The following is a 144,179-nucleotide window of genomic DNA, read 5'->3' on the forward strand; positions in this document are numbered from 1 at the left end:
TTAATCATTTTTTACCTGAGTAATTCTCCCATTGCTTCTTGACCTGAGGGATTGTTAATGGGCAAGACTCCTATTCAGACTATTTTCTCTAGCTCAATCAAATCCTGGAGGCGCCAGTTTACTTTTATCGATCAGCGGGTTCCTGACAGGCTTTGCCACAAGGAAGCAGCATCATCCTTTTTTTAACTCAAAGGGGAACAGCTCGCCTTAAAGTTTACGGCTAAAAGCCTCTATGCATAGCATGCAAACATTTTAGCAGGCTGCGAACGGTCCTGTTCCGAGAGAGCGAGCGGGCGAGCGAGCCCCAGACCCGTTTTAGGGAGATGCCAAACACAGAAATCACAGGATCCCGGGATCACGTCTTTAGACCCCGGGCAAAGGTTTTGGTGGTGGTGGTGGGCGGGGCGGAGTTGAGACCTTTTTAATTACTGCTAAATGCCCTTTGTTCCAACCCACTCCCAGCCAAGGTAAGTAACTCCGCTCCCCGGGGGGGAAAGAGCTCCCTCCGCTTGGCAGAGGCCCGAATCTCCGCTGTCCCTTCACCCCCACCCCCAACCTCGGCCCTGCTGGTCACTGAGCTATTCTTCTCCTTCCCCAGCCTTGCTGGTCCCCACCCCTCTCGGCCCCCTGGGCCCCTGCTCCCCCCGCTCCGGCCCTGCTGGGCCCTGGGCCCTGCCACTCCCAGGCTTCCTGGGCCACTTCCACCTTGCTGTCGGCCCGAAATCCGCGCCCCTACCCACCCATCTAAAGTGGGAGCTTTCCGCCGGCGCCTTCAGTCGGTGGCTCCTGCGCTAGCTACTTCCTGTCCTAGGTTGTGCCCAGCAGAGCCCCCTCGCTTCTCCTCGACCCTGCACCCCTCCACGACAGACTCTTCGACGCCGACTCCGTGCTCTGCGGTGGGGGGGGGTGGTCTCCGCCCTGGGGTGAAGAAATTTCCTTAGAAGTAAGCTTCATTTGTCCTTTCCTCTCCCCCCCCCCCCGCCTCCCCCTCCCCCCGTGAGAAGCTGATGAACTAGGGCCACTGAACTGGGGGAAGGGAGAAGAGGCTGTAGAGGGAGGTGGCCTGCTAGATGGCAGGTTTTTAAGAAAGCCCAGGATGTGTTCAATTTGCCTTCGGAGTGTCCCTTTAAGGGTGAAAGTGAACCCGCTTACGGAGCCGAAACCTTAGGCTGATTTTTGCTTGGACTAATTACGAGTTTGCTCTCCTAGCTGTCCAAAAGTCCCAGCCTCCTCCTTGCTCTGGGGGGCCGGCGTTCAAGGCTCAGAGCCGAGTAGGATGAAGAAGTCCCCCGCCCCCGCCCCGCCCGGACCCCGCTCTGGCCGCTGACCAAACAACTTCTTGCCCCTAGTATTTTTTTTTTATTCCTGCAGCTAGTGACCTTAATTAATGTCCCTAGGCAATGATTTAGAGGTCTCCCGTCCCGAGCCGGCCGCCGCCCCCTGAATTTATCAGGAGCACATTCACTGGGGTACACTGATGTCATTAGGTCTCCATTCTAGCTCTGTCCTTCCGCGCCCGGCGAGGAGTCGGCCCCTGAGCCTGCTGCCCACGCCGACCGAGCCCGGACCTCCTTGGCAAGGACCGACCGATGGGTGTACTGGCAGAGCAATACTCCTGCTTGAAGATGAAGAAGGGTCGATACTGGATTTGCCTTCCCCGGCCTGGGCTCCATTGACTGGGCTTTGGTTGGAACATGGCTTATGTATAGGAAGCTACATTGCAAGGGGATATAGACACCTCCCCCCCCACACTCACACACACATATACACATATGGCAGACCCAAGAGCGCAGCTGCTCCCCCACGCCCCCCCCCCACTTGTATTTCATTAGACGACGAACAAGTGGGAGAACGGAGCAAGAAGTGCAGCTTTAGTTACCGGCATCTTCGCATTTGCCCTGGTTGGGTGGTGGTGGAAGTAATGGGTGGGGGGCTGGGGGACGGACAGCAGAACTAAGCTTTCAGGGATCACACCCTTTCCAACCCTAGTTCTACATAAAGAAGATCCAAGTTAAAAAAGCAAAAACCAAAACCATAGGATCCCGAGCCAGGCCAATCTCTCTCTCTCTCTCTCTCTCTCTCTCTCTCTCTCTCTCTCTCTCTCTCTCTCTCTCTCACTGTCTCTGTCTCTGTCTCTCTCTGCCTCGCTCTCCCTCTCTCGTCCCCCATCCCTCCCTCCGCTATTTCCCCCCATCATCTCAAGTCGAGGGACAAGAGAGCCAGGAAAAAGAGAGCGAGGAAGAGAGAGAAGAGGAAAGAAAGGTGTCTCATTAAAATGATGGGAAAAATACAATCTCCCCTAAATCTTTCCCCAGCATCACTAAAGAAAGCGGCGGCGAGCGGTTCATCCAGAGGATGAACTGCGGCGCTCAAACCGAGCCCCTCCCGGCTTGGGTACCACTTCTCTGTGTGTAAGTTTCTCCCACTTGGCTCCTCCCCTTCGGCGAGCCGGCCCCGCCCCTCTAGCCAGAAACACGTTCTGCAGTCTGCTGATTGGCTGCAGCCTGGCGTAGCTCCGGCTCGAACAAGCCCTCTCTCCAGATTCCGTGGCCAGTAGTTTGCGGCAACGGGAGGAGGAGCAGCATAGGAGTAGGAGGCGACGACGGCGGCAGCAGCAGTAGCAGTAGCAGTAGCAGTAGCTGTAGCAGTAGCAGTAGCAGCAGCGGCATCGGCGAGGTGGTAGAGACAGAGACAGAGACAGAGACAGACAGACAGACAGACAGACAGACACACACACAGAGAGAGAGAGAGAGAGAGAGAAAGAGAGAGAGAGAGAGAGAGAGAGAGAGAGAGAGAGAGAGAGAGAGAGAGAGAGAGAGGAGCCGCCAGCAGGACAGCTTGTACGCTCAGTGCATGGCACTGACGGGGTGGGATTTTTAAACGCACCCACAGACGTCCCCAACTGCTGGTCCTAGGGATTCTGGCTGCCTGAGATTTTGTAAGAACTTAAAGATCTCTCCGCCGGGTACCAGCAGCATCTTCAGCTCACTCACACATACGCACACACGCAGGCATACACACACACACACACAGACACACACAGATACCTAGAGAGAGCTCGGGGAAGCACCCTTTCCGGGAGCCCAGAGCGAGCCGAACGAAAGGAACCTGGGCCTGCAAGTAAACTTTGACTGCGAGAGCGAGCGAGCGAGCGAGGGAGGGAGCGAGCCGCGGTACCCTGGTCGGGGCAGCCGTGCGTAGAACCGGATGCCGGCGAGAAGAGAATGAGCTTTGGTGGATTTGATCCTGCAACCGCTGCGCCGATTTCGCACCCACCCCAGCGGAGCCCGAGGTAGAAGGCGAGCCCACACCTGCGGTATCTCAGACTTTCTGTGCCAATCCATATCATTGTGACTTCTCCATCCTCCCTCTCCGATCCCCTTACTCACCTTACCCCCACCCGAGCTATTTGAAAGAACTGAGACTTTCATTTCCCTGGGCAAATCCCCTGGCTGTTGGCTCAAAAACTTGAGGTGGTGGGGGGAGTGCGCGCCGGGGTGCGGCGGTGGGAACTTTGATTGCCCGATAGCAGCCACCCGCTGCCCTTTGCCTCTAGTTGGGGGCGATTCCCTGCAGGCGGCCCTCTTGTCGGTGAAAGCGGACAGGCGGGCGTAGGAAAAAATCCCTTTGCGAACGAGAGCAGCCGCCTCCGCAGCCTCTCCCCTGCACGGTAGCCTGAGCCCCGGGACCCAGCAGCGCCTGAAAAGCCCCGGCGTCTGCAGGACTCTCTGCCAACCTCAGCCACAGACGCGGCTTTCCTCCCTTCCCTCCTCCAAAATCTATCTATTTATTTATCTTCAAAACAAAACACCCCACCCCCCCCCTCCCCGCATCCAAACTGACCAAGCTATAAGAACGCGCTTAAAGTGTGCTTGTTTTCTGCAGTAAGATTTGTGCATTTTTGGGGAGGGGGGAAGATATTTGCGCATGCCAGGTGCAAAGACATCGAAATCCCATACACAGTGACTGTGTGTGCGCTCGGGGCTCTGTGGCTGGGTTCTTGATTGTGCTTTAGCTTCTCGTTTGATTCGTTAACTTCTGTTTTTGACTCGGCTGTTCCTTGGACCAGCCAGAAGAAAGCTCTGTTCTCCCCTGTGCCTCCAACCTTCTTCCTTTCGCTGCCGATTCGGGGGGCTGTTGATCGCCGCTAACTTTAAAGGGACTGAAACCGAAGCGGGGGGTGGAATTGACTAGCTGGGCAGTCCGAATCGAGGAGAAGAGCTGAGCCAGCGCGCTAGCTCTCTCGCCCTATTTCTGTCTCCTCTCCCTGTCTTTGCCCAGCCTTTCCACATCCCAGACGTTTGGTTCGCCTCCTGATTCCTTTTGGTCCTGCTCTGCGGGACCCATCTTTTCTGCTTTTTCTTCACGCTTCGTTCCTCCCCGCTCAAAAAAAGGGATTACAAACAAAGTGAAAATCAAAATCAACAGGCTGACCACCCAAATTTTCTCCGGGGGGGCCGTGAAAAGGCGAAGTCACGGAGCCAAGAAAAATGGATTCTTTTTTCCCCATGCTCCTCCTCGAAGCTTTATTGTGGACCCAGGCGGCATCATTGATCAATTTAAAATACTCAGTCGAGGAGGAGCAGAGAGCGGGGACGGTAATAGCAAATGTCGCCCAAGATGCCCAAGAAGCCGGCTTTTTGCTGGATGCTCGGCAACCGGCTTTCCGGGTGGTCTCCAACTCGGCCCCCCACTTGGTGGACATCAACCCCAACTCCGGAATGCTTGTCACCAAACAGAAAATCGATCGGGACCTGTTGTGCCACCAGAGCCCCAAATGCGTGATCTCCTTAGAGGTGATGTCCAGCTCCATGGAAATCTGCGTGGTCAAGGTGGAGATTAAGGACCTGAACGACAACACCCCCAGCTTCCCCAGCTCCGAGATCGACCTAGAGATTTCCGAAACCGCGAGCCCCGGCACACGAATCCCGCTGGACGGCGCCTACGACCCCGACTCCGGCAGCTTCGGTGTGCAAACGTACGAGCTCACGCCCAACGATCTGTTTGGTCTGGAGGTGAAGACGCGCGGCGACGGCTCCCGCTTTGCCGAGCTAGTGGTGGAGAAAAACTTGGACCGTGAGACCCAGGCCTATTATAACTTCCGCATGACAGCCCTGGACGGTGGCGACCCGCCGCGCATGGGCACCGTGGGGCTCCGCATCAAGGTGATCGACTCCAACGACAACAACCCGGTGTTCCCGGAGGCTACCTACTTGGTGAGTGTTCCCGAGAACGCGCCCCTCAACACGCCCGTCATCCAGCTCAACGCCACCGACCCCGACGAGGGCACTAACGGCGAGGTGGTTTACTCCTTCTACGGCTTTATCAACGAAAAGGCCCGCGGCCTCTTCCAGATCGACCCGCACAGCGGCCTGATCTCGGTGAGCGGCGCCATAGACTACGAACAGGGCCGCGTCTACGAGCTGGACGTGCAGGCCAAGGACTTGGGACCTAACTCCATTCCGGCTCACTGCAAGGTAACCGTGAACGTGTTGGACGTCAATGACAACGCTCCGGTCATCAACCTGCTGTCGGTCAACAGTGAGCTGGTGGAGGTGAGTGAGAGTGCCCCGCCGGGCTACGTGATTGCGCTGGTGCGGGTATCCGACCGTGACTCGGGGGTCAACGGTCGGGTGCAGTGCCGCTTGCTGGGCAACGTGCCCTTTCGCCTCCAGGAGTACGAGAGCTTCTCCACCATCCTGGTGGACGGGCGCCTGGACCGCGAGCAGCGGGACCAGTACAATCTGACTATCCAGGCCCGCGACGGCGGCGTGCCCTCTCTGCAGAGTACGAAGTCCTTCACCGTCAAGATCACTGACGAAAACGATAACCACCCACACTTCTCCAAGGCCTACTATCAGGTCATAGTGCAGGAGAACAATACTCCTGGGGCCTATCTGCTCTCGGTCTCGGCCAGGGACCCGGACCTGGGCCTCAATGGTAGTGTCTCCTACCAGATTGTGCCCTCGCAGGTGCGAGACATGCCGGTCTTTACCTACGTGTCCATCAACCCCAACTCGGGGGACATCTACGCCCTGCGCTCCTTCAACCACGAGCAGACCAAGGCCTTCGAGTTCAAGGTGTTGGCCAAGGACGGGGGCAATCCTTCCCTGCAGAGTAATGCCACCGTCCGGGTCATTGTCCTCGACGTGAATGACAATACCCCGGTGATCACCGCGCCGCCCCTGGTCAACGGCACCGCCGAAGTCTACATCCCCCGAAACGCGGGGGTGGGCTACCTGGTGACCGTGGTCAAAGCTGACGACTACGACGAGGGCGAGAATGGAAGGATCACCTATGACATGACTGAAGGCGACCGGGGCTTCTTCGTGATCGACCAAGCCAACGGCGAGGTCCGCACCACCCGGACCTTCGGGGACAGCTCCAAGACCACTTACGAGATCATCGTGGTCGCCCATGACCACGGCAAGACCTCCCTCTCGGCCTCTGCCTTGGTCTTAATCTATCTGTCCCCGGCCCTCGATGCCCAAGAGTCTGCAGGGTCTGTGAATCTGTCCCTGATTTTCATCATTGCCCTGGGATCTATCGCTGCCATCCTCTTCGTCACCATGATCTTCGTGGCAGTGAAATGTAAGAGGGACAATAAGGAAATGAGGACCTACAACTGCAGGTAACGGCACCTGACCCCCCCCCCCCCCTTTGTTGTGTCAGATGTGGTGATGGTGATATTGTTTGTACGTCTCTGTGTTTAGGCAAACTGCTTTTTAAAAAATCCACAAATGCATAAAGTTTACTTAAATACTTTTTTTTTGAAGGTAGAAAAAGGTTTGTCCCAGCCCGAGGGGATCAATTCTCTGGCTCTGACACTTTGCTGTAAGACAGTCGTTTACTGTTTGCATTCTGTCATAATGATGATAAGCAGAGAAGCAATTATCTTTCTAAAATTTGCACAGCTGTCTCCACGAAGTTATGGCAGAAAAAAATAAAGAGAAGGAATAGTTTCCTTTCCAAAAAAAAATTGTACAGAGCACCAGCAGCACAGTAACCAGCGACGGAGCCTAGCTTTGGGCCAGGTTTGCCAGCTGCCCAGTCCCGGTGGAGGGGATGTGCCCGGGAGGGAGAAGCAGGGACTGGGAATTTGAGCTGGAATGGGGGAGGGGAGAGAGGGGGAGGAGGGAAGGAGCAATGCTATTAGAGAGCCTAACGTCTGTGCTCAGCCTAAGCGAAAAGCTGGTTGCAAAGGAAACAGTTTTCTCAGTCATCTGGATGTTTCCAAAGATCTGGGTGCTTTGCTGGGGTGTAGACCAAGCACCCAAACCCTTTTGAATCTCGATGGTTATTGTTATTACCACAATAGCGAGCGGGTGGGTGGGGGCCCGACTCCCCTCCCGGGCAAATTGGGAGCTCTTGCAAGGTAGAGGCATTATTAGCAGGGCACCCCACCAGAGAATGCCACTCTGGATACTTGGGTCTCAGGGTCTTTTGAGGGGTGTGTACATGGTGCCAGTGGGGGCGGAGGCGGGAATGCGAAAGGGTATAAAAGAAAGAAGATTTCATGATCCATTGATTAATTAAAGGGTAAACGCAGATACTCTTGTGCGGATTCTTCAAATCCAGACGGTGTTTATTATTTTTTACAGCACTACTAAATCAAATGTTTTTTTTTAAAGAGGTTTTTGGAGTTTGATGCAAATGACTGCCGGGTTTCTGTGTGCTCCCCCTTCCCACTCCCCCACCCCCCACCCCCGCCCCGGCCCGCCCGGACCCCGCAGGTGCGCGTGTGTGTGCGCACGCTTTGCCACACAAGCATTTCTCCTGGATCTCAGTTTGACCATCTGTGCTTGACGTATGCAGCAAGCAATCCGAAGCCGTCCTGGCCTGGGTCCGAGGCAGCGGCGGCGGAGGGGCAGCGGGGCGGCTTGGGTCGGAATGGGCGCTTAGAGGCCGAGCAGCCCCAGTTAGCCCGACAGAGGCGTACCCCCATGAATATCAATGAGGGCCCATAAAGGAGCAGCTGCGGCACCGCCTCTGAACTGGGGCTAATCCTGTTAGGAGGGAAGTGGCCCCGACTCTGCTTCTGCCCCGTGGGGTGGGGAAATCTAGGAAGGACCTAGCCGCTGCCGCTGCGCCTGGCCTGGGCCTGAGCCCGGGCCAGCGGGGCAGCCGGGAACCATGGAGCTTTCTCCAAAGTTGTATTTGGCCCGCGGCAGGGGCAGGTGATGGGAGCCCAGGGCCCCGGCCACCCAGCACAAAGTAAGGGAGTGTCTAAGCCCTTTGCCTAAATGAAAAAGAATCTAGAGCCTGAGCGAGCGAGCGAGCGAGACAGAGACAGAGAAAGAGAGAGACAGACAGAGAGAGACAGACAGAGAGACAGAGACAGAGAGACAGAGACAGAGAGACAGAGACAGAGACAGACAGACAGACAGACAGACAGACACACACACACACACACACAGTCACACACACACAGAGACAGAGAGAGCGAGCCAGCGAGCCAGCGAGCTCGGTGACATAGAGAAAGCCCTTGTTGAGCCCAGGGCCAGGCTGCCTACCCCAGGCAAACACCCGTCTGGGCAACTCTCCCCCTCCCCCCTCCAGACAAGCACTCTGCAACTCAGTATGGCTGGGGATTAACGAAGTACAATTCAGTGTCACGATTGATAAATAAATAAAGGGCAGTGCCCAGGATGCCTTTACTGGGTACTGTGAATGCCCCTTTGCCAGGCTGCCCAGCTTAGGTGAGCAAAACAACTGCAGCTGCCCAGTAATTCCGGGCAAGGATGCCGCTTTATCTATCTCTATCTGCATTTTTTTTTGAACAGCCAAGATCTTGGGGTTCCCCACCTCCTGCCCCCCACCAAGGCTAGGGCCCTCTCCGTCAGTGTGCTCTCACTACTTGACTGCCCAGCCCCTGGAGAGACTTGAGAAGGATGCCCCGAGCTTCTTAGCTGGAGGTGTGGGCCATGCCCAGGTGACAATAGCCTCTCTGGCTGTCTTTTCCATCCCCTATCGTCTACTGCCTGGGCTTCTCAGCAACCTGGGCTCTAGGGGCTGGGCTATTCTTTTTGGGTCAGCCTTAGGCTCCTCTGGGTGTCCTCTGGCAGCCCCTGACCCTTGAATTCATTTGTCAGTCTGCCATAGTCTCCTTTTTGGAGGAAGGCAATTCGCTTTGCAGAGCAAGACTGTCAGCCCCTTCTTTTTCCTTGGAAGGGAAAACCTGTATTATTTATCAGGGCTGCTCTTTTACTTAATCCTGTACAGAGACTGCATTGCAAAACAATGAGGAGTCCTGTGCTGTATGAAGTACTAAACAGTTTGGTGCATCTGCCCACATCTGAATGCCTCTCCTTGGAGAAGTAGCCCACTAGCCGCTGAGTCGTTCTGTGCTTGTGTCTCTGGCTGTCTGGGTCTGTGTGAATTGAATTGCATTGAGTTCTCTCTGTTCCGTTTCCAGTGCCACTGTGTGTAGGTCTGCCTCAGTGAGAAGCGTGCTGCTGAATGCACTAACCTTGACATTCTCTTGCAGCAGCTGCCTAGCCATCCCTCGCCTCTTCTGCCATTTCATAAAAAGGCCCAAACGGCAAGTGGAGGGTCTGCGGCTCTGTTTCTCCTGGGAACAGGGAGGAAGGCAGGAAAGCAGGGGAGAAACGGAGCCCACCGGGACCAGGTACAAAAGACCCTGCTCCCCATTCAGCCACAGTGGGCTGGGGGGAGGGGGGAGGGAGATGGGATCGTGGCCTGGCACCCATTGCTGTCCCCAAGGGCACTCCCGACATTCTTGGCTGACCAGGCAGGCCAGTGGTCAGTGATAGAGAAAGTCAGATGTCGAATGCCCCACCAAGGCTTACTGATCACTGGGTTAGTTTGCCCTCTCCTTCATCCCCATATCTGGCCTTCCACTCATAAGCGCTCTCAGGTCCGGTGGCAGCTAGCAGATTTGAGCGTCCGAGCTTCGTGTGGTATTTTGCCAATGGGCTCCCTTTCCCCCTGCCAAATTGTAATCAGCAAATTCAAAATGGAAGGCCCCCCGGCACTCAAACTGGCCTGCGAGCTTTGTGGTCCCTGGCTGATTTTCATCCGCCAAAAGCACTAAGAGGAAACAACTCGACGTAATGGGTGCAAAGAAGAAATTGAGGTGTCGGAGGAGCCCAAAGCCCTTCGGGTGACTGCTGTTTATCACTCAGGGCGGATTGCCAGGTAGCGTGAGAGATTCACTTTGCCTTCTCTGTAACACAGGATTGCTGAGTACTCCTATGGGCACCAGAAGAAAGCGAGCAAGAAGAAGAAGATCAACAAGAATGACATCCGGCTCGTGCCCCGAGACGTGCAGGAGAATGACAAGATGAATGTGGTCAGCTGCTCCTCCATGACCTCGTCCCTCAACTACTTCGACTACCATCAGCAGACCCTGCCACTGGGCTGCCGCCGGTCTGAGAGTACCTTTCTGAATGTGGAGAGCCAGGGCGGGCGGAATGCAGGCTCTGGCACCGTCTACCACCACACCTTTACGGTGCAGAGTGCCCAGCAGCCTGACCTGATCATCAACGGGATGCCCCTGCCAGAGGTGAGTGCGGGGAGCTCTCTGGGCTGCCCTACCCCTTGGTTTGGTAGCCGTCCCCCCACCAGCCTGGGCAAGTGGGGTTTGTTAAGGCAGCCCCTTTGGGGCTCAAGAGCCAAGATAGCCCTTCCTGGGTGCTGCCTGCCAGGGTAGCATGGATGGTGCCAGGGAATTTCTGCCCTGGCCTCCATGTTGCACCTACCAGTGACAAAAGACATTTTAGGGGGAAATGGAATAAAAGAAGTAGAAGTTTCATTTGCTGGCAACACCCAAGAAGTGGCAAGCAGGATAGGATTTCTCCCAAAGTTCTACAGGGCATTGACCCAGTGATGGACTCTACATTTTTTTTTCACTAAAAATTGAAATGACAGGGGAAGCTAGGTGGCACAGTGAATAAAGCACTGGCCCTGGATTCAGGAAGACCTGAATTCAAATCCTGCCTCAGGTGTTTGACACTTACTAGCTGTGTGACCCTGGGCAAGTCACTTAACCCTCATTGTCCCCTCCCCCCCAAAAAATTGAAGTGAGGAGGAAGAGGCACGAGCCACAAGATATTCTGCCTTATTGGCCCCACTTGCTTCACAGAGAGCCCAGCATTCTAGTAGAGGCTCTGGCAGGCTGGTGGAAAATGATCCAAGATAAGTCAAGTTATAGTGAAACTTAGACTCTACCTTCTGTTATTCTGAGGCTGTGATTCCAGCCTGGGATTTGCCATATTCCTGCTAACTGGCATTTTCCTTAGAGGGTGGTTCAAGGGAGGGGGACAGGAAGTAAATTTCCTTTGCTGCTTGCTAGTAGCTCTGGGCCCAGTTGATATAAGAGGTGGTTGAAACTGTCATTTACCAGGTGATTTTGCGGGGTGGGGGGGGGGATTGACTGGAAATATAGCTGTCCAGGTCTGACAGCACCATGGCAAGGTGAAACTGTTGTTCACAGTGTCTTTTTTTGGATTAACTGTCGGTCTCGGCTATCTGTGTCTGCAATTACCATGGCAAGGTGGAATTGTTGTTTACCATGTGGTTTGGGGATTGATTGTGGATATTAACTCTGTGTTATTGTGGATTAATTGTGGATATTAACTATTTGTGTTAACTATCTTGAATAATCAGAGGTTACAAAGAGTGTTTTCAAATGGAAGCATTTTCTTGAAACACTAGCAAAGTAGCGAATGTCTATTGAAATGTTGGAGGGGGAGAGATGGGTATAGGCATGGATGGGGCTCTATATGTGTGTGGTGGGGGAGAAAGGGGTGGGTAATGCTTACAGTGCTATGTCTGATTTTGTTTTGTCATTGAATAATGATGCTTGGTTCACCAATTACCAGAGTCCTAGAGAATCCCAGCTGAAAGGGATCTCCTAGATCCAGTCCAACCCCCTTATTTTATAGATTCAGAAAATGAGAACTGGAGCAAGGATGGACATTTCCCAAGGGCTACACATCAAAGTAGTGGTTGGTAGTATCAGAGCTAGCCCCAAAGTCTTTTGACTCCCTGTCCAACGAGTAGTGTTTCTGCTAGAGCAGGGCCTTATCTGGCATGGCATTGCAACCTCATTTGCATAGGACTGGAAGGATGCTAAATGGTTTCCTCATGCAATGGTTGTCCTGCTCTTCCATTCCATTGACCGATTTGATCAAGCCAAAGATCTCTTGGTCTAGCCACTCATGGCTACTTGACCCCACTCATCCATCCATTCATTCAGTACACATTTCTTAAGTCCCAATTAAGTGCCAAGCACTATACTAGTTATGGGGGGGGATTACAAAAAAACCCCAAGATAAAATAGTCTCTGATCTCAAGGAGTTTACATCATACTGTAATATAATATAATAATTTATATTATATATAATGCATATAATCTATAAAATGATCATATAATGTAATCAAAACAGATATGAAATACAGCATGAAATGGAAATAACACTAATGATTAGGGCTATTCAATTCAATTCAGTACCAACTGAAGTGGGGTTGGACTAGATGGCCTCTAAGGTCCCTTCCAGTTCTGGATTCATGATCCTATTGTGCCTAATACCATATTAGGTGATGGATATTAAAGACAAAAACCAAACTCTCTGCCCTCAAGGAGATTACATATTAGTGTGTGATCATGGGGGTGGGGGGGAGTGGGGGGGAAGTGACAACATTTTAACAAATAAGTAAATGAAATGGTAATTTGAGTTGAGAAGAAGGACTAACACCTGGGAGGTTTCATTTTGGTTCTGTTCAATCCAACAGACGTTTGGTAAGCACATATTGTGTGCTGGGCATTGTGCTTGGTACTAGGGAAAAAAGACCCAAAGCAAACAGTCTCTTCCTTGGAAGAACTTACATTCTCCTGGTGGGCTACAGAAGGGACCCAAATGAGTACATGTAAAATATATACTCAATTAAGACCAACTAGTTTGGGGGTTGCTGAGTGGGCGGTGCTAGTGGTGGCAGGGGGGGACAGGGGATGATCTATTACAAATGGCAAGAACAGCAAGGCTTTTGGATGAGACACCAGTGAAGGATGTCAGAAGTAAATTATTCATTCCCACAAGAAAGCGAAGCACAGATATAGTCAATTAATCAATCAATATGTATTTATTGAATGCATATTATATGCCCGGTACTGTGCTAGGCACTGTATAAATATTAATTAGTCTCAGTTAACAGTCCAAGAGACCAGTCCCCAGACTACTGAGAAGGGACCCTTTTATACATACAGTGCTTTCCCAGAGCACCCTTTGAGAACCATTGTCCTAATGCCCAGCAAGCAGGAGTGAGCACAAAAATAGCTATCTTCCTGTCAAGGAAAGGCTTAATCTCAGTGGCTTTGGCCTCCAGCCTGTGGCAGAGTGAAGACATCCACGTTCCCCATCCTCCAATGGCCAGGCCAGTGAAGACAGTGAAAAAGATTGGTTCTTCTACTATGAACTCACTGTTAGTGGATTAACACTGTAGACATGACTTAATTATAATAATATTAACACAATAAAGTTCCCTATTCACTATTTAAAAAAGAAAATGATTGGTTCAGCTGGGTCTAGTGTCATTTTAGCTTGGCTTGAGGTATTAGGGAAAATGGAAACCAGTGGCTAGAATATCATTATAACAGGCTGGGAATGTGCCTTATGCCAAACCCCCCCAGTCCAGTTAAGGCAAAGAATTGAATTCAGCTCATTCCCTCACCCCGTTTCTGCCTTCTGACTCAATAAGTCTGATGTTGTCATTATTCAGCAGATCTCCAGGACCTAGGTGCCATGTTAATTAGTATCCCACAGTGAGGATGGTCCCAAGTAGGAGAAAATCAGATTGGCCGAGTGGCTTGGGACTGGTCATTTCCACTGCATCTGCCAGAGTTCCATATGGGGGAGGGGGAGAAAAGGCAAAGATCCCCCTTTTCCTTATCTATCTAAAGGTCCCTCAAAGAGGGCTGAGCAGCACAAACTAAGTGATGGATGAAGTCCACCGAGGGTTTCTCTGCTCAGTTCTCTTTGTGAAAAAGCCTAAGCACAAGTGCCATGGGAATGGTAGGGAGCCCATTGGTGACGCCCAGCCTATGGGCATGTGGTACTGGTATGCCCATGGCATCTGAGGAGTCACTTTTCAGAGGTCTTCATTTTGGGTCTTTTTTTTTTACTGTCTTGGGCATTACAAGTCCAATCCAAGCATGGCCCCTGATACAAAAAGAGGCATAAACATAATTCCTGTCCTCAGAGCACTTAAAGTCTAATACAGAAGGGAAAGGACCGAGCATTTATTAAGTACCTATTGTGTTCCAGGCACTGTCTTGAGCTCTTTACAAATATTATCTCATTTGAATAGAAAATAAGCTCCTTGAAGGCAATAACTGTTTCACTCTTGTCTTTTTTATCCCCAGCCCCTAGCAGTATCTAACACATAGTAGGATTTTCATCATTATTTCTTAGATTGGATTAAATTGAATCTAGTTGGGGAGGCAAGCCATACAAGTACAAAATGGCCCGAATAGCACAAGATGGATTTGAGCCCAATGCCAGGTCACAGAATCCAGCCTCTGAGGGCCTCAGGCTTCCCCCTCCCTCCATCTGCCAGAGCAGTTACAGGCAAACATATACAGCCTTTCTGTTTAACTGTCAAGGTTACCCACTTTGATGCTGAATTGGGGAAGCTTCTGCATCAATGCACAAACACAGACAGCCGATGCCAAATGGAGCTGCCCAGAGAGGCGAGAAGTGAAAGGGCCTTTTAAGGCAATTAGGCTGATAAGGGGGTTGTAATAGAGCACCAGGCCCCAGAACTGGAACTCAACCTGTGGCACTTGGACAGAGAGCCACTGATCTGGACCAGGACCAACTGCCAGCCAAGGAGGTCGAAATCCCAGGGCAAACTTGAGCAAGTAACTGCCTCACATTGGGCCCCAGTTTCCCTCTTCAGGGAAGTGAAGGGATTGGACTAGGTCAGGGGTTCTTAAGATGTGGTCCGTGAACTTGTTCTTGAAAATATTTAGATAACTGCTTTTCAACATAGTTGGTTTCTTTGGTAAGGAATCCTTTCTATTTTATTTATTATATGTGCCAACACAGTGCCTGGCATATAGTAAGTGCTTCATAGATGCTCTATCGATTTATCTACCCATTGAATGCATTGAAAAACAGGATTTTGAGAAGGGTCCATGACACAAAAAAGAGTGACAAGTCCTGAACCCAATTGTTTGAGGTTGGGTCCAGGGCATTAAGGCCTACATGTGAATGGTGTGTTTGAAGGCTCTCACCTGAGTGATGTCATTGACTGCATATCCTGCCAGACTTCCACGGATCCCTTAGATGGCAGCTTCCTGTATCTTGGGGGCTGGCCACCCAATAGGGATGGTTGAAATAAAATGGTGGGTGGAGATAAGAAGCACCCTGCTATAAGCCACTATGGCAGACTCCAGCCAAACATTCTCCATTGAATTCTCCAAAATTGCATTGACTCAAGAGGGGTGGTGGAGGCAGAGAATAATTTTCCCAAAAAGATTTGGAGAGAACTAGAGAAAGCTCTGAGAGCATGGCCAACTCATGGAGAAGTGGGAAGCCCCAGAGAACACAGGAAAAAAACAGGCCCCGGGGAATGGCTGGAGACAAGTGGCTGACATTTTGAAATTTGAGTTGTTTCTTATGATGGGGGATCTTGGCATCCCAGTGTTGATTTGGAAAGTGTCTTGTTGTAGCATGTAATCTCACAGAGGGTAGGAACTGTTTTAGTTTTTGGCTTCTTCTCTGAAGTGTCTAGCGTTGTGCCTGGCATGGGGTAGGTGCTTAGCAAATATCTGGTGAATTGAATTCCAGGTCCTATGATCCAACATCTTCATTTTTTCTATGACAGAACTCTTGGTTTTTATCTTTTAAGAGACCTTCTTGATCATAACATGGTAGGCAGGTGAGGGAGCATTTGAAAATCAATGCAAACTCCTACTTTGTTGAGTCCTCCTAAGAATCTACTGGGGGGAAGCTAGGTGGCGCAGTGGATAGAACCCTGGCCCTGGAGTCAAGAGTATCTGAGTTCAAATCCAGCCTCAGACACTTAACACTTACTAGCTGTGTGACCCTGGGCAAGTCACTTAACCCCAATTGCCTCACTTAAAAAAAAAAAGAATCTACTGAGCCTTTCCATTGAACACTCTCAGGATGTTGAGTTTTTAGGACATTGACATTTGAGCTCATCCACCCATCATATAGCTAGCACTGGGAAAGCTTTTTCCAGCTGGTCTCAGCTTGGAAGGCATGTTCCCAGATAGCCTCTTCCATTGTTGTCTCCATGCAACCGACACAGAACCCAGTTAGTTTACATTAGGATTTGCTAATTTATTATTATCATTCCTGATTAGCAATTAGCTGGTTACCTTAGAGATCACTTCTCTCCCTGTGCACCATCTCCAAAGTTGTGTTCAGCCAGAGTCTTCTTACTAATGATCCTGAGATTTCATCCCCCATGGGGATTGGAGGTAGGGCATTTTCCATAGAGAGCTCTCAGCTTTAGGATTCCTTTTTATAATAGTCAAAAAGGATAATTACCATTACCATCATGTTTATTGTTACAGTAGTCTTACCAATATCCACTTCTGACACCTCTCTGGTGGGTGACCCTGGGCAAGTCATTTAACTTTTTAGTGACACCCCCCCCCCCAGGATAACTCTCTAAGGTTGCAGAATAGGTACTAACCTGCTTGAAGAAATTCTTTATTGGGAGTTCCCTAAATTGTAAAATTAGAGATAAATGAGGTAGATACCTCCAGATCTAGATCTGTGATCCTAGATCCTGATTTTATGTGGAGAAGCCAGTCCTGGAATCAGAAAGTCCTGGGTTCAAGTATTACCTCTGATACATGCTGGCTATGACACTGGGCAAGTCCCTTAAGCATTCAGTGTCCAGGCCCACTCTCTGACACTACAAGTTTTGTGTGAGCCATTGATGCATTTCTGTGGAGGGAGTTTCCACACTCGAAGTGCTCCACAATGATGAAATTCAAGCTTTAGACTCCTCTGGTTACATAGTAATTTAATTAATGATATTTTTTGGGATAGGGACTGAACCAATGATTTCATTGGTGCAGAAAATTCCTTCTACCAATTAAGGTTGGCACCTTCTCTGCATCCTAGAGAACTGCCCGGGTTGATGGACCCAATGAGAGTCAGCCAGTCAGCATGTGTCAGAGATGGGTCTGGAACCCAGGTGTTGTTGGCTTGAAAGTGATCTCCCTATACACACTCCAATGTGTGACTTTATTGATAATAAAGACAGGAATAGGGACAACAGCCTTTATGCTTACATCATTGTGTCTGGGCCTCATAATAACAGTTCTTGCCATTCCTCTAGCACTTGGCATATCTCCTTTAAGCCAAACCTGTGAAGGAGGCATTACAGGCATTTTGTTCCCCATTTTGCAGAAGGGGATTTCTGACTTGCCCATGATCACACTGTTTGTAAATTTCAGAGGGAGCATTTGAACCCAGGTCTTTCTGACCTGAAGTCTTATCCATTGTGCCATGATGCCACCCATGACACAGCTGTGAGGTGGGTAGTGCAAGAGCAGACAAGGAAACTGAGATTCAGGGAAGGGAAATGACTCCTAAAGTCACAAATGGAGCAAGTTGCAGTCACATAACTAGAGACCTCATTGGTTTGGTTCATTCTTTCCCCTATTGACAGAGAGAGCATCTGGGACCTCCCCCCCCCCAAAAAAAAACCCCCACCCCCAACACCTAGGCCCTGGCTGTGATGCTTTTGTCCTCACTGCTGGATGTGTGCCCAGGAGCAGAAGCTCATTATGAACTCGATAAATGCAATGAATGTCACCTCTTGGCCTCAGGGGTGCCTTTAAATGACCAAAGGGCAGTAAAGCTGAGGTGGGCATCGGGGTCATCCAGGCTGACCCCTCCACGTGTCTTTGCTTCCAGGGCTAAGAGGAGGACAAGCATTGCTTGATAAGCTACCATAGACAGAGAAATTAAGCCATTGGAAGGAGAGGCCTGTGTTTCAAAGAAGGGCACCTGGCTCAGCAAGGCAACCATTTTTCTCCACTGAGAGGAGGCTGGATTTCTTTCATGTGAGCCTCATTTACTCCTAACAATTGAGAACCTTGAAGTGAAAGTCCCCAAGGATCAGTTGTTTGGAGAGGGAAAGGCCTTTCACGCTACATTTCCTCTTTGGCTGTTATCTTGCCTTTCGAGTGGGCTTGGCATGGGTTGCATGGGGAGGCTTACCCCGGGCCTCCACCTGCCTCTGATTGTTCCTGCTGGGAGGGGAAGGGACCGCACCCTTTGCACCTGCAATTAGAAGATTGAGGATTTGTTTCCAGACAAAGTTTCATTCTTTCTCCTGGAGCTGTTGGTTTTGAGTATTCCTAGGAGGGAGGGGCTACTGTTCTTTTCTCCACTATGAGGCTTAAGGAATGGAGTCATACAAAAAGAAATTCAATTCAATTCTAACAAGCATTTATTAATTACCTACTGAGTGCCAGGTGCAGGGGTTCCAAGGGCAAAAAGAACAAGAAAAAAAATAAAAGAGAAAAAATAAAGAAAACCAGTTCCTGCCTTCAAGTATCTTACTTTTCACTGGGGAGGGGAAACAATACAACATATAGTCAGAGAATTAGGTATAAAAGATATACAAAAGAAATACACAGTGATTTGTAGGGAGGAGGAAGTGAATGCTAAACAGCTGGGCCAATCAGGCATGCACCGGGGAGCATGACTCCTGTAAAGGCACAGGGACAGGGGTGGGGGACTGAGTGTAGTTTACAGAGAACAGCAAGCAAGCCAGATTCACTGGAACTCGGACCAGATTCTGAATGGCTTTAAATACCAAAAAAGGAGATTGTATTTAATTGTAGAGGCGATAGGGAGCCACTGAGGCTTCTTGAGCAGAGGAGTGACTTACCCAAGTCATAAAAGTAAAACGAAGGCCTCCTAAGACATTATCTTATCAGCTGAAGGTGGGCTAATCATAAATTGTGTGTGTATGTATGTGTGTGTGTATAGAGTCCTAGGCCTGTGATTTCAAAGGTATAGGGAACTTCCAGAATGGAAATTCTCTCCACCAATGCCAGTTGGCTTCTTCTCTAGTCTTAGAGGGTTGTCTGGGGCAGTGAGAAGTGAAATGATTTACTCCTGGTCACACCACTAGCTTGTGTCAAAGGCAGCACTTAAACTCTGGTTTTCCTGTATCTAAAGCTGGTGCTCTGCTCATACTACCTTTACTAATAATGATAATAGGTGAATTAAAAAAAATACAAATATTTTATTATTTTCCAGTTACATGTAGAGATAGTTTTCAACATTTTTTATATAAGATTTCCAATTTCAAATTTTTCTCCCTCCCTCCCCCCTCCCCCCTCTCCCTCCCCTAAAGAGCAGGTAATCTGATTATATATATATATATATATATATATATATATATAAACATACATACACGATAACATCAAATACGTTTCTGCATTAGTCATGTTATACGAGAAGAATCAGAGCAAAAAGGAAAAACCTCAAAAAAGAAAAACAACAGCATCAAAAACAAGAGAAATAGTGTGATCTAATCCACATCCATATTCCACAGTCCCTTTTTTTCTGGATTTGGGGAGCCTTTTCCATCATGAGTCCTTTGGAACTTTCTTGTCCCGTTGTATTGGTGAGAAGAATCTAGTCCATCACAGGAGATCAACACTCAGCGTTGATGATACTGTGTACAATGTTCTTCTGGTTCTGCTCATCTCGATCATCATCAATTCATGCAAGTCCTTCCAGGTTTCTCTGAATTCCTCCTGCTCATCATTTCTTACAGCACAATAGAATTTCATTACATTCGTATACCACATCTTGTTCAGCCATTCCCCAATTGAAGGGCAGCCCCTCCATTTCCAATTCCTTGCCACCACAAAAAGAGCAGCTATAAATATTTTTGTACATGTGGGTCCCTTTCCCTTTTTTACAATCTCTTTGGGGAAAAGACCCAAAAGTGGTATTGCTGAGTCAAAGGGTATGCACAGCTTTATAGCCCTTTGGGCATAATTCCAAATTGCTCTCCAGAATGGTTGAATTAGTTCACAGCTCCACCAACAATGCATCAGTGTTCCAATTTTTCCACAGCTTCTCCAACATTTAATAATAGGTGAATTTATAAAAATGTTTTGTTTATTTCCTTTGAGCTTCATAATAACTGTGTGAGTCAGGTGCCATAGGTTAAATTGTTATCCCTATTTTTTTTGTGGGGCAATGAGGGTTAAGTGAATTGCCCAAGATCACACAGTTAGTAAGTGTCAGGTGTCTGAGGCCAGATTTGAACTCAGGTCCTCCTGAATCCAGGGCCGGTGCTTTATCCACTGTACCACCTAACTGTCCCCTATTATTCCTATTTTGCAGAGGAGAAAATTGAGGCTCAGAAAGGTGAAGGAAGTAACTTACCCAGGGCCACACAGCTATTATATTTTAGAAGTCATATGGATTTGAATTTGGTGTGCCTCACTTTTCCCTAAGTGAATGATTCTTCCCACCTCCCCTCTACCCCTCCCAACATGTATCCATTTAATCCTAATTCATATTGGCAAAAGTCTTATCATCATTGAAAGGTTGGCTCGCTATTTTCTTGGCCAAGTTTGGACTCCATCATGGCACCTGGATTAGGGAGTGAGGGGCAGATATATAAACCGAGCTCGCCTGTATTTTGATGCTTATCTACTATGCTGTTAGAAAGAGGCTGCTGAGTACTGAAAGGAGACAGCTCCCAGGTTGCTGTCCCAGGTCCTGAAAGCTCCCAGGATAAGTAGCAGTTTCCTTTGGTGGTGAAAATCTGAGGATTTCATTTGAAAAGAAATGGGTCCTCTGGAATGATATTGATCCCTCAGTTGGGGCCTGAAGGAGGGTATATCTTTTATAGTTTTATTTGGGGGCCTATATATGTGTTGGGATGTTCTGGGGAAAGCATTCTGGATTCAAGCAGACAAAGAACTCAGTGGGGTAAAGGTTGTTTTTCTTTGACCTCTGTGCTGATGGAGTATCCCCAGAGCTGTGTGGCTGGGTCTTTAAACATCACCTTGATGAGCAGCCTTCTTCTGCTCAGCGAGGAAGCCAGTTTTCACTTTCTCCCACGGAGCCTCATCTGGCTGTAGTTCTGTGGAAAACTGCCCTCCCCCCCCCCCCAATCCCTTCCTATGCCTTTTGTTGTCACCAGCACTGTCTGTGGTAGCCTCCATTTTAATGATTCTCCCTCCTTCCCCCCTGCCTGCCACTAAATCTGATTTCAGAACATGAAGGACAATTCTCTCTATATTGTGTGGTTTGTTCTTCTGGACAAAATGGATTTCTTTTTTAATTTAGAGAAAAAAATTGTCAAGTCAGGCAGAGTAGGAGAGTGACAAAGATAGAAATTCAGAATCAGAGGCCCAGGGAGCAAATCTTGGTTCTGCTGTCTCCTCCCTACTAGGCTGTGGTCACTTAATTCCTTTGGGCCTTTGTTTCTTTATTTGTAAAATGAGGGGGTGGGTGAGAAAGATGATTTCTAAAGTCCTTTCCAAATCTGGGATCCAATGGCTAGTGAATGTCATCCCTAAGAAAGTGTCTCATGCCTCCATACCCCTCATAGATTTATCCTAGGAATATCACATTAAAATGACCAAAGAGGCCAGTCTCAGGGGTAGGGAAAAATCACAAAAAGGTGACAACCCTTGCAAGGAGTGTACGGTGGTGGGCAGTGGAGTGTGTACAGACTCACATACTTTGCCTTGGCCATAGGATTTTAAAATTGGAAGGCACTTAAGAGGCTCTCTAATCTACAGGTGAGGAAATCCAAGGCCTAGAGAGGTTAAGTGACTTAAGACAGGATGGCCTCTTAGAAAATTTCTGGGATTGGACTCATAAGAACCTGGGTTTAAAAGCCACCTCAGACCCTCAATTTCTCTGAATCTCATTTTCCTCATCTGTAAAATGGGTCTAATAATACCTGTAGCAGCAGCACCAGCCTCACAGGGTGGTTGTGAGCTTAAGTGAAATAACATACATGAATGCTACAGGAATGTCAGGTATTATTTTTTTGTTACTGTTATTGTTGCGGAGGGATTTGAATCCAACTCCACTGCCTCCTTTCAATGCTTTTCCCTCTGCACCAGTGAATAGGCTGGTCCTCTGCATACCCAGAAGCCTCAGGCTTTTCTTTTCATTCATTTGCTGAGTAACATTTGAGGAAGCACAAGAAGTGACTTCCCTTTCACCTCCTGCCAGGCTGCCTCCCCGAGTCACTGCACCTGAAAGACTGCTATGCCGGTGACTAGCTTTAATGGGACTCCCTGGGTGGGAGGAAGCCAGGTAGCTGTTGCTCAGAATGCACTTCTCAGCTTAAGAAAAATCACTTTATGGTGTCACAGAGGAATTTAAATTGGGAGACTCGTCCCCTTTTCTAGTTCTGTCCCATGTCTGGCTTTGTCAGTCCTGTTTCCTTTCCCCACTTGCCCCTCCCCTCCCTCCCCCACGCTAGCTAAACAAAGGCCAGAAAATATCTTGAGTTGTAAAAAAATAAACAATGGAAAGCTGTGTATTTGGCCTCAAACAGTAACAACAACAACAACAACAATAATAACAATAATATTTATACAGCGTTTTAAGGTTTGTTTCCTGTATGCTATCTATGTATTCCCTTATTAACAGGAACTTATTAATCTATCCACTTATTAATCACAAGCATATTATCTTTAAGTACATTCAGGTTGGCTTGTGGGAATCTTCGACCCAATTTTTCTTTTCTTTTGGGGAAGGGCACAGACCTGTGATGTCATCTGCATGGGGAACTTCTGCTAAGGAAATCCCTCCACTGTTGCAGATTGGCAACTCCTCCTGAGCTTGGAGTCTTAGAGGGTTGGTTACTTAGGGTACACAATGAGGTTTAGTGACTTACCGAAGGCCACACAGCTAATATATGCCACAGGAAGAATTTGAACCCAGGTCATCATCTTCTTCTTCTTCTTTTGTTTTTTGGCTGGGCAAATGAGGGTTAAGTGACTTGCCCAGGGTCACTCAGCTAGTAAGTGTCAATTGTCTGAGGTCAGATTTGAACTCAGGTCCTCCTGAATCCAGGCCTCGTGCTTTATCCACTACAGCACTACCTAGTTGCCCCCAGAAGCACATTTCTAGTATGCTGTTAGAGGAAGCCCTGCTTTTCTCTATAGCTTCTGCTAATGGGTGCTGTGTTCTTCCAACTCTGAGGTATCCTTCCAGTCTAGGAGAAGGGCCGTAATAATCATAAATACCTTCTCAGGTATTTCTTTAAAAATGGGAAAATGGCAGAAAGTTACAGACTAAAGAGAATGACTGAAGTGGAAGGCTGAGAGGCCACATTCCTATGCATGGACAGCTGAATCTTGTAAAAATTAATGAGTTTGTATTTCCTCTCCCTTAACCCACTCTACCCCCCCACCCCCAGAATAAAAGGGAAAAAGAAAAACAAATACTTTGTAACAGATTTCCATTGTCAAGCAAAACAAACCCCATGCTTTCCACCTCCAAAAATGTGTGTCTAGTTCTGCATATTGAGTCAACCACCTTATAGCAGCACTTTTGGTGGTGGCAAACAACTGGAAATTAATGTATGTCCACAATTGGGGAATGGCTGGAAAAATTACAGCAGATGAATGTAATAGAATCCCACTTTACCTAAGAATACTATTTTGCAGGAAATGATGAAGGGAATGATTTCAGAGAAACCTGGGAAGACCTATATGAACGGACACAGAGCAAAGTGATCAGAAATACAATTGAACTTCCAACTGCACTCTTGAATGCTGTTCATCCAATGAGCTATTATAAGGGAAGCAACTGTGGACTTGTTTTCTGAACATCTTGCCACTCATATGCCATGGACAGGGGGAGGATAGAGTAGAGGGTAGAAGAACCTAACTTGAGGGGGAGAAAGTAGAAAGAAGCCAACATTCCATAGCCACAAGTTTGAGGCAGAGTAGAGTAGTGACTTAAGTACCAGCCTTGGAGTCAGGAGTGTCTGGTTCAAATCTTAATCCTTATACTTACTAGCTTTGTATCTAAAAGCAAGTCACTTTACCTTGCTGAGCCTCAGTTTCTTCATCTGGAAAATGGGATCAATAATACTGGTAGTAGGGGGCGGCTAGGTGGCGCAGTGGATAAAGCACTGGCCCCGGATTCAGGAGTACCTGAGTTCAAATTCGGCCTCAGACACTTGACACTTACCAGCTGTGTGATCCTGGGCAAGTCACTTAACCCCAATTGCCCCGCAAAAAAACAAAAAACAACAACAAAAAATAATACTAGTAGTGCCACTTCACAGGAGTGTTGTTACAAAGGAGACAATGTTGTGTGACCCTGGGCAAGTCACTTAACCCTCATTGCCCCACCCCCCCCAAAACCCCAAATGAGACAGTGTATGGGAAGCCATTTGCAAACTTCAAAGTGCTATATAAAAGTCAGTTATCAATTGAACAATTTATCAGGCATTTTAAAGTATCTACTCTGTGAGAAGCAGCCACGCATGAGGGATGTAGAGCTGGCCTCAGTCAGGAAGACCTGGATTCAAATCCTGACGCTGACACATAATGACTGTGACTCTGGGCATGTTGTTTACCTTTCAGTGCCCCTGGCCCATTTCTTAGAGTATCAGTTAGAGGAGTTGCCTGATCTTCAATTGGTGGAGGGAGTTCCTCAGACCAATGAAATCACAGGTGTTGACCAAAAAAAGCATGCCAAGCACTGTCACGTGCTAGGGATTAAAACACAAAAATGAAATAGCCCTCATCAAGAAGCTTACAGTCTACTGGGATGGTGCTTATGACCATAAGGTCATCATCATGATTGGAGTCCATTTTTATTTTGCCTTGGAAAGGTTTGGTGGGATGTCTGCCTCTCCTGAATTTGAGAGAGGGTTTAAATTGATGGCACTGATGATGCCCTGATGTGTTCTGGTTAGATTCTGGCCGTTGAGAAGAGTTCTATGAGATCAATCAATCAAAATGAATAGCAGGAAGTGTGCCAAAGCCAGGGTGGGCATGGGAGCCCAGAGTTTGTGAGCTTCATGGGCCCACCTTTGCTAAATTGCAGTGGTGGTCTTGGAGGTGGTGTTCAAGGTCACTCCAGGAGGTGTACCTTAGTAACCTGAGGTTTTTTTTAGATGGTAGAGCTATGAAGGATGGCATCAAATCCATCATCTTTGGGGTAGAATTGTCCTTGGTTTTGCTTTTGATCCATCCCTGTGATTTCATTGGTAGGGGAGGGATGCAACTCCCAGTCTGGGAATTATCTTCCCCCCTGCAGATCAACAACAACTTGGTAACAGAGTTTTAGAGAATTGCAGAAGAGGCCAGTGTGTCAGAGGCAGGCCTTGAATTTGGCTTTTTGTATGGCTTTGGATGCCTAGAACTAGAGTTGTGTGTATGTGTTGGGCTATGGTGGCATTGTCCTTTGGTTGATTCTCTTTGGTCAGTGGGAGCAGAGCCCACTAGGGAACATGAATGAGCTGGCACTGGCCCTAGCAAGGCCACTGCCAGCTCTCCGGGTAAGCAGGAGCTTCATTCCTCTTGGCTGGCAAACACGACCTTCCTGGAGAACAAAAATTTGCTTCAATATAAATTATGTTGATTATTACTCCACCTGAAATTCACCGAGCTGGGAGTCACTGAGATCTCCTTCTTGAGTCATATATTTTGGAACTGTTTGTGTATATCATGATGCATTATCTAACCTTTCATACCGTTGGAGGCCAACATTATGGAAATCAGTAGCTTTTTATTCCAGTCAAAGGTCAGCCTAACTAAATTATGCAACTCAGAATGCAATTGCTTGAAGCTCCCACTTTGAAAGTTTTTCGCATTTTAATACCTCGCAACAGAGATAAATATTTTCGTTACTATTTGTGCCTAACAATTTATTTCTACGATTGTCACTCTCTTTGTGGTGTGGGCCGGCACGCTAGGCCATTCAGTGTAGCTTTGTTCATTCTGCTGTTTGCTGTAGATTAACAGCAAAGGGCCAAGATTCAATAAAAAAAAGTGTTTTGGGGGACTTCAGGCCACAGGAGGCTGAACAAGCCCTATGAAATCAATATTTATGGGGCGTTTGTGGTTTTGCATGGCAGCCAGAAATTAGGTGTATATTCTTTTTACAATAGATTTGATTTCAGAATTATGAAAAGCAGGTGTGGGCTGTAGGCTGATGTGTTAGGCAGGTGACAATGTAGTCTCCATTGTAGGTAAAGCCAGCATCTCCCAGCATGCCAACTGTTTTCCCAGAGAAAAGGGTGTGTGGTGTGTGCATATGCATACATGTGTGAGTTCTTTTTTGGGGATATGGGGCAAATTCAAAGCCCTGGTCCCTTTCAGGCCCCTAAATCATCCTTTTGTACATCAGCAGAAGACAAAGGCCTGCTTGGTGAAACTCTCTTAGCTCCCTGTACAACTAGGTGCTTAGTAGAGATTTTTTCAAATGATAATGAGGAGCTCTACTCTGGATAGAGTGCTCAGCTCATCACAGGCACTCCTTTGTTGTAAGATGATTACAACATTGTACTTAGACCCACGTTGGGGCACATTTTGTGAATTTTTGTATTTAATAGGTGATCAATTAGTATTGAGCACCTATGGACTGGGGTGGGTCAACGGAAGGAAAGCAGCCCTTGGAATCTGGGAGTCCTCTCTCTGGGCCTTAGGCTCCTCACTTCTAAAGGAAAGTGGTTGGACTAGATGGATGGCCTCTGAAGTGTGGGTCTTCCAGCCTGGAATCTCAAATCCTGTGATCCTGGATCACAGGGACAAAGGACAACAGTCCTGCTCTCCTTGATCTTAGGGTCTCACTGGGGAGCCATGATGAACCAAACACAGGAAAAGATGAACAATAATTCTTTTCTGTCGATGTCATTTATTCCTACCTAGCGGTAACCTCTACAAGGTCAGCACCCATGTATCCCATCTAAATCTAGCACCTTGCACAGGGCTCTGCACATGGGAGGTACTTATCAGTTGCCACCTAACAGATTATTGTTGTCTTCAATTGAATGCAGTTTGCTAAGTGCCAAATGAACAGTAAATCAACGTTGTAAATTTCCTAAGACTGGAGTAGAGTTGTTTTGTGTGATGTCCATTTTATGAATTCCCTTTCTCTTTTCCCAATATTTTTTAGTGGGGGAAGTCCAGATTTGTGATTTCATTGGTGTAAGGAGTTCCCAGTGAGTAAACTCCTCCCACCTATGCAGATTGGTTACTCTTCTGTAATTTAGTCTTATAGACTTGCCTGGACCACCAAGAGTCTAAGTGACTTACCCAGGGTCACACACCCTGCATATTTCAGAAGCATGTCTTCCTGTTTCCAAGTCCAGCTTTCTAGTGGCTATGCTATGTAGTTTCTCTTTTCTCAAATTAGCAGTGACAGCATTTCCTTCGGATGATAACAGGTATAAAGGAGCACATCTTAAAAGAACCTATTTTTTTCTTGGCAGTTTACTTTTTGAAGTTGTGAAATCATGATATAAGAACAATTTTTTTTCCTCCTCCCCCAGCTCCCAGAGCATTTCTCACCAATGCTAGACATCTGCTTTACAAATTTATTATGGGGTAGAGGCGTTTAAAAATAGTAACATTTATCTTTTGTTATGGAGTTGAAGTGAGATCCACAGAACCAAAATATTAGAAGGGTTAGGGTTAGGGTTAAGACCCTATCAGAGGGGTCTTCTCAGGGGCTCACATCTCCAAGGTAGCAAAGGAAAGGTTTAAGACTCTGGCAGTCCATTCTGGGGGAGGTTCTTATATAGCATCCGAAACATTTGCTACCATATTCCTAACTCAGACAGTTGGAAACCGATTTTTATCTTTTCAGTGGGACTCAGTGGTTGAAACTGTTCAAGTTTGGTCTTCACTTGTTCATTGGCCCTGCCATTTTTCCCTAACAAAAATGGAGAAATTAAATGCTGTGGGGGTTACCTGCTTCCTTCCCCCCTACTTCTGATCTGGTTCTATGATTGTGAGATGTCTTTTTTTCTTCTTCAGAAATATGACTCTAAGGCCCTCGTCTATCCCACTGGGCAGCTTCAGTGTAATTGACAGGGTGAAACACAGTCCTGTCTCCTCAGGATGATGGTTAACTACATGATACCCAGCCCAGTGGCCCCATAGAGACAGAGACAAAGTGCTTAGATGTAGGTAGTGCAAATTCATCTGAAAATCTATATGCCCTTTCCCTATAGCTAATAGATGAGGACTCTGCAAAATGTCACCCTGATTGCAGATGTAACTCCAAGGGCTGGTTTGCCACTGGAAAAAAACCTGTGTGTGGCCCAATTCTGCAGCTTTTCCCTTAGGATAAATGGGGGAACTTGGCCTTCAGGGGGACTGTATTTGGTCTCAGCGCAAGAGGGCTTTGTGGCTATTTGATTAGATGAGGCCAGGCAATCACTAAATAAGCATTCACTAAGTTCTTACTATGTGCCAAGCACTGATGTTCAATCCTTACAACCTTGGGACCTAAGTGCTTTGATTATCACAATTTTACAGTTGAGGCAGAGAGAGGTGAACACATGGCTTGCCTAGGGTCATGCAGCTAGTAGCTGAAGCTAGATTTGAACTCAGGTTGGTTGGCCTGATTCTGGGGCAGCTAGGTGGCACAGTAGATAAAGAGCCAAGCCCAGAGTTGGGAAGACCTAAGTTCACTTCACCCTGTTTGCCTCAGTTTCCTCATCTGTCAAATGAGCTGGAGAAGGAGATGGCCAACCCCTCCAGCATCTCTGCCAAGAAAACTCCAATGGGATCATGAAGAGTCAGACACGACTGAAACAAAAAACTCAATAACAACTTCTTGCCTCTAGGTCCCTTGCTCTATCCATTGTACCACCTTGCTGCCTAATGTTGAGTTGAACAATCAGCTCTCCAAAACATGTGGAGGCAGGGCAAACTTAAATTTAAACTGCATTATAAACTCTTTTTTCCATCACTTTCTCAAGTCTAAACAATCAACAAAACAACCAATCGAGCCCTGATTTATAGCATTTGCCAATTTCTGAGATGTAGATGCTCACAACGAAAATGTGTTAAATCGAGTTGCTGGCTTAAAGGCTACCTAGTCTGACCCTTTTCTCTTCTAGATAGGGAAACTGAGGCCCAAGGGCATTAAGAGACTTGTCTAAGGTCACACAGGTAGTAAGAACCAAAATCAGGATTCAAACCCAGGGCCTGCTATTTCCTTTCTTTCCTTTTTTTTTAGTGAGGCAGTTGGGGTTAAGTGACTTGCCCAGGGTCACACAGCATACTATTTCCTTTCTAATAAGCTGCCAAGGGTGAGGGAAGAGCCTGGGCCCTTTTCCTCCTAGTCTTTAATGTGAAAGCTTGGTGTGTGTGTGTGTGTGTGTGTATGTGTAAGAGATTTGGATTTTGCTGATGCCTAGAATGGCTGCACTGTTCTTTTGCTTAGCTCGAAAAGAAAAAAAAAGAAAAGAAAAAGAACTAAAGAAATTGTATGGATTAGAAGGAGAATTTACAGGAAATTACAATTTTTAATTGATTTAAAGACAGGATTTGTAAGAAATCAGTGCAGTGAAGCTGAGTGTCCCTGATGTACAAACCACATGATGTTATCTGCATTCCCATTACCCTCAAATGAATATGAAACTCCGGAATGTGGCACAAACCTATAAAAGGGGAATTTTGTTTATTGAATCCTGCTACTATTTCAGGCTGTCATTCAGTGTTGGCAATTCAGGCCTGGCTCTGTGAAAGGCAGGCAGGGCCAGGCGAACACATCCCTCTTTATTGGCTGTTCACGGGGCCTCCATTCGGAGCTTGCTTCTGTGCTGCGGGCAGGGGCTGGATGTTTGCAAATGGTTGCCAGTGGATGCTCTAGCAGACTGACTTTTGGTGCAGGCTGGGCCCTGAGGCAGGACCCAAGCACAGGCTGGAGTCAGGCTGGGCCTAACAAGGTTTTGATTCTGCTGGTTGGGGGAAGAGGATCATCACTGGGGCAATGTGTCCAGAGAGTGATGCCCCGGTGGGTGCGTGGGGATGCCATTCATTCCATGACCAAAGGAGCAGAGTGAAATACCTCACCCTAGGAGCTCTGGAAGGTGTTACATGGGGGTGGACTGGCTAGAGAGCCAGCCGTGGAGTCAGTGGACCCGGGTTCAAGTGCTCTCTCTGAAGACACAGGTTGTGTGACCCTAGGCAAGTCACTTTCCTTGTCCAGGCTCTAGGCACCACTCTGAGAAGAGATGTGATGGAGGAGGTACCAGCCTACATTTGTGGAGAGAGTTCCCTCTCCTTATGAAGTCCCAGATCCATTCCCTTGCCTTCCTCCCACCAATCTGTAGCTCTCTTTGGAGAAGTAGGTGTGCCCTACTGGCTGGCATACCTCCCTGGATGTGGTAAAACCCAAAGCTTCTAATGATGCTCTGTCAGACAACCATAAGCCCATGTCAAAGATGACTGAGGGAGTCTGCAGGACCAAAAGGGATCATCAGAAGTCATCTAGTATATCCTCAAAATTCTTAGAAAATAGTGCTATGTCTTGGCATATTTTTTTTAAACCAACAACTCAAGAGAGGGTCCAAATTTCCCCTCAGAAATCCACCCCAAGGAACTGGTGGACATTAACAGGACATTTTTCCTAATGTTGTGTTTAAACCTCTTACCCAAGGAATTTCTAGCCCTCCTCCCCTCCCCCCCATCTCCTCCCCTCCCCCCATCTCCTCCCCCTTGTCCTCAGTGGAAGTGGGCATTTGAGACTTGCTTCTACTTAGCAAAGTATCCCAGCCTGCAACTGAAACCTGTCCAGTCTTGTCTCTCTTCAGTTCCTGATAGATCTTGGCAGTTGTTTGAATATGGCTGGATTTTCAAAGCTAATTATGATCCAGACCACTTTCAGTAATAAGCTTCTGGCTCCCACTTTTTTTCCTTGGTGGCTGGTGTGAAGACACATAGTGTTATACACCTTAATGGAGGGGGAGGGGGAAGAATCCCTGCTCCACTCCTGCCCATGATCTCAGTACCACTTTATGTTAGGGTACTGGTGATGTGTGTGTGTGTGTGTGTGTGTGTGTGTGTGTGTGTGTGTGTAAGGGTGGACTGGGAGCCAGTCAGCCGAGCTGCCATTCACCATTCATGCTCCCTGTGAGCTCTACAGAAAAAGAAAGTGACATTCTCTGCTGCCAGCTCCCCAGCCTCAGTAGGGTGCTGTCCCTTTAGTCAGCCTCACTTAGAACCCCCTAAACCAGAGGGGGACACCAGGACTCCTCTCCACTAAGCAGTGTAGATGGGCTCCGATGGTCCTTGAACTTGAGGACCAAGGTCATCTTTTGTTATTTTCACGAGATTTTTTTCAACCCCCCCCCCCAACACACACCTTATCACCTCAAATAGGGGCATTCTCTCCTTGTCCCTCTGAGACTCCCAGCCTGCCTTTTCCATGCTCCTTGTCTCTTTCCCATAACAGAAGAGATGGATGGCACCCCACATGAGGCTGCCTGGTATGTTGGAGGGAGGGAGGGAGAAGCTCTCTTCAAGTGTCTTCTCTAATTTTCTTTCTAGAATGAGTGGCTAGGCCCGTGGGCTAGAATCGAGCATTTGTTAAGCCTATCTCTGATGGCGCCTTGGAAGCTAGGGAGACGGCAATTTCATGGGCCACTGGCCTGGGGTTGTGATCTTACTTTAATAAATGCTGCCCTGATCCTGGTCTCTAATGGGACTTGCTGCTTCTGCAACCTTGGGCTTTATTTGAGGGCCCTTGCTTTTTTCCTTCTCTTCCTCTCCCCCCTCCCCCTCCCTTTCCTTCTCTCTTGCTCTAACCCTTCCTTTCCTTCATTCCTGTTCCCCTCCCTCCTTTTATCATCCCTCATCCAGGCCAAAATAGTCATTTTCCTTTTGTCTCTGAAGCTAGTGCCTAGCACAGCGAGTTGGTGCATAGTAGCGATTTCATCAATGCTTGTTGAATCCTATCCATTGGGAAGAATTGTAAATGGCCACTGCATGATGAGAGCCCACGGAGCTCCCATTCCTAGGACTGAATGTTGTCTGAGACAAGCTGTTCAACCACCCAAGGAACCGGCCCACATTGGCATGTGAAACATGGCACATTTTCTCCCCCTCAAATTTTGGATGATAGAAAATATCCTTGGGGGCTGAGAGAGATCACACTTGTCAATTCTGCTGTGGCCACTCAGGGGCAAAATGAGAAAATGGAAGGAGCCAGGAATCTCTCCTCTGACATTTTCTGGCTGACCCTGGGCAAAGCCCTCTGACTTTTAGCCCTCCCCTATGTCAAATACCCCCAAGCATTATTGTGAGGCTTTAATGAAATAATCTGCAGTAAAATGCCAAATAGAATATAATCCCTGCCCTCAAAGGGCTTACATTCAACTGGTGCAGTTTTCGAATCCCGTTCCTTTTCCAGTAACATATTGAATCCAAATGAAAATTTGAAAAAAAATCACCTTCTGTCTCCCTCCCTAAGTTGATCTTGGTCAGCAAAAGATTGGGTAGGTGGGTGGCTGGCAGAGTGGCACTGTCTCGTAGCCAGTCACCTGTGGCCCTTGCACTCTCCAAGTGATTGAGGCTGGAGCCGAATACCATTCACTTGTTAGGCATTTCAATACAGGTGGACCTTTTTTTAAAAGGTGTTGAGGGGCAGCTAGGTGGTGCAGTGGATAGAGCACCGGCCTTGGAGTCAGGAGGACCTGAGTTCAAATCCGACCTCAGACACTTAACACTTACTAGCTGTGTGACCCTGGGCAAGTCACTTAACCCCAATTGCCTCACTAAAAAAAAAAAAAGGTGTTGAGAGTTGGAAACCGTGCACTTGTCATTAAAATGCTCTCTAAATGTGAGTGTGAATTTGTAGCAGCCTCTTCTGCGCTCAGGGAAGGTTGTTGCTTTGGTGTAACCACAAACCCAGGGTAAACCTCAGCTGGGCTGGAGCTATTTTGGACTCGAGGTTTCTAGCGGCTGACGTGTAATTGCCCAAGTGGCAGATTACATCATCTTCACGGATGAGAACCGTGCAAAATATGGGGCTAAGCTAATGATTCTGGTGTCAGGTGGACACTTCCTTGAAGAAGTTTAGAGGGGTTTCCCCTGTACCAGGCAGCTTTTGCTGTCTCTTGCCTTTAATTTAAGCCTGAAGGAATCACAGGTAGGGTTGATGGGACAGAATAATGATAAAAGGGATGATGGGGGTTAAGACAAATGATAACAAACTAATTTCTTCACAGTAAGCCTGAGAGGAAAGTCATGAAAGTATTACTATCTCCATTTTGCAGTTGTGGAAACTGAGGCACCGTGAGGGAAAATGACTTAGACTGGAAGGGATTTGGAGGGTCATCTAGTCCAGTCCTTCCTTTACAGAAAAGCAAACTGAGGCTCAGAGAGGTGAAGGAACCCAAGATAATGGGATGTCAGAGCTAGCAGGGTCCTATCTCCGTGGTGATCTAGACCAGTTCCTTCATTTAACAGATGTGTAGGGGCAGCTAGGTGGCGCAGTGGATAGAGCACTGGCCCTGGAGTCAGGAGGACCTGAGTTCAAATCTGGCCTCAGACACTTAACACTTACTAGCTGTGTGACCCTGGGCAAGTCACTTAACCCCAATTGCCTCACACACACAAAAAAAAACTATTAAAAAAATACCAGATATGTACCTGAAGCTGAGATAGGTGAAGTATCCTGTCCCCAGTCTTGAAGCAAGGAGGTGGTAGAGCAGGGATTTGAGCCCAGGGCCTCTGGCTGCCACACATCTAGGGCGTGTCAGACCTCAAGGCTTCCCTGATGGCAAGGCCAATGTTCTTCCCAGGAAACCAAAGATCTGTATCAATGCATTGGGCTCTGTAACATTGAGAGTCTCCAATGGACGTGATCTCTATTGGTGGTGAGGGAAAGGAACGGGAGTATAGTTTTAGAGCTGGAAGGAACCTGAGAGGTCCAACCCCCCATTTTACAGAGGAGGAAACTGAGACCCAAGGGTGGGGGGAAGTGACTTGCTTAAGGTCACACAGCAAGTGGGTTGCAGAGGCAGATCCTCCAGATCCACTATTGCTTGCACTGCCCCTCCCTCCCATCAAATTTGATAAATACCAACTGAAAATGGAAATTGATTTCCAGACCTTTGGGCAAGAGTGAAAAAAACGTGCGATTTTCTTGGCCACAAGAGGTATGGACACGAATCTTTTGCGGCCATCACAGGGGTCTTCAGCTTCTCAGATTAGACCATCTTTTGTAACACTCGGTGCCTGCCTAGGGCAGATTTTAAAATGAATCTGTTGGTGGGTTGTATTAACCCATCCTAAGTCAGGTATGGGAAATTCCATTACACCCAGAGCCTCTGGCATGGTCCTCACCAACATTAGCCACCTGTAGGTTGTGCTAATAGATCAGGTTAACTCATCTATTAGATGGAAGATGGCCTTTAAAATAATAACATTTCTGTCTCGCCATGCATCTAGCATGATACAGAGACCAGTTTGGCAAAAGGTTTAAGAGAGATCATTTTAGGCAAAGTGGGAAAAAGAGATGGCCACAAGCTTTAAGAATAGCTGCAGCTTTTTATTGCTGAATAATGCCTCTTGCAAATACCATAGATGATTATTAAACAAAATGAGAGAGGAATGCCCAGAATTCAATATTAATTGGTTTAGTATCAGCTGATGGACTATTTTCCGGATACAATGAAATTATGTTATCAATATAATGTTTATATTGATTTCTTGGTTTGCAAAATTAAGTAAACATAGCACAAGCACTTAAAGTGTTGCATTTTAGCAGCGTGTGCATGTGTGTGCACACGTGTGTTTTAATTTGGAATATTTAAAGAAAACCCTTAAATTCAGTTGTAGGAGAGGACTGTGGGCCTCATTCCCTAACCTGGCCCACTTCCTTTCTGGGAGCCCTAGGATGCAGCCAGGTGTCTGGGAGGTCTGGCTCACCCATAGAATAGGTGCCACTCATAGTGGCTGAGGCTGTTTAGAGGAAGGGTTCCAGATAGCTTTCTGGAAGGTTATTTATTCTTTAAAATGATTTTAATTTTAGAAATTGGTTCTTTTGGGGGATTTTGTCACTTCTGTTTTGGCTAGAGCGGGAAGCGACTTGCTCATACACTCAGGAAACCAGCCTTAGCCAGAAGGTGGTTGGAACTTGGGTCTGAACTTGTCATTTCATCAAACCACCATTGAGTACAAAAGTGGAATGACATCATAGAGGGCTAGACTTAGCACTGGAAAGGACCTCAGAGTCCATCTAATGCAACTGCTTCATTTTACAGAGGAAGAAACTGTCTCCAAGAGGAGAAAAGGTTGGTTCAAGGTCACACAGGAAGGGGCAGAGCCAAAATTTGAACCCAGGTCTTTAGATTCCAAGGGAAGCTAGGTGGCACAATAGATAGAACCTTGGAATCAGAAAGTCCTCTTTAGGAGTTCGAATCCAGCCTCAGACACTTTCTAGCTGTGTGACTCCGGGCAAGTCACTTCACTCTGTTTGTCTTGGTTCTTCATCTGTGAAATGAGCTGGAGAAGGAATGGCCAAACATTCCAGTATCTTTGCCAAGAACACCTCATTTGGGGCCAAGGAGAGACACAACTGAACGATAACAAAAACCACTTTAGATTCCAAGTCCAGCGGTCTTTCCATTAGACTGCTCTACCTTCTATTTATTATTGTCTCCATTTTACAGTTGTGGAAACTGAGGCAACATGACTTGACCAGAGTCAAAGAGTCACTTATAGGAATGATAACCACCTTTATTTGAGAAAAGCTGTGCTACAGGACATAAAGTCTAAAGAATTAGCAAGGATTTGCATTTCCTGCTCTCTTATTGATTCTTGAAGCCTTGCTTCTGCAGCTTTTGTTGTCTATATCCCATGGACATCATGGAAGGTAAATAGTGCTCTGGGACCCACAGGAAAACATCATTCACTTGGTGTGTGGGAGAAGCCCATTATTGCAACTTCATTCTTAGACGCTTCCCCTCTGGATCTGTGTCTCTTAGCACCTGGGAACCCCGCCCCCCCAGACCCATCCTGATGCCCTCCAGATGAGCTTGCTTTGGGGCCCTGCTTCCCTCTCACCTCCTCTCCTTACAGCCACCAGGGCAAACCTCTCTGTGAAATTCTTCCGCAGTGCCAGCAGATGGTGTACAGAAGCATCTAAGCCCCTTCCTCCAAGGTCCCAGCCAGTCTCCTTCCTCTTCGTCTGTTTGGCTATTCCACTGTGAGGCAGGAGACTTCAAGCCTTTCCTTCTGTTTTCATTTGGGTTTCCCACTTCTTCCCAGCCAGTGCTTCTGCGAAGGGGTCTAAGAGCTGACGGCAGGCGGGCAGGAGAAAAGGAGACCTTCCCACAGAATTGGGGCTGGGGGAGGGAGAAGGCCTTCAGGGAGTCTCCACATGTCACAGGGCTCCTGTCTGCCTGGCTGCCAGCCTCCTTTACCCCACCAGCCCTGCAGGCAGGCTTGTCTCCCTCCTCTTCGGCCTCTCTTGCCAGGATGTTGTCCTGGCAGCAGCCGCCTGACTTCCTGACATGTCCTAATAACAAGATTGCTGTGGCCAGGAGGAGATTTATCTTCTCCCCCCACAATGGGACTTCCCGGCTCCTTACATTTGCTCATTGTTCCAGTCCAAAGAGGATTGCCTTGCCTTAAGTGCCCGCCCTGTTCTGTCTGCCCAAGGTCAGGGACTCCAGCTGTGGCCTGTCTGCCTCTGACGGCCATGGCTAGCAGGACCAGAGAGTTGTGCAAATGGAGGTGACAGCTCTGTGGGTGATGTGCTGAGAGCCAGAGGGGTAGGCTTGAGCTCTTCCTAAGATGCCTTGGCCTGACAGGGCTGGTAAGAATAGGAGGCTTAGCTGGGCCATCAGAGAAGCTACCCAGGGAGGGCCCAGCCTTGGGGAGGAAGAAGGGACCACAGGACCTCTTCTGGTCCTGGCCTCCAAGCTCAGTGTTCATCTTCTATGGATCTCCAGTCTCCCCTGATGTCTTCACTCAACTTTTGTGGACACTGGGCCCATGAGAATTGCCCATTGGTGGTAGTTAGATTGGCTAACATCTTGGTGCCAGTGTGAGGGTGCAAAGCATCCGGCCTGGCTACAAGTGCTCCTTCCTAATAGCACACCCTCCCCAAGGCCAGGTTTTCTGTCCATCCTGCAGTGTCCAAGAGCTGTGGCCTGAAGAAGGGATCACTTCTGAAGCCGAGCACCTCCTCTAGGCCACAGTTTCTAGGGTTTCCCTGTGGGCTTCTGCCTTGCTCCTCACTCACCTCCCCAGCCCAGCCCAGCCCAGCCCAGCCCAGCCCAGCCCAGCCCAGCCACGCGTGTTATTGCCGCTTTGGGCGCCAGCACTGAGTAGCAGACTCTTCCCTTCCCTGCCAGAAAAGCACTAAGATGCTAAACAAAAGGGACATTTAACACAGTAACTGTCTCTAATGGAATGAGTGGACCTGCCAGCTCCCTCACCCTTGGAAAGCTTCTGTATGCAGCAAGCAGTATCCGGGAGCTTGGCTGAGGCCGAGCCCTGGGTCTGCAGGGTAGAGATGAACAGTGGGGGTTTTTTGGGAAAGTGTGTGTACCGCCAGACTCGTTTCTGCACCTTTGCCTCAATAGCTTCACAAGCCTGCACTGAATACTTATCCGGCTTGTTTTTGTGTGTTTGGAACAAAGCTAACTTCCACTGGCCAGTCTGCTTAATCACTGACGCTTATTCGCCCTTACTTAGCCTACATTCAGCATTGGGTTTCCTCCGGCTCGGAGGCATTAGATCCCCAGTCACATCGGGCCCTATTCGGCTGGCTTCCATTCCAGTCATAGGTGATTAGATTCTCTTAACACGTGGCTGTGCAACAGGACTTTCCTCCCCACAACTGCAGGGCTTAGGTTACTGTACACGGGTTATTGCTTGTTAAGTTGTGTTTGCTGCTGAGGAGTATCGAGTTCCCTTCCTCATCAGGAGCTACCGAGTTGTTAATTACCCACTCTTGGAAGCCCTTTCTCACTCTCCTTACATGCACTGTGTCCCGCTAGCCACAGGCTTCGATACCATATTCTCTGACTTCTTTCTGCTACATCACATCCTAGAGGTCCAATCAAATGCACTTGCTTCCCGGGTTCCATATTGGGACTGGCTGCATCCATGGTTCCTTCTTGGTAAATTGACTGGTGGGGTGTGGGCCTCACAGTAGACCTGTGAGTCTACTGCAAGTAGACTTGCAGTATCGCTACCACTTTTGCCATGGGTGGGGGAAATGGAGGCCAAGGATCGCATTGCAGCTCATTGATTGGATTGGAATGAGGGCCCTTAGATCTGAGGATCAGAGATTTAGAGCCGGAGGAGACTTTACAGGTCATCCAATCTAATTCCCTCATTATTGTAGATGAGGAAATAAAAATTTAGAGAAGTCAAGAGATTATAAGTGACAGCCAGGTTTGAACCCAGGTCCTTGGATTGCCAAACCAAAGATCTTTCTACTATATCATGGGCCTTGGTTTTCCAAACTCTCAATCTTCTGGGCACTGTTTTAATATGAACCAACATCTGAAATCGAGGAATGGAATCTTAAAATCCTTCCCCTAGACCATGACAGAGCAAATAGACGAGAGGTTCCCTCTTTCAGAATCAGACAAGTTTCAGTTAAGAAGAATAGTCTAGTGGCTAGAGCACTCAGATTGCAGCCAGGAATCCTTTCTCTGGCAGTTGTGAGTTGTATGACCCTAGCTAAGTCACATAACATCTCTGTGCTTCAGGAGGCTCCCTAAGACTTACTTAATAATTCTGTACCCTGAAATAATAGACTGGTGGAAGGAGTTCCCACACTGGGATCTTTCTTGTTTTTGTTTAGATTAGACAAGTCAGCTTTATAGATCACTTAAGAGTGAAGGCAAATGTGGAGATGGAGAAAAGAATCCTGGCAGAAAATGTGATCTGCAGATGTCAAGCACGGCTTGTCATCGTGTTCCCCTTTCTTGATTCTGGGAAGGCAAAGACTTCCTCACCAGCTAGTATTCATCCAGTTCGATGTCTCTGGTGAGCCAAATATGGATCTGGATCCGGAGCCAGAAGGGACCTTCAGGGTCATTGAGTTCCACCCCATCTTTGGACAGATGAAGAAACTGAGACACTGACAGATTGACTTGCCAGGCTCATACAGCTAGTGTCTGAGGTGGGATTGGAGCCCAAGTCTTCCATGCCACTGCTCACAGACCATGCCACTGGCAGTTTTGCACTGGGGCCCTGTTGATGTCACATTTCTGATCTATCTGGTATCTGGATCTGGCTCCTCAGGAAAATAATTGCATCTCCCCTCCCCTACCATAGCAACAATAACAATAAACATTTATTAAGCACCTAATACATGTAAGGCACTAAGGTAGGCCCTGGGGATGTAGAGACTTGCCCTCAAGGAGTTTACACTCTCCTGGGGAAAGATAACATGTGCATATACACACACACACATGCATATGTGAGTACATATAGTCATTTCAGAAACAGGAGAACACTAACAACTGGGGAGATTTGGAAAGGCCTCATGTACAAGGTGGTAGCTGAGGTGAGCCTCGAAGGATTCTAAGAGGGAGAAGTGAAGAGGAAGAGTGCATTTCAGACTAGAGGCAATAGGGAACCATTGAAATTTCTTGAGCAGAAGTGCCATGCAGGTCAGCAGATGCAAAGTGGAATGAGCTTAGTTAGATATGGGAATTGAAAGAGGTTGAATAGCCACAAATGATGCTGATACTGTAAACCTAGGTGACTAAAGGATGGTGGCATCCTGAGAAAAATAGGCAAGTTTTTTGGGGAAAGAAAGAGTTCTATTTAGGATATTATAGGTTTGAGAGGCCTATGAGACATCTAGGTAAAGACGCCTAGCAGTCAGGTGGTCATGTGGGATTAGGCCTCAGGGGACAAACTAGGGCTAGATATATAGATCTGGGAGCCATTGGCATAGAGATGATGATTGAACCCATGGGGGCTGATGAGGTCACCAGGTGAGAGAATATGGAGAAAAAAGAGAAGGCTTAGCACAGAACATTTTGGGGGCATCCCATAGTTGGTGGGTATTATCTGGACAGGTAGGAGAAGAACTGGGAGAGAATGGTGTCACAGAAGCCAGGGAAAGAAAAAGTATCCAGGAGGAGGGAGGAGTGAAGGCAACAGAGAGGTCAGAAAGAATAATGAGAATTAGCAAATACCATACTAGAGTACCTAAGCTACATTTGCAGAGAGTACTGTAAAGGCCTCACAGCAATCCAGAGGTGTGTTTTGGACCTTTGGTTCTGCCAATTCAACCAGCAAGCTCTGTTGATACCAAATTCCTTATTCAATGGGAACACCGTTTATTGTGTACCTTCAAGCATTCAATGACAAAATATGATTTCAAGAGAAAACTTCTAAGAAAATAACATAGTTATTAGTGGACTTATTACAAGAATTTTTTAAAAAATCAAAACCACAAAAACCTTTGACCAAAAAGCATTTAACCACCAAATCAAAAATAGGCATTTCCCACTATAAATGATTGAAACCAAGTTAATACAAAGTTGAAAGAGCTGATGGAACCAAAGCTTTTGACTTTCTAAGTACTCCAATAAAGAGTGTGTTCAACACCAAAGTAGGGTGCTTCAGTACTATTTTGAATCTAGTTGTACAGTGTGAGGTAGGGAAAGGAGTGACAGCACTCTGCAAAGCCTGTTTTGGGGATCTGTTGAAATTCAAAGCACTCTGACTTGAAATGCATGAAGTGCTTCTGAGGTAGAACTCTGTTTCAACCAAAGAATGAAATCTCAAATGGAAATATTCTTTTACTTGTCAATGGTCATAATTGATAGCCAGAGCTATTTGTCATTTGAGTAATTTCTCATGTTTCTTGCTCTTCTATAAAACCTGCCTTGCATCCTATTTTTGATACTTTTCACTTTTTTGCCTACAGAACTGTAACTTTCAAACAACATCCCCCCCGAACTCTCCTTTATAATAAAGAGAAACAGTTGAACAAAAGAAACTGACACATCAATCTTGTCTGATGGCATATATAGAATTTTGCATCTATAATACACCATCTCTCTATTGAGAGGAGTGAAATACGTTTCATTATCAGTCCTCTGGATTCCAGACTGGTCCTTGCTTCAGTCTGAGTTTGCATGGTTTTTAGTAGTGTCTTACTACTATTGGGCTCTTGGTTTTATGTTCTTTGTTCTGTGTCAGTTCATAGAAGTCTTCTCAAGTTTTTCTAAATGTTTCATGTCCATTATTTCTTGTGGCACAAGAATATTCCATTCTATCCATATATCACACTATATGCAGCCTTCTCCAGTAGATGGACATCCACTTGAATTCCATTTTTTTTCCTACCACAAAAGTATTGCTCTGATCATTTTGACTATCTTTAAATGTCCTATCTTTGACCTATTTGGGCTATATTGCTTAGTGGTGTTAACATTGACTCAAAGGCTGTGCACACTTTAGTCACATTGTTTTAAGCGTAGTTCCAAATTGTTTTCCGATTGGTTGGACCAACTCATGGCTCCACCGATGGTATGTTAGTGTCCTATTTTGCATCCTCAGAGCACACTCTGACAAGAACACTTTCCTTCAAGACTATAAGTACGTATACTCATTCATTTAGCAAATGTTTATCGAGCACTATTTGTAGCACAAGCTGACGCAACCCTCTTCTTAGTGCCAAGATTTTTCTCTTGTATATTTCACGATTTCCTCTTTTTGATTTAGATTTTTAAAAATCTTTTTTTTTGTTGTTTTTATATCACCTACATTTCCCCTATATCCCTCCACCTCCCAGAGGGCCACCCTTTATAACAAAGAATAAAACAAAAAGAGGAAGAGAAAAACAACTCAGTAAATCTAATTGACACATTGAAAAAAAAATCTGCTGTTAATGCAGTGTTATACACCCATGGAACACACCAATGCTCCACATTTCTGCATAGGAATATTCTCAATAGAGGTGTCTTCTCAAGTCTTCTTTTTGGGGCCAACCTTGATCTTCATAATTTTATAACATTTGGTTTTGACTGTCTTGTGGTTATTGTTCTTTCCATTTCCATTGCTGTAGCCATTGTTTTCTCATACATTATATTCTTGCTTCTTATTACTTCACTGTGCATAGGTTCACAAAAGTCCTTTCGGGGGCAGCTAGATGGCGCAGTGGATAGAGCACCGGCCCTGGAGTCAGGAGTACCTGAGTTCAAATCCGGCCTCAGACACTTAACACTTACTAGCTGTGTGACCCTGGGCAAGTCACTTAACCCTGACTGCCTCACAAAACAAAACAAAAAACCCCCACAAAAGTCCTTTCATGCCTCTCTGTATTTATCATGTTTGTTGATTCTTATACTACAGTAATATTCTATTACATTCATTTACCACAATTTATTTAGCCATTTCTCAACTGATGGACACCTACTTTGTTTTTGGTTCTTTTCTACCACCAAAAGTGTTTTTTATAAATATTTTGGTGTATGCAGAACCTTTCTTTTTGTCATTGACCTTCTTGGAATAGATAACTTGCAGGAGAATTCCTGGGTTAAAAAAGGCATGGACGTTTTAATCACATTATTTGCATAATTCCAAATTACTCTCCGGAATGGTCATACTAATTCACAGCTACACCCGCACTGCATTAGCATGCCTGTCTTTCCACAGTCCCTCCAACATTGACTGTCTTTTGTCCTTCTTATCAATTTTTTGGGTCTGCTGTGAAAAGTCAGGGGTGTTTTGATTCACATTTCTCTTATTATTGTGATTTGAAGCATTCTTTCATATGACTGTTAATAGTTTGCAATTATTCTTAGAACAATTAATTTATTCATATCATTTGGCCACTTATTTATTGGGGGATTTCAAATCTTTTTATCATAACTCATGCTAAAGGCTTTCAGAGAATGGTCATTTATACTGTGCCCCCCTTTTCCTTGGTTATGGTTTTATGAAATAGTAAAGATTCTTCCCTTCCCACATTGCTTGTTTTTAGTGTTAAAGATCAGTGAATGACTTAACTGGCCATGATCTAATCCTCTTCCTCTGTAGTCAGAGCATCATGGTACCCATTTTGTATGTTCTGTGTGACCCACATAATCACCATGCAAAATGCATCATTCATAAATTGTTGTGCATGACCTTTCGCACAGTAGCACTAATTATTATTATCACAGAAGCCCAGTAAACTAGACTGGTAATTATCAGGGATTTATTTGAATGGACAGCTAAGCTATTCTTGGCAAGTTAGTGAAAGCTGTTGTCATGACAGCCATATGAATTGGGTTAATTAGAGTAATTAATAACTGTTGTTTGACCCCCTTTCCCAATGTAGTATTTAGGTGTTATAGAGAGAGCGTAAGGTAAAGAAAAAAAGGAATTCCTTACTCCCCTTCTCAGTTCCCCCATCTACCACTCATTTTTGCACAAAAAATCTGCAAAAGTCAATAAAAGCCAGCCATGCTTTTTTTGTGATTCCCATAGATAAGTTGGCATTTTGTGAGCTTTCACCTCCACTCAGAGCTATATAGCAGAGTGAGGTGACCAAAGCTTTGTCCCAAGATACCAAACTTAAAGGGCAGTGACGGCACTTGTAGTCCATTCAGAAGCATTGAAAAAATAGAGCTTAGCACTTAGTAAGAATAATTCATTCAAAAGAAGATAGCTGGCTCTTGAGTGGCCCCTTCCCCACCTCCATTTTAACTAAGAGTATCCTTTTTGCCCTTGGCTTGGACACTTTTTGGTACTTGTCTGTGGTGAAGACATTCCTAGTTAATGCTCTGCCCATAGCTGTCAGTCTCCATGTAGCAGACTATGAGTAGAAGCAAAAGAGCCATTGCTTTCAGGTCCTCTCCCATCCTTTCTGTCAACCAGGAATAAAAGAGTTGTCTTTGGGCCTGTAGGGTCTCCGTAGGGATTGCTCTTTGTGGCATCCATTCTGGGCAGCCAGACCAGCACTTGTTGACTTTTCTATTATTCCCAGTTTTCTGTGCCTTACTTTTACCTCCAAATGATTTCGGTAGTTTTGCCCTCACAAGGGTTTCTACTTCTCTGAGATTTCCTTTCCTTTTTACTGTTGGAGACCTTGAAAAATGTAATGCCTATGAGACCATTGAAGGTGGCCTGGTGTTGTTGTTTTTTAATAAAACAAGGGGAAAAGGGGCAGTTCTGTGGAGTTCCTTCTCTTCCTCTCCAGGGGAGGGGAGGAGAAAGGCAACCCTAAGTGTAGAGGGAAAAAATAAGATATGGGTTCCCCATAGTCAAGGCAGTACTTCAAGGGAGACCTTCCTCCTCACAGAAGTGAAGACAAGACTGTTCTGAATCATTTTCTCCTTCTTTAAAGGAGAAACTTCCTTACACTCCCTTCTTTTTAAGGCTGAGCTTGTCCAGAAAAAATGAGAGGACTCCTGTCCATGACTGGCTTGGAAGGTCTTGTTTTTAATCCTGGTTAACTTCCCATTGGCCAAAGAGGGGGTGATATCCCTTATTTCTCTTCCTGTTTAGACTATCTGCTTTCTAAGCTGACTCTGGATATCAGGGAGATCCACTGGCTTCCAGTTTTACCCCAATTCTAGTCAGGAGTGTCTATGTAAGATGATTGTGCCCTTTCAAAGACTCATACACTCTAGTTGCCTCAATGAAGATTCCTACGTCAAAGCTGATTGGATAAACCTTCTAGAGACCATAGGTTAGGACCTCCCCCCACCACCAACAATTTTCTTCCTTGTTCCCTAGCAAGTTTTATTGTTTGATACAGAGGGCTAAGGTGGCTTAGTAGTGTTCAGAAAGCTGCTAAAGCTTGCTTTCACTCATTATATGGGATCCCAGAATGATTGGTTTGGGGATGTCATTATCTCAATTGGCCCAATGGGAAGGCCTGCTCTGAATGAAGACAAACCTCTTAGAGATTCTAGAACTTTCAGTGAGCATGTTTCATGCCTTCCTCTTGGATATTGCTTTTGTGAAATCCACAATGAGCCAGATAAGGGTTAGCCGACTTACTTGATTCTCTCCTAAGATGGTTCTATTATCATAAGGACATCACCTTGCCAACATTTTCTCCTAAGACCACTTGCCTATCTCAACTCTTTTCTTTCCTTTATAGGAACTGTATAATGTTCTTCTGATTGCTAAGGTCAACTGGGACCATCATTAATATCTTCTTTCATAGAATAAGAGAATGCTCACTAGATCATAGAAACCATGTAGTCTGATCACAGAGCTGATGAATAGGAGAGGTGGTATTTTTCTCAATTACATGTAAAATTTTAAACATTCATCTTTTCAAATTTTGAGTTCTAAATTCTCTCCCTCCCTCCCCTCTCCCTTGAGAAGGCAAGCAATTTGCTATAGGTTATACATGTGAAGTCATGCAAAACATATTTCCATATTAGCCATTTCGCAAAAGAAAACACAGACCAAAAAAACCCCAATAATCAAGAAAAATAAAGTAAAAAAATATATGCTTCATTATGCATTTAGACTCCATCGGTTCTTTCTCTTGATATAGATAGCATTTTTCATCATACATCCTTCAGAATGGTCTTGGATTGCTGAGAATAGCTAAGTCATTTGCATTGATCATCATACAATATCACTGTTAGTGTGTATAGTGTTCTTCTGGTTCTGCTTATCTCGATTAGCATCAGTTCATGTAAGTCCTTCCAGGTTTCTCTGAACTCCTCCTGCTCATTTTTTCTTACAGCACAATAGTATTCCATTACATTCACATACCACAACTTGTTCAGCTATTCCCCAGTTGATGGGCATCGCCTCAATTTCCAATTCTTTGCCACCATAAAAAGAGCTGCTGTAAATATTTTTGTACATGTGGGTCCTTTTCCTTTTCCCCTGATCTCTCTAGGATTCAGACCTAGTAGAGGAATTGCTGGGTTTATAGCCATTTGAGCATAGTTCCAAATTGCTCTCCAGAATGGTTGGATCAGTTCACAACTCCACCAATTAGTGCCCCAATTTTCCTACATTTCCTCCAACATTTGCCATGTTCCCTTTCTGTCATATTAACCAATCTGATAGGTGTGAGATGGTAGGTGGAGGTGATATCTGAACACAGGTTTCTGGAGTCCCAGTCAACTATTCTTTCTGGAACACTACTTTTTCTTTCTCCAGGCCCCTCCCCACTCCCATGACTACATTGCCAGACTCCAGGTTTGCAGTGATCTTAATGATGTATGTATTCTCTCCAACAATATAGCCTAGCTAATTAGTGAATGGCTAATCAAGGCTGCTTAGTGATGAATTCTTCGACCCTGGCAACTTCCCCTTCCTCACCTTTACTGTATGATTTTAAATGGTCTCCCAGTGACAACTGGTCATGACTACAGAGTGCTATTCCTCCCCAGCCTCCAGAGCCTAGACAATGATGGCAATTCAATTGCTTTCCATTGCTGTTCTCCTTTTCCCTCAAAGCCAACCAGATCTCTGCTTAGGGTACTGGTGGTATTGTGCCATCTTGCTGGCAAAGTGACCCAAGAGAACGGAGAACACTAAGAAAGGCAATTGCTGGGTTTCCAATGCAAAGGCCTTGTCCATATTTTCCTTGTATTTCATTATGCCTCTAGGGCTTCAAATCCCCTTTAAATGAAAGCTGGATGGGTAACATACATCTTTTTATTTTTATACTACAGAGAGCAAAGCATTTTAATGAAGAAATATATTACTCCATTCTCCTACAAACCAAGGGCTAATAGTCTGGAACTGGCACTTTGGCTCCTTAAAAAGTCCAACAAGACAAGCCAATTATGAACTCGGAAATAGTTTTATTTTTAGTTCCCTGTCCTCGCGATTCATCCTCTGCTATGGTACATTAACTGGAGAAACAAGTTGAAGTGAGGGCTGGGGCACCTTTATAATAATCAACGGTGCTTACCACCTGCCTGATGGCCCAGGAATCAGGAAGAGGGGAGCAAAAGGAAAAGATGGTAAAGGCAATGGGTTCCTGGGGTGACTGGACTTCTAGAAAGGCAATTCAAGTTGCCATCTGTGGATTACCATTTAAGTTCTCTGAGTTGATTTTTTCCTTCACTTTATCCTTCAAGTAGACAACAGTTTGGTTGTTTATGTTGATTTTCTGCTTGGATGTGTGATGCGGTGTGACTTTGGTGAGCGGGAATAACTAGTTCTTTACAACTGGCCCAGCTGTAACACTTTCCCCCTGCCACAGCCTTCCTGGTTGAGTGATATCTGGCCATCTCCAGTCATTCTCCATACCTGGACATGTTAGTACCACTGTCAGGCTGGCTGGTCTATTCCCTCCATTGTGCTTGACTTTCCTGTGGTTGGAAAAATCTCTTGGATTTCCATTGGGTCTATCAAGTTTGAGAGTTCTGTGTCAGGAGTCTAGGCTTTCAGGAGTCTTTGGGAGGCATCAGGGATGCCATTTTGGAAACGAGATGAGTGATCCAACAGGGTGATGTGGCTGCCGGAGACAGCAAGCTCAAGCTCAGGCTATGTGAATAGAAACAGGCTGTCTAGAAGCCTGGGAACAAACCACCAGCCTGGCATTCATTCCCTCATAGCTACACCCACAATGCATTAGCATACATTCATTCATTTCCTCATTCCGCAAGCCTTTATGAAATGCTGACTATGTGCTGGGCATTGTGTTGGGCATCCAGAGATAAAAATGGAATAGTGCCTGCCCTCAAGGGCCTGACATTTTTCTGGGAGCATCCAACACATACGTAAGAGAGGCAGTGAAGCATAGTGGATTGGGAACTGGGCTTGGTCTGAAAGCCTGGATTTAAATCTGACCTCAGATACTTACTGACTGTGTGACTTTTTTCTCTGTGTGTATAAGTTTCCTCATCTGTAAAATGAGGGGGTTGGACTTGATTGTTTCTAAGGTCCCTTCCAGCTCTGAATCTGTGATGCTGTGAGTAAAGATACAATACATGCAAAGTAATAAAAAGTAATTGAAAAAGGGAGAAACTTCCGATAACTGGGGATGGATCAGGCGGAGGAAGGAAGGAAGGAGGGAAGGAAGGAAGGAAGGAAGGAAGGAAGGAAGGAAGGAAGGAAGGAAGGAAGGAAGGAAGGAAGGAAGGAAGGAGAGAAAGAAAGAAAGAAAGAAAGAAAGAAAGAAAGAAAGAAAGAAAGAAAGAAAGAAAGAAAAAGGGAAGGCAGGCATTCCAGATGTGGGGAACCACTCCTGCAAAGGTACAGAGGTAGGAAATGAAATGATAGAAATGAATCGAAATAGCATTTCAGGATCATGGGGACTGAATAGTGTCACCATACTTGGCTGGCCTGGTTACCCTCAAAGCTGTGGGTTTATTTCTGGGTGCCTCATTTAAGAGGGATATTAACAAGCTGGCTTGTGTCCAGATGGAGAGGGGCCTGGAAACTCTCATTTGGGAGTCAAGTCACTCAGGGTGAATATCATCAACTGCTCATTTCTACTCACTTCCAAATGTCAGTTATTTCAAACAGAAATGAGACTTCCAGGGCAGTTAGGTGGTGCTGCAGTGGATAAAGCACTGGTCCTGGATTCAGGAGGACCTGAGTTCAAGTTCAGCCTCAGACACTTGATACTTACTAGCTGTGTGACCCTGGGCAAGTCACTTAACCCTCATTGCCTTGCAAAAACAAACAAGAAATGAGCCTGCCTCCGTGTTTGAACCACAGATTATTTGATATTAGGAAAAAATGTATTTTTGTATTAAAAACCACAGTGGAATATAAGCTCTTTGAGGGCAGGGACTGTTTTCATTTCTTGTCTCTGTATCCTGAACACCTAGCAGAGAGGCTGTCACACAGCAACAGAGACAGGACTTGTGCTTTCATTGCTATAGATAGGGAACTCCCAGATGAGGAAACTCTCTCCACCAATGCTGATCGGCACCTTCTCTGCAACTTTTAGTCCTAGAGAGTTGCTCAGAGCACTGAAAGTTGAAGTGACTTGGCAGGGAGCCATAGCCAGGATATGTCAGAGGTAGGACTTGAACCCAGATCTTCACCAAGTCAGCTCTATTCACTACTGCCTGCTGCCTTGACCTGGCACAAAGCATTTAAGAAATGCAAGTTGGATGAATTGGAAAAACCCCAGGGCTGGGCACTCAGGTGCTCAATATCATCACTTCTATTCAAATATGCTCAGTTCAAAAGCTAGAGTCCAGGGTGTGAGGCCAGGGAGCTCTTGCTTCCTCCTAAATGGTGCTGTATATCTTGTCATTCTTCGGTGCTTTGGGAAGTGGGTGGGACTGAGCACTGTGGAAGGCAGCATCCTAGAGCAGGTGGTCTAATGGTTTGGCATGACGTAGTCTGTCTTCTTGCTTCTTGGCCCTGGTGGCCATGGGCCTCCCAGTGTGCTTGGGGGGAGGTTTAAGGAGGGGATTTCTCAGTGCTGAGCTGCTTACTGTTTCTTTTGCATTCAGGGAGGTTGTGAGGAGGAATACCTAGGGGATGCGTTTGCATTTTTGTGTATGTGCCAAGAGCTCTTGGGAGGAAAGGCACTTTCTAAGTAAGCAATAATACAATAAATGATCTCGTGACAGCTGAAATATACACTTCGGGAAGCAAGATATTTATAATGAATAGTCTGGCCACACAGCACATGCTTTTCTTCTTTGAATGATAATGACTGACGTCGTTTTCCAACCTCATCTCATTTGAGTATTATAACACTCCTGGGAGGTAATTCGGAGGGGTTCTTATTATGCTCATTTAACAGAGGAGAAAATTAAGGCTAAGAGAGGTGGTGACTTGCCCAAGGTCTCACTGTTAAATCGGGCTTTGGACCCAGCCAGCCTTAATGGCAGAGCTGGAACTCAAATCTAGGTCTGTATGTCTGATGGGAAAAGATACTTTATTAGGCATAACATTGAGTAAGAGAGAAAGTTGCTGAAAAGCACGTTTCAGTGGGAAAAGGGGGGAAGAAAGCATCAGGCATCCCTGCTCCACAGCCAGGTTGGTGAGTTTCACCATATGGACCCTCTGGAAGACTTGGAGAAATAGCATGGGAGGTGCTGGGAAAGTGAAGGTGTCCATCTACAGGAGGGTGCAGGCCTTGTTTCCCAGCAGCAGGAAGGATGAAAAATCTGTGAACATTTGACCCTTGGAAGAAATGTTTACTGGCTTGTAAGAATCCATGGTGCTGTTTCTCTTTCTCCTTTTCTCTTTTTTTCTTTTTCTCCCCCATCTCTACCTCTCTCTCCCTCTTTCTTTCTTCCTCTCTCCCTTTCTCTCCCCCTTCCTTCCTCTCTCTTCTCCCTCTCCTTCCCACAATCCATTTCTCTCTGAGCTTTGGGGGCCTAAAGGTCTTGGGGATAGTTTGGAACTGTTCTGGCTGCCAAGGAAATCAGGGACCTGGGTGGCCATCTCCTTCCCAGACAGAGCTGCTTTCAGCCCCTCCCTGTTTTGTAGCAGGCCATGCCTTAGAAGGCCACTATTTCCAGCTGGGGACAGGATTCTGAACTGTATTCTTTGACCCCGGCTGATTTCTCTCCCTTCGAAACTCCCCCTCCCTTACCTGCCATCTATCCTCCACATGGTACAGTGGGAAGATTGCAGGATTGCAGGACCCACCCAGGTCCCAGGTTCATTCACTGTGCCACTGACTAGCTGTGTGACCTTGGCTAAGTCACTGTATTTCTCTTGGCTCCTACCGCAGCTATAAAGTGATAGGGTTGACCTACATGCCCTCTGAAGTCCTTCCAGCCCTAAGTCTGAGCTCCCATGGAGGGGATTAGAGAAGGGAGGTGGTGCTGGGGCCAGGCGTGGCCATGACCCAAATAGGCTCTTTAGCACCCTGGGCTGGTGGCTGTTAAGTTTTGCTTTTATTTTGTCACCTTAATCAGCCTTTATATATATTGCAGTCAAACCCAATTAATTGCACCTAACAGGGGAAAGGCCAGGCAGCATCTGCATTTTCAAGAAGAAACGCATTTTTCTGTACTTCCTGGGCCGTCCATGTACTTTCCACCAGAACATCTTGCCATGGTGAAGACCTTGGGCCAGCCATAAGGAATAAATAAGAATGATGCTCAATTAGCATATTTACTGTTTGTAAATTGCTGCTAAAGTGTGTAGCCACAATTTGTCTCTTGAGTATTTGAAACCCTTCCCTTCTAACTTTGCTTATGTCACAGTTGCCACTTTTCTTTTTGGTGAGGCAATTGGGGTTAAGTGACTTGCTCAAGGTCACACAGCTAGTAAGTGTTAAGTGTCTGAGGTCAGATTTGAACTCAGGTCCTCCTGACTCCAGGGTCAGTGCTCTATCCACTATGCCACCTAGCTGCCCCCTATGGCGATTTTAAGATTTGCCAGGAGATGGGCAAACATTGTTACCTTACAACAGGTACTGTCGCTGTTATTATAATGCTCATTTTATAGGTGGGGGAACCCTGCACATTGAGACAAGGGATGTGGGTAGGGCCTCAGCACCACTTGGGTGGCCAGACCATTCTGTCAGAGTCCCCCAGAGCAGCTCAGCCCTGGGGAGCCCAGTGTGCTCTAGGGGCTGCCATGTCCCCTTAGTGGCAGTAAAAATGAGGGAATGTACCTTTGGGATAATTTCCCCATGAACAAATGATCCTCAGTGGGCAAAACTGGTAGAAGATACTGTATTTTGATTGCAGTTTATCTCTAGCAATTAGAGATGAACAATTTAGACAGCAACAAAACCAGTCGTTCGCTGTGATGAGGCAGTATTTCACTGGGCTTGCTCATTCCCTGTTGTCTGGAACACTCAGTTGGATAAAGCATGTGTTTCCTTTTGTGTGCATACATTCTCTTTCAACAGAGTCACTCAGACCTCTTTCTTTCCTTAATGATGGAATATTGACAAGAAATGATTTGCAAAGACCATCTGCACCAAATTTTACTTTTCCCCTTATAAATGTGCATAGCCAAAATGGTTTTGAGCACTGTAATACGTCCCTGTTTGGAAATTTGGGGAAGGGATTCTCTGCCTGGTGTTTCAAGCCATCCTCAGTTCTGGTCTTGTTTCAGATAATGCCCCTCATGTACTGTACTCTCTGCTAATCAAACTGACTTGCTTGCTGTTGTTGCCTGGAAATGCCATCCCATCTCCCACCTCGGAGCTTTTGTCCAGGCTGTCTTCCATGTGTGGAATGCACTTGCTCCTTATCGCTACCTCTTAGGACCCCTGTCTTCCAATAGACAATACTGGTCCTCCCCACTCCCTCCTGAATTTATTTGGATTACTTTACAGATGCTTTGTGTTTATTTTTCTGTGAACAGGATGTATTCTTTACCCCACTCCCTGCCTCCTAGTAGAATGTTCTTCCGGGGCAGGGACAGTTTTTTGTCCCAGAATCCCCAGGGCCCAACATGGTGTTGTAGCACATAGTAGGTTGTGTACACAGTAGGTGCTTACTGAGGCTGTTGGCTAGCTCTGAAATGGGAGGGGGAAGGCCTGGGAGAAGCCTGGGATGAAGCGAGGTCCTCTCAGCCTGCAGTGGATAATGGCCCAGTGCCCTTTTTTTTTGGCTGGCCAGTCTCTAGAGCTGAACCATGTCCAAAGAACTGGGCTTCAGGGGCCCCAGGGCCTAGTGCTGCCTCTGTTGCTTACTTTACTGGGTGACTTTGGCCAAGTCTCTACTTCTCTCAGGCCTCTATTTCCCCATCCATCAAAGGGGAGACTAGGAACAACAGCCCCAACTACCTCCCCAAAGGGCTATTGTCAGTGTCCCAAAAGGTAATGTCCCTGATGGTGCGTGAAGAATGATAGTGATAATAATGATGATGGTGGACATTTTGATCACTTTTCGAGATTTGCAAAGCACTCTATGGACTGTCATCTTAACTGATCCTCACATAGCCCTGCAAGGTAGGTGACATTATTAGCCTCATTTTACAGATGAGGAAACTGAGACAGACATAGACATTAAATGACTTGTCCAGGGTCACTCAGCTAGTATGTGTAGGGGGCAGGACTGGATCCCAGGTTTTCCTGGCCCCAAGGCTGGCACTCAGTGCTCTGCCATACTGGCTCTCGGGTATGTTTGTGTATTTAGACACACATATAGGGTCTATATAAACAAAGGATGCCAGAGAATGTATGAGAGAGAGCTGGGGATGAAGAGAGAGAGAGAGAGAGACAGGGAGAGAGAGAGAGACAGAGAGAGACAGGGACAGAGAGAGAGAGAAAGGGACAGAGAGACAGAGACACACAGAGAGACGGACACAGTGACACAGAGAGAGACAGAGACCCAGAGAGACCCAGAGAGAGACAGAGACACAGAGGGGTGGTGGAGCATGCTGTGAGCAAGCCAGCGTGTGTGACATATGGCAGCAGAATATTGACACAGGCCAACTCTTAGCTCCCCCCAGAGCCCTGAGAAATGTTGAAACAGTACAATTTAGAGCAAAGCCAATTGCTTTTCTTCCAAGCATCTCAGAGGGATCTGCAAGCATTCTGTGTCTTCCTCTGGGGGCAGGGGTGGGGGGGGGTAGACGAAAGGCTGGATTGCCTTACCTCATCCTTCAAGGGAGCAGCAGCCATAGTTCGGTCAGCATCCATGTCCTGCTCCCTGTATTCAAGCCACCCTGCCATCCCAGGCCATGGCTCAGTGGGCTCAGCCTCCTTTGCCTCCCTCTCCCTATTCGCTCATCCCCAGGCCAGGACAAGGGAGCCATGTGCTGGTGAGAGGGGATGACCCTTCATCAAGCCATGGAGGCCCCTCTAAGCTGCTTGGGATGGGGAAAGGAAGGCCCACCCTGCTCTGGCCCATCTTCTACTCTCTTTTCTCCCTTCAGGATGGCTCATTTCCATCTGACAGCTCTGAATTATACATGGTAATGAGCTTTACTTAACCCTGGCATGAGGGTATTTAAAGCTAAGAGAGTCCTGTGACAGTTCAATCACAACAGAGCAAAGAGATGGGGGAAGGAAAGGTGCTTTGAAAGGCGTCTCGAGGACTCCAGATCCTGTCTTAGGGGCCGAGGGTCAGCAGAAGCCTGGCTATGTTGGGCATCCATTCCCACCTGCCTTGGCTCCTCGGCTCCTTCTGGTGCCAGGGAATCAGAAATTAGGGAAGATCTGGGTTCCATTCTTGTCTCAGACACTTAACTGTGTGGCCTTGGGCAAGTCATGTTGCTTCTCTGTGTCTTAGTTTCTTCATCTAAGGACTCTCCCAACTTGAAATCAGGGAAGCAAAGACAAGGAGTTCTTGAGCACTAGCCTTGCAGTGACTAGGGAAGGCTTCCTGTAGGAGATGGCAGCTGAGCTGAGCCTTGAGGGGACTCAGGGGGTCTAAGAAGTCTTTGGAGGTGAGAAGGGAGTGGAAGATCTTGAAAAGAGAAAAACTCTGGCCTGAGCCCAAGTTGGGCAGGAATTCCGTGGGAAGTGGGTGAGGGGCCATCTTTAGTTCATTCATTCATTCATTCATTCATTCATTCATTCATTTATTCATTCATTCACAACCCCAATGTTTGGGTGGTATCCTCACCCAATTCACAGAGAAGGCAGTAGGGGCCCAGAGCAGCAGTTTCTGATGTACGATTGTGTCTGTGTCCTAACAAATCTGACTTCTGGGGTATTGGGAAGGCTTCTACCAAGAGATGCTGGGAAAGAAGGAAGCTGAGAAAGGGCCTGGTGGGTACCTTGTAGGGATTCAATGATTGCCAACACATTGTAGTGTTCATTTTGTGTGTTTTGTGTGTGTGTGTGTGTGTGTGTGTGCATGCACACGTGTTGGGGGGACATTCAAGTTTGGAATCCTTTCTGGCTTTTGCTGCCGTGCTCTGGGCATGGGGGGGATGAAGGGCTTTGGGGGTTCCCCTTCATTATCCCTTACTCTCCTGGCATGGGAAATGTCTAGTTTCCTCCCCACCCTGGAGGAGCTTGTCATGTTGAAGCAGGCTGGGATTTTTTTCTCTCCAGTAGTGAACGATTCAGCTAGCTAGCCCTAATTGCTTCCATTTCATTGCATTTTCAAGAATCCTAATGAGGTGTGGCCTAGTGGTGGGAACCCAGGACCTGGAGGCAGATCCCACGTTGCAGGCAAGTCTCTTAACCCCTCCTGCCCCTTGGGGACTGGGGTTAATAAGACTTAAGTTAGCTGTGCATTTTTTGGGGAGGATTAACTAGTTAATGTTGGTAAAATGCTTTGAGGAAAAGGAGTGATCATTATTAGTGTGGTAATTACGTTTAAAAACGCAAATCCTCCTTTTAGGGCAAAATTAACAGGAGGCACCTGCTCCTCTGGAGTCCCTCAGCACAGAGCAATAACTAGGGTGGGGCAACGGGTGCTTTGTTCCAGGGCACTGAAACTAGAATGCCAAATTTAGGGGGTGCTTACAGGATTTCTAGGCCCATAGCAGCATTTAAACAATAGGATTCTGTGCTAATTTTAGTAAGCATATGGAGTTAAAATAGGAAGCTGGATGGTGGGCTGGGGTAAGCTCTTTTCCATATATACCCCTATTCCCAGTCCCTCTTTCCCACCTGACCAAGCATCAGTCTTAGCCAGTATCCCAGGGTCTCTGTCTCTTCCCTACCACCAATCACACAGGATGCAGACATTTCTAGTTCCCATTCTTCTTTTTTGTTTTGTTTTGTGGGGGCAATGAGGGTTAAATGACTTGCCCAGGGTCACACAGCTAGTAAGTGTCAAGTGTCTGAGGCTGGATTTGAACTCAGGTCCTCCTGACTCCAGGGTCGGTGCACTATCCGCTGCCCCCATTCCCATTCTTCTTATGTGCGTCAGACCAGACTACTTGAGAAATGACATTTTCCCATTTTATTTATCCCAGGAATAGCAGTCACCATTAGCTCCAGTTCCCAACTGGGGTGTCTGTTTTCTTCCCAACTCAACGCCCTCCCACCCCAGCCTCCCAGCCAGCAGCCTCCCATTTGGGCCTCTCTAAGGCTCAATAACTCTCATTCCTCCTGAAATCTATCTTTGTTTCCTGTTGTTGGGCCTGGGGGTTGGGGAGATCCCTTTGTAGAAGAGCCCATTAAATGCTCTGGTTTCTTTGGGCAAATGGGCAACTATGGCCCATAAAGGCCAAGTGTCGAGTCTGCCCTTGTTGTCTCCACCTCATCCTCTAACAAATTCCTGGCTGCTTGGGGAAGTAGAATTACAGCTTCCCAGGGCAGGACCGCCAACACTTCTGTGTCAGAAAGAGGCTTTTGGATCTGTTGGTCTCTGTTTGAAGATTGGGTCAAACCCCAGCTCCCCTCACCCTGCCTGCTCCTAGTCACCTCCCCTTGCCACCATCTTCTAACATCAAATGAGAGCAGGACAGGTAGGAGACCTCTGCTGATTCTTCATAAGAGGCAGTGTGCATAGTGGAGAGTGCTTTGGGCCCAGAATGAGAAGACTTGCATTCAAATCCAAACACTATCACTCACTACCAGACTTCTCCATGCCTCAATTTCCTTATCTGTAAAATGAGGGGATTGGACCCAGGGGCCTCCAAGGTCTCTTCGAGCTCAAAATCTATAATCCAATGACCCTGGGCAAGTCTCTTGATCTTTTCTGTATCTGTCAAATGGAGATAATAATTAAAATAGCAGAGATGAGCTAATGTAGGTCAAGTGATTGCAAGGCTCAATGTACCCTGTAAACATGAGCCAATCTTATTATTAGATAGGTAGCTTCTTGACCCATTACTGGCTGTGGGAGGAGCAAACCATCTCACCCTTCAGGGTCCCAGATAAATCCCCAAGGCTAGAAATTATGAAGAATGGACCACCTGTTTTAGTGGAGGGAGTTTTTGTATTAGGAGTTCCCCACACAGCTAAAATTGACCAGTTATGAATCCAAATCCATTGTAATAATGATGATGAGTGATCTCCCTCTGGGGTCTCTGCATCTCTTTGTTGCTTGTAAAGGACCTCTCCCTCTGTCCTCTTTACCTGGACCAGAGATTTGTAGCCAATCCCCAAGAGATGGAGACAGCCAGGGGGTTCCCAGGTGGCCAATGCTTTCAGTAGGACCAGCTGCCCTAGCTCTAAGCCAAAGACTCTCGTCACAATTAGAGGGTTCCCATGTTAAGCAGCCTTGGAGCCTGGGTTTGAAAGGCATTCATCATGCCTCGTTAAATTGGAAATTAGTACTTAAAAGGTCAGAAATAAATATTCTGTTTATGTTCTAGTGACAGCAAATAGAAGTGGCCCCACAGGGTGTGCCCGCGTCTCGGGCTGAGCTCATTGCAGTGGACCGAGACGCGGGCTTGGCTCGGCTGCCTGGTTGGCTGACAGAATGGCCCCCCCTCCTCTCCCTCTCTCCTCCCCTGCCCCCAGAATGAGGCAAGGTTTCATTGATCAGGAGCAGAAAGATGACTGACTGTATTACATCTCATTAGGAACCGTCAATAGGAGAAGCAAAGGCGCTTACTAGTCCCGACACGCTATATTATTATTCAGGTTTTTTGTTTTTGTTATTGTTTGCTTGTTTGTTTTCTATCCCACATATTACAGGGTTGAGCAACAAGCTGGCACAGAGAAATGCCTTCAGAAGGTGCCATGGGGCTGTTCCGCCTTCAACCTTTTAATAAGCTTGTTGCAGCAACTGGATCTTAAGTGATGTTTAATACAAAGAAGAGAATTGGGGTGGGGAATCGGTTTTGGAAGGGTGGTGTTTTGGATGGCAGGCACAGGGCCACCCACCAGCCTCCCTCCAAATATTTTGAAAGTCTTTTAAGCTGACATGCCTCCCTCAATAGAAACTCTGCTCTGCAGGCCGCCGGGGCTCCACAGCTGCCAAGCTGTCGAGAATTGAGGTGTCGATCAAGTAGGATCCATTGGAACATGGTGGAGAGCTTGTGCTCAGTCCGTCTTGGCTCCGGGCTGGAGGCTTGGCATGGTGGGGTGGGGCCCAAGGCTTTGCTTTCTAGTGTCTAGTGTAGCTAAGGACTCTTGGACGGTTGCTGGAGGAGACTCTCTTGCTTGATTTCCCCAACTGGAATCCCATCAAAGGGGATTGACCAAGTCTGGCCCATCTCATAAGGAATCTGACAAAATTCAATTCAGTACCTATTGTGAGCCTGGCACTGTGTGCTGACTTCTGTCCCTTCCCTTAAGGGGATTTTTTGGGGAGAACAACGTGCATCTCGATAAGTCAATACGATATGACTACAAAGTGATTTTGGGGTGGTAGACCATTATCACTTAGGGGATCGGGAAGAGCTTGATGTAGAAGGTGAGCCAGGGAAGACAGCCAGGTTTTTCAAGAGATGGAGGCAAGGAGGAAAGGCATTCTGGGAGTGGGCTACAGTTCAGCAGAAGGCGCAAATGCAGGAACAGGGAACAATGTCTCAGAATTGAAGCTCTTTGAGGGCAGAGACCATTTTGTTTTTCTGTCTGTCACTAGGACCAACCACATGATGGGTAGATAATACAGGCTGGACAAATACGCTGCCACATTTCTTATGAAATAACAGGTTTCGGACCAGAAGGGACTTCAGGGGCCATCGAATCCGCTCTTCCTCATGTTACAGATGATGAAATGATGCCAAGACAGGATAAGTGACCTGCCCCAGATCTTACTGGTAGCAAGCGTCAGAGGCTTAGCCAAGGTCCTCTGAAGACAAGACCGATTGCTCTTTCCTCAATATCATGCTGCTTCCCTTTTCATATCATCTTCCCAAATGGTCACCATTGCCCCTGAAATGCCATGTAAATGGTCACCAAAGATGAGCCAAGAGACAACCAAGAGGAAAGCAGTGCTGTCCTGCCTCCCAGGCGGCCCTGTCCCATCCTGACGAAGGACGGTGTGGGGCTCGGAGAGCAGCACTCCATCTCCTTTTCTCTGCTTTGTGTTTTTATTGCTGCCGTTCTCTCTGAGTCACTGTTTTTCACTAGGGCTGCAGCACTTAACTGCCAGTTTCTCTGGCTGTCCTGTGGGCACAATCATCATTACTTGCTCGTAAAGAGCTTTGATATTTGGGGATGAAAGGCACCGTGTGACTACAAAGTGGTCTGAACATGTCGCCCGTTTCACCTCTGGGAGGAGGATTTTTGTGGATGGTGCCTCCTGGGGAGAGTGGCTTCTTGGGGGAGGAGAAAGTTTGTGTGGTGATTGGAGCAGACCTTTCGGTTCATCTCCCACCTATCTGTCTGGTGGAAGTCTCCCTGATTTTATAGCCGTCCCTCACAACGGGCCCTGCCAGGCTGCTGAGGAGGCCTTTGGACCCTTGCTTCAGGATGTCAACAACCCATGCTTTCCATGACGTGGGCCTCTGCCCGCTGACACAAATTGCAGCAGTGCTGGTTTTGGAGTCAGAGGACTTGGGTACAAATCCTAGCCCTATCACTTACTAGCCGTATGACCTTGAGCAGCTCACTTCCCTGTCTGGGCCTCAGCTTTCTGACTATTGGCATAGCCTCCAAGAGCCAGAGCTTCCCTTTGTACCTTGGTAAGGCCTGGGAGGAAGGCCTTCTCTGCCCAACTTGAGTAGTGCCCAAAGCTTGAAGAGGGGCCAGGGAACTTCTGTGAAAATGGTACAATGGGCTGGTCACTGAGCTAGGACTTGGGGCCTCCAGGTTGTACCCATTCTTCCCAGTCAGCTTTGCAAGCCTTTGGCCATGTGGGGCTCCTTCAGAACTGCTTTTTGTAGAGACCTGGGCTGATACAGAGCTTCCCTTTGAAGCTGAATTTGGCTAAATCCAAGAAGAGTTCAGAGAAAGACACAGGCTCAAGCCAGATTACCTCATTCCTGGGTGGTGTGAGCAGCTAAATGGCCTCAGAGAAATTCCCGGGGGAGGGCGGGACGATGAAAGGCTGCCTTTAGTCTGGCATGCCTGGGTACTAGCCACGTGGCCCTGCCCAACCTTGAAAAGCTGCTGCACTTGTGCCCGGGTGCCACAGCCTCAGCGGCCATCCAACTCTATACATACCCCGCTGTTGTGGCTGTTCTTGTTTGCCCTTCGTTCTCGAAGAGGACCATGACACAGGGGTGATGTCATGATGTGCAGTGAGGATTTAAGTGAGGCAGGACTGTACCAGGTCACTAGCGTCACTCTCTCCTCCAGAGCCAGCTGGGTCCAGTGGCAAGATAGACATCAGGATGACTGGAGATGGCCCCAGATGTTTGAGGCAATTGGGATTAAGTGACTTGCCCAGGGTCACAGTGCTAGTAAGTGTCTGGGGGGAGATTTGAACTCAGGGCCTCCAGATTTCAGGGTCAGTGCTCTACCCACTGTACTACCTACTCAATACTTGGCAAGTGACCATCCAGTCTCTGCCTCAACAGCCCCCATAAAAGGGAAGCCAGCAAATACTTGAAATAGCAACCCCCCCTCTCTTCTTTAGGCTAAATACCCTCACCTCCCTGTTCTGGGAAGCTCACCTTCTTTCATGCAGCCCCAAATCACATTCAATTTTTTGGCTGTCACGTCTCCCTGCTGACTTGGATCAAATTTGCTCTCCACTTAGACCTTGAGATCTTTTTCAGAAGAAATGCTGTATAGGCATGCCTCCCTCATCTTGTACTTGGAAGGCTGATTTTTGGAAGCTTTTTTTACCCTGTGTGGGCACATGATCATGCATTTCCACGTCCATTCCCAGAGAGCTAATAGGATTGGCAAAATAAAACAGGTAGACGACACTCACCCAGTGGGACTAGAGGCACTTTGGTTATAATCGGATCTTGGCTTCACATTTTCCTTTGTGGGTAGAAGAGGGGAAAAGGGGGCAGCTAGGTGGCACAGTGGATAAAGCACTGGCCCTGGATTCAGGAGTACCTGAGTTCAAATCCAGCCTCAGACACTTGACACTAGCTGTGTGACCCTGGGCAAGTCACTTAACCCCCATTTCCCCACAAAAAAAGAAGAGGGGAAAAGGCCCAAAGGGATGGAGAAGAGACATGGGTCAATTCTTTTCAGAAGAGCACCTGTCTCCCTTGCCTGGAGAAGTAGACCTTTTTGAGGAGAGCAAATTCTGTGTGTATGTGATCTCATATGGGTCCCAGAAAGGTAGACTTGTTAGGAAGCAGCCCCTACCATGTCTGGTCTGGCCAGAGGGCAGCCTGTGTGGGGGGAGTTGTCCTTTGACTTTGGGCAAAATCTTAGATGATAATGATGAGTATTGTTAGAATTTTTCAAACATCCGAACCTCTGATTTGCATTTGTTGTGGAGGAGCCTCCAAGCTGCTACTAATGAGGATGGGCATGTAGGGTGCAATTGAACATTCTTTGAGGGCTGCCCCATGAAATCCAATAAACTTTCCAAGTCCAAGCTGATGGTCAGCCAGCAGCTCATCTGAAAGGTATCTGGGCCTTTGGAGGTCTAGAAACCGAGTCAGCGGTGTGATCTAGCCACCACCTAAGGCCCTAGCTGTCCAAAGCTGCTCATGAATGAGAGAATTGCTTCCAGAAGCGACTCGTTTGTGAGCTGACATGCTGGCTAACAGCCATATGGGATTCCCCTTCGAAGCTTGGAAAGGGACTCCCTTAGAAGCTTCTAGAAGCCTTGGAGAAAAGCAGCCAGCACTGTGGGAGCCAGTGACTCGGGCCTTCTCTCTGATCCTGGAAAGCTCTCATCCTTCCCCTCATTAGGGAATGTATGTGGTCAGGCATGTCCATGGCCAATCCCAGAGATGGGGCAGACTTGATGGGTTTAGCTGGGCAGGGAACGGGCTCTCCTACAACTGAGGCAGAGGTAGGAATGAGGGTTATCTTTCCACAGAGATTTCATATGTTCATTTCTCCATGTGTTGGGGCAGAGCAGGAAGACATGAAGTTATGAGACTTTTTAGTTGCTTGGACATTTTGAAAACTATCCCCAGCTGTGTAGGTCCCTAGATTATGTTTATTAGGCTCAATTAGAATCACTGGATATGGTAAATTTAAAAAAATTACTATTTTGCAACCGCCAGCAGCAGACTATCGATTATTTGGAGCCTCCCTCCAGGCAAGCTGTAGGGTATGGCCAAGCCTCAGGCTAGGGATCCTGGACCCCTTGTAACCAGGAAGGTCAGTATGCCTTGGTCTGCTGGGGAGAAGAGGTAGGGGCAGGTTGGTCACTGCCTGGGGCTACCAAGCCCCACTTTGGACACTCACCTTTAAGGATGCCTAGGAATGTCTTTGTCCTGTCTCAAAGATCTGCCCCCCCCTCCACTATGCTAGGTCAGGGTGTTACAGAATTGTTTGCTGGAGCTTAATAGGGATTCATGTAAAGCTTTTTTTTTTTTTTTGGTGTGGAGGGCAGACCTGTCCTATCTTTGGTACAGGAAGCCCCTGAGGAAGAAATTTCTTAAACTGCAATTTATAATCTTATAGAGTTGCCTGCAGAGTCTTGTGGGTTTGCAAAAGTGACTTCATAGACAGAAGATGGAAGAAAGCAGTTTGTCTGAAAAAAAGGCACTATGAGGTCCCGGTGTGTTTTGTGTAGCTAATGAGATCATAGGTAGCATTATTCCACATCATCCTCAACACACCTGCCAAATCAGTCTTCCCAAAGCATGGGCCTGACAGTGTCTTCCTCTCTTCAAGAATATTCAGTGGCTCCCTATTGTCTCTGGGATAAAGTACAAATTTCTTATCTTGGCATTTAAAGCCCTTCACGTTACGGTTTCAGTTAACCTTTTGTAGAATCTTAAGCTTCATTTTTTCTTCTAAAAACCATAACTCAAGATGAAAGGGAAGGGGAATTATTAACTAGGTAATCTTCAAAGAGCCACTTCATTTGGGATCAGATGCAATGGGTCCAAATTCTGCTTCTGCCATTTCCCAACCTATTTGGTTTTACTCTACTTGGGGCCTCCACTGCATTCCCAAGTAACTGGATTTTAACTAGAACAAGGAGCTGGGGAAAATGTACTGGCCAATAAGAAAATGCCTCTTCCGGACATTTTAGACACATTTTCAGATTAGCCTTGGATTTTTCAGGCTCACAAGTCATGCTTGTCTCTTGATTGTGTTCTTGTGTTAACCTGGCCGTCTCATTAGAGATGGGGACTGTTGCTATTGAAATTAATGTGACATTTAGAGAAAATTTCCCTTCTCAAATGTTTCATGCTATTTGCCATTTAGAGTACTTAGAGAGGGGATTGAGGTAATGTCAAGCAAATTTTGATCAAATCAGCTGAACCAGGAGACTACACTTTTATGCAAAAAAGAAAAAAAAAGGCCTTCATTTGTCTTCCTTTTCTACTTTGATCTATATTGGGTGGGACGGCAGGGTCCCCCAGTGTCAGAGCTGGAAGGGACAGCAGAGAACACCTGGCCCTGCCCACACCTGGGCAGGAACCCCACCCCCCAACCCTCTCTTAGAACATCCAGCCTTTGTTTGGAGGACACTTCCTCCCCCATTTCACCTTGGACAGTTCTCATTGTTGCCAAGGTTGCTTGGTTTGGTTTTTTCTTGATATTAAGTCTTAAGTCAGCCTTTTTTGCAACTTCCATCCGTTTCTACTCGTTTGGCCCTCTGGGCCAAGCCAAACAAGTCTAATCTATCTTTCCCATGTCAGTCCTTCAGATTCTTGACAACAACTATCTTATTTCCCCTTCTCTAGGCTAAACAGCCTTAATTTCTTCAACCAAGCCTCAAGTAGCAGTTTATCAAGACCTTTCCCCATCCTGGTTGCCTTGCTCTAAATCAGGCGTTCTTAGTCTGGACTCTATGGACTTTGTTTAAAAAATATTTTGATAACCTTACTTGAATAGAATTTGGTTTCTTTTGTAAAACTCTGAATTTTTTGTTATGCATTTAAGACCATAATTCTGAGTAAAGGGTCCGTGGGCTTCATGAGACCCTGGTCCAAGAGGCTCCTGGTCTAAGTAAGGTGAAGAAGCCCCAGACTAGAGGTTTTGCAGCTGGTTACTGACCTCTCTGATCTGTGGCCTCTGGAACTGACTGTGCTACTCCTCATGTGTCCTGATTCCTGAATTCATCAGGACGATTACTCTTCTAGTTCTAGGCACTTTCATAATGAAGGCTTTGTTGAAGGGAGATACTTGGAGGCCATGTATCTAAGTTGTAGAGTAGAAATGGAAGAGTTGGCCAAGGCAAGTCTCTAGTTGTGTTCAGCTTCTGACAGCTGAGCACATCTGATGCATGCTCAGTGCCAACTGACCAGCACTCCAAAGAAGGGATAAATCAGCAGGCTCTCATCCCATAAGCAGGCCTAGTACATGTATTCTCCTTTCCACTCTGTGCCTGTTAGTGAAAGTCTCATTTGAGTGTAAACCAGAGGTATCCAACATGTGGCCTGGAGGCCACATGTGACCCCCAACACTTTCAAATGTGGCCTGAACCAGATTAAAATGTAATTGAGAAATGTTTAACAAAATAAATAAGAACCTAATAAAACATTTATAATTATACTTAATATGTGGCCAGTGGGGATCCTTATATGCCAGTTAGTGGCCCTTATTTCTATTTGAGTTTGACATCACTGATGTAGACCATGGGCTATGACCAGGAAATAAGGGGTATTTGCCTGTTTTTCCTCATATGTTGCTAGAAGTATTGTTGGTGACAGGCCTGAAGATAAGCTTTCTCCTCACCCTCACCCCCACCCCCATCCCCACCCCCTTCCTCAAGATCTCTGGATTCCCTTCAAAGTGGACCCAGGCTGGAAAGTCTTCACATATGAAGATGTACACATGATCACTGGAGGTCGGCCAGTACGCTGGCCAGTATTTATTTGGGGGGGGTGGAGCAATGAGGATTTAGTGATTTGCTCACACAGCTAGGAAGTGTCAAGTGTCTGAGACCGGATTTGAACTCAGGTCCTCCTGAATCCAGGGCTGGCGCTCTATCCACCGTGCCACCTAACTGCCCCCTGCTGGCCAGTATTTTTGAAAAGGCTGTCATGTGGAAAAGGTATTCACCTTGTTTTGTGTATCTCTAGAGCTTCAGAATAGAAGAAATGGATGGAAGTTACAGATGTTAGGACAAATGAGTTACTCTAAGATAGCACAGGTGACTTTTAGAAGCACTGTGTCTTCCCTTACTGGAGATCTCAAGCAAAACTTCCATGCCCACTTGTTGTGTATAATAGAGAGGGGGTTCTGGGTTCAGATATGGCTTGGACTATATGATCTCCATGATCATGCTATTCCTGTATTTCTGTGGTTTCTCCAGCTCACCTCTGGGGCCCTCAGTGTCCTCATCTGTAAGACGAAGGAGATGGATGAGAAGATCTCTAAAGTCTCCTCTAGCCCTAGCTAGATACATGATTGAATGCCTGCAGTTAGGGAGAGAACATAAGTCATTTCTATGGTACACTTCTGTCTGTCTATCCGTTTTTCTGTTCTCTTTGTCTGTCTTCTTTCTCCCAGGTTTCTTCCTGTTTGGAATATTCTCTCCAGCATTCTTTTTTTGGTTTTGTTTTGTTTTTTGTTTTGTTTGTTTTGGCAGGGCAATGAGGGTTAAGTGACTTGCCCAGGGTCACACAGCTAGTGTCAAGTGTCTGAGGCTGAATTTGAACTCAGGTCCTCCTGAATCCAAGTCCAGCACTTTATCCACTGCACCACCTAGCTGCCCCCTCTCCAGCATTCTTTTTTTTTGCAGGGCAGTGGGGGTTAAGTGACTTGCCCAGGGTCACACAGCTAGTGTCAAGTGTCCGAGGCCGGATTTGAACTCAGATACTCCTGAATCCAGCGCTGGTGCTTTATCCACTGTGCCATCTAGCTGCCCCCCTCTCCAGCATTCTTAATCTAATATGGCCAGGGCCCCAAATGGCTCATAGGGAGGCTGATCACATCCAAGTGGTTTGGCACTCCCCTACGCTGAATCTGGGGTTTCAGGTTTAGGAGTTCTTGCATGGGCCTTGGCAAATGAGGCTGCTGCACGGAACCTGGTAGATGTGGTTGAGATTTGCCTCTGTGACACCAGCCCAGAATACAGGCCTAGCTTATCCCTTCTGAGTCACTAAGCCCTTTAGCAACCAATGTTGAAATGCAGAAGCAAGGATACAAAAAAGGCCAGGGCAGGGAGCTTCCAAAGTGAGTCTCCATAGCAGTACTCACTGTGTGCAAGGATAAGCTGAACTGTGCTGAGTGCGAGACAGGCTCCCCCAGCTTTAACAGGAAAATAGGCCAAGGTACATTTGAGTGAAGGTCCTGTTTACTCAGCTGAGACCATGCTGTGGGCACTCTTGATTTATGAGCCAATCCCAGAGGCGTGAACTCTTCTGGCTTTTGGGTGGATTTTTCTTGCCCTGGTGGCAGCAATGACAGCATGATTTCATCTTCTAGAGTAATTCATGTGGGAAGGCCATGGGAGTAGATATTTCTGTAGAGAGAAGGATGGGTTCCATCTTTCCTTGGCTGATCTGCCATTCAGAATGGGGAGCATGCACTTGTTCCCTTGCCCCATGGTGGAGGTAGGGCAATGTCTGGGTAGGCCCAACAGGAAGCCCAAACTCAGCCCTCCTGAAAATATACCTCAACACCCCTCCTCCAACCATTGACCCCAAGACTTATCTAGTATTACCCAGGGCCTCTAGTTTGAACATTACTTAGGGTTGGGACTACACTACAGTATGTGTATTTGGTGTATGGTAGGGGGTGGGAGGAGGAGTGGGGATGGTGGAAAATGTCCCTGAGAATTGGGGCCTGGCTCCAGGTGCAGTTTTTGCCCTGGGTCCTATCCTTTGTTAAGGCTGGCCTCCTTGGACAGATATCAGAGCAGATCTACCTGGAATGGTTGCCACCAAATACACAGTGAGTAGGGAAACCTTGGGGCACAAGGCCCAGTGGGCTGAGGCTGAGATCTATCCCCAGTACCAAGGGCCAAAGATCCCAGGACACTATGAGATTGCTGCTACAGAGGGAAGAGAGAGAGCAGTGGTGAAGGGGGAGCTCACATGGGATACATCTACTAGGGCAGGGGCTGAAGTGCCTTCCATCTAGTAGTATCTCATTTTCACTATTTTTGCTAACTAGATGTTCAGATTTCTTTTTCTGACCTGCTGAAGGAGTCTAAGTACTATTGGTACCCTGGGGACAGAGGCCCAGTTGTCCCACCCTAGGTATAGTTCTAATGTCTTGATGGCCTTTCCACCCCCCTTAACACACATACACACACCCACATCCATATCCACACCCCCCCACCCTACACACACACACACACACACACACACACACACACACACACACACACACACACACACACACACCTCTTTTATCTCCCAGGCATTCTGCGGTAGCTTTGTTGAAAACTGTTGCTTAGGAAATCTCTGTGAATTACATTAGAAGGTGGTATTTTAATGATGGGCCTCCAGACAGGGTTTTGCTTGCTGATTTCCTGTTTCACATGAAAGACTTGAGGACCTCCTAGGGACTGCTCTTCACCCATTCCCCCACCCCCGTTTTAGGCTGTTTGCTTTTGTATTTGTGATAAAATGAAGTTCTTGCTACATTCACATGGGTACAGGTGCCAAGGAAGATGGGGAAAACAGGGGCCCCAGCAGGGGACCACCTTTGCCACATTTCTATATCTATGGAATAAATATTTTAATGTGTTAATTATTTGCTTATAGTAAAAAATAACTTTGAACTTATAGTCAACTTGACGGGTGCAGAATTGGGCCACTGGGGAATGGGAAGCAATTAGTTTCAGTAAAGGTTGTGGGTCATGTTGCTTCTTCTTCAGGAAGTAGTTTGTGTGGTTCCCATATGCATCCATGTGTCAGCTCTGTTAGACTCTTGGGCATCCTGAGAAGGGTAACCAGGGTAGGGAAGGGTCTGGAGTCCATGTCATACAAAGACTTGCTGAAGAGCAGGAAGACGTGTTCTTTTGGTCCTAGATGAAAACAATGAGAGGAAATTGTAGATATCAATGTAGGCTTAGGTGTTAAGAAAACAATGACAATAACAATAATAACAACAACCCAACCACCTCCATCAGAGCTATCCCAGAGGGTAATAAGCTGTCTGCAGAGGTGGAGGGCTCTCCTCGTGAAGGATCTTCAAACAGATGCTGGCTTTTGTGGTTATGGGTTGGATTCAGTGACCACGGAATGCATTCCATTTCGGAAATCCTATGCTTTGGGGGACTCATTGTGGTATAGTTTTAATTCATGGCAGGAAAACAGGATTCTTCTCCATCTAATGGTTTTTGATCTTTTTTCTTTTCTCCTCTTTTTCAGAATGAGAACTATCCCTACGAGGGCAGCTATGCGAACAACCGAGCCCACATAATTAAGAGGTATGTCTGAGTGTCCATTTGCTTGCCTCCTCTACCTGCCTGACCTTGACCTCCTTCAGCTAAGTCCATGTCTCCTTTTCTCTCCTTCCTCCTTTTGTCTGTGCCAGTCGATTTTCTGCAAAAATGAAAACAGATCATTTTGAAGTAAGATTTAAATCCCCTGGCTTTAAGGAAAGGGAAGCCTGCTTTGGGGATGTTATTATCTCATGTGGAAACTGCCAGTGAGGTTCAAAAGATCAATGTTAACTCAATGGCTCTGGTATTAATTTTTTTAAAAAACCAACTCTTTCCACTACAAAACCCAAATTGAAATAAACCAGTATCTGTATGAACAGGAAAGGAAAGGAAAGAAAACTACTTTCCACAGTTCAGTACTATTACCATGAAATGCTTTGGTTTGGAATCTGCACCCAATGCTGGTGCAGGAATGTAAAGTGGCAGGCCTCATTTTCCTCATCTGTTAAGGCCTTGTATGGGTGAGTGCTGTGGAAACCTTAAAGTAGTAAGTCAATGTGGTTATTGGCTAGGAGGCAGAGCCATTGAGACCATAACAGTTAACACTTATATAGCACAAAGCACTCAAACGTGTATGTAAAAATTATCCTAAAAGTGGATAAAATGTGCAAAGTGCTTTATAATTTGAGCCTCACACCAACCCTATGAGATAAGTACTATAGGGGTGAGATGTCTTTAGTGTGGATCTATGAGGTCAATGGTAATTGGTAATGGTAATTCCTAGTGTGGAAATGTCATCTTCTTTTGCAAATATGTACTTCAGTTGGGACACATGGTTTTAGAGGGTTGCCTGGGTCACTAAGAGGTTAAGTGACCTACCCAGGGATATATATGTGTCAGAGGCCAGACTTGAACCTGGGTCTTCCTGATTCTGAGGCTAGCCCTCTAAGCTCTATGTCATGTTGCAGCTCACTAAAGAGGATACGATCCCCATTTGGTGGCCCAGGCTCAGGGATGGGGAGTGATTTGTCCATAGTCACACAGTTGGTAATTGTGCACAGAATTCAAACTCAGTGCCTGAGGCTAACTGTCTCCCCTCTAGCCCAAGCTACCTCTATGTTATGTATGAGACCACTGGGTACTACAGATGAGAAATCCGGAGCTGAGAGTAATTGATTGGTGGTGGGGGGGGGGGGACAAACACAGACCCTCCAAAGGTAGCACTGGGACTTCATGTTGTAGATTTGCAGTTTCATGTCCACAGTATATGACCTAGGGTGGAATTCTACGCATGCACGCTCAAGAGTGCCCATGTGCACATATAGGTACGTCTGTGCATTTATGCTTTGTGCATCTGATTTCAGATACAGTTGTGGAGGGTGCAGAAGTCTACTCTTTTATTGGTGCCAGTCCCATAAATTTATATTTCCCAAAGAATGGGACTTGAGGGAGCGACTGGCTTGTTGTGTAAGCTGCATTAATTCACATTTAATTTAATTCACAACACTGAGCTATCCAGTGAAAAGAGTGTAGGTTTATCTGTGTTAGAAGGGGGTTGCTCACCCAAAGAACACAAGTCACCTGATCGATTGCTTGAGGAAATCTCTTAGCCTAGAATCACTCGTTTATTTATTTATTCCACCCCAATTTTGGAAACTCCTGCTATGTGTCAGGTGTCAGGGTTACAAAGACAAAACCAAGCTGTCTCTTCCCTCAAGGAACTCCCATTCTTCTGTACATAACTAATTAAAGACAGGAGTTTATAATAATCCTGCAGTAAATCCACGGTAGTATCCTGGAGAGGAGAGGGCAATGACAGTCAGAGTGTGGCTGGGACAATTGGGCATCAGAAGGAAAGGGGTTGGGGGCAGCTAAGTGGCACTGCAGTGGATAAAGCACCAGTCCTGGATTCAGGAGGACCTGAGTTCAAATCTGACCTCCGACACTTAACACTTACTAGCTATGTGACCCTGGGCAAGTCACTTAACCCTCATTGCCCCACAAAGAAAGAAAGAAAGAAAGAAAGAAAGAAAGAAAGAAAGAAAGAAAGAAAGAAAGAAAGAAAGAAAGAAAGAAAGAAAGAAAGAAAGGTTGCTGGGCCTCTAGAATCTGACCCCAAAGATGTGACATCCACAGTTTTCTAGCCTGTTGGTTTAGTGATGACGAGGTGTGTTACATTTGCAGATTCCAAAGCTTTGCCGGACAGACAAAGTTGATCTGAACCTCTCTGCCCCAGCCCCCAAACCCAACCCTCAGGCCTCCACACAAAACATGCCCCTTCTCAGGAAAGCTGCATGATGGGCAATTGGGTTTGTAGCCTGGAGGCCTAAAGGGGAAACATGGGCTTGTCCACTAGCTGACAGGGAATGAGGCCTTTGGGGCTGTCATTTTGGAAAGCAATCTCTTCTCTGCTGAGAGCACTTACTAGCCTTGTAACTCAGATTTCCTGGGGGCTTCAGTAGGTCTTGAGGCCCAGGAATCTTGAAGATGGGGTTCAGTTACAGACTTCTGAAGAGCATGGCCTTGCTTTGCTTAGCTGGCAGGGGGCTGAGAACCTCAATTCGCTTTTCCTAGCAACTCTCTTCAGTCCAGCTCTCCCCACCCCACCTGAATTCTATTCTTTCTAATATTAATCATAACGATAAGCAACATTACAATAGCACTTTGAAATCTGTCGAGTCCTTTGCAAACCTGAGCTTGTTGGTACCTCACAACAATTCTGGGACATAGTTCCTACAGAAATATTGTTGTTGCTATTATTTCCATTTTGTAGATGAGGGGTGTGAGGCTCAGATAAGATTTGCCCAGGGTCACACAGCTTGTAACTGTCAGAGGCAACATTGGAACCCAGATCTTCTTGGTTCCAAGTGCAGTGCTCTACCCATTGCACCACCCATTGTAGACTGGAGAGATGAAGTGGCTCAGCCATCTTACCACTTGGATTTGGTGATGAGTGAGGCTCTACCATAGCTCCAAAACTCACTAGAAACATCCTCTTTTAATTATTCATGGGGATCATCCAGTCCAAACTCCTCATTTTCCAGAGCAGGAAGCTAAGGCTCAGAGGTGTTAAGGGCACACAGGGAAGAAGTGACAGACAGTTGAACCCCGGTCCCAAATTCCAGACTCAGTGTTCATTCATTCTGTCTTCTTGGCCCGTCTTTATTTTTATTTTTCACCCAAACCTGGACTGGGCCTTAAAGTTCTGCCAATGGACAATCTCTCCTGATACTGCCTGAAATCAAAGTGAGCAGAATTTTAGTTAATTGAAAAGGAAACATTTGAGAGGTTGGAGAAGCATGCATTTTTTTAGCTTCCCATTTGTGGGACAGCAGAGCTGAAAATGGTAGGTGATCCACTTGGTTTCTGTGGAAGTACTGCAGGGCTTGGTAACATAATGAATCTGGTTCATGTCCTTCTTTGGGGCTCTGAAGCCCTGGGTCTTCTCGAGACCCAATGATTGGGGACAAAGTATTTTGGCAGCAAAGTTCTAGGGAAACCTGCCTGTGATGGCTTGCAGGGGCTTTCACATTGCATTTCAAACATTAAATGTGTGGAAGAGGTAGGAGAGTAGGGCCTAACACTGAATAAAAAACCCCACAAAGCTAAGCATGATCAAACAATGCTGTGGTGGTATTCAGAAGCCACTGCACTGCGTGTGGCCTCCTTCAGACCCATTTCCATGGGTCGGAAATGGTCCCTTACGAGGTAAAGCTGAACCCCATCACTGCATCCTCATCTAAAGATGTCGATCTCCATTTATTTTGCATTAAAATACAAATCTGGCCACCTTTGAGGATGGATCTCCTAGCCCTTCTCACTTATGGCCCCTGTGGGTATGGGTCCTGGAGCTAGTTCCTGAGCCTCAGCAGCTGACGCTTCTCAAGCAGCCTGTCATCTCAGTCAGTGACCTTGGTCCCATGACCTATTGAGGGTGTCTTTCCCTAGCACGACTGGACCTTCCTCAGGGAGCTGGCCAGGACTTGGGGGTAGGAGCTGATTGTTTGATGCCTGAGCCAAGTGGGGTGGAGTCCCCTACCCTGACACATGCCAGCCCTGGGTTCTGGAACAAATTATTTAACCTTACTGAGCCTCAGTTTCCTCATTTGGAACGTGGAGCTCCTAATGCTGTCACTGCCTGCCTCCAAGGGCTGTTGCAGGGACCAAATGAGATAATGGCAGTGTAACCTTCTTAAAGCGCCATGTGACATCTCCAGGGCCACCAAGAGCCCTCCAGGAAAAGCAGCTCAGAGGGTCCATGTGTAAGATTGATTTCCTTCCTGCTCCTCTGAGTGATGAAGCCCATTAACAGCACTTTACACCTGTTGGGAAAGTCCTCCATTCTCTCCTGCGGTGCCCTGATTGGGGAGGGGTAGCAGGCAGGGCAGTGAGCTGCAGCTGGAAGGAAATTAACCAGGTGGAAATGAACAAGGCAGTGAATTAGTTGGGGCGGGGAAACGGGGACACTGGCCTCCTGAGCCAAGGAATGGGGGCTCATGTCCCAAGTGGTTTCAAGCCCTCTAAGGCTTTAGGATGCTACAGATTTTCGGTGAGCCCCACAATAGCCCAGCAAGGTAGGGAATGAAAGTGAATATCTCATTTCCAGATGAGAAAACTGAAACTCAGCAAAGTTAAATGATTTGCCCAAGATTCTGTGGCTAGGGAGTGAGTGTGTGTGTGTGGGGGGGAGGGCCTAGCTTAGATCTCCTGATTCCAAGGAGAATTTGGTCCAACACTCAAACCTCTCATGTTGCTCAATAGGGTACCCTAATAAGGTACTTGGCACCTATTTTGAATGAATGAATGAATGAAAGGGAAAAGGAAGCTCTCAGAGATCTTTGATTAATAGTGTTATCACCCAGTTGCACAGATTCTAGAATGTTAACATTTGAAGAGAGCTTTGAAATCATAGCAATCTGACCTCATCTCTCTAGAGAGTGAATTGCAAGCCCCTGAAACTCTCTGCCCTATCCTGTACCCACCATTCAGCTCTCCATTGACCGTGAGATAGTCTTCAACTTTAATTCTTCAGAGACTGTGGAATTCTATGATTTGCAGTCAATGTAGCATCACTAGAAGAATATTGATGCTAAAGAGATAAATTCAGGAGAAGCTTGGGGCTCACTTAAAGCACTGTCAAATTTTCCCCTTCCTTCTTTCCTTCTCCTGTTCATACCTGGGCCCAGCTCATTGTTCATTTGCAGTTTCTGCCCAAGATCTATGTACCAGCGGACTTGCTCTATGGCCTGTCCATCCAAATATGTATCATAATCTGGACACTAGGCATTCTTCATCCACTTGGATTCTCTTGTATGGATAGTTAGGCCAAACTCTTTTGAGTGATCATGGATCTCATTTAGGAGGCTCTAATGGTTTTCTGGGCCTTGATGTGATCAGCTGTTTGTCACCTACAAATAACTATCTAATCTATCTATCTATCTATCTATCTATCTATCTATCTATCTATCTATCTATCTATCTATCTATCCAAATGTGGACTTGATCACCTAGAAAGACTTGGCTTCTTCCTTTGGGACCCTGATATGTTGGACAGGATTCCCTCTAGCTTAAGGCTGAATCAGTGCTAACATCTGACTAATGGGTTTTCAAGGCTTTCTTCCCCCAGGAGACATACAGGCAATAAAGAAAATGAAATCAGCAATTTTTATGCTGGACATAAATTGTTATTTGCTCAGGGTATTTGCCAGGCTGCTCTATAATTTGCAGCATCTTTCCTTCTAGGTCTTAACAAAACCCTACACAGCTCCATTCATTAAGCCCCAACTATCCTTACAAGATGAGGGCAAACGGCTCTTATTTGGGCAGATTGGCAAGAACTCTCTGCATGTGAACTGCTGCAAGATGAACTGGTGTTGATGGCCACTCCCTGCTTTTGCAGACATTCATCTCAAGGACTCCCACTCCTGGACTTCCTCCTAGTAGCTACTGCTGGTTCTTTGCTTAATCAGACTGTCTCCTTGTAATTGTGGAATCCCCAGTTAGCACCCCTCTGGCAGGACCCAGCGTATACAGTTGTAGAGAGGATGCTGGGTTCCAATCTAGGCTCTGTGTGACTAGGCATGTTCTTTCTCTGGGTCTCAGTTTCCTTAGCTGTCAAATGAGGAGGCTGGATTAGATGGCCTCTGAAATCCATTTTAGCTCCAATCTGTAGAATGCATGATGTTCTGACGCTAACGTTCACCATATCTGTTTTTATTGCTGTATTTGGTTTCTATGTCACCTTCATTTCAGAATATCCCTCCTTACTCCCCTACCTTCTGAGCTGGCCTTTGTGCCAAAGAATTCTTAAAGATGAGGGAGAAAGAGCAGGTCAGCAAAACTAATGAATGTCCCAGTAGATTCTGATATGAAACGTAGGCTCCTTGAGGGCAGGAACTGTTTCATTTCTGTTTTTGCATTCCTTGCACCAATGGGACATAGTAGGCACTTGTTGTTGTTCAGTCATGTCTGACACTTTGTGACCTCATGGACCAATGCTGTCCATAGAGTTTTTTCACAAAGATACAGAGGTTAAGTGATTTGCCCAGGGTAACAGCTAATAAGTACCTGAGTCCAGATTTGAACTCAGGTCTTCTTGACTCTAGGCCCAGTGCTCTATCCACTGAGCATCTAGCTGCCTCTTAGTAGGTACTTACTTAAATGCTTATTGATTGATAAGTTACACAAAATATTCCACTATACCAGGAAAGAACCTCCAACTTGGCAAAGAAGGGAGAGTTGTATTTTCTCCTCTCTTCTCTAGGGCCAACCTTGGTTATTATAATTAGATAGCTTTCAGTTTGTTGTCCTTTCCATTTTCATCACTGTAGTCAGTCACTGTGCATATGGTGTTCCTGGTTCTGCTTCCTTCATTCTTCATCCATTCATGTAAGTCTTCAAGTGCTTCTCTGCATTCTCCAGGTTCATTGTTTCTTGTGACACAGTAATTGTCCATGGCTTTCATGCACCACAACCTATATGGTCATGCTTTGCTCCATAAGGACCCACTTTGTTTCCAGTTCTATGTTACATTGCCCCATTCTTAGATTGAATGATTAGATTCCTTTTTTTTAAGTGAGGCAATTGGGGTTAAGTGACTTGCCCAGGGTCACACAGCTAGTAAGTGTTAAGTGTCTGAGGCCGGATTTGAACTCAGGTCCTCCTGACTCAAGGGCTGGTGCTCTATCCACTGTGCCACCTAGCTGCCTCGATTAGATTCCTTTTGACCCTCAGTAGAGGGTGACCATGGCTCCATTGTATCAATCCCACTAACTGAATGCCACCAACCCAAGCCCCTTGGGAGCCAGGCCAGTTGGAGTTACAGGTGGAGAAGATCAAGTGGAATTAAAAAGTCCTCTCCACAGTGGAGTCTAGTGGAACTCACTGGAATTCCCACATGTGCCTTGGCTTATGTGAGTGTGCCTTCTTCTCTAGTGGGCCTTTGCTTTTTCCATACTGCCTGGGAAATGGATTCCATTACCCACTAGTTATTTCAGATGTATAATTGATGGTATATGGCACAGCTAGCTGGCATCCATAGCAGCATGGCAGGTGGGCCCTCCTTGGATAGACCCTATGTTTTCTGTAAGGCGCAGCAGCAGCAGCAGCAGTGGTAGCAAGGGCCACTTCTCGGCAGGGGCTACCTTGGTGCCTTTTATGTCTGATTGGGTTCACCCAAGTCAAGAGACATTCACCTCAAATTCCCTTGAACTGAAAGTTCGATTCAGCAAGCATCTATTAAACAGTATGGAGGAATACAATCAGGAAGTCATGGCTTCAGATCCTGCCTCTGCCACATGCTGGCTGTGGGACCCTGGGCAGGTCACTTACCCTTATGGTTTGCTGGGCCACTCTCTAAGCTTAAAAGTTATAGAGATGTTGCTCACCTCGGTATTTACGCCAGGGAGTTCCCTATTGCAATGAAATCACAGGTCATGACCCAAATAAATGCACCAGGCATGATGGGAGTCACTCTGTCTCTAGCATCTGCCCTACCTTTCCCATACCAGGCTTCTCCCTTCTCCCTCTCATTTCCTTTTTTGCTTTCAATGTGCTGCTCAGTTAAAAAGCTGACCCCAAGTCCCCATGCCTCCCTTCCTTTGGTTTCCAATTTCTCTCCCCTATCCTCCTTTTTTTGGAAGAGCAGCAGCAATCCTTTGTGTGAGAATGAAACAAATCCTGCTGTAATTCTCCCTTTTTGCAGCGATTGTTTCAAATTTGTAGGGAATTCTAGTTGCCTATAGGAGTGCATTTGAAGCTGAATGAATGAAAGGGCAAGCTTGCCGTGGCAAGGGTAGCTGAGGCAATTCGGAGTTGTAGCTATTAAAGAGATTCCCCATCTGAGGGCTGGCCTGGCTTCAGGGCTATGACATCATCCCCAACGCCAGGAGACCTGCCTGGTCAGCCCTGCCACGAGAGTCAATTACTGTTCTTTGTCCAACCCAGCAGCTCCACATTCAAGGACTTGGAGGGAAACAGCCTGAAGGACAGCGGGCATGAGGAGAGTGACCAGACCGATAGTGAGCATGACACCCACCGGGGCCTGTACTGTGACACGGCTCTCAATGACGTCCTGCATTCCAGTGCCGACCATGGTAAGTGCTGAGTGGGCCCCAACATCCCCCAGATATCTCCACATCCTGAGAGTGTCTCTGTGCTCTGTGAAGTGGCCTGACAAGTGTGGGAGTCACTAGGGAGGCATTGAAAAGTTTTGTGGGGTCCTTGGGAGGAACCACACTCTGGCTCCTTATGGGGGGGGGTAGGCATAAGGAATGTAGCTGGGCACATTGACCGAATGCTTCTCATTTTATAACTGCATGAGGCACAGAGCCACAAAGACAGCGCCCTCTTTGCCTTTGGATTCATGGTTGAGCTGAGTAGAGGATGGTATTAATGAAGCTAAAGATGGAGGCTCTCTCCCCATACAGAGCTAACGGTGTTTCACATGGGGAGAAATGTGTTCTAGCCTTCTCACAAATGCAGATAGGGAGCGGGGAGGACAGGGGATAGACACAATGAAAGTGGGGCAGGTTCCATGAAAACTATCTCTCATACTGGGAAAATCCCTTAAAGCCCATAGCCTCCCCATGGAGGACTAGCATCTTCACATGGGAAACTGGGCCACAATCCCTCAGCAAGGGCCACAAGGCAAGCCAGGCCACGCCTCTGAGCTCAGATGAACTTGAATACAAAGGTCACTTTTTAAACGTTTAACGGATGCAAATATACCAAGAAAAGATCCCTTCCTTCTCAATTCAGAGGTTGGGCTTCAGCAGAGTCCGAGGAAGCCTGGAGATCTCTTGAGAGCATCCAGGCTGCTGAAGGACTAGAGGAGGATGGGACAGAATATGGTTATTATGGGCTGGGCTTCAGTTCTTTTTGTTTCCCTGGAAACATCATTTAAAGCTTTTGTTTTGATTTCAAAAATGAAGCCAAAGGGAGAAAATGAAGGGTGTTCATCTCGACAGTAAAAGGTTTTCTTTCCAAAGTGGGGAAATTAGTTATCATAGATTCTCTTACATGGGTTTTAACAACCTCCCCCAAACAAAAAAGAGCTTCTCTTCCTCCCCCACTTTGGAAAAAAATATAGAAATCAGTAACATAGAATGGTTACCTCCCCATTGGCTTCTGCCAACTTTCCTAATTGGTCCGTGGTTGAATCAAATTGAATTGAGAAGGTACTTTCCACTGAACCTTACCATGGCTAAAGAGGGGGAAAAATGAAGCATTTCGATAACTCTAGAACTGGAGTAGGGCCAATTTCATTCTCAGAATATGGCATAGGATTCGGCTGGATCTCTATTATTTACTAGTTGTGCATCTTAGAAAAATTATTTTCATTGATATCAAAAAGGTTTTTTGTTTTCTTAAAAATGTATTCTGCATTGGAATGAGGCCAAGTACAGACCTATTCTTTATTGGTGTCCACTTATCATCCAGCTGGGACAACAGAACCATAACTAGGGTGGGGTGATCAGGACTTTTTACCAGGGCACTGACATTCAGAGAACACTTGCTCTTAAACCAGGAAGCAGATGGCCATTTCCACCCACCCCCACTCCCACTCCCAACTTAGGTGAACTCTTCCTTGGCCCTCCCAGTCCTGTCCTCTTTATCCAGGCTCCCAGACCTACCCCTCCCCGCTCAATGAGATTTTGTATTCCAGGGCCCTGCCTCCTCACTGCCTGAGTTGAATTTGCCTGAACATTGGTCGTGACTCCCATTGTTTGCCCTGGGCATGTTTTGTCCTTGCCCTGGGCACAAACTCTGCCATTTCTGGCCTTAGAGAACAATCCTGTAGCAGACATTGCAGGCAGTGTTTCTGAGAATGTGGATCTGACAAGTTGCACCTGGTCCACCAGTGTAGCTTAGGGCATAATGAGGGAGGTGTAGGAAGAGGATAAGCATTTATTAAGCACCTCCTGTATGCCAGACACTGCAATAAATGCTTTACAAATAGTATCTCACTTGATCCTCATGACAACCCTGGGATGTTATTATCACCACTTTACAGTTGAGGAAACTGAGGCAAATAGCAGTTAAGTGATTTGCCTAGAGTCACACAGCTAGTAAGTGTCTGAGGCTGGATTTGAACTCAGAACATCCTGACTCTAAGTCCAGCCCTCTATCTGCTATGGTGCTACCTAGATGCCTCTAAAGAGATTTCTTTAAAGTGATTTGTCTCTCATAAATGCCATCCTGATCCAATGGCAGGCACCTCCCTTCATTGCTGCACTATTGCAGCAGAAGCCCGGGGTTGGGAAACTGGGACTTCCCCAGCATGGCCCAGGCCCCTTGAACCTGACATCCATTTCAGATACTGCTCTGCACTGCCAGGTCCCTGTGGAGACTCTCCTTGGCATGCTTTTGATGCCTTAGACCCGTGAATTCCACTATGATACTGAACTTGTCCCACAGATTCCTTTGCCCACTCACTACAAGTGGGGCAATTAAAAAGTGGTCCCTCATGGCATCAACAATGGGCCTCATGATACAGCACTGCTCTGGCCTGTTATCATCTCAGGCAGGGGTCTGTTCTGGACCCAGGCTCAGCCTGAGCATCTAGAGAGTACCTGGGAGATCAGGGCTTCTTGTGGAGTCCTGATTGTGCTGATGGGAGCCCCTAGAAGGTCTAATTCAATTGAATTTAAGAAATAAAATGTTCAGAGCCCTGGCTTAGGTGCTAGAGATACCAAGACAGAAAAGAAATAGCCCTTGCCTTTATGGTGCTTACCCTAATACCTGGGGTTAGGACTTACAACTTGTATACAAGTTAAATAAATAAAGAGTGTCCCAACCCAGACCCTAGGACCCCTTTAAGCAGCCCATGGCTGCTTCTCTGTGTCAGGGGACGGGGGTGGAGAGAGGAAATCCTGGTCTGATAGTGGGTTTTCCAGGCTTACCACGGTCCCAATGCCACTGCCAGTAGCCCCTCTTCTTTTCTCCCAGCTTTGGCCACATGGGCAGTCTAGTGGCTGGCACACATCTGCTGGGAGGCAGATGAAACAGTTCGGTCTTGGTTCTTCTTTCATTGTTCATCAGCCTCTGGCCTCTGCACATACTTGGAGAGTGAACTGATGGGACATCCCAGGGGAATGGTCATTTGGTACATCCGGTTATTTTTTCCTTGAGTAGGAATGGGATGTTAAAATGAGCCATAATTCTGAAGAACTGAGTGTCTGAACTGGAGGCCAATGTAAGTGACTTTGTTCCCACCTTCCTGGGAAGCCCCTGCACTCTGTGCTTCCTGTCAGGGACAAAGACTTCCTCAGGCTTGGTCTTTATGGTTTCATATCCTAGGGAAAGCGTTGGACAAGATCCCCAAGGCTAAAGGCTGACATACTCTGTCCACATGCAGGGCCAAAGTGCTTCATGGGAAGAAATCCCAGCCCAGCCTCTCTTTTGCAGCCAGATTTCTGAAAAAATCTGGTGATTGGAAAGCACTCTGTGAGAGTTCAAGGAAGTGGGGTCCAGAACTGATCGATTAAGAAACCGTTTAGGAGCCAAGGTTGGCCTTCCAAGGGCAGATGGCACAGAGGCATCATGGAGCCTCTCTGTCTCTCTGTTGGTAAATCAACAAAACATCTTGATGGGTTGGGCCTGGGCGACCAGAAGGGAGAAGCTCCGAAGCAAGCAGCTTCCTGTCTTGCTAATAATAATTTTGGCCTCACTCCCAGCAGGCCTTGGGACAGGCCCCTGGGTCAATGAACTGGCTGAGTTGAGTTCCACTTGTTCCCAGATAAAGGAATCCAATTGGTGCAATGAACTAACATGTCTCCATTTGTCTCCAGTATTGTGGCCACTTAGTGAGCTCTTTATTGTCATGGCTATATAGAAAAGAAGGTGATAGAGAATACTTTGTCCTTTTCCTTCCACTAGAATATTGCCTTCTTGAATGTCCTCTCCTTAAGGCTCTCAGAGTTCCTTGTGAATGAGTAAGTGATCCCCTCTGAGCTTATGGCTTTGCCCAGTTTTTCCCAAAGGAATTTCATTCTGGGGGGCAGCTAAGTGGCTCAGTGGATAAAGCACTGGCTCTGGATTTGGGAGGACCTGAGTTCAAATCCGGCCTCAGACACTTGACACTTACTAGCTGTGTGACCCTGGGCAAGTCACTTAACCCTCATTGCCCTGCCCAAAACAAAATAACAAAAGAAAGAAAAACAAAAAGAGTCTGATGATGGCTGGTGAAATATCTCAAGCTATCAATTAAAAAAAATTCGGGCCTTGAGTTCAGTCTCCAAGGCTCCTAGCCAGCCCTGTTATGGCCCAAGCTTTAGTTCTTTTTGAGTGCCACCACTTTCTGGAAGTGCTTGATGCTCTGTGTGCAGGGAGCATCTTTGACAAAGAGAGGTCCCAGTGAGGAAGCACCCAGGTTTATTCCTTTATTGACTTTATCCTCATGCCTGAATGTGCTCAGACTGGGTTTATCACCTTGCCTTAGTTTGGCTTGAATCAGTGTACATCAGAGGCTATGTCTGGGATCAGCTAAAGGAATGGGAGATGTTTAGTCTGGAGAAGAGAAGACTTTAAGACTTAGGATTTTCAGATGTCTCACCTGAAAGAGGGACTAGGGTTGTAACTGGCCCCAAAGAGCAGGACCAGGAACCGGATTCAGCAGAAGTTAGAAAAGGCCAGCTTAGGCTGAGTATCAGGAAAACCTTAACAGTGAGTTCTGGACACAAGTGGCCTGCACTGCCTGGGCTATGGTGGTGCCCCCTCCCTGAAGGTCAAGTAGAGACTGGCTGATCACTTGGCAGGGAAGTTGGAGATCTGGGGAGTTCTTTTTTTTGAGGGGGGGTAGGAGTTGGCCTCTATGGCCACTGACATCTCTTGTAGCTGAGATTCTGTGATGGCAACCTGTCTATTTGATATGACTTGGGATTTCCCACTTAGGCTTATTTAAACAGAGTCTCTGCTATCACATAGGGAACGTAGCCCAAGTTTGTAAATTCCAGTCTCGTGCCCAATGATTTTGTTTCAAAACAGGAATCCCACCCAGTCTCTCTTACCTTATGATCTTAATTATTGATTATAAATTCATCAGCTGAAAAGATGACTCTAATTGCTCTAATATGGAGTTCATTACAACATTGGATTGTTTTCCCTCCCCTGTTAATTGACACCAAATGGATGGCACAGACAGACATGCTCAGGAACATTTATCTACCATTACCAATCAGAGCTACCTAGAGTGCCCGAGTACCAGGATGGGCTGGTAGCCAAGAGTGGTGTTTGCTGGGCCTTTTTACTCACCTACTTTATTTACTGGTTTTATCAGCCATACTTCATTCAGCAAACATGTTTGTTGGGTTAAAACATGGAACCAGAGGATTAGATCTTCACTGACTGCAGCTGCTGGTACAACCAGCCCTATTCCAGACACCCCTGCACGTGTCTGCATTAAGACTTTTATACTCTCAACAGTCACCTCCCCTCCCCCACCCCACCCCCTATGTTTGCAATTGCCCTTCCTCCCACCTTTGAACAAAATGCTGAGCAGGTGCCTGAATATCCCGCCTGCTAGCTCCCTCATATACCTGTGCCCCAGCTCCTTTCAATTAGTCTCTTGGTGAACTGGGGGGACTGCTCCACCTAGACCGTGTTCCCGCCCTGCCAAGTGGGCACAGGGGCCCGCTGGGCGCCTGGAGTGCCAACACCCAGCCAGATGTTAGGCAGAGTAATTGAAAATTCCATTTTATCAGAGGAGCATTCGCTGTCAAAAAGTTTTATCTTGACTTCAACAAAGAGGTTGATTAGCTCCCCTAGGACCTGAATTAGCATCTTTGTGGCTGTATATACTATTTTGCAATTCATGTAGTTATCCCCCCCCCACCCCACCTCCAGTTCTACTTGTGCAGAATGTTGGATTTTTTTTTTTTGGTAGCGCCTTAATGCCCTGACAAACATACCAGCTGACAAAGTTTAATTACTTTACCACAGGAATGTATGTGTCCAATGGCCATACAACCGTATAAATGATCTTCACACCTTCAGTTGGGCATCTTTTCATTTTGCCTCAGGCATATGGCACTCATTATCTAAGGCCCACTAATCTATGACTCCATATACCCCAAATGATGCAGACAATTATTATCTATAAGTCACTAGGTCACTGAATATGCCAGATATCACTGTTATTAATATTGAAAGTAAAATTGTTTTCTCCATTGGTCTCAGCTTAGCTCGAATGTTTTCTGTCTCTATGGTCTAGAGCAAGTTGTATAATGTCTCTGGGCCTTAGTTTACTCCTCAGTAGAATAAAGGCATTTGATTGGCCGACATCTAAAGGTTCTTTCCAACTCTAAATCTCTGATCCTAGCAGGCTATGAATTGGTTTTTAAAAATATTTACAAAAACAATTCACACTATGAGAAGAGCTTGAGGTTATTAAAAAGCTTAACAATTCTGTGTTCAAGAACCAAAGGAAATTCCACCAGGAGGGCCTTCCCATCAGGATGCCTGTGGGGGATACCAGAGAGCATCTGACTTTGTGTCAGAATGCCAGGGACTCAAATCCCACTTCTGAAATTTACTCATTGTGTGAACCTAGGGAAGTCATTTTCTTGTCTCAGCCTCAGTTTCCTTATGTGTAAAATGGGGATAATAATAGCTCTAGTCCCAGTATCACAAGGTCATTGTGGGGCTCAGCTGAGACAATGCACTTAAAGCACTTCATGTGCTTTCCCAAAATTAGTATATCCTTTTTAATGAGAGAATGATAGTGGATTATCTTTTGTTCCATACCATTTGCTTTTAGGTTTTGAACAGTGTCAGCCTCATTGTAGCAGAGGGGAAAGAACCCTGCCTTGGAGTCAGAGGGGCTGGATTTGAGTCACAGCTGTGCTATTTACTTGCTGTGTGATATTGGGGAAGTCACTTGACCTTTCTGGGTCTTAGTTTCCTCAGCTGTAAAATGAAGGGGTCTGGATGAGATGCTCTTGGAGGTCCTTTTCAGCTCGACTTCTGTAACCCTATGGCTTGTGTGTTGAATTTGCTGCTCATCTTTGGTCAGTGGTCTCATGGGAGGAATGAACCAGGCCCCCTTGCTTGTCTCACTGGTTGTGGGAGGAGGGGTCTTTGTGTGGTATTGACGAGCGAGCGACCACAGCTTTAGGCTGCCCTGCTAGGTCTCTGATGCTTAGCCCTGTCCCCTCCCCATCTGCCACAGCCTGCCTTTCATCTCACAAAGTTCTGGGCAGGTGAGAAAAGTGACAGGTGAGGGCTTTCCTTTACTTTATCTGCATCGCTGTTTTCCCAAACTGGCCTCCTTCCAAAGCATTATTTATGTTTTGTTGGCAAGTCATTTGCAGGGCTAAAAGTTGTCTGTAAGTAAGGAAAACCTTGCTGCTATTGGTTGTTTTGTGTCCTCATCTCAGCACCAGCATGTTTGTCTGGAAGCTCATTTCAGATGGGTCTGCATCCAGTTCAGTCCTGCCTGCATGCCCGACTAGAGGAACGTCTCCATCTGGTCTTCAGGGCTCCTCTTTCTGTAGAAACACTTTCCTAGCCCACTCCAAAGTTGGAGTTTGTGAAAGAAGCAAAATGGGTGGAGAGTGACTCAATGACTCTAAAGATGGGAGCAACTAGGGACTTGTATCAGTTATGATGGCTGTTACTAGCATCTTTTGTGCATGGGGCAAGTTTTGGAGAACATATCCAGACCTGGGCAAGCAGTGCTCAATGCAACCTCAAGTCAACTCTTCAAGACAAATTCAGTTGAGGCAGGGGTTGATAGAGACCTTGAGAGACAGTAAGGCCATGTCACCATAGATATCTCAGAAGAAATTCCCCTGGGGTGTAGCATACTCCACCCGGTAGCTTCCTACTTTAATTATTCTTTCTAACATTGCTAAACTTAGTTGTCACTCCATTGCTGAAGGAGCATTAATACTGTCAATACCCACTACAGTATCTTAAGAGAAAGCCCATGTCACCCCACCCTAGTTATGGCCCTGGTGTTATAAGGCCCCATATTACTGAGCACTTGGAAGGCATTAGAGGATAGAGGCCATTTAAAAGTATGGCACATGGGGCAGCTAGGTGGCGCAGTGGATAAAACACCAGCCCTTGGATTCAGGAGGACCTGAGTTCAAATCCGGCCTCAGACACTTGACACTTACTAGTTGTGTGACTCTGGGCAAGTCACTTAACCCTCATTGCCCTGCAAAAAAATAAAAGATAAATAAATAAAATAAAATAAATTTAAAAATAAAAATAAAAGTATGGCACAAATAGACCAGTATGGAACAGACTACTTGGGATCATTTAAGAGATTAAGATTGTTAGACAGGGAAAGCAAAGTGAATGCAAAGAGACACTTGGAAGTGATGGGAGCCCTTTACATGGGGATAGATAAGGGCAGCCAGGTTCCAAAATAGCACATTGAAGGAAGAGTTCTGTCCTGTTGGAAGAAGGTCTATCCATTAATCCATGAGGTGCCATGACAAATAGGTGAAGCCAACAAGGGTACAGGGAATGAGGCATGGTTCTTATGTTTGGGAATCATTACTTAGGGACTCAGGTAACATAGCCATCTCCCCACTCTCCAAGAAACCCATCTAAAGTCAAATATTCCCCTATCAACAGCTTATTCTCCTCATTGGCTCTCTCTTGCCCATTATATTGAATATTATCTTCTCCATGGCAATGATCATGGCCTAGAGCCATGTTTAGTAACTCGGCCATGGTGGGAAAAAATAGGACATACTATGAATTAAGAGCTGGGAGAAATTCAGCTTTGCTTTAGTCGTTTCATAACTATGCCATCATCATCCAGAATGTCCAGGCCACTGGAATGTCATTTGGGGCCCCTGAGCTTGGCAAAGGCCTTACTAGTAAGATGAATTTCATCCTCACTTATAATCTCACCCTGGAGCTCTTGTTCCCTTTCAGTCTCTCTTAGGCTTCCTGGACTCCAGAAAGGGGAGCTTGGATTTCCTGATCTCTCTAAACACCTGGAGTTCCTCTCCAAACTTTCTGCCTCCATTTCTCTCCCCTTTCTTTCTTTCTTTTTTTGCAGGGCAGTGAGGGTTAAGTGACTTGTCCAGGGTCACACAGCTAGTAAGTGTCAAGTGTCTGAGGTCGGATTTGAACTCAGGTCCTCCTGAATCCAGAGCCGGTGCTTTATCCACTGTGTTCTCTCCCCTTTCTGAGTCAGCCTTGAGGTTACCCTCCTTTTCTGTGAACTTCGGGTACAACAGAAGGGTACAGAATCACAGTTCTTGGCTTGGAAGGAATCTCCAAATCCCTTATGTGATAGATGAGAAAACTAAAACTCAGTCCCAGAGAAGGGAAGTGTCTGGTCCTGGGGAGCATGAATTGTGTCAGAGGCAGGATATTAACCCAGCACCAGAGCTCTTGTTCTCCCCCCCTCCCACCCCACTGCCTCTTCTCTCTGGGGAAGGCAGCTGTCTTTTCATTTCTCTCTGGGTGTAATTGGCTACCAGCCAGTAGAATACCAGCCAGGTTGGCAAGCCTAGCACCACCAGATTGAGTGAGGTATTTTTAGCCATTTATCAGCCCCCTGTTCAGCCTATTCCTCTAGGGTGTCTCTTTAAGAGTGGAGCCTTAAGATCCCCAGGTGGTTTGGGAATAAGTGACCCTTCTGCAACCAACCAGACATCAGAATTCACCCTGGTTGAAGTTCAAATTAGACTAGATGATCTTTGGGGTCCCTTCCACCTTGAAATCTAGGATTCCTATAAAAGAGAATACTTGTTTGTGCTTAGGAACCAAGAGATTGGTCCATGATGTATCATATCAGCTTCCCAGAATCCTTTGTGGATGGATATTCCCATTGTATACATCCCTATCTCCTTGCCCCCAACTCTCATGGGAAGGGACTTCAGGTTTCCTAGTAAACATCTGGCTCCATTCTAGTAGGCATAGGTCAGAGGTCCCTGACATGGTGGGTGGGCCCAAGGGTGGCTTCCGTCTGTGGCAGAGGTGATTGGAAAAGCCTGGAATCCTGCAGGTAACAAGGGACTTGGGCAAATAATGAACTTGCTGCACTTCCCTATTCATTCAGAGTTTGGGCTCCCTGAGGTGGCCTCCTGAGAGGTTCTTATTTTGCGTGGGGTCCCTAGGAGACAGAAGCAGCAGTTCTACTCCATTACTCTTCACTACAGTTTAGACAATAAACATGCAAGCTGTTAAATCTGAAGCAATCAACGGCACTGATTTGTCTGTGGTTCAGGCCTTTATACTTGCCCAGCATCCTGCCCCCCCACCCCCACCCCCTAGCAGGAATGAGGCTCTTCTGGTGCCCTGCTCAGTGCGATGGTTGAAGTCATAACCCTAAAAATGGGCTCACCCCCACAGCTAGCTTAGCTCTAGGCACTTCCTGGTTAATAGCCTAGGTCCTGCTGAGCAGATTTGTAATCTGCTTTGGTTCAAAGGGTGCACAAATATTGTGGGGCTGCTCACTTTAGAGAGATCAGAAAATAGGGGCTGCTAGCTTCCCTTGGAGCCACTTGGCTTACTGAGTTAGTTGATTGCCGACATAATAATTCATGACTGTAGGGTTCCAGGCAAGAGTTCAAAGAGATCTGTGGTGTCTCTCCCCCAGCTCAGCTATCCATCCCATCTGTTCCCCTTCTTTTTGCTTATGTATCCCCCACCCAAGTTCAGGCCTTATTGCTTCTCACCTGGTCTGGTGCAACAGTTCCCTACTGCCAGTCTCTTCCCAATCCAATCCAATCCAATCCAATCCAATCCAATCCAATCCAATCCATCCTTCACATACCTTCCAAAAAGAATTTTCCCAAAGCACTCATCTGACTGAGGTACTCCCCTGGTCAGGAAACTTCCATGGCTCCCTATTGCTTTCAGGATAAAAAAAAAAAACAACTCTTCAGCTTGCCTCCTAATGCCATTCACAGTCTAGCTCTAGCTTTTCTGGCTTACTGCCTATTACTCTCCATCATGGATTCCCCGTCATGGATTCTTGGCTTCAGTCAAACGGGTTTCCTTGCTCTTCTCTGAACTTAGTACTCTATTTCCTGCCTTTACATAGGCTTTTCCATGTGCCTGAAATACCCTCCCTCCTCACCTCCCAGCTTCCTTGAAGGCTCAGCTTGGGTACAATCTCTTGTGTCATATCCCTTTTCTCCTCCCCTTAATTGGCAGTGGTGCCCTTCTCCCCTCAAACGATCATGTCTATGCTTTTCTATGGCCACATTATCCTCCCCCAGGAGAAGGGAAGTCACTTCAGGGTACAAGTCATTGCTTGCCGTGCCTTAGCACCTAAGCATCAGAGGTCACCAGAGCCTTGTGTACCCTTGGAGCACCTGCCACCCCTCCTCGGGGATCCCACCTCAGACTGGGGAAGAATGAGTACTCCAGCTGGGCTCAGCTCCGCCCCACCCCCTTCTCCTCTGCCATGCTGCCAGCCTGGGCAAACAATAGACACCCCTCTTCTCTTTCACAAATGAGGACCGAGGCTGTTTCCCTGCTCTTTAGGCTGGTCAACCTGTTCCAGACCCTCCCCACCTGCTGTTTTTAATCATTAATGAGGCTGTCAGTTGCTCTAATCTGGGAGGTGAACCAAAAGAATGGTTTGGATTTTAATTTAATTTAAAAATCAGCTTCTTGGAAAAGGCCCATGCCTTCAGCTTGGAAAAGGCAGGTTGTGGCTGTTGATAAACTAAGTCGAGGTAGGCCCAGAACCTGCCCTATCATTGATATGCAAACAGAAAGACATGTTTTTGAACTGTGAGACTCATTATTATTACAAATAGTAGAGTGATAAATATTTTTATTCTAGTATCCAAAAACCATCGGGAGGTGTGGTTCAGTCTAGTGACTGTGTCTTACCTGTGTGATCTTGGGCAAACAACCCAAACTACTTTCCTGGTCTAGGATCCCGTAAATGTCCCCTCCATTTTCTAGAGGGTGACTGCTGCCCCAAAGGGCTGGTGAGCTGGTCAGAGCCAAGGGGAGGGTAATAATAAAAATAATGCTGTGAGGTAAGTACTGTTATTATTTTCATTGAATAGCTGAGGAAACTGACACAGTTAGAGGTGAAGTGACTTGCATTTTATAGTCACCCAGCTAGGACAGAGCCCTAGACCTGGAGTTAGGAGTGACTGGAGTTCAAATCCTGCTTCATACTGAGTAATTGGGTAGTAAAACTGGCACAAACTGGCATCTTCTAGCTGGCATGGGCACAGGGTGAGAGGGAGCCCTCCTCTGGTTAGCCCCTGGGTAGGGGCAAGAATCAAAGCATCCTTCTGTCTCCACAGCACCCAGGCACTTCCTGATTCCAGGGTGGCAATCAATCTCGATGGCTAATGTGTCTGAAACAGGCCTGGTGGCCGGGCCTGGCACCAGGCTACTCCCATTCTAAACTAAGCAGCTCTTATTAACCTTGTGGTGTTTCCTTTGTGATGCTAATTAGAACCCATAAAGCTCTCTGCTATGGCTCTTTGGTTTAAAATACAACCTTCAGAGAAACACGATCCACTTAGAAGCTTCCCTTCACACAGCTTATGATGGGGGCTGACCGGCTTGTTGGGTGATTAAAGCACCAGGTCCCAGCTGTACTGTGATGGGGGCCAAGTGTCCCCATAGTCTCAAGGCATTGCATTCAATTCAGTTTGACAGCCATTTTAGGTGCTAGGGATAGAGACAAAATGGAAGACAGCCCCTTCCTTCAAGGAGCTTACAGTCTTCTGGGAAGATATACCTTGGAAGCTTCCAAGTAAGATAAAAGATAGATGGATGGGTGGGTGGGTGGATGGATGGAGATAGAGATAGAGATAGAGATGGAGATAGCTAGACAGACAGACAGATATCAAAAGACTATAAAATGCAGGCAGCTAGGGAATGCCACAGTGGCTAGATCACTGGACCTGGAGTCAGGAAAACCTGATTTCAAATCCCATCTCAGACCCTAGTGGTGTGACCCTGGACAAGTAACTTAATCTGTCTACCTCAATTCTTTTTTAATCTGTAAAATGAGGCTAACAAGAGGGCCTACCTCAAAGGGCTGTTCAGAGGATCCAATGAGACAATATATGTAAAGTGCTTGGTAAACAAGCCATTATTATCTTTCATTTCAGGAAGTGGGGGGGGGGAGGTTGCCAGCTGAGGGAATTAGGAGTGGCCTCTTGAAGGAGGTACCACTTGAGGTGAGCCTTGAAAAGAACTTGAAGAGACCAAGATAGGGAGGGAGAGAGTTCTGAGCAATGGGTGGCATAGACACATATATGCAAAGACATGGAGGTGGGAGATAGAAATGAAAACATTGAATAAAAAATGAAATAAAAATATCACTATTGTGTAAGCAGCCACTCTAGAAAGAGAGGTTGGAGCAGATGGTGAAGGGCTTTACATTCCAACCAGAGGAGTTTAGGATCTCAGATTTAAAGGTCACTGTAAGAGTCCAACCCCTGCATCTTACAGATGAAGAAACTGAGGCCCAAAGGAGTTAAGCCTCTTGCTCACATCTTGCCAACAAACGCAAAGTTATTTTGAGAGGGAGATCATGGGAATCATGGTGGGGGTGGGGGAGGCAGGAAAGGCTTTGTGTGTAGGAGGCAGCAGCTGAGCTGCTTTAGAGGAAGCCCGGGGATTTGATGAGGCAGAGGCCTGCTGGTCAAAGGAGCCCATTTCCCTTGGCTGCAGGCCTTGTGCCAGCCCCAAGAGGGCCAGAGCTGGCACCAGTCCCTTTTCTGCAGTGTGGTAAGCCAGGAAGTAGGGGACATCCCCTCAGGGTTGGAGGACTGTTGGCCTGGAGGGAATAGTCTATCCACTTGGATTTCCCACAGTGCCCACCTGCCACAGACTGGAATGTAGGAGCTGGGGCAGCTGTCCCACCCAGAGTGCCCAGAATGGCACAGCTGGTAGGGCAGGTTTGATGAATCTTGGCCTCTATGGCCCTTGCCCATGTAGCTACCCTGGCTGGCTAGGCTGCCTCCTTAGTCCTCCTACCCCCCCCCCACTGCTCTTCCCCCCCATTCTGCTAAATTAAACCTTAAAACTTTATGAAAAAATGCGTGTGACCTACATGATCCTTGTAAGTGGATTGTTCTGCTGGCTTGGGACAGGGGTGTGGTTCATCCACGTTGAAAGCTGGGAGTTCCTTTGGAGATGGGGAAGGCTCAGCACCAAGAATTGGGCCTCAGAGCTAGGCTTCCCCAGGGTCTAGGCCCGAGTCTCCACCCTCCCCTTCTGGCTTGTCTGTGGAATGTGTCATTCATGTTCACAGAGAGGGGACAGACATTCAGCAAGAAGTTGATGTGGGAGAGGCAATTCTGGAAAGCCTGCAGGAAGGCAGATTCCTGTTTGCTTGGGAAGGCTGGATTAGTGTGGGGGTGGACAGGAAGCAGGCTGACCTTCGTGAGGTACGTGTGGCCCCAGCAAAGGGGCCCTGCCTCAGGCCTCAAGCCCCCTTTGACTCCACTGGCCTCCTTTGATAGAGCCATCCTCCTGATCACAACTGTGGAGGTGCAAGAATTCCAGCTGGAAGGCATCAGATGTGCTCCCATCTCACGTCCTTCCTGGTCTCCTTCAGGGCCTTTAATTCCATTTTGCTCCCCTCACTGGAGCTGGCACGCACCATTCTCTGCAGGCCCAGGGCCTTCTCCCACTCTTTCTCACCTCTTCATCCTCAAAGCCCCAAGTAGACAGTAAGCAGTGGATACCAGGCTAGTTCCTTAGGGCCTTCCATCCCCGAGTGCACTTTCATCAAAGACAAAAGCTCCAAACCCCAAAGATTCTAGGAAATGAATTCTCCCTCCCATATTCTTAGACACCCCCTCACGTCCACCCCTCTCCCCCAAGTCACTCTGTAAAGTCTTCATTCTGCCGATGGACTGCAGAACGTCTGGCTCCTAGCTGAAAGGGCAGAGCTTTTTGGCATGTGAATGAACTCACAGCAGGTCCAAGGGAACAATGTCATCTAAGCCATGCTGTGGACAGGTGCTCCTTGGGAGTTTGGGACCCTTCTGCCACAGGATGAAAATGATGCTGTTGGATGATAAAAAACAATCCTGATCAAAGCCCCTTGCAAAATCCTCTCTCCCTCAATGCCAACCCAAAGCCACTTGGATACCTGGTTGGTAAATAGAAATCCCTCTCTCCCTGCCTGGCTTGGAGCTGTTAGCCTTGTATTGAGGTAACTCAGGGATATACTCTATGCTCGTGGTAAGCTGCTGCTGAGCCTTACTGGTAGGTGGCTGGCCATGTCCCGGCTTCCAATGCATTAGCCATTGGTGGTCATCTAGCCACGCTGGAGAAAGGTGTAGGAAGCTCCCCTTTCTTTTCTATGGCAGCACTGGTTCAGGTATCAGCTCCACCCCAGCCAGTAAATGCAAGGCAAGAAGTCAGGAATAAAAGTGCAGTTCTCCTTTTCCTCAAACTAGCCTGACAAATGGCCCTTTTCCCTACTTGGATTTGCTGGTGGATTCTTGGCTTCTGTGTCCCTGAGCAGGAAAGGGAGTATTTGGAGGAAGGTGAAGACCTGGGTAGAGAGAGGCTCCACAATAGACGTGGGCCCAGGTCCCTGGAGAGAGGTCTGAGGCAGAGAACCATGGCAGAAAGTCATGTGTATTGAGGACCTGGTACCAAATGGAGACCAGAATGCTTTAAGCTCCAGAGAAGTCTTGCTGGGGAAGAGACCTGAGCAGGGGAGGAGAGGATGGAGATGCAGAAAGAAGGATTGGCACATGGGGCAGGTGGCGCAGTGGATAGAGCACCAGCTCTGGATTCAGGAGTACCTGAGTTCAAATCTGGCCTCAGACACTTAACACTTACTGGCTGTGTGACCCTGGGCAAGTCACTTAACCCCAATTGCCCCGCAAAAAGAACAAAAAAGAAAAAAAGAAAAAGAAGGATTGGCACAAAGAGAGATCCTAAAGTGGAGGAGTGACACAGACCCATCCTTTTCCTGGTCCTGTGAATCATGTGGACAGGGAACAACCCAAAGGGAAGGGAGGGCCCACCAGAGGAGGGGCCTATGGGGCTCCCTGGTGACCTTTTTCTGCAAGGAGTGCCTCAGTTCCCTGGCATTATTCTAACTGGAGGACAATAGAGGTCCCTGGAAGGCGGGGGGGCTCCACCAGGGAGGACTCCCTGGCAGTGCTAATATTCCTTCCCCTTGCAGAAAGCTCCACCAGTTGGGAGGTTTGCTTGATTCTTTCTAGCAACCCTGAATTCTTCCTTTTCTTACGTGGTGGGACTCAGCCTAGGGCAGTACTCCCCATCTGGAGGCCTAGCTGGGTGCAGAGAAGGCAGAACTTCACTGGTGAGGAGACATGGCTTGACTTGACTCTTCAGGTAGAAGTTCTTTGTATTTGATGGGCCCAGGGACAACTTCTTTACCTTTTCTGGTGGTGTTCCGGATTATGGACCCAAGTGGGAGCTGAGAGTGGGCCAGATTTTCAGGTTCTCAGGGCATAGCTTTGGTGGGCACAAAGTATACCAAGTATTTCTGTTGCCAGAGGAGACCTTGGGTGGGGGCCAAATGAGCCAAGGAGATTATAGGAAAAAAGCTCCTCGGAGAAGACTCTGTTCTCAAGGGACCAGAGCTTTGGGGATGGGGCACAGCATGTTTACCAAATGCATGTGCTAAGTGCAATCTATTACTAATTCTACCATTGCAAAGAATGTCATTCTCTGGGGTCTAATGGGCTGAGCGCTTGGCTGGGAAGCAGTTTTCATTCTCTTCTTTATTTATCTTATAGCCTTTGATCAGTCACTAACACCTCTCAATCAGCTCATCTGTAGCGACAGAGATGTTGGTGGTGAGAGCTCCCTCACCTAAAATGCAACAAATGGATGAAGGATGAGCTTAGAGCTCCAAGTGACCTTACTGATCACCTAATTCTTTTACATAGAAGGCCCAGAGAGGGAAAGAAATGCCTTTCCCCAAGAGATCCAGGTAGTGAGCAGGAAAGCCAGGGTTTGAACTCACATTCCCTGACTGCATGTCCAGAGCTCTGTCCACCACACCTCTTCAGCATCCTGCCATTTTGACGCAGTTTCTTTTTCGATCCTTCTTTGTTGGCTTCTAAGCTCCCGGAGACCTTCCCCCAGCGGTGTGGCCTGATGGCCAGCTCCCTAAATTGGGAAAGCTGTTGTGTGGCCTTGGGCCAGTCCTTGCCCTCTCTGGCTTTCACTTTCCCCCTCTGTAGGTGAAGGCTTGGGCTAGCTGGCTTCTGGGAGGTCCAAGCGCAAGTTCTTGCCATATCTGCTCCCATGCATGCCACTTTCAGGTATCAAGGATTCCAGATTCCTGGGGATTCCTTCTCTTGCCAGTGGGACTAAGGAACAGATGGTTTAGGGAGAGAAGAGGAAGGTTCTCTGCTTGTGAGGGTGGAGGGTGGAGATGGCTCCTGCAAGTGAATTTCTTCCCTTTGGCGTTACTTTCTTGGAAACTGCTCAAGGATCACGCTGGAGAAAGACATGGGGGTGGGAATCAAACTGTAGAAGCAGGTGTCTCCTCGAGTCGAGAGAAACACACTGAGTAATTAAAAACTCACTCCAGAGCCTGCTAAGGAAGGTTAGAGTCTCAGAGTCATCAGGCTAGAAAGGGCCCAGGGAGGTCTCTCAGGCCACCCATTGTCTGGGTCAGGATGGCACACAAACTGTCCCTTGGTGATTGCTCTCCCCCCACCCCCACATCCCGCCCAGGGAAGGAGTCATCCCACCCCTGAGGAGATCATAACATACCTGGAGACACACAGGCAGTGACTTAGTTGGGACCCTGACTCTTGAGCTGACATTAATACCCAAGACCCGTTTTGGATACCTTGGCAGCCCCACCTCTTCCCAGAGTCCTTCCCTGATCACTCACCTTCTCCTTGCACAGAGTAAGCACTTAATCAATTTGAGTAGAATGGCAGCTCCTTGGGGATCAGAAGTATCTTTGCTCTGTCTCTGTATGGCCAGTGCCTCAAGCCTGGTAGGCACTTACTAAACTCTCCTTAGACCAAATCAAATCGAAGGAGGCCCTGATGTCTCCTTCACTGGCGTCCCCCATTGTCAGTGCCTCTTTTGACCAAGTAGTTGCTCCTAAGGTTGGACTTGGCTTGTTCCTTCTGGGGCCTTTCTTCGATGAGACCAGAATAAAGTTGGTCATTGTAACTTCCACTCGATGCCTCCCTATAACTTGGAGGTCTTTGCTTAATAAGCCTTCCATCTAGCTTCTCTTGGTTTACAAAGCTCAATACACCCCATTCCTGGGAGCTTCCATTTTCTATGTAGTTTTTCATGTAGGAGAGAGATGCTTTCAGGGGAATGGGCATCCTTGGGATGATATGGCTTCTCTTGGTGCAGTTGACAATCAATGACTAGTCTAGCTAAGCCCACAAAGGCTCAGCATCAGATTGGCCAGGGGGATGATTTTTTAAGGCTCCCTACTAAGTTCTATTTTTTTCCTACTACGTTCTAGAGTTACAATGTGCATGTGTGAAAGGAGGACCCACAGTCACTAGTGGTTTTAATTATGGAAGCCCCTTGCTTGCAAGGCCAATGCCCTTTTCCACCCTTGCTGGATCTTCCTCCTCTCTTCTCCCTCCTTCCTCCTTCCCCTTCCTTCCTTTTCCTTCATCCTTCTTCCTCCTTCCTCCTCCCCCTCCTTCCATTCTTCCTCCCTCCTCTTCCCCCCTCCCTCTTCCTTCCCCCTCCTCCCCTCCTCCTTTCTCCTTCTTTCTCTTCCCTCCCTCCCCGTCCCCTCCATGCTGGGTGTAAAGAAGGCAACTCAACTCTGTTTTCCAAGTAATGAATCAATCTCAGCCTGGCATCAAGACTGCTTCTGGGATATGGCTAAAGGGTCCCTTCTCATAGTCAGATAAACATCGGATTGGGGATTTCAATCTCTAGGCAAGAGCCAGCTCCTCCAGTTGGGAAAAAAGTGAAGTCCCTGAATAGAGGCTCTACATTGAGATCAGAAAGGTCAGCGAGCCAGGAGGGAGGCAAATTGCTGGAGCACATAATTAGCCCAAGGGGACTGCGCAGTAGGACCCAGGTGTGCCTATAGCTAGAGAGGCCTGATATATCGGCCTTGCATGTGGTTCTGCTTTGCGCTCCCGGGGCTCGCCTGCTGTGCTCTCGTGTCACTCACAATTCTGTTGACCAGGGTACTTCAATTGAATCTCAGCTTGACTCTTCTCCAGCTTCCTCCTCTCTAACCTTGCTTCCCCTCTGTTGATGGTTCCTTAAAAATGTTTCCTCTCACAAAGGGCCCGGAGGGAATTCAAGTCTTTGCTTTCATGCCTCCCCTTCCTTCTGAACTTTCTTCTGGCTTCTACTGCATCCACTTGGTCACTGCTTCTAAAGTAGAGCTGGATAGTTGGGGTTGGTCGGTGGCCCCATTCTTGTGAAGCCAGCCATGCAAGGTCCGATGGGAGCCGACTGGTTTGTTCTTGTTTCTCTGTATGCGCTGGGAACTTTGGGGTTATTTTTGGTTCTTCCCTAGGGCATACCAAAATGGTGGTGACACCAGCTTCCTTCAGTTTACCTGTTTTCATGATTTCACCAGCTACTTCCTGGGAGGCCTCCTTGTGGCCTGCCCTTGGGGGCTTAGAATCAGCAGAAGCCCTGGCAGGTCTCACCAAGTACCAATGAAACCAGAGATCCTTGAAGTATACCCCATTGGCCTTCCAGATATTGAACTCCTATCACTTTGGGAATGTACTCTCCATTCATTGAGTGTTTTGCCTTTGTTGGGTGTTGGCTTTTTGTAGTAGAGCAGAAAGAGATTTGTTCCGAGAGCCAGGGGACCAAGACTCTAGCCCTGTGACTTTGTGCAAGCAACTTCCCTTTTCAGTGCTGCTGGCTCATCCTCTAAAAATGAGGGACTTAGTGATCTCTAAGGGATTCGTCTAGCTCTAATCTTCCCTGGGGCTAGGAAATTCATATAGTCAAGTGGTGCCTACTGGTGCCTGGGAAAGGGATTTGGTTCTGGCTGGGTTTGTAAAAGGGAACTGGATTTGGAGGTAGAGAGCTTGACTTTAAACCCTAGTTCATGACTGTATGATTTTGGCCAAGTGGCTGAAGTTCTCTGGGCCTCAGTTTCCTTCTCTGCAAAATGAGGCGCTTTAGTTTAGTTGACCTCTAGGATCCTTTGTAGCTCTACACCTGTGACCTAACACTTCACCGCCTCTAATAAAGAGGAGGCACAATGGCAACCTGACTCATCGACAACCACCAGGAGCTTCAGGTGTGGAAAGGAAACATGGGAAGACATAGTAGGGTCAGGCAATGTTGGCAATGGCTCTTCACCCTCTTCCTCGTGTGCCTGCATGAGTGGCACAGTGGACAGAGCCTTGGCTCTACAATTAGAAGGCTTAGATTTGAATCCCAGCTTTGCCTTGGGCAAATCACTTAATGTCTCTCACTTTCAGTTTCCTTAGCTGGAAAATGAGATTAGATAATTTAAAGGGTCCATTGTCCTTTGAGCCTCCTAACTCCACCCAGTGAGGCTTAGTAAATTGAGGTGTTTGCTTTTGTCTGACTAGCACCCCTTGACTTTCAAATGTGTCTGTCTCACCCTGTTCCCTTTTGCTCTCATCCCTTTGTCCTTCCTTTGTTTCTGGAGGGGAAGCGCTCAGGGTCTTCACCTCCAATGAGGACCATAGGGTCTCTCCCACCTGCCACGTTTGGCCTTTGTTCCCCCTCACAGACCTCCTACCCCTTTATTAGCCAGCCTCCAGTTGGGGACTGCCAGTTCTCCTCCTTGCTTTCTGAGGCCGACTTTACCCAAACTGGGCACTGGATCAGTCTTGAAGAGTTCTAATTGCTGTGTTATCTCTAGTGTTCCTATTGGAAATCCTTGTTTCAAAAACAAAACCAGCCCCATGTCTGCTTCTTTGAGGCTGGGCCAGCTTAGCCTGAGTGATAGAACCTGGATGGGGAACAGGAGGATAAGAGGAGTCGGAATTTATTTAGTGCCTCAGCAATATTAACCTCATTTGTCATGGCTTTTCTCTCCAATCTCTCAGAAGCTGTATTGCCTTTGTGTCTATCTCCTTTCCCCGTGTGTACCTGTGTTTCAAGAACTGGCTGGTTCCCTTCTCATGTGCTCTGACTTTATCTGCCCCACTGCCCTTCATTATGATCACCACCCCTCCACTGTTAATTGGCTAGATTTCCTTTTATTGTGCCTTTCCTATACATTCTAGTCCCCTAATCAGCTTAATCACCCTGGGCTCCTGGTTCATCAGTTGAAAGGATTTTCGATTGTGGGTTCCCGTCTAAATTCCCTTGGAAAGGTTGACATGGTTGACATGGAGGGCCCTCGTCATGCTTTCGGATCCCACTCCAGTGCCCCATTCATTTTAATTAATCATACTTAGCCTAATGTACATCTTGTTAAATTTTCTTTGCTAAAGCCTCATTTTTTTTAACATCTAATGATTTCTGCATCTTCATCCAGAAAAGAGCACAGATGGGGCAGCTAGATGGTGCAGGGCAGCTAGGTGGCACAGTGGATAGAGCACCGGCCCTGGATTCAGGAGGACCTGAGTTCAAATCCACCCTCAGACACTTAACACTTACTAGCTGTGTGACCCTGGGCAAGTCACTTAACCCCAATTGCCTCACCAAAAAAAATAAAAAAAAAGAAAAGAGCACAGAGCTAGAAGTGGGAGCATGCAGGAGAAGGGTCTTTCTCATATCCCAATGGAGGATGGGGAAACTTCAGGGAGCTCAGCTCTAGCTGACTGGCTAGAGGGACCCCTCTGGCTGAGTGCTCTCTGTCCTCATGGTCACCTCACTACTCAGGTCTCAGGGATCCACAGAACCCTTTGCTGTGCTGGCTCCTATGTCCAATCTTCAGAGTTGGAAGGGAAGCCTTTAAGGGAAGGGAGTACAGGAGGGAAGAAGAAGTACTGACCAATGAGGTGGGCATTCGAGTTATCCAGGAGGACCAATTCCTCTCTGGTCCTCTTTGGGGCGCTAAAACGAGATCAGAGATTTAGAGCCAGACAAGCCCTTAGATGTCACTGAGTTCAATCTCTACATTTTACAGATGAAGAAAGTGAGACCCATCATCGATCACACAGGTATTCAAATCCGAAGCCCCAGTGCTCCTGCCGGCCCCTCCCCCCAGCCCCCACATTCCCAACCTATGCTTTCCCCCTTTCCTGGCTCTGGAGGCCTCCCAGCCCCTTTCAGCCAGAACAGCTGATCTTACTGTTTCATCTACCCTTGCCTGTGGTTGCTAAGGCACTGAACTAATTCATGCAGAGATGTTAATGGCTGATAATGACTTAACCCCTCTTCCTCAGAGATCCTTTGTATTTGAATGGGGGTCCTTGGCTTACATGATCTAAGCCAAAGGAGTGTCTAACAGTGGGTACTGTGACAAGCCTTTGGGGGAGGCAGGCATCTGCCCATTGTGCCGATAGCTACCACCAGCCTCAACTGTCTCCCAAGGAGTGATGGCTGGTGCCTTTGTGCTCTTAGCTCTCAGTCCAGAGAAGTAAGGCCCCCCTTTGGCAAGGATCAGATTAAGTCTTGAGTTGCTCCAGTGGATTTGAGCTGCTTTCTCCCCTTGTAAAGCTTGCCTCTGGATACAACAATGCACCAAAGACATTTTCGTTTTGCCTTTCCTTGCCCAAGTAATTAGCAAGGCTTCCAACCTCCCTCACCAGGCTCTGTGGCTGGAGGGGCTCAGCAGGGCTGTGTGCCAAGTGCCAGGGGCTGGCTCTCTGTCCTTTCTTCTCGCTCTGCATTTGAGAAGCTCGAGAGGCCTACGAAGCCCTATGGGAGTGCTGGTGGATAGGGGCAAAAATCAACAGCCATGTGCAGGGCATGAAGGAGGGAGAGAGGGTGGCTGACCGGGCCTCTGGACTGGGGATCCTGGAATTTCGCAGAGGCCAAGGACTATTGGTGGAGGCAAAGGGAGTGACCATATTGTGTGACAGAACAAAGTGGCTCCGGAAGTTAATGGTGCAATGACAAATCGTCTCTGTTGGGGTAGGGCTGGTGCTGCCTTTTGGGGTTTTCCAATTGTATTTCTGGCATCTATCTGCCAAGTACTGTGAAGATAGCATTGGCATTCTGTGCAGTATGGGGAGCTTACTTCCTCTCCTGCCCAGGAGGAATTATTTAGTCCCTGAGCATGTCCACTGACCTCTCTGTGATTCATTAGCATCTGAGGAAATGGGAGAATAAGAAGGAGCCCAGCATAGAGCAGGGGGTACTCCTACCCTGTATCAGACAGTCTTCAAGGTCAGGACCACTCCAGCTGTGTAAGCATGACCCGAGGGCTCCATTGTCTAATGGAAGAGGCCTGGGATTGGGGAGGGGCAGACTAGGCCTGGTCTGGAGCCAGATGTTCCCTCTGGTCCACACCCTGCAGGGGCAGCTTGCTCATCTTGGAAAGTCAAGAGTCAGGATAGGCCAGATGGGCTCAGTTACATGGTTGTTAGAGGCTCCACCCCTTGTCAGCAGGGGATGGGAACCACAGTAGAAAGCAAGGGAAATGGGAAAGGGGATCATCAGTTCTGCCTCATCGGGAGGGATCAGGACAGAGGGAAACGGAATCCTTGTCACTCACAGGCCATCACCTACAGGATTCCTTCTCATTTACCCAGTCATTGATGCCATCTCCCTCCTCCTCAGCTTCTTCTGTACATGCTTATCTGTTTATATGTCATCCCTCCCAGCAGAGGGCAAGGGATGTCTTTCTTGTCTTTGTGACCCTAGTACCTGTAAAAGTGCCTTACACACACACCCCAAAAACAAAACAAAAAGTGCCTTATACAGAGGGGGTACTTAATAAATATTTATTGGACTGGATTGGATTCCATTAGATGATACTCCCCTGCTCAATAAGCTTGAGTGACTCCCTGTTGCTTCCTAAATAAAATACACCCCACACCTAGCCTGACTCCAGCTTTCACTCATGGATTTCATGTTCTGGCCGAGATGACCTACTTGCTGTATTCTCTATACACTTCCCATATCCATGTCTTGGCACAGGCTGTGTCCTACCACCTGGATTGCAGTCCCTCCTTACTTTGGCTTTTTGGTATCCCTGGTTCCCTTTATAACTTGGCTTGGACATCACCTCCTATATGAGCCCCTCCCCCCATCCCAAGTTGTTAGTGCATACATATACTTAGTAGTGAACATATATTTCTAGACCTCAGCAGGATGTAAGCCCCCTTGAGGGCATGCCCTCATGTCTTTTTATTCCCAGCAGTTAATAGCATGGTGCTTAGCATATTTTAATTGTTTAAGAAATGGTTGTCAAATTGAGTTGCATTGGAAATGAAGGAAGCAAAATAGCAGTCAGCAGCAGGTTTCATTGTTTGGATCTGAAAACAATGAAAATGTGGCTAAAGCAGATAGCAGGGTTTTACTTTGCTCCTGACAAAACTGCCCTTTGGAAGGATCCGCATGGGAATCCCAAGCTCTTGGCCTCCTGTTGCTGCCTTTAACTGCCCCTCCAGTAAACATCACATGGTCCTGAGCATGTCCCTCAACTCCTGGCAGGATTCTCAGGCTGTGTTGTCTAGAAATCAGATGGCTTCAGTTTCCCCCTTGGATTACGGATGCATGTTGCAAAATTTGCATCTGGATCTTACCTATTCACTGACTTCCTGGACCTGGTAACTTTACTGACTTTCTACGGAGCCCATGTCCACCATCTCTGAAATCTGGATTGAGTGAGCCAATTGAGAAGTCCTAGTAAACTAATATAAATCATGTGATGTTTACTGGAGGGGCAGTTAAAGGCTTTGAAATAGTTCTCCCTGGACCTTTTGGGTTTGGTTTGGTTTTTTTAGGGGAGGAGGGTGGGAATTATAATGCTATTGATTTTAGAGATTGATGAATTCAATTACTGGGACTAAGCTGGTGGAAAAAGCATATTTCTAAGCATGTTCACTGCATGGTGGGGCAGTATCACCAAGACAGAGCACCTTTTCTAGGCTGGGAGAGCTCTACTGGCTTGAGGAGAGAAGCTAGAGACCTTTGGTCAAGCATTCTGTTTGAAGGCATTTACAGAAAGGGTTTTCAAGAAGAATGGAAAGTAAAATCTCCATCAGTCTTTCCAGGGGCAACAATGAATTATCAGCAAGTCAAGAGATGAGTGAGTGATAGGTTCCCTGTATGACCCAGCACCATTTTGTTTGGGAACTACGTGAGCCCAAAGACACTTGGACTCTGAGGGGCTCTTAGGAAGGTTGCTGTCCCCCAGACTTCTGCTATCTCCAGCTCTCCATGGGTCATGCCCTGCCCCAGCCCACCACTGCCTTCCATGGATATCCACTAGTTGTCTTACCTGTCACAACCCTGCCCGCCTGGAGAATGGCGGAGGGATGCCTCTTCCCACTGTACAAAATGGCTTCATCATGAGGAAAGGAGGAAGCACTTTCACTTGTCTGACTCATTGGGCCCAAATGCTGTTGAATATCCATGACAGTGCTAGAGGATCTCCTAGTTGAAGGTTTAATCCCCAGTCGCTGAGGCTTAAGCTGTTGATAGTTGATTGGGATCGGGGGGACTGCTGAGCTCAGACCATGGGGTTCCAAAGCAGATTTGCTGGGTGGCCCGGCCAGGGAGGCTGTAGATGTTGGAAGGCCCACTGCAGGCCGCATTAGTCAGGCTGACTATCTGACACTTGAGATTCCCCATCACCAAGATGAAGTTCTCTTCCCCAGGTTTTGGCTGGTGGCCCAATGATATTTCTGTGAAGGATGAGGAAGGGCCAGTGTTCAGAAGATGAAGCGGGCAGCTTCCAATCAGCTGCAATCCCCACCCAGTTGGGCCTTTGCTTGTGTGTTTGTAACCAAGCCAGTGCCCCATAGCCTTTGGGAATGTGAGGGAACAGGAGGCTTTTTATACAAGATTTTAAGTGTTACTTCCCCAAAGTAGGATTGGAATGGAGGCAATCGGGTGTAGACTGTCTCTGGTGGTACAGTTGAACCCCTCCCTTTCCTCAAACCTTCCTTAAGGAAGGTACTTGTCACATTCTGGGAAGAAAAGGAACACAGCTGTTTCTTTTTCTTTTTCCTTCTTTCTTTTTTAGCAGGGCAATGAGGGTTAAGTGACTTGCCCAGGGTCACACAGCTAGTAAGTGTCAAGTGTCTGAGGCTGGATATTTGAACTCAGGTCCTCCTGAATCCAGGGCTGGTGCTTTATCCACTGCGCCACCTGGCTGCCCCCACAGCTGTTTCTAAGGATTAGAAGGAGGCCCTAGAACTGAGAGGCTCCCAATAGTGGTCCCCAAGGTGGGAGAGGCAAGAATGCTGCAAGTTCTCTCCACTGGCTGGGCAGGCAAGCCCTGGCATGCCTGTGTGGTCCTATCTTTTAGGGAGCTTCAGCAGTGATACTGCCTTCTGGAATGGTACCAGAAGGGTCCTTAATGGTAATCTTTAAGTCGGCCATATATATGTTTCTAGACATGTGTACTCTTTGCAGTTTTGTACATGGATCCCTAACTTAAAAACTTAAAGGAAATAACTGATAATTTAACTTTTGGTAGAGCCTTTTGTAAAACGAATCTTACCTCTGCCCCTGTCAGTGTTGTAGGGACTAGGCCCGTGATTTCAGTGGTTCAAGGGGACTCCCAAGTGAGGAAATTCCCTCCACTGACATAAGTTAGCATGTTCTCTAACTTATAGTCTTAGAGAGTTGACTAGACCAGTGGTGTCTAATCCAAACAGAAAAAGGGAACATCAAACCTCACATAAGGATTATTGTGGGCCACTCATTAATTTAGTTTTAAAGTATAATGTTATCAAAATAAAAAAATAAAGAAAGTATAATGTTATCTAGATTTCATCTTCTTTTTCTTCATTTTGTTAAATATTTGCCAGTCACATTTGAATCTGGGCTGGGCTGGCACAGGCCACATATTGGATCCCTCTGGCCAAAGCCTAAGTGACTTGCTCAGGGTCATGTGGCCAATTGGGTCAGAGGTGGGCCATTGACCCAGGGCTTCTTGTCTCTGAGGCCAGTGTTGGAAGTGTGGACTTCAGCCTAGGTGGTTTTGCTAGGCTCCACTGAGTTCCTTCAAGAGGCAAAGAGCTGAAATTGGCTTCTCCAAGAAACGCCCAGTAGTATTTAAACTCTGTTGGATGTCATGGGGCCAGCCCAGGCCTTCTGTCCCAACCAAACCCAGTCTAGCTAAGATCTGAGAGGCCCATGAGCAGCTTAGCTGTAGGGTAATGAAATTTCCAACTGGGGCTGTTCTCCAAAACCTCCCAATGAAACCTAGAGGGACAGCAATCTGCCCTAGTGAAATCATAGATCCTGAAAAACTGCTGGCTCTGCTTCCCATAGAGTGAAGTCCCCCTCCCCTCCCCCCCAGGTAGACTGAGATCAGGAAAAGGAAGAAGCCTCAGCTTATCATTAGGAATAGCAAACACATGGATGCCCAGGGTGCTCTTTACTACACATTTACTCAGTGCCTGGCACTATGTGGGGGTGTGATGGAATTCATCACCTGTTATGTGTATGGATCAATGAATAGAGGGCTGGCCTTGGAATCATAAAGACAGAGGTCCTGCCTCTGTGTGACCTTGGCCAAGTCACTTAACTTCTCAGATGCCCCCAGGCAGCTCTGTAAGACTCTAAGTTACAGGGCAATGGCTAATTTGTATCAATGGAGAGAGTTCCCAGACCTGGGAGTACCCTACATGGGTGAAATATGATATCAAGACTCAAATTCCCAATCATTCCCCCAAAAAATGTTAAACAGAAAAAATTCCAAGACTGTTGAGATGTTAGCCATTGTGTGTGGAATTAGGCTAATTCCACCCAGTTCTTCCCATCATGCCATCCCCATCATCTCGGCATAATCATCTCTCATGAGTGATTTCTTTGTTGAGATATTGCTGACCTCCCATATTGAAATGGACAACACTGAGTTAAAAATGTAAATTTTTCATTTTGCATCAACTCTAGGAGAGACTCCCCATGGGAACAGAAGCATTTGTCAATGTCCTTGTTGGTTAGTTTCCTATAAGCATCTTACGCAGGAAAGATGTCAGCATTGAAATTCCATGTAGATGTGTGTGTATGAGTGTGTATAATGTGTGCGTGTGTGTGATTAATAACATCGGAGAAGGCTTCAAAAGCCAGGAGATATGAAAATATATGACTGCATCTCTCCTCTACACCCTTTCTGTATACCCCCTGATCCAGTGCCATTACAGGAGATCAGAGAATGATGCCTTGTCTTAATTTATGAGTAAATGGTGCTCCTTGACTCTATTTCAGAGCTGTTTGCATTTTGCTAAAGCTGATTATTTTATCTGGAGTTTTAATAACGAGCTAGATTACTTGCTGCTCAGTAACTGATAGAAGCAAATAAAAAAAAAGTTTGCAAAGGGGAATTAAGAGGATATGAAACCTCTGGGGCCAGAGAGCATTATTTTTTTAAATTAATAATTGTAGAATGACTCTCCATAGAATATTTTGAGAGCACAATGCCAGTGCCCTACATTTAGAGAAGTGTGCATCCTTCTCACCATTTGGAATTCAAAGCCAAGGTTCAGAGGTCATGAGGCATACATATCCAATCTAGAATGGAACTTGTCTGTTCCCTGTACTTAGCATTAACTCCTCAGGGCCTCACTCAGCCTGGCAGGGAATGATGTTAGGCCCCCTAGTGTCAGGGCTCCAGCCCTAGCTATAACCTAGTGGTGAAGGAGGAGTTTTGATGAATGTGGAGCAAATACAATGAAGCTGGAAATTTGGAGAATAGAGTATTTTTTTTTTTTGCTGGGCAGTTGGGATTAAGTGACTTGCCCAGGGTCACACAGCTAGTAAGTGTTAAATGTCTGAGGCTGGATTTGAACCCAGGTCCTCCAGAATCCAGGGCCGGTGTTCTATCCACTGTGCAACCTAGCTGCCCCCGGGGAATAGAGTATTTTTGAGGAATGGATTATTGCAAGGAAAGATGTTGTGATAAAATGAAATGAAATCTCAATGGAGAGCACTGGTCTGAGTTTGGTCCGTAGCTGGAAAACTAAGAGTGATTTGGGCTGGTTCCACCATTGGGAGGCCAGGGAGCTGTGCTTGCTATAGAATGGAAGTTCTTTGAAGGCAGGGACCATTTGCCATTTTGTCCTTATATAGCTAGAGGAGCTTCATAAATGATTTATGGATTGAATGGGGTTCCACTGGAAAGCTCGTTGCCCTTCCTAGGTGGTGCCAGCCGCAGACTCCTGTTCCATCTGTGCAGTTGGGATCCAGCCAGACTCCAGACTCCTTCTCTGTTCGAACAAGGGCAAGATGGGCAGACAACAAGGATGGGACAACAAGGCAGGAACTGCCCAGGGTGATAAGCATGACATTCTCCTTGGGGAAGGGCCTAACTCTAAGAAATCACTTTCTCAGTAGATTAGTCTAGGTTTGAGGGCAGGTTCAATTCTTACAGTGCAAAGGGAAGAGCTCAGGGTCTGGGGTCAAAAGACCAGAGTCTGAATTCCAGTTTGGCCACTGGCCAAGTGACCTTGGCCAAGTGACTCTCCTTTCCACGCCTCACTCTCCAAAATGAAAGGGGTTGGGCGGATGGCCTTGGATTCTCTGATCTAATTAGAGTTGAGCTGCCCTGGCCCTTCTTCCAAATTTAGCCAGAGGCTATGGAAGCCACACCCCGAAAACGCTCCCTAGGTTTCAGCCCAGCCTGAGAGCCCTTCACTCTCAGTCAGCCATTCTAGAGGAAAGGGTAAGATTAGACAACTGAGCATTGTCCATGGAAGACGGCTAATGATGAGTAGCCATATAAGGGAATGTTTGATCCTTCCAGTTTTCCATTCATTATTCATATTTATTATTCATAAATCCCAGCACAAACGTTAGGCTTGCACCCCAGTGACACATCTGCATTTTATTTTAAGTTGATTACCTGGTTTTGCAAACAAGGGCTGAATGGGCTGGGGCGCCTCTCTTGTTCCCTTGTCTCTCTTGCCACTGTGTTCCTATTCACACGCAGTCGCTCTCTTTCACACCGTTATCACCCCTTATATCTTTCTCCAACCCCCCCTCCCCATATCTCTCTCTCTTTTTCTTAATGTTTCAGGAAAAAGATTTCTAACATGGAAAAGTGATATTTGAATAGATTCCCCCAAGGCAATCAATTTACTTTTAATTTGTCTGGAACTAAGCTTTTCTTTGTTGCAAGGGGGAAGGATGGAAAGTGCTGTAAAATTTATTAGCTTCCAGGAAGATATTTGAAATGACTTTTTTTTAATGATCATGCTGTTCGCTGTACCCAGAAGCTGGGTTGTCGCGGCGATTACAGTATTCCAGATGTCTGCAGAAGAGACCCTGAAACACCAGGGTATTGCTATACTTCCGAGGGAGGGAGGCTTCTCAATGGGAACAGAAAACACAAGCCAGGGACCTAGTGGAGACTAGCTCTCCTGAGTCCTCAGTGCCCCGGCTTCCCTGTCAGGGATCGATATATAAAGAGGCTGCATTGTTCTGGGGTCGAAGAGTCTTGAGAATGTTGTCATTTTGGAGCTTTTCCCCATCTGTCCTTTCTCCTCGTCCCCGCCCAGGCACACAGACATCAACCTCAAGGAATTTAGAAACTCCAATTTTCTTCGCTGAGTTGTTGTCTGCTGTGGCCACTTCCGCTGCAAACTCCAACATCCCAGGAACTTAAAGAGCACGTAGGAATTCATGTTGAGTGGAGCATTAACTGCTAGGGCTTTTGATTTTCTCAAGCCTTTCATTGAACAACAACACAGTTTCCGGCTGGCTATTGGGCCCCATCATTTCCTACATCTTGCTTTCTGTGCCTGCCTCATTCTTGTCCCCTGCCGTGGTACAGAATGCTAGCTTTGGACTCAGGAGAAGGGAGTCAGAGTCCAAGTCCCAGCACTTCCGCTTTCTATCTGTGTGACCTTGGACTAGTCCCCGGGTCTCAGTTTCTTCATCTGCAAAGGCAGAGTGTTGGATCCGATAGCCCTTCCAGCTCTAGTCTAATAAAAAAAGCAGTTGGAGAAGTAGAGTTCTGCCCAGTCCTCTTGTCTGACCAGTCTTTCTATACCACTGCCCTCATCTCTTAGTGTCACACAGACCAAATGGAAATGGCTGAGTTCCTCATTTGGCTCAGTTTGGCAGGGTCTTGGTATCGGTCTCCTTGGGCGACATTCATTGGGCTTGCTGCAGGGCCTTCGATTTCCCTCGTAGGGCTTTCTCAAATGTTTTCTGAGCATCGAAATGAAGTCGGGCAATTTGTCAGCTGATTTTCCTCTACCTTTGGAGCCCAAACCACAAAAGGCTGGAGGCCAGTCAATCTCTGCTTCTCTCAGTCACTGTCAGAGTCTCAATTTTACCAGCCATGCTCAGCTTCATTTCCCTGCTCCCCACGCAACAGCACAAATGACTCCCCCTTAGACACATCTTGAAATCTCTTCTTTTCTGAATTGCACTGAATCAAGTCCCGTCCCGCCCCCTTTCCCCTCCCCATGCAAAAATGGAAATTCCCCACACTCTTGTGATTGCCCAAATTGCATCTGGGATTGTTGAACTGCATGGGCCACGACGTCATCTAGCACAGATATGAAATTGGGAAGCCCTTATACCTTCATAGGCTTGAACTTGCTCACTTTGCCCAGCTCAGCACTTAAGATTCCATTGAAGAAAATTCAATTGCTTTGGCTTCTGAAAGGACCTTCCTTTTCATCTATTTTCATGTTATACTGGAATAAGTGGATTTTGGTTCATTGCCTGTGAATGGCGGGGGTGACCAGGGAGGTGAGGGGAGACAGCTCCTCGTTTCACCTTCTCTGTCCAGCCAAGCATCAGACCTCAGTGATGGGATGTTCCAAGGCTAGCATCCAGGGCCTTCCCTTCCCTCCCCTGGCTACAGACCTATAGTGCCCTTGTTTGTGAACTTGGCCCAGTCTCCAAAGAAATCGCACAATCTCAGGATCTCCCACTTGGATAAGAATTCATCAACCATCTAGTGGGACCCCAACCTGAACAAAGAACCGCTTTAATAACATAGTAGACAAGTGATCATCTAGTCATTGTAGGAAGCCCTCCAAGGAGGAGAAACTGAGGAAGCCTATCCCTCTTTGGCCTGAGATGCCTGCTGACTGCCATGGGCTTCTACAGTGAGCTCGGGTGGCATGAAGGCTTCTCTTGTATTCGCTTTCCCATGCACCCACATCCCCAGCTACAGAGCTCCTATTTGGAAATGGTAGAGTTGCCTAGAGTCAACCACTCTGTGCCCTTGAAGGTCATCTCAGAAAATTTCCCCAATTCCCCGCTCTGTGCCTACTTGCTCCCTTTGGGTGGCCCCTGTGCCCAGGCACCTCTCACAACCTGGGTGACTTTGGTTAAGTCATTCAAATCTGAGCCTCAGTTTCTTCACCTGTAAAATGAGGGAGAAAATAGATGAGATGATCTCTAAAGGCCCTTCCAGCTGGAAATATTGGATCCTGTTCCATGAATCAAAACTTACCTTTCTTGTGTCCCATTCTTTGGAGTTTTGCTAGACGACTGAAGTAAATTCAATGAGTTCATTTGGATTCATTTTGATAATAGCTCCCTGAGCTCTTCCCAGAGACTTTTATTGAACAGGGGCCTTCAGTGTGTTAACCTGAATTAGTGAGTATCTGGTTGTATTTCTTGTTTTTGTTTCAAATTCAATCATGTGGATGGTTACCTACTAAACTTGTGCATGTAGCCAGTCCAGGCCCAGTCTTTTTATTTTTTATTTATTTATTTTTTCTTAGGCCCAGTCTTAATTTTGGCAATGGCATCCTTTTCCATGTGGTAGTGGAAGTGCCAGGTGTCATGGAGGGCCATGGAGGAAGATGGGTAAAGGAGAAGGGGGAAGGGAGGGAAGGATGGATTGCCAACAGGGGCCCTCTTCCCATGTGTATGCTCTTGCATATTCCAGATGCTACTTTTCATGGTGCACTACAAATGCTTGCACTGGTACCACCAAGTTCATGTCTCACAAAACACCCAGGCAAAAGGATTTTGTTGGTGTTCCCTTTGGTGCTTTTCTTGGCAAAAATTCTTGTCCTTTCCAAAAGAAGTCTGACCCTCTTCCAACTTTAGAGCTAGAGAGGGCTGTCTTTCTAGGGGTCAAAGCTGTCACTGACTCCTCTTCATGCCTCCACCCCACCTGCTTTCCAAATGGCATTGGAGGGCTCAGGGGAGGGCAGTCACAAGATCATAGCTTCTCAGACTTGGAAAGCACTTCAAAAAGGATGTCAGTGGCCCTCAAATCTAGTCCATCCTTCCCTCCTTGCCCTTCCAGATTCCCTCTACAAGCCCATGAGGGGTGGTCCGGCCTCTCTCTGCTTTGAAGACCTCCAGTAAGGAGAAGCCCATTACTTCCTAAGGCAGCTCCCTCCATTTGGGGGGATACCTCTTATGGGTAGGAAGTTTCCCCTGACTTCAAGCCTCTATTTGCTTCTTTATGACTCCCTCCCTTTGGGGGCAGATCACGACCAGGCCCAACTCCTCTTTGAGGGGACATTCCGGCCAAAGCCAAACCATAGAGGTTTCCATCCATCAATGAAGCAGGCTGATTGCCGCCCTGTGCCTCCTCTTTAGGCCTTTGCCAACAAGTCTGCTGCTGCATTGCTTGGTTGCCTGTGCTCCCTTTCTTATCCTGAGCTATTTTCAGACCTTCAAAATGCTTACTGGTTAATTGTGGAGTTGCTCATTTTCTTTGCATTCCACATTTGAGTGGGAAAAACTTCTATTATGTGTACCTGTAGGCCCTCGGACTAGGCTTAGGCATACCAGTCTGGTACTAATGGGACCACACTGATAGGAAGTACCTGAGAGGTTAGTATTTTAAGTGATTATTATTACTAATTAGGTGCCAAGAAGCCTAATGCTTCTATACTGTTACAAGGGTAGAAGCTTTGGCAGGGCCCTCTAAGGTTCATCACTCTGGGGCAAAGCCCTGATTGACCTTGTTACATTCCTGCCCAAGATCACATAGTGAATTAGTGGTAGAACCCGGACCTGTAATTCAGAACTCTTAACCTCCTAATGAGAGTAGTGCCCTTTCCTCAGCATCTACTCCCAAGAGCACTCCAGAGCATGTACTATATTGAAGGGGCATTGGCAACATGTTTTTTAAAAAATTACCAAAATCCTTATCTGGAGCTGGTACATTTTGAGATGACATGGTTTAGGGGAGAGAGGGATAGCTATGCAGTCCAGAAAACCCGAGTTCAAGCCCAACCTTTGTTGTGTGACCATGGACAAGTCTCTTACCCTCTCAGTGTTCTGAGCAACTCCCCAAGACTCTAGGTTACAGATGACTTGCCAGTCAACAGTGGTAGAAAGTGATTCCACACTGGGAGTTCCCTGCATAGATGAAATCACAGATCCAGCAGAACAACAAAAGCCACTGCAGCAAAGCCCTTCCTAATGGTCTGCTGGGATTAGCAATATTTACTTATAGTCTCTGGACAGTTGGCCAAGGTTTTGTCTGTTGTGCCTTTTTTTTTTCCAGCCTGTCTTTTCTTTGTATATTATTTGTATTAGTCCTAGGGACGGTGTTAATATGGAGTTAGTTATGAACATACGTCAGCAGTGAACCTTCAAAAACATCACTGGAGACAGCATGGTCCAGTAAAAGGGAGTCCTAGATGAGAAACCAGAAGACCTGGGTTCTGATGCTAGCTCTGCCAAATTGCTATTTGTGTAAGACCTTGTACAAGTCACTTCCCTTCTCTTGGGCTTTTGTGTCCTCACTGTCAGATGATGGGAGTTATCCTAAACCTGTCTGTCTGTCTACAAGAGCCCATTTCCCACTTCCATTCCCCCCATGTACGACAGTGCGATTTCTTTTCCCTTGTTGCTAGGCATATTGGTCATGCCTTTTGCGATAATCTGTTCCCATGCTAACTTCTCACACCAGTCACCCTTTCCTGAACAATGCCACTAAACCCTTCTGTCTCCAGCTCACTACATATTACCTTGCTTCTATTTTGGCCATGGCCTAGCTGATGTGGATTAAGCTAAGTCTGTGGGATGTCCATGAGTGTAGACACCAGGATGCTCTTTTTTGGGGGGGGATTAGGCCCTTAATTGGATGTATGTTGGAGTGGATTGGTTTGGGTTGAGTTGAATTGGGCCAAGCATTAACCATTCCATTTTGATTGGCTGATCTCTATTGAAGTGGTGACTGTTAGTTTAACTATTCTAGCATGGAGGAGTATCTTTAAGCCCTTCGATCTTAATAGGCCAAGACTTTGTATTAAGGTAAAGAACCCCTAGATTATTGAACATATCCATTGTGGCTGGACATCAATATGTAACTGACACACAGCTCAGCTTTGCAAAGCTTTGGTCAAACCTGGGGTGGAGTTCTCCGCATTGCTTTCTGTCTGGTGTGGGAGCATGGTGAGGCTGTCGGTAGTATGCTGTACAGTAAGCTTGTCCATCTTTCTAAAAGACAGGCAGCTTCAGGCCCTAAGGAGCGAAGGAATTACTGTACAAAGGTTGGCTATTATCAGCACAAAACAACACTCCTGGTGCCTTTCTGTTTGAATTACTTCCTGATCTATTAGGTTTTATCCACTACTGATACTTTTGCCTTCTCAGACCCACTGAAGACTGATAACTTTATTTAAGACTTCTAAGTGTTTTGCCGGAAGCTTCATGCAATCTTCTGGCCCAAGTTCTTTAATGACGAGTTGCCACTGACTATTTTCTTTTTAGTGGCCGGGTGGTACACGTAGCAGCTTTTCATAGAAATATTCGGATCTGCTCAAAACTGAAATGTTCTTTGGCCTCAAGGTTTGGGTTCTGTCTCCACCCCCACCCCTGCCCGCTACAATCACATACGTGCCACTGTTTAATGACAAAAGACAAAGACTGATGAAAGAATCTCTGGCTGCCCTGAGACTGAATATACAGTACATTCTCCAAGCTTACCATCTGATGCCATTTATAATCTAGCTCCAACCCCCATTTTAGCCTTATTTTCCATTAGTTTCTCTACTGCCCCATCCCCTCCCCCCCCACACACATTCTATGTTCTACTTGTTTCGACAACTCAGCAGGAGACCTAGGCCTGGTGCTGCCACTTAATAGCCACGGCCTTGGGCCTTCTCTGGGTCATATTTTCCTCATCTGTGTAATGAGGGGGTTGGAATAGATGACCTCCATGGTGGTCTCCATAATTTTTCCCAGTGCCACCATTTTCTACAGCTGGCCAGAAGCAAGGGGACGAGTCTCTGCACCACCAAGCAATGGCTTTCTGTGGGAGTAGTTGATTAGGTGAAATATTGTATGGGAATTGCTCTGCAAACCTTACAAGGCTAGATAAATGGCACCTGTTATTGGTATTGCTTCTCGTTCCAATGTTGCTGGCTGGCACCCCATTCACACACCTTGCTAGCAGGTAAGCAGTGCGTGCACGAGCAAATTGTCTCCATTATACGATTTGTAAGAAAAAGATGATGATTGATGAATTCTGGTCAGTTCAGTTGGCAGACAAGTCCTGAGCTGTGTGTTTGGGCCAAATTCCAAGTGCTCTAACCTTTCTGCCTTCCTAAATGGGGAGAGTGAAGAGGAGGCTGTGAATGACACAGGCTAAGGTCCTGGGGCCTTCCTTTGAAGATATATTTCTTAACGTCAGTGGCAACTATTTTGTACCAAGTACAAAGTAAATTTTAAAAAATCCTTAAGGCTAAGCTCCCAGTACCCATCCAGAAACAACTGGCAAAGGGACTGGGTGTTGGCCTTGGAATGGGGAAGACCAGGGGTCAAATACCACCTCTGACACCAGCTAGGGAGCTGTCATCTAGTCACTCTCCTCTATTAGTCTCAGTTTCCTCATCTGTGAAATGAGGGGCTCTTAATAGCCCCTCCCACAAAAGCATTTTGAGGCTCCTAGGACCTGCTGTCTAGAAGTCACTTTATAAATTTGAAAGCATGATAGAAATGTTTGTTAGCTTTCTTCATTATCTTTTGAGTTGGAGCCCCCAAATGCCCTGAGGAGGTAGGAATCAAGTTAATTTTACATGGCACATAAGGTGGGAGGTTCTCCCCCAAACTAGATGGGCACGTGATCTTTCCTAACCCTGGCTCCTAGGCGGGGCCAGGCCACTGTTTCTTTCCATACTCTCAAAAACTGTCTTGTTGCTCAAAAGAGTTCCCTCCCCCACCCCCAGCCCACCCCCCAAACAACAGGGTAGCCTCCCCACTTCATTCCTCCCCTCTGCCCCTGACTACCAACCCTCCTCTAGGGTTCCATGAGTAGGAGATGCCAGGCTTCTTAGCAGCCACCCAGCACAGGTGAAGCCACATAGGTAACATGAGCTGCCATTTCTCAAAGTCTTTCAAGTGGATGAGGAGGTTCACACAAGTGAAATGTCTTGCCCAAGGTGACTCCACAAGGTCCCACGTGGACACCTGGAAGGGGCCTTCAAAGTAGTTCTACTCAATTAGAAAACCTCTTATTTAGCACCTGCTGCAGGTCATTTTTACCTGGTAGAGGACACAAAGACAAAAGAAAAAACCAACCAAGTCCTGCCCTCAAGAAGCTTATATTTTATCAGGATCATCTAGTGTAACCCCCTTACTTCACAGATGAGGAAACTGAGGTTCACAAAGGTCATGCTCAAGGTCACTCTGGCTGCAGAGTGTCAAGGCTGGCATCTGAAGCAGAATCACAATACCAGAGATTCTGAGAACCTTCAGTGTGAGGCACTGGGGCTGCCAAGACAAATGGAACAGCCCTTGCCAGAGTTTCAGGAGCTCTGGTTCTCCTGGGATGATCCAGAATGGGAAGCTGTGATCCATGGTCCTGGTGTACTTTATCCTGAGGGCAGGACTGAGAGCTGTGTGGTGTGAGGAGCAGTTGTCAATTTCAGGCAGAGAGAGGGCCCTGGCCCTGGAACTGGGATGGCGCTTTTCCACCCAGGTGCATCATCAGTGCTAATTTTGCTGTCACTGTTGCATCCATCCTCTTGATCCCATAGGGATGTGTTTCCCAGCTGGCTGGAGGCACTGGGTCGGGAGGTGTCATTGCCTTTTTCTCTCTGCAGGCAGTACTCCATCCCTGTGATGGGGCTGCTAATAACCATGATGAGGACAAATACGTCCCACCCTCCCAGCCCCTGGTTTCAGCCAGGTCTTTCTTGCTCTTGGTCAGCTTTCAGCTGGCCTGAAGATCAGGCAACTGTCCAGGCTGTGCTGCAAATGGGCACCTTCTTCCTGGGACTAAGCTAGCCCTAAGGCCCTTTTCCTAATGGCTGAACTCAGCCAAATCCCTCACCCCCACCCCCACATACATGTGTATCTGGACCCCCAGCCTCCCATCTCAAACTATGAATGAACAGGGCGAGGCAAAAATAATTTTCAGGGCAACTTCTTGCTTTGCTTATGCACTGAGCTTCTTTAAGAACAAAACCAAACCAGTAAGCTCTCCTTATAGAAGGCCTGACTTCTGGGTGGCTCATTTGCAATGTTGGCTGCTGTGCATCAGAGGTGCCAGGCATTGTTAGCCAGGGCCCTGGAAATACCGACTGCTTCCACAGCTGCTTTCTTTCCCCTGCTTTTCCCAGAGAGTGCAATAGGGCTAGGCACCCAGTGAACATCTGGGGCATCGTTTTGCAGTGATTTGGGCTCCAGTGAGTATGCGTGTATGTATGTGCATGTGTATATGTGCATATATTTTACCTTTCTACCCCTGCTCCCCCATCCAAGATTTTCTATAAATGTTAAGCTGCTCATATTTTTGGTGCATTGTATGATGTGATGAGAATTTTTATTAGCTAAGCCTCATGCTAGAATGTGGTAGAAATACAAATGTAGCCAGAAAGCCAAGGTGCTAAGCACCCCATGGAAGATGAATGGAGGGGGTACAGGTGGGCAGAAGGAAGCCCTGAAGCTGAGGGCCCCAGAGCAGGCTTAGCCCTTGATGACCTTGGTACAGAAAGGCCTTCCTAACTGACAAATGCAGAGTCCTAGTCGATGACCCCTCCTGCAGCAGATTCCAAATGCTCTCTGTTCTGCTGCTGCCTGTGAGAAAGACAGCTTGAGTCCAACCGCACTGAGGGATGGGGGGAGGAGGAGATGAAGGCCAAACAGTCTGGTATTGGGCATTGGTATTTAAGCCTCAGCCCTGTTAAGTCTGTATTGTCGAGAGAGGAGAGGGGAGCTGCCCGAATGGGCCAGCTCAGAGGTGGACAAAGATCTGCCCATCTGTCTCCAGCTCTGGGGGGATCAGCTCTGGAGATGACCTGCTGCCACTGGGGACCCTCTACCCTGCCCTCTGACTGGGCTTTGGAGAGTAGGATGTCAATGGGGGGATGTCGAAGAGTGGGGAAAGAGGATTGAAGAGGGCATAACACACACACACACACACACCTGCCTAGATTGCTGGGGTGGGGTGGGGGTTCCCCTTTGGTTGGCCAAAGTTTCCAATATGCTGCCTTTGAGCGAGGCCGGTTGATAACAAAAGTGCTGACTAGCAGCACTGCGACACTCGGGACAAACCTTTTTTTTTTAAACATATATTTCTCATCATAACTTGTTTCCCTTTCCGTTTGGGTTCTGTCAGCAGTGGGAACAGCAGCACAGATAAAAAGGATGGGGAGGGAGGACTCATATATGACCTATGAGCAATCCCTGGCCTAGCACTTGGCCCCAGCTCAATAGAAGCTGGACTCTTGGAAGGTGACAGATATTTCTGAGTTGGCCCTGAATGTAGGGCCTGAGAAACTGGCCTGTGGGGCATCACAATGGAGCCTAAGAAAGGTGGCTGACACTAACCTTTTCTTTTTTCTTCTCCTTGTCTCTTTTCTCTTCATTTCTTTCTTCCTTTTTTCTTTTTTTTCTTCTTTCGGAACAGATCAGAACGAAGGCTTTCATTGCAGGGAAGAATGCCGCATTCTCGGTCACTCTGACAGGTGCTGGATGCCTCGGAACCCTCTTCCCACTCGGTCCAAGTCCCCAGATCGCGGAAGAATCATCACTCTGTCTATTGAAGCGACCGCCGCCGACGTGGAGATCTACGAAGACTGCACGACGACCAAGAGGACTTTTGCGACCTTTGGCAAGGAGGTGGTGGTGGACCGATCGGAGGAACGGCACGGCCATCGAGGCAAGAGAGTGCTAGACCTGTCCATCTGCAGCCCTAAGGTCACCAGCGCCATCCGTGAAGCTGGCAACGGCTGTGAAGCCATCAGCCCGGTCACTTCGCCCCTCCGCCTGAAGAGTTCTCAGCCCGCCAAGCCAACGCTGATCACCTACAGTGCCATCATCCACTGCCCTGCTACCCACACCGTGGAGCCGTTCCCGAGCAACGGGCCTTCTCGCCCCACTGAAGCAGAGCCACGTGGAGCCGACGACGACGACGACGACGAGGACGAGAACGAGGAGCACGAAGCTGAAGACCTGGAGCCGGAGAGTCCGGAGAAAGAGTCCCCGGGCCCCAAGAGGCTCAAGGATATCGTGCTGTAGGCTGGCCACATGCAGCTCGGCCATGGCCACGTCTGTGCAGATCGACCAGCCGATGGCTTTTAATGGCTCACCAATGCCTGTATTTCAAAGCTTTCCCTAAGTGTATTGTTTATTTGTGAATGATACTGTCATAATGTGACAATCCCTCTTGTTTCAACAGGAGACAGGGGTGTTCGTTTGGAGCAAATTAGCTTTGGTTTCGGGGGGGCCCTTGGGGCGGGAGGAGAGTAAAACAAATTGAGTTGTAAGAAGTATTATGTCTTAAGTATTTTGGATTTCTATATTTTTCTATAGTAAAATTATAATGTAAATGACTATTGTTTGTGGAGCCGAAACTAGGCCAGACTGTACCTGGGGCAAATTTAGTTGGGTGAGGGAGAGGTGCAGAGCACAATGGAAAGGTGGGAAAAAGGCCTCTCAGAAGAGGGCTGCCGTAGAAATGAATTAGGGGCAGCTGCCCTCTTTGGCTCTTGAGGACTCTGGCGGGGAGGAACGGGGACAGCAGTCACCGTGAGGAGAAAGCACACCCTCATGTGAATACCCTGGACTGAAGGCTCATGGACCCTATTCTAGTGACGGCTCGGGTTATTTGTAAAGGATTAAAAAACAAACAAAAAAATTAAAAAAAAAATTAAAAACAAAACAAAACAAAAAAAACAACCAAAAAAACCCCAAAACAAACAAACAAAAAAACCAAACAAACACTGCTATCTGGACATTGAATCAACACACCAATGTCTCCGTTTGGCAGACAGCGACTGGCTGTTTCCTAGACACTGTACTATCAGGAATTCAATGACTTCACGTCGAATCCCTACAAAGACTCTTGGAAAACTCACGCACCTGAGGATGTTGCTAGTTTCCCATGGACACCTGCCCACAAAGAAGACTCCGCTTGTTGTCACTTGATTACCACCCTCTGATTCAGTGTTTCGGCTGATCTCGACACTTGTGGTGATGGTAACGGACTTGAAAAGATGAGTTTCAAAAACAAGACACAGCTCCATGTACTGGTACCTCACCCAGAGATGGAAAACTTGGGGGGAAACGGCACATTTCTGAGCTCATGTAATGAATGATGTTTCATCATTTGCAAAGTCTTTTTCACAGAGCCGTGATAGCTCATCGAAGAGAGGCATTTTCAGATAGTCGGCTGCCTAATTTGCGGGTGTCAGAAATACTCTGCTGAAAGTTTTATGAGATCCCTTTTTCTAATTTTCAGGCACTGAGCAGGAAAAGTTGTTCCCTGAACTCCATGGTTCTCAAGTTTCACTATTCCCTGTCTCCAATCATCTAAAACTCAAAATGACTGAATCTATTTAGAGAGAGAAATTAGCATGTCTTCAGACCCACACTTCCTGATTCAGTGTTCCCCAATCATGATTGGAATTAGTTTGCATAGCTCATCACGGGCCTGAAATTTCAAATCTTATTTTTCTGTACCCTGGGCTTCTAAATAGGGATAGAGTAAGTAATAGAAAGTATAACATTTAGGCCAACCTAGGGGAAACATAGCAACATTACTAATCAAATTTATGTGCCTTCCATATGGAGAAAATTGAAAGTTAGTCTTTTTGGAATGAGCACATTTCAGGGTGATTAAAGATTTCAACATGAACAAAGACACTAAAATGAAAACCCATTAAATTGACTTAGCTTAAAAAACAACCATAGGCTAGAGCTTATAACCTTGAGACTTTCTTTTCTTTCTTTTCCTTTTAACCAAACTGACCATTATTTCCCATTTTCTAAAATTGCTTCCCGCCCCCCACCATTTAAAAAATACGTTTGCTAAATTCTCAGCTCATTCATTGTGTTTCCTAGCCAAAGGAGTGTGTGTTTTTAACCCAAGAGTTCATTATTTAAAACAAAGCAAAACAAAGCAGATCTGATCTTCTCTCTGCCTTGAACTTCTAATGACAAGAGTTGTTTCTCCACGACCAAGTGTTTTGATTCCTCTTCTCATTAGTGTCAATGATTAAAATTCACAGCAGTGCCCAGTAAAAGAAGACTTCCAAGGGCAGGGCACAAGCATTCAAATGAGATTCTTCTTTCTTCTTTTTGAGGTTAAGGTAGATCAGTCAACCATATTCCACCATTTCCGTGGGCTTTTTTGTCCGAGTTTCTGCCTTTGTTCATCACTAAGAATGTTTTATCTATCTGGTAGTGGTAGCGGGATAGGGGGGCAGAGGGAGGGGAGGGATAAAGAGTTTCCGAAGGAATCTCTAGTGAAACTGCTGAATACTACTACCTCATGCAAATTATTAATATAGCCTCAAATTTTCCTCTGAAACTGACACAATTAGAGATCAATTGCCATGCCATCTACATGTTTCTGTTCTCACTGGATTTCATTCTCTGCTGATCCCATGTTCCTTTCCTTTAGATTTCTTTCTTTCCAGTGGCAACGCACTGCCATTGAAATCCTAGATAGTTTATTTTCTTTAGCAATTGACCATTCTGTTAGAGTAATAGAAGAAAGAACCCCCCCCCTTTTTCAGTTACTAGAGCTGCCTGTAAAATGTAGATTGTGTTGTACAATCTATTCTGATATTAGGTTGTTAGCTACCACCAGAGGGTCTCTTTGAAGTCAGATCTGACAGTCTTTACACAGCTGTAGCTCCCACTATGCTCAGTGGGCACCAGGGAGATACAGAGGTTACAGAAAAAGGGAACGTTAAATGTTACTTTCTGTGGTTGCTGAGCCATAGAGACCACTGGCTGCTATGTCTCTTACCAGCAGAGTTGAAAATTGTTGGATCAGCCAAGACAGGATTTTTCCCCCTTTTCTTCCCCTCTCCCCTTTCCCCTCTTTCTGTGTCTTAGAAATCCAGTTTCGCTTTAGAGGCCTGTCCTCTCTCCTTACCTAGATGCCTTTGTTTCTACTCAATCATATGGATCTCTCGGTGGACAATCAGAGAAGTTGTGGCTTCAGAGTCCTCAACTGAGCATATGCACGGCACAAAAATAGCCTTTTTTCTCGACTGCCCTACATGACCCCTCTTAGGAAACCCCAAATATCTAGGAAGGCTTTGGGAACCAGGTGAAGCCAGGCTGTGATATTTCACCAGAACTGGGTGCAAGGAATCCTAAGTTCACTGAGTGGGTGGGGTCATTGATGTGTTTTCCTCTCCTTGCTCCTTCACATGCCTGATGAGAGGCTACAAAGATCAGAGGGCCAGATATCCCCAATCCTCTCTCTTTCCTCTTCCTACTTCACACCCTCATCCCTAATTCATGCCACATACCTTAACTTGAGGGAAGGATTTTAGGCATTGGAGTTGAAGGGCAGTAATACTGTTCCAACAGCCTTGGGTAGGTATCTCCCTAGGCTGGAAGCACCTCCGTGCAATATGGAGGGTCTTAGTTTTAGTTTTAGTTTAATTGATTGATATTGTTCCCAACTCTGGGAATGTAATATACGGGGACTAAGGAATGGAAAACCATGCAACATGGATTCTCTTCCCCTATAATGAGTAAAGTATGAACCTGGTCAGATGAAGCCTCCCTCATCCCCGCCACCCTACCCAAAGCCAATGGGTGACATCACCACCGACCTTCTTGTTGTCTAGATGATGGGCACAAGGAACCCACAGTTCATCTTGAAGGAACAACCCTACTGACTAGAGGTATCGACAAGAGAGATGTCGATTCATGAATTCCATAGGCGACAACACAGTGGCTTCCAGTCAAAAAATGCTTGAGGAAACATAGCGTGAGGCGTAACAATGGGGCTACCCAGCAGTGTTTCCCCTTGAGACATCGCCATGGGTATCTCTTAATACCCTTCTTTTAGCATGGGAGTGCGAGGAGTTGCGGTTCTTTTTTTTCCCCATTTAGCTCTATGATCATTCAGAAGTGAAATTAAGGTTAGTCTTGAACAGAAATTCGAAAAAGAAAAGGAGATTTGGGGCAAGGCCCAGAGACATGGGGGATAGCTGGGCCTTTGGGGATCTTGAAAGATTTAATGTATATTATAACTCTAATTGTAAGTGTAATTTCAATTTAGCTTTATCAGATTCATTTTGGTGGTGACTTTGTTCCCAAAGCATTTCTTTCTGGCAAATCTGGTCCACTCCGCTATTTATCTAGGGCAACAAGGCCCTCGCTCTGCATTAGCTAGCTTTGAAAACTGGTATAAACAACCTTAAGAAGTCCATTGTATACAATCCTAGTGTTTGCCTATTTGGTGACGTTCCATTTAGGAAATCATTTCATGAGTCAAACCGTATTCTTACACGGAAGTCTACTGCAACACTCTTTTGGGGGGGTTTTCTTCTCAAGTATATACAAGGTGATATACAAAGGGGGGATGTGTGGGTGGGGCTGGGACCGGGTGGCTTTATATTCATTATTAAATCCATGAGAACATAACGCATTGTCCTAATGGAGTTGTTGCGGTGAATCCCTGTTTATTGTGAGACTGGAGATGACCTGTGGGTCACTTGTTGTACAACTGTCGATTACTTTTTAAAGTTGAAAACAAGTTGCTTTCGTGAAGAAAATGTTGTCTGATCAATGTTGGAAAAAAAAATTAAAAAAGCTCTTGTTAAAAAACAAATAAATAAAAAAATCACATGCAAAAAAATCTCATTGGAGTGAAAATGAGTTGTCTGTCATGGGTGGGGGTGGGGTGGGGGGACTTTGCGCCAAAAAAACAAAAACAAAAACAAAAACAAAAACAAAACGACTGTTCAAGGAAACTAGTAGTTATCGCCAACTTTAGTTAAAATGACGACAACAACAAGAACAAATATCTACTACCCATAAGTGCTGGCTGGGTGGGTTTTTCCACTAGCATCAGCTAACGTTCAGCTGAGATAAGGTGGGATAGACTAAAATGACCAAAAGCCCTACCAGTCTATTCCAGCAACTCCCCATGCTATTTGGTTGTTCAGGTATTCATTGCAAGCACCAAGCGGCCTGTGGCTCCCTCCTCTAGTGAGGGGAATGAGCTTGGAGAAGCGATTACTGCTTTTCCCGTCAAACCAGGGTGGGGTTGTGGGATGCCAGTGGGGTCTGGCTCCTCCTCATTCACCAGCCTCTGTGGCTGATTATATGAAAACTAAATGGTGCCACGTACTGACCTCTTCATAATTGAGTCCTTGGAAGTGAAAACGAATCACTCTTCTGTTTTTTGAAGATGATGAAAAGGCGGCTTTATTCAATCATTACAGGTATGGTGTTACCTGTTACATCGCTCCTTTTTATCTGGTGGTTTTCCTCTTCACTGTGGTTTTCTCAGCTTCGGGCATTCAGTGCACTTTAGTTTCAAGGCAATTATTGAAAAAAAAATCATTGTTTGCTAAAATGTGACTTGAGTGGGCAGTGTGGGGAGAGGTGGTGGGGGCTAAGTTTGGGCTGGGGGGATAGCATCCAGGAAGAGGCTGAGGAAACAGGCACATAATTAGGGTGGGGTGATCAGAACTTTGTCTCAGGGCACTGGCAGCACTTTCCTTTTGTAAAGAACTACTCAGGACAACTAACTTCCTTAGCACTTACTTAAACAAGACTAACTAAGAATGGAAGCTGTCAGAGGACACCACAACCCAAGCCATCTACCCCCTCACTATCTCACAGGGTCCTCCTGATAGGGTCTCCATCTCCCTCAGTGTCTTTGGATCCTTCCCTTCCCTTCCCTCCACCTGAAGTGTCCTAGGTGCCCAAATCGCTAGTTATGGCCCTGCCCTGGAATCTTCACTCTCTAAGCATAGCAAGCACCAAAAGCTGTATGACTATACAGCTCCTATGCAGTTTATCTTTTCTTTTAAAAAATACATTTTCCACACTTTTGTTTTTACATCATAATCATGGGCAGATATATCCTCTTCCTCAAAACACAATGAGCAAAATACAGCCCCTCCCCTCTCCTACCCTCACCCCACCCCTGACACCCCCAAGTGCAGAGGCCCAAGAAGTTTGGTCTTTAAAACAAAATAACTGGGGCAGCTAGGTGGTGCAGTGGATAGAGCACCGGCCTTGGAGTCAGGAGTACCTGAGTTCAAATCTGGACTCAGACACTTAACACTTACTAGCTGTGTGACCCTGGGCAAGTCACTTAACCCCAATTGCCTCACTAAAAACAAACAAACAAACAAACAAACAAAAACAAAATAACTAAGCCAGTTTGCTTAGAAAAAATACTCTCTAGGCGCCTACCTAGAGCAAGTTCTCTGAAGAATTCACTGAAAGATGGGCGAGGAAAGGAGAGTGTGGAAGGCCAACAAATGATGGGAAGGGCCCCTTGGACACCTTTGGACTGGAAAGGAGTGGGACAGGAGAGGCTCTGGCTTTGCACATCGAGCTGTAACTGGCCTGCCTTTTCCCAGGCATCATTTCCAAGAACTGACTGCACTTTGGTTCTGAAGAGGCTGAAGGCCAATGTGAACATGTCTCATAGGGCTGTCCTCCAGCCTGCAGCCAAATGGGCCTCCTGAAACCTGGGCTCCCACCACTAGCATGAGTGTCCAGGCTACTTATGGCTCTAGATAATGTTCCCTGGCAGCGAGGGGCTCAGAGTCTCTAGACCACACTTTAAAACAGCAGAAAAGTAGAGAGAAAAGCCAAGCCCAAGAGGAAGTGAAGTCATGCCTCTAATTCAAGGGAGGGGAGTTTGCTTTGTCCCAACTATTTCTGAGCCATTTCTGGCCCAATGACCCAATGGCCATGCTGTACTCCACCCACCCTCCACCATGAGGACTGAAGTTCAACTGTGAATCTCAGAAGCCCTGCACCTCTCTTCCAGGCTGTGCCCCTCCTTCCCTCTCTGACAGGAAGGCCTGGAAATGCCCCCCACCCACTCCTCCCCAGCTGCCAGGGTGCTGGGCTTCAGCAGGTTCCGACCTCCTTCCCTTCCAGCCACTGCACACATGACATTAGGGTTCCAAAGTCACATGTGCAGCAATGAGACCATAGGAAATGAAAAAAAAAGCCTGAATGAAAACAGGCAGGGCTCTTACATGATATCTAGACCAAATCCCCCATTTTACAGAGGCAGAAACTGAGACCTAGATAAAGGAAAGAACTTGCTCAAGGTCACACAGCTAGTAAATTACAGAGCCAGGATCAATCCCAAATTTGGACTCTAGAGATGCAGAGGTCTGCTCACTCCACCACACAGCCTCCAAGGAAGCAGTAGAAGTTGCCATCTGGGCATACTTGCGCTGTCTCCCTAGGCCATCTCTTCTTCACTCTGACCATACTCTTCTCTCACTCTACAGTTCAGAACAGTCAATCCCTCCCACCTCCCATGTCCTTCTCAACTTGAGAATCCTGTGACTAGAATGCCCCCCACAATGCTGAGCATCCCGGGTAGTGGAAGGCCAGCATCACCAGCTGCCCCTCTCACATGCTCAGATGGTGAGATGCTGCCCACTAGTAAGGCCTGATTCCCGGCTCTCCTTGCTGCTTCTGGAACAAAGAAATAAGCCAAAGTGTGCCTTCATGTAAAAACAGAGAGAGGAGAGAGACAGAGACAGAGAGAGAGAGAGAGAGAGAGAGAGAGAGAGAGAGAGAGAGAGAGAGAGAGGAGAGACAGACAGACAAAGACAGAGAGACAGAGAAAGAGAGAGACACAGAGAGAGACACAGAGAGACAGACAGAGACAGAGAGAGAGACAGAGAAAGAGACAGACACAGAGATAGAGACACACAGAGAAAGAGATGGAGAGACAGAGGTAGACAGAGACAGAGAGAGGAGAGAGACAGAGACAGAGGTAGACAGAGAGAGGAGAGAGACAGAGACAGAGAGACAGAGAGAGGTGGAGAGATGTAGAGACAGAGAGAGAGATAGAGAGAGGACAGACAGAGAGACAGAGAGACAGAGAGTCAGAGAGAGGAGACAGACAGACATAGAGAGAGATGTCTGTATACAGATACACACGCGTATGCAAAACAAGCAAAATCAGCCTCCTTCCCACTGTACTCAGTACAGCTGTTGGGAGATCCCAGAATTCTGGAAGCCATTGTCTTCCCCACCCCTTCCTCATATACCCTACCAGCTTGGGGGATCCAACTGGTCAATGTGGTTTTCACTTAAATTCAATAAGAATGCCACATCCGAGCTGTGTGACACTGGGCAAGTCACTGAATTTCTCAGTCCTCGAGGCAACAACCTAAGACTATTAGTCATGATAAGGCACCTAGCCTTATACGAAGTAAATACAAAGTTGTGGAGACTGTGGTTCAGGAAAGGCCTCATGTTGGAGATATTTACCTTGAGCTGTGAGAGGGGCATGGATGAGGAGGGAGCACACTGTAAATATGAGGGGCCAAAGGCTTGGGGGCGGGAAATGAATGTTGTGTCCTTCTCAATATCCTTCATCTAAGTGTGGCCGTCCCAGAAGACTGTCTTTGGTCCTCTTCACTTCTCTTTATTGTACTCTCCCTTGGTGATTTCATCAGCTCCTGTGGGTTTAATTATCATCTCTCTGCAGATGACTCTTGAGTCTCTATATAGAACCCTAATTTCTCCCTTGAGAGACAGTATGAGGTTGTAGTGGTTAGAGGACCAGCCTTGGAGTCAGCAAGACTGGCATTTGAGGCCAGTCTCTGACATATACTGACTACGGGATTCAAGGCAAGTGACTTCTCTCAGCCCTCCAAGCAACTCTCTGACGCTTTGAGTTGTGAGCTGCTGATCTGCAGGGGTGGAAAGATTTCTAACACCAAGAGTTCTCTACATGGATGAAATCCCAGATCCACACCCTCAAAACACCCTTTTCCCTGTGCCCCGGAGTCTTCCAGCACCAACTGCCTACTGCAACAACCTCTGCACACGGTTGCCTCATTGGCATCTCAGATTGACTATATCCAAGATGGAACGCGGATTTCCCACAAACTCATCCTTCTTCCTGTTGACAGCCTCACTCACTTTCTACACCTTGACTTTCCCTCCTTCCCCAGAGCCAACCAGTTGCTAAGCCTGACTGATTTTAGTGCCCACCACCTCATTTATCGATCCCCTTCTCTCTAGTCCAGAACCCCATCACCACTCACCAGAACTATTGAAATAGCCTCCTGATTCATCCCCCATTACTAATCCACCCTCTTCTCAGCTGCTAAACTGATTCCTAAAACACAGCTCTGACCATGTCATTCCCTTGCTCAAATATCTTCACTGGCTCCCCATTGCCACTAGGATAAGATACAATCTTTGCAGCCTGACATTTAAAGTCCTCCCAGTTTTATTTCAATCATTCCTTTTCCGGTATGCCAGGGGCAGCGCAGTGGAGGGGGGTAGAGGGCTGACCTCAAAATGCTAGTGTTCAAATCCTATGTCTGTGACATTGTGACTGTGTAACCCTGGGCAAGTCATTTCACCTCTCAATGCTTGAGGTAACACACTAAGCCTCTCTGTTGCAGAGGAGGTGCCAACCTGTATTGGTAGAGGGAGTTTCCTCTAAGACTAGTCCTGATCCGGATCCTGTCTGAATTTTCTCTTCCAGTCTAACTGGCCTGCTTGCATGCCGTCTCACTGGCTGGCCTCCCAGGTCTGGAATGTGTGCCTCCTACACAAAGCCTCTCCCAATCCCCCCCAGCTGTTCAAACTCCCTCAATTTGGAAAGGACTTTATTCCTGTACTCAGATCCCCTTGTAGAAGGCAAGCTCTCTGAGGGAGTTCATTATAGTGATCAACACTGTCAGGAATCTTTGAGAACATGCTGTGTCTGAAGTCACTGGCTCAGCTACCCTGTGGAGCTAGAAAGGGGGAATAGCACCCAGCTCCTTCCCTTTAGGAGCCTACAGCCTGAGAAAGAAAAGAGCCACCCCGGCAGCCAGTGGAAATGATGGGACAAGGCTTTAAGGTTTTCAGTAAGGAGCTAACATTTACATAGCATTTTGTGTGTTATCATTTTTTTTTCAGGGAAATGAAGGTTAAGTGACTTGCCCAGGGTCACACAGCTAGTAAGTGTCAAGTGTCTGAGGCTGGATTTGAACTCAGGTCCTCTTGAATCCAGGGCTGGTGTTTTATGCATTGGACCACCTAGCTGCCCCTATTTTGTGAGTTATCTTATTCGATCCTCACACCAACCCTGGGAGCTAGGAAGGTAGGGATTGCTATTTTGGTGGGGGGGGCGTTACTATTATCTATATTTTACAGGTCAGGAGACTGAGGCCCAAAAAGGTAACTCGATTTGCCCAGGGTCACACAGCTAGTAAGTATCTAAGGCCAGATTGGAACCTTGGCCATACCAACACCAAGTCCAGCACCTTCTTGTCAGTGTGGGTGCTGCTGTCTCTCCACTCTGGCTACTCCAGCACAGCATGGAAGTACAAGCCACCTGGAATGGGAGACTTCAGAGGAGGAAGAGCTCACCCTGATTTGGCGACTTGAGTGCTGTCGTAGAAGACTACCAGGCTGCAGATAAGGGGGGGGCGGTGGATGAGAGAGGGCAGCACAGAGAGGAGGAGGAGACGGAGGGTATGGAGAGCATTGCCTGACTCGATTGGGGACAGCAGCTGGATGATAACCAATCTGAAGAGCAGTGAGTAATAGAGTAGGAGAGATAAGATGAGGCCTGACCAGGGCAGGCCGTGGGATTTAAATTGGAAGACGATTGGGAGCCACGGAGAGCTTTGGAACCTGGAAGTGTTCGCTCAAAGGAGTGAGTTTCTGGAAGATGGATCTGGCTGTGCTGCACAGATCAGGTTAGACCCGGAGAACTAGAGTCAGGGAGGCCTGCTGAATGGAGGCTATAAGGGTCTGACTTCAGTGGGAAGGCAAAGGAGGGAGCTGCATGTGAAAGAAAGTATGAGGTTAGAAAGCCAGTGCTGAGAAGAGCCCTGGGCTCTTCTGGACAACCCCAGAGACCTGCTTGCAGCCATTTGTATCGACCACAGGCAGATCTCTTGACTCTCTACACCTCAGTTTTCTCATATGTAAAATGGGAATTCATCATGCCTGCCAGAACAATGGGATCATCTTTAAAGCCTACAGAAATGCCACCTACTATTATTAACACCTGATTGGCTCATCATAGCTAGAGGTAGAAGGGAACTTGGAATAATTCAAGTCTCCAGCATTCATTGAGCACCCTGTCTGTGCTGAGGGCTGAGGATACAAAAACCAAACTGAAATGAGAATATATTCTACCCAGTTATGTAGTCATGGGGTCCACCTGCCTCAAACTGATCCCATTTAGGTAGTAAATGGCCAAATTTGTGTCAAACTTCGAATTCAGCTCTTTTCACCATGTTGGATGCCAGGGCCCTGGGGCGGAGGTCACAGGGACCTCAGAGATTTCAGTGAGGTTGCTTCTTCCTGTCTGGTAGGATTTCCACCAAGGGGTCCCACTGAGTAGTTTGCTTAGCCCCAGGAAATACTATCATTAAGCTTGAAGGTGTAGCAGTCTGTTTGCAAAGTACTTAACATACATGATTTCATTTGAAGCTCATAAAACTGAGAGAGAGGTGCTGTTATGATCCTCATTTTTATAGATAAGGAAACTGAGGCAAACAGAAGTTAGGTGACTTGCCCAGAGTCACACAGCTAGCAAGTTTCTGAGGCAGGATTTGAACTCAGGTCTTTCTGATTCCATGTCCAGCACCTTATCCACTATACTACCTAGATGTCTCTCCACTGGACAGAAAGAATCGTCCATTTGGGATAGACTAGAGTAACTGACTTGGCTTCCATAGATAACCCTTGTACCCATTTTCTTTCATTCTTTCTTCTTTCTTTCTTTCTTTTTTTGTTTATTTTTTTTTTGCGGGGCAATGGGGGTTAAGTGACTTGCCCAAGGTCACACAGCTAGTAAGTGTCAAGTGTCCGAGGCCGGATTTGAACTCAGGTACTCCTGAATCCAGGGCCAGTGCTTTATGCACTGCACCACCTAGCCGCCCCCTCTTCTTTAAATAACAAATGTTATATCGATTCTTTTACATTGCTATCATTTCCCAACAACTCCTTTTACTCCAAAATAGGGGTAACAAAGATGACAAATTCAGGCATGCTTCATTCAGCACCTGTAGTCCACCATCACCACCTGTCAGCCAAGAGGAAAGAGGTGTGCTTCAATGCCTATCCACTGAAGTCCAGGTTGGTCACTGCAGTGAGCAGAGCTGGCTGTCATTCATTGCTATTTTCCTTTATAGTACTATAGTCATTGGTTCTGGTTACTTCACTCTGAAATGGTTTATACAAGTCTTCCCACAATTCTGTGAAGTCTTTACATTTCTCTGCCATTTCTGGGGCACAACCATTCCATTGCATTCATCCACCACAGTTTGCCCCATCATTTCCCTGATGGGCACCCACTTGGCCTTTAGTCCCTTGCTACCACATAGAAAGTGCTGCTCTATACATTTTGGTCTGTATGCTTTTCTCTCAGTCTCTGGCATTATACAATGAAGCAAAAAAGCCCTGAGTGCCAAGGAAGTCTCTGGCTGCCTAGGCTGCTGAGGCTTGGTGCCCGGGAGGGGTTGGGGTGGAGCAGCATATTTCATATTTTCCAATGGCAGGTCAAAGATGTGCCCTGTGCCAGTCCCTCTTGAAAGCTCCAAAGTCAATGAAAGATGTTTTAACTCTTGCCCGACACTTTGTGGGGAGCCTGGGCCAGACTTTGATAAGCTGAGGAGTAAGATGATCAAAACATCAGCCTCAGTGGGAAGGCACTGAGTCAGAGAAGGCCTTCCTCTCAGGGCCAGCATGAGAAAGACAGCTATGATTGTAGGGGAAAAAACTAAACCCATGTCCCTGGATTTCCAACTTCCAGAGTAGGGAGGGACAATATGGCAGACCTTGGGTTATGTTATATGGATCTGTGTGTATATATGTACATATATATTAGATATATGTATATATGTATATATATAGATATGTATTGTATGATGGGTCTTTAAAAATATTATAGTCAGGGGGCACCTAGGTGGCACAGTAGATAGAGCACTGGCCCTGGATTCAGGAGGACCTGAGTTCAAATCCAGCCTCAGATACTTGATACTTACTAGCTGTGTGACCCTGGGCAAGTCACTTCACCCTCATTGCCCCACAAAAACCAAAAAAATATTATAGTCACTTGCCATTGATTCTTTCCCCCTAGATAAACCCCATAGAACCCTCTCTTTTAACAAAGAAATACAGTTAAATACAAACATATCATCCATGTCTGACAGTGTATGCCTTATCCCACACCTTTAGTCCATCACCTGTCTGCCTTTTGGAATCCTTTTTGGCAATCCTGGCAGATGGAATGAAATCTCAGAGTCACCTATGATCCTCCCCTCTCCCTGGCAGGAGCCATGTTTGGCTATCAATTGTCAGAAGTCACCATAAGTCACTACATTGATCAGCTTTCAGCTGCCTTCAGGGTTGCTTACTTTTTTCATATTATTGCAATTACAATGAACACTGTTTTCGAGGTTCCACTTACTTTGCTCTACATCTGTTTTATACAAATTTTCCTAAGTTTCTCTGATTTTTTTTCATATGCCTTTTCTTACAGAACAATATTATTCACACACATATTCTTCATCCACCTCCCAAACACTGAACATCTTGGTTTCTTTTTACAGCTGACACCCTGCACCCAATTAAAAAGATGATACACTTAAAAGCTGTTTCCGGGGAAAATCTATAGTAGCCCCAGTGTGCTGAGGGTTGGCCTTGTAACAGTGAGCCATATGGTATGATTTGAGGGCTCCCCCCCAACACAAAATATTTCTCCCACCAGCCTTTCACAGTGGCTGGAATTCTCTGGAGATAGTTTGCCGGGACATAGGTGACAGAAGGGAGGAGGAAGTGAATCCAGGGCCCGGGAAAAGCTCCGAGCAGAAGATGGGCCCCAGCCTGTTTGCTCTTTGCTTGTCTCCTCACCTAGTTCCCTGCCTCCAGCTCTGTCCCACACAAACATTACATGTCTGAGTGCTTTGGAGGTGAGGTGAGGTGGGCGGCCAGGGTTTGGCTTCCCCCAGGCCTCTGGGTTGCATAAGGCTAATGAGGAAGCCGGCTTATTAAAGAATGACTGAGGGGGTGGTTGGTGTCATCACCTTGCTTTTAACTCTCCTTAGACAGCAAGAGGCATCTCAATTTACAGGGATTGAGGGAGAGGCTATAAGTGCTGGGGCATATTCTCTCTCTCTCTCTCTCTCTCTCTCTCTCTCTCTCTCTCTCTCTCACACACACACACACACACACACACACACACACACATACACACTGAACATACACACACATACCCCTCCCGCCCCCATCACCTCCACACCCACTGATGTCAGTGGCATGCCCTAGGCTGTGATTTAAGCTGACTTCACTATGCAGGAGGCCCAGGCTGAGGTGAGAAGCCTGGTAGAGCTGAGTGGAGTGCTCGCCTCTGGTGGTAGCCAGGCCTCCTGGCCAGAGCCATAATGAAGAAATAGCATATGGGCCTTCAGACCAGGGCACCAACACTACCAAACTGGGCTTGATTTCCCACCTCCACACCTACCCCTAAGTCCCCTTTCCACCTCCCCAGCATGAGCTAGTCCTTTTCAGCATAGAAACTCCATGTAGCCTAAGGTGTACTTTCTTCCCTAGGTGAGAACTCCAGCCTGTCCAAGGCACAAAAATCCAAGTCTATCTGATCTCTGCAAGTCTTCACCTTTCCTAACACCACAGAGGTCTTGCTGTCCATTCTGAGCTATGGCTACCTCGGACAGCTCCCAACAAATTTGATCAAGATGGCTACTGCCCAGGCCTAGCTCCCTGTGCTAGCCCTCAGATGTCTCTCCCTCTTTGACCCAGTATTTGGAAGCCATCTCAGTGATGAACTTGGAGCTCACAGAATTGGGGACTTGGATGGACCTGAGTCCAACTCCAACCTAAACAGGAATCCCCTCTGTGATATACCCGGCTCACAGTCATTCAGCCCCTGCTTGAAGACCTACAAGGAGGGGATGCCTTCTAGTGCCACCCTCTGAGACCAAGCAGAACAAGCATAGCCCTTTAAATACTGGAAAATGGCCTTCATTTCCAATGAGTGTTTTCTTCTCCAGACTCATTGTCTTCCATTGAACCTCCTCTGGCATAAATTCAAGGCCCTTTCTGGGCTGGCTTGTACTTCTCTGGAGCCTCTCCCATTTGGTCATGTCCTCTGTCTATATGAACAAAAACTAGAAATCCGATTTGCCTTTCTTATTCTAAGAAAACTCCATTCCACTCTCAGTGACGTAGAAGAGACATTACTGACACAGCAGTTTGAGGCAAACTTACATATATTTTTTTAAATTATGAAAGTATTTTATTATTTTCCAGTTACATGTAGAGATAGCTTTCAACATTTGGTTTTTTTTGTTTTGTTTTGTTTTCCTTTGGTGAGGCAATTGGGGTTAAGTGACTTGCCCAGGGTCACATAGCTAGTACGTGTTAAATGTCTGAGGCCGGATTTGAACTCAGGTCCTCCTGAATCTAGAGTCAGTGCTCCATCCACTGCACCACCCAGCTGCCCTGTCAACATTTGTTTTTATAAGATTTCTAGTTTCAATTTTTTTTCTCTCCCTCCCCTCCCAACCCCCCTCCCCAAGACAGCGAGTAATCTGATATAGGTTATATATGTACAATAACATTAAACATATTTCTGCATTACTCATGTTATAAGAGAAGAATCAGAGCAAAAAGGAAAAGCCTCAAGAAAGAAAAACAACTGCACCAAAAACAAAAGAAATAGTATGGTCCACTCAGCATCCATATTCCACAGTTCCTTTTTTTCTGGATTTGGAGAGCCTTTTCCATCATGAGTCCTTTGGAACTATCTTCTGACATATGCTCTTGATTACAGCAGCTTTAGTGAACATTGAGGTACCCGAGTAGTAAAAAGACCTTTGAAGAGACCCCTACCTGAGCACCAGGGAAGAGAGTGGGGGTGGTACAATGCAAAGGGCTGGGAGCACAAGGCAATGTTGGGAAACAGGTAGAATTTGCCTTGGACATGCCCAGCCTTCTCTTCCTCTTTCTTTCCATTAGTGAACCAAGAAAATTTGTTTGTGTCCAGTTCCTTGTTCATTTTTTAACTCTCTCCCACTAGGACATCCCTTCAAACTCTAACTCCCCTTGATACCCAGTGCCCCCATCATCTTCACTTTCCATGAGAGCTCCCCAAACTACAATCCCTTAGATGCTCAGTGTTACCCTCAGCTCTTTCTCCATTTTCCTTTTTTTGCGGGGCAATGAGGGTTAAATGACTTGCCCAGGGTCACACAGCTAGTAAATGTCTAGTGTCTGAGGCTGGATTTGAATTCAGGTCCTCCTGACCCCAGGGCTGGTGCTTTATCCACTGCACCACCTAGCTGCCCCCTCCATTTTCCTTTTAAAAATAAAAGAGGTGGATAGGGTGAAACCAAGATGGCGGAGTAGAAGCAGTAGAACTCACCCGAATGCTCCCAAATTCCCCTCCAAATAACTTTAAAATAATGCCTCAGATTGAATTCTGGAGCAGCAGAACCAACAAAACTTCAGGTGAAACAATCTTCCAACCTGAGACAACTTATGAGACTGGCAAGAAAGTTCTGTCTTATAGGAATGGTGGTTGGCCAGGAGTGCAATGCTATGGTGCTAACAACAGGTCCTGGAGGTGGCTGCATTAACAGCAGCAACAACTTCAGGAGCTCTTAGCCCATAGATGGTAAGGGGGTTGGACAACTTGTCAGAAAGAGATTGCAGGGAAACCTTTGCTTGTGCTGGGTTCAGGGACCTGTCACATTGCACATAGGCAGTTCTGGGTCACAGTACTAATGTGAAGAAGAACACTAGTACTTGTGAACTCAGGGGAACAGGGGCCCTGGTCACAGTTCAAGAGCAGAGAAGAGTACTTGAAAGAATACACCAATCCCCTCCTGAAAGAGATCTCAAAATGAAAATCCCAGGAATGTTATAGCCATTAAAACTATACTAGTAGGGACCTCAACTTTCCTCTCTTAGAACTAGATAAATTTAAATATAAAATAAATGAGGATGTAGGTAAGGAGATGAATAGAATTTTAGAAAAGTTAGATATGATAGACTTCTGGAGAAAATTGAATGGGAATAGAAAAGAATATACCTTTTTCTCAGCTGTACATGACACCTACACAAAAATTATGTCTAAGTATTAGGGCATAAAAACCTCATGGTTAAATGCATAAAAGCAGAAATATTAAATCCATCCCTTTCAGACCACAATACAATAAAAATCATGTTCAATAAGGACCCATGGAAACATAGATTAAAATGAATTGGAAACTAAATAATCTAATCCTAAAGAATGGGTGGGTCAAAGAACAAATCATTAAAAACAATAAAAATTTCATTAAAAAGAATGACAACAGGGGCAGCTAGATGGCGCAGTGGATAGAGCACCGGCCCTGGAGTCAGGAGTACCTGAGTTCAAATCTGGCCTCAGACACTTAACACTTACTAGCTGTGTGACCCTGGGCAAGTCACTTAACCCCAATTGCTTCACTAAAAAAAAAAAAAGAAAGAAAGAAAAAAAAAAGAATGACAACAGTGAGACAACAGTGCAGCCAAAGTAGTACTTAGGGGAAAATTTATATCTCTAAATGCTTACATCAATGAAACAAAGAAAGAACAAATCAGTGAATTGGGCATGCAATTAAAAAAAAACTAGAAAAAAATTAAAAGTCCTCAATTAAATGCCAAATGGTAAATCCTGAAAATTGAAGGAGAGATTAATAAAACGGAAAGTAAGAAAACCATTGAATTAATACATAACACTAAGAGCTGCTTTCATGAAAAAAAATGTAGAGAGCTAGAAAAATAATAACAAAATTCATTTGGAAGAACAAAAGGTCAAGAATATCAAGGGAATCAATGAAAACATGTGAAGGAAGGTGGCCTAGCCATACTAGATCTCAATCTGTTACTAAGAAATCAGTGGGATAGGTTAGGTTCACAATACACTGTAGTAAATGACCATCGTAACGTAGTGGTAGACCCAAGCTTTTGGGAAATGAATTCACTATTTGGCAAAAATTGCTACAAAACAGGAAAGTAGTTTGGCAGAAACTAGGTATAAACCAACATCTCATGTTGTATGCTGAGACAAGGTCAAAGTGGGTTTGTGATTTAGACATAAAGGGGGATATCATAAGAAAATTCGGGGAGCATGGAAAATTTTACCTGTCAGATCTATGGAAAAGGGAAGAGCTTATGACCAAACATGACAGAGAGCATTATGGAATATAAAATGGATAATTTTGACTATATCAAATGAAAAGAGTTTTGCACAAACAAAACCAGTGCTGTCAAAATTAGAAGTAAAGCAGTAAACTGGGGTAAAAATTTTATAGCATTTTTTAATTTAAATTTTTACTTAAAATTTTTCTTTGATAAAGGTTTCATTTCTCAAATATATAGAGAACTGAGTCAAATTTGTAAAAATATGAATCGTTGCCCAATTGACAAATGGCCAAAGGCTATAAACAGGCAGTTCACAGAAAAAGAAATCAAAGCTCTCTATAATCATATAAAAAAGTTCTTAATCACTATTGATTAGAGAAATGCAGATTAAAACAACTCTGAGGTACCACCTCACACCTATCCGATTGATGGAAAAAGAAAATGACAAATGTTGAAGGGGATGTGGAAAAATTGGGAAATTAATGCACTGTTGGTGGAGTTGTGAATTGATCCAACCATTCTGGAGAGCAATTTGAACTATACCCAAAGGGCAACCAAATTGTGCATACACTTTGATTCAGCAATACCACTACTATGTCTGTACCCTCAAAGAGATCATTAAAAAGGCAGAGGGACTTAAATGTGCAAAAATACTTATAGAAGCCCTTTCTGTGGTGACAAAATATTGGAAATTAAATGGATGCCCATCAATTGGCGAATAGTTGAACAAGCTGTGGTATATGGATATAATATATAATATTGTGCAATAAGAAATGATGAACAGGAAGATTTCAGAAAACCTGGAAAGACTTGTGCAAAGACAGAACCAGGAAAACATTGTACACAGTATCAGTAATATTGTGTGATAATCAACAATGAATGACTCAGCTCTTTTCAGCAACACAATGATGCAAGACAAATACAAAGGACTCACAAAGGAAAATGTCATCCTCATCTAGATAAAGAACTGATGGACTCGATATAGATCAAAGCATACTTTTTTGTGTTTTTATCTGTTTCTTCTTTCACAACTATGACTAATATGGAAATCTGTTTTACATGATAACACATGTATAACCTATATCAACTTGCCTACCATTTTAGGAAGAAGGGAGGAAGAAAAATTTGGAACTCAAAATCTTGTAAAAATGAATGTTAAAATTGTCTTGGCATGTGATTGGGAAAAATAAAATAATAGTAAAAATTAGAATAAAAGATGCAATGAAAATCAGAAAAAAAATGATGAGCAGGATGAAAAACCTGGGGAAACTTACATGAACTGATGCAAAGTGAAGTGAGCAGAACCAAGAGAACATTATAGGGGTAGCTAGGTGGCGCAGTGGATAAAGCACCGGCCCTGGATTCAGGAGTACTTGAGTTCAAATCCGGCCTCAGACACTTGACACTTACTACCTGTGTGACCCTGGGCAAGTCACTTAACCCCCATTGCCCCGCAAAAAAACCCCAAAAACAAACAAAAAAAGAGAACATTGTACAGAGTAACAGCAACATTATATGGTGATTAACTGAGAATGACTTAGCTATTCTCAGTAGTACAATAATTCAAGGCAATTCTGAAGGCCTCATGACGAAAAATGCTATCAACCTCCAGAGAAAGAACTTACGGAGTCTGAATGCAGATAAAAGAATACTTTTTAAAAATCCCCTTTGTTTTCCTTGAGGGTTTTTTGGTATGTGTTTTCTTTTACAGTATGGCTATTATGGAAATGTGTTTTGCATGATTCCACATGTGTGATCGATATCAAATTGCTTGCCTTCTCAAGGAGGAGGGAGGCAAGGGAGGGATAGAGAGAATTTTCAACTCAAAATTTAAAAAAGAATGTTAAAATGTTTTATATGTAATAATGAGAAAAAATTTTATTGAGGCAAAAGAGCAGGAAAATGAAGTTATGGCTTCATAGCATCTCTTAAAGTTGGAAAACACCTAAGGTGTTTTCATTCATTCATTCATTCAACAAGTATTTATTTTGTACCTGCTCTATGACATGAACTGAGCTAGGCAATGAGAACTCCCCAAAATAGCCCCCGGCCTCAAGGAGCTTCAAGTCACTTACACAGTAAGAAGGAGGCAAGATGAGCATGGACAACTACGAAGAGATTATTCTTGCCATTTTACAAAGGAAGAAACTGATGCCCAGAGAGATGGAAGGGACGTGTCCAAGGACACTGCTTCAAGAGGAAGCAGGCCCATGCCTACCTAAAGTTAGGTTGGAGTCAGTGACCATGTCGTGGGTTTAATCCTCCATTTCCCAGTACAGGAGCTTTGCAGGAAGTCTTGGAAGGCTCCGTCAGGGCCTTGTCTTCTCATTTGCCCTTCTTCATACTTCAAAACGGCCTGTTTTTTCTGCCTTAGGAATCCTTATAGACAGAGGCCTTCCTGAGAGGGGAGAGTGAACAGCTTGGCCTGGAGTCTCAGGATGAAAAGGGGGTGTATCACTCAGAGACACAGCCAGGTGTGTCCATTCTGAGTCATTCAGCATTTGGGGGGCCTGAGGGAGAACATCAGGGAGTGAAGCTGAAAGAAAGACCAGTGTTTGATACTTGCCCTTTTCAGTGAAGATTTAACCAAGAAAGAACCGTAGTTCAGTGGTCCAGTGGAAAATGCCCTGGGCCCCAAGTTAGGGAAACCTGAGTTCAAATCTAACCCCCACATTCCTAGCCATGTGACCCTGGGCAACTCACTTCATCTGTGCTTGCCTCAGTTTTCTCAGGGTTTGTTGAGAAGAACATATGAGGGCCAGCTACATGGAGCAGTGGATAAAGCACAAGCCCTGGAGTCAGGAGGACCTGAGTTCAAATCCGGCCTCAGACACTTGACACTTACTAGCTGTGTGACCCTGGGCAAGTCACTTAACCCCAATTGCCTCACCCCCCAAAAAAATAAAAAGAGAAGAACACATGAGAGAATATCTGCAAAGCATTTTGCAAACTGCAAAGTGCTGTCTAAATGTTTGCTATTCTAACTATAAAGATGAGGGCAAACAAAGCTAATCTTGCTATTCTGCCTTAAAATGGTAACATGTCATGCCTATGCTGCTTTCCTCCCTCCCAACATGAAGATCCCCCTTCAAGGTGTGTCCTTAAGGTATTGGCTGCTAACACAATGTTAGCAGATCACATGGCATCTTTAAATGCTTTGGGGGGAGGTTGGTTTCCACCCCATTCCCCACCTTAAACATCAAGTACTGCCTGCAGCACCTTAACTGTTTATTTCATCAAAAGACTCTCTAAACATATCTTATATTTATTGCATCTTTGGGAGTAATAATTTTCTTCCCAGCTTTCAAATTACTACATATTTGTTACCGTGCCACCGAGAGAGGAGATCATTTGTTATTAGTTGCTTGTCGGACGGGAAACATTTAATCCAAGCTGAAACCACCACAAGAGAAAATAAATAGCGCATTGCATACGCCAAGTGTCTGCCGGCATGGCTGGGCGGTGGGGGGAATCATTCGGACCATATGGCCGGCGTTTGTCTTGGGAGATCGGTATCCCTACAGCCTTGGGTACCATCTTCCTGACCCAGGCTGCTTTCAGAAGCTTGGGAGATGTCTTCAGGGAAGGGGAGAGAAGGACATCAAGTCAAGACAAAGGATCTATCTGGGAGCTGCACTACCGCTGTTTTTTTTTTTTTCCTGGGGGGTGGGGGGTGTCACCCTCTGCATTGCGGATTTGGCCAAAATACACCGTGTCAAGGAAGAGCAGTTCAGTCAGTCACCTGGCTGGTTTCTGACAGCAGAATAATTCCCTTCTTATCCCTCAGGCCCAGCTCAGGTGCCCCTTCCAGAAAAGATGCCTGTGAGCTCAGACAAATTGTGCTCCTGACCTCTTCTCTACCTCTGTCCTCTGGGCCAAGTCACATCAGTGTGAACCACGGCCCTAGAAATGTGTCCTTCGGGCTCCACAAATTCCCGGGAATCCGGAGGCTCTTTAGATTCAAGTCCTATGTGGAGAAGAGCCTCCCTGGCCTCGTCAGGTATGGCCACGAGCTCTCTGCTGATAACGTTGCAAAGGAAAGTACATTTAACTCTGCCCTCTGCTTTCTCAGGTGGGACCAGGAAAATGGCACGTCTATAACAGGCACTTGTCAAAGACCTGTCAATTAGCCGATGACAAGGTAAAAGCCCTAGGAACCTCTGGGAGATGTCACAGCCACTTGTGATATAATGTTGCTTTAAAAAGGTTCTTTTTGAGTTCAAGCCCATGATTTCATGGGGGGGGGGGGGGGAGGGACCCGCCAGGTGTGAAAATCCCCTCTCCTAATGCAGTCAGCTACAATGCCAAAAAAGCTGGGTTTGGAGACTTGGGTTTAGATCCTGTGACCCTGGCCAGTGACCACCTCTTGGAGCCTCAGTTTTATCATCTGTAAAATGATCGGGTTGGATTAGCTGGCCCCTAGGGACCTTTCTGGCTCTCATTCTGTCAGCCTATGCTTAGCTTTTTCTGTTCCCAAGGATTGTCTATTCACTATGCCACACAGTGTGTTATGATGTTGAATGTAGCATTAATATAAGGTTAGATTTCCAGTTTATGTGACCAGGGAGATGGGTCAATAGGCACACTCTCTATTCCCCTTTAACTCTCTAACCCTCGAATTATGCGCCAGAATATAGAGCTTCACAGCTGAACCCTCAGGACAAAAGTGAGAGAGTTCCCACTGAAGAGGACTCCTTTAAGGGGAAGACATATATATATATATATATATATATATATATATATATATATATATGTGTGTGTGTGTGTGTGTGTATGTATATGTATACATATATGTGTGTGTATGTATTTGTGTATGTATGTATACATGTATGTATACCTGCGATAGGAAATAAATTCCTATTGATTGTGCTTCCATGGACAACATCCTGGCCCAGCTGAGGCTATATGAGCAGCAAAACCCCCAAACTAGGCAAAGGGCAGGAGAATGAGAGAGCCCAGAAGGGTAGGGTGGGTGGGTGGAGGGGAACAGAGTAGATGGGAATCGATTTGCATCAAAGTAGTTGAAGTAAAACTAATTTCAGGGGAAAGGTATTGACTTAGAGGAAGAGGGTTTTTTTTTAATCTTTTAAAATACCAAAGTAATAAATAGAGAAAAAACACAGGCCTAACTCTTATAACTTTAAATGTGGGGGCAGCTAGGTGGCGCAGTGGATAGAGCACTGGCCCTGGAGTCAGGAGTACCTGAGTTCAAATCCGGCCTCAGACACTTAACACTTACTAGCTGTGTGACCCTGGGCAAGTCACTTAACCCCAATTGCCTCACTAACCCCCCCCCCCAAAAAAAAACAAACAAAAAAAACTTTAAATGTGGATGGACTAAACAATCCAGGAAAATGAGAAAGTGACAGAGTAGATAAGAAAAGAAAACCCTGTATTTCATTATTTACAAAAAACACATCAAAACAGAAAATGCACACTGAGTCAAAATAAGTGGGTGGAATGAAATTTACTGTGTATCAGATGAATCCTAAAAAGTAAGAGTTATAATCATGCTCTGAGACAAAGCAAAAATAAAAATTCACAGTGTCAATAGATTTATACCAGGAGATGATACTTACTAGCTTAAAGGAATCATAGATAACAAATCAAAATCACACAAATATATATGCACCAAATAGCATAGCATCATAAAGGAAGTTAGTTGAACTACATGAAGACATAGATAGTAAGGGAATTTAATATTCCTCTTCCCGAGCCAGAGAAATCTAATAAAGGTAAACAAAAAACAAAATAATTGACCAAACTATTGGAGAATTTAGAGCTGAAAGATTTATGGCATCTTCTGATTTGGAACATCGAAGAATATAGCCAGCATTTATGGCATTTTAAGGTTTGCAAAGTGCTTTCTGAGTTATCTCATTTGATCCTCACAACAACTCTGTAACGTAAGTGTTGTTATCCTTAAAATAAGGGTAAGGAAACTGAGACTCAGAGAGATTAAGTGAATATCATTATACCATAAGAAATGATGAATACAGAGAAGCATGGAAAGATGTATGAACTGATGCAAAGTTCAATAAGCAGAATGAGGGGAAACAATGCAACAATGGAAATGGAAAGAATGACAACAACAACAACAACAACAAAACAATCACATCTCAAGTTTTCAAAATTATAATCATGAAGTTTGAAATAAGGGTTTTTGAAAAGGCACCCCACTTGGCTTCTTTGGGGGAAAGGGCGACTATGAGTGTGAAACAGTGCATATGTCAGAGTCTTTTGATATGTTAGTTTTGGTGAACTGGGTTTTTCCCCCTCTTTTAAATTTTTTTGTTACAAGGGATGGCTCTCTGGGAAGTGGAGGGGTTGAGGAGCGACATCAGGAAATGTAGGTGATGTAAAGGCAAAAGATGTCAACAAAATATTTATTTAAAATATACATTAACAAACAGCATTTTGAATGTGAATCATGGGACACCATGGACACAGGGTCCAGAGAATTGAGGTTGAGGCTCACCCATGGGCCAATGCAGAGGCTCACAGTAGGTGTGGGCAGACCCCAACACAGGGCGAATGAAGAATTATGCAGGAGAAGCTACAGAAAGGTGTCACCAAAGACAAACAGAAGAGAAGATGGGCTGAGGACCTGGTTAGGGCATGGAAGAATAGCTCCTTTCTTCTGGTGAACATGGAAGATAATTGCCCAGGATAGGTGGGCATGGACAGCTTATGATCTGCATGGCTGGAAAGAATGCCCAAAGATTTCCACTGGAGCACTGGTCTAATGGAAGATTAATTTCAACTTTTATAAAAAAAGGTATTCCCAGAGAAGCAAAAAAAAAAATGTAGTAATTTTGCTGACAGCAATATTTGGGCCACTGCTCATTTTTTTCATCATTTGTACTTTTTAAAAATTGAAAACCAACGGTAAATTCTGACTCTCTGCTTATTGTACCTTACGAATGTGGAAGTGTTGCATGAGCAGGTCTGAGTTACTCACCTCTCTTGTCTCCATCCACCCTCTTCAGATTTCTAGTGTCTTTCAGCCTACCGGCTATAGGTGCTCACTGGAGATAGGAAGCATCGCATCCTTTTCTGCTGGTGACAGGAGTGACACTTCAGCACTCGGCTGAAGGAGCCACCCTGCATTTCCAACAAAGGACAGATCATGTGGAATTTAACTCTTTGCACTCTGACTTGAAAGGAAGTTGGACATGGCAGCTCATGTGTAATTGGACATCAGCTCACATTACCTTGAGTGTAAGAAGAAAGTGTTTTCCCAGTTGGAGGTGCAGTAGGAAGCTGATACTATGGGAAGCACTTTCATGTCCTACCTAATATAATAAGGTTTGAATTTTGTTCTTTGAGCAATTTAACACAGTATGGATTTCATTATCCTAGAACTATTGACCAAAAAAAAAAAAAAGCACATATTGCGATCGGAAGGCTAATGACCTTGTGTGAAAAGGAACTTTACAAATCCTTTCCATTTAAAACAAAACTGGACAAGGCCTCGCCTTATTGTCAGAGGAACAATGGCAGGAGATGTAAGGAGACAGTGAGGGAGATGGCCTGATGGGGCCTTTCCAGATGCTACATCCGTGACTCTATAGTTCAACTCTTTCTGTTTCCATAGTGAAATGGACCAGACACATTGAACTGAGTGACACTATTTTTTCATTGGTCAGTTTTGAACTGGCAAGGTTAATGTTGAGATCAACACAGAGAACACTCTCCTTTCAGAACAAAATGGGAACACACTCAGCATTTGCAGGTTCAAGATTGAATGATGAGGAAACTACCCAGGAAGCAAGCTGGTGAGGTGACAAACTTGAACTTGTATCTCTACCAGCTTGGAGCCAACTTCTAGGCGCCACCAGTTCCATCTGCTGAAAGCATAGTGAGCCTGGGTGATGGCCCTGCACTCCTCATCTTGAGCAGATGTTTGCTCTGGAAATAGGCTTCCCTCTTCAACACGAGCCATCAACGACCCTTAGAATCTGCTAGCTTGTCATTTGCTTGGTTACACGTTCAGTGTTGACAGATTGAGAGGCCCTGAACTTTTTGGAATGAAACTCTGGAAAATGGTGGCTATCACCTAACAGGACACATTCACCCTCAGCCGGGTCACATGGGCCAGGAACATGGATGGCAAGTTTGGTAGCATTGAACAGCAAATCCCTAATCCATGATCACTTTAACAATGTGTCTTGGAATGAACTTTTCTGTTTTCAATAGGGAGAGAAATTACAGTTCTACTTATGACCTCCACACAGTCTAAGGCCACAGGATCAGAGGGTTAGGGTGGAAGGAATCTGAAAAACCATCCACTTTGGGGCTTCTTATTTTTTTTTTTTGGTGCTACTTTAGAAATCTGGTGAAGCCCACGAATCCCTTCTCAGGATTATATTTTTAAATGTATCAAATCAAATAAATCACATTAAAATATAGTTATCAGAATATTTTAAAAAACAAGTTCATAGGCCCCAGGTTAAGAACACTTGATGCAGTATGACCTGATTATTTTACGGAAGGGCAAGTTGTGATTTACCTACGGTCACACATGGCCAGTCTGGGGTTAGATTCTAGGTCTACTGACTCCACTTTTTTTTTTATTTAGTGAGGCAATTGGGGTTAAGTGACTTGCCCAGGGTCACACAGCTAGTAAGTGTTAAGTGTCTGAGGCCGGATTTGAACTCAGGTCCTCCTGACTCCAGGGCTGGTGCTCTATCCACTGCGCCACCTAGCTGCCCCCTGACTCCACTTTTCCACCACAAATACTGCAGAGGGAGAAAAACGATATCAGACAAGACATTTATGTTATTGTCAGTTAGGATGGGAGAGGAGTGACCAATGAGTCTTGGTCTCCCTGTCCCCCATGACAAGAAAAGGGACTCTATACATGTTTTCTTGCTCTGGTTTTTCTGCTCATCTCTTCTCCTCTTGGGCCTGCCCTTGTCTTCCCTCGTCTTCCTTCCCCAGCTTATCACCTTCTCACAGCCCCAAGAGAAACCACCTGTCAGAACAAAGCTCTTTCTCTTAAGGCCCAAGCTCTGATTGTGCCTCCTTCTTTTTCTTCCCTCCCCTCCTTTCCAGACTTCACTGCTCATATCAGAGCACTCAGATAATCCCTTGAAAACGAATCCCTCTGTTGGGAGAGAGCAGAGCCCAGGCCTGGCTGCATCTCTAAAATAATCTCTTTTTTTAAGTTTAATTGACACCTTTTACCTATACCTTAAAGTCATTTCCAGACATCC

The 144,179-nt window shown here is 46.3% G+C and overlaps 1 protein-coding gene across 5 annotated transcripts; it reads left to right on the forward strand.

The window, feature by feature from the left end:
• Positions 1 to 3,735: 3,735 nt before the first annotated feature.
• PCDH19 (protocadherin 19) lies at positions 3,736 to 121,442 on the forward strand. 5 transcript variants are annotated; one of them, XM_043974203.1, is made up of 6 exons: positions 3,736 to 6,631; positions 9,488 to 9,628; positions 10,198 to 10,525; positions 67,991 to 68,049; positions 76,450 to 76,598; positions 116,261 to 121,442. In XM_043974203.1, the coding sequence occupies exons 1-6, from the start codon at positions 4,491 to 4,493 to the stop codon at positions 116,869 to 116,871; spliced, it is 3,429 nt and encodes a 1,142-aa protein (XP_043830138.1). In that variant the 5' UTR covers positions 3,736 to 4,490; the 3' UTR covers positions 116,872 to 121,442. The 5 variants fall into 5 exon arrangements, with proteins under 5 accessions (XP_043830138.1, XP_043830140.1, XP_043830139.1 ...); XM_043974205.1 differs by having other exon boundaries at positions 76,453 to 76,598; XM_043974204.1 differs by having other exon boundaries at positions 9,491 to 9,628.
• The last annotated feature ends 22,737 nt before the right edge of the window (positions 121,443 to 144,179 follow it).

Source organism: Dromiciops gliroides, chromosome X, assembly GCF_019393635.1.
Source record: "Dromiciops gliroides isolate mDroGli1 chromosome X, mDroGli1.pri, whole genome shotgun sequence".
Taxonomy (NCBI): Eukaryota; Metazoa; Chordata; class Mammalia; order Microbiotheria; family Microbiotheriidae; genus Dromiciops; species Dromiciops gliroides.

Bases quoted from the DNA above. Each gene is read 5' to 3' on its own strand.
- PCDH19 (XM_043974203.1), top strand. From the start codon at position 4,491: ATGGATTCTTTTTTCCCCATGCTCCTCCTCGAAGCTTTATTGTGGACC. The intron at 10,526-67,990 runs GTGAGTGCGGGG...CCTCTTTTTCAG, and splicing joins ACGGGATGCCCCTGCCAGAG to AATGAGAACTATCCCTACGA. The intron at 76,599-116,260 runs GTAAGTGCTGAG...CTTTCGGAACAG, and splicing joins GCATTCCAGTGCCGACCATG to ATCAGAACGAAGGCTTTCAT.